The sequence below is a fragment of the Magnolia sinica genome, chromosome 1 (genome assembly GCF_029962835.1).
Source record: "Magnolia sinica isolate HGM2019 chromosome 1, MsV1, whole genome shotgun sequence".
Taxonomy (NCBI): domain Eukaryota; kingdom Viridiplantae; phylum Streptophyta; class Magnoliopsida; order Magnoliales; family Magnoliaceae; genus Magnolia; species Magnolia sinica.
This window is the reverse complement of record NC_080573.1, coordinates 102883956-103028134: the sequence shown is the minus strand read 5'-3', so window position 1 is coordinate 103028134 and position 144179 is coordinate 102883956. Positions and strand designations below refer to the sequence as shown.

At 40.7% G+C, this 144179-nt stretch overlaps 2 protein-coding genes and 1 long non-coding RNA gene across 6 annotated transcripts in view; 1 reads left to right on the top strand and 2 right to left on the bottom strand.

The window, feature by feature from the left end:
• Positions 1–36645: 36645 nt before the first annotated feature.
• Positions 36646–82871, bottom strand: LOC131252795 (PHAF1 protein At3g51130). 4 transcript variants are annotated; one of them, XR_009174692.1, is made up of 16 exons: positions 82598–82869; positions 68653–68735; positions 68129–68203; positions 66610–66677; positions 66428–66533; positions 66279–66339; positions 66010–66176; positions 64914–64976; positions 58642–58689; positions 55420–55533; positions 55213–55312; positions 55050–55123; positions 46566–46670; positions 46334–46394; positions 46087–46162; positions 36646–37014 (listed from the first exon to the last, which is right to left on the bottom strand). XR_009174692.1 is itself a non-coding variant. In XM_058253519.1 (15 exons), the coding sequence occupies exons 1-14, from the start codon at positions 82701–82703 to the stop codon at positions 46347–46349; spliced, it is 1212 nt and encodes a 403-aa protein (XP_058109502.1). In that variant the 5' UTR covers positions 82704–82871; the 3' UTR covers positions 36646–37014; positions 46334–46346. The 4 variants fall into 4 exon arrangements, 2 of the variants coding, with proteins under 2 accessions (XP_058109502.1, XP_058109483.1); XR_009174691.1 differs by having other exon boundaries at positions 46087–46156; XM_058253519.1 differs by lacking the exon at positions 46087–46162 and having other exon boundaries at positions 55056–55123; positions 82598–82871.
• A 31168-nt stretch (positions 82872–114039) lies between these two features.
• Positions 114040–114954, top strand: LOC131248192 (uncharacterized). The gene has a single exon (XM_058248310.1). The coding sequence runs from the start codon at positions 114040–114042 to the stop codon at positions 114952–114954; it is 915 nt and encodes a 304-aa protein (XP_058104293.1).
• Positions 114955–143288: 28334 nt separating this feature from the next.
• LOC131254766 (uncharacterized) overlaps positions 143289–144179 on the bottom strand; it is a 3005-nt gene continuing 2114 nt past the window's right edge. Inside the window, exons 3-5 of the long non-coding RNA XR_009175884.1 lie at positions 144096–144179; positions 143705–143869; positions 143289–143587 (exon numbers count right to left, since the gene is read on the bottom strand). The exon at positions 144096–144179 is cut by the window's right edge and continues 50 nt beyond it. This is a non-coding gene — a long non-coding RNA (uncharacterized LOC131254766). The remainder of the gene's footprint in view (positions 143588–143704; positions 143870–144095) is intronic.

The window sequence follows — 144179 nt, the reverse complement described above, 5'->3', positions numbered from 1 at the left end:
CCCACTTGTAATCCATCTCCATTGAGAACCAAACCGATCACTGCTAGCCCTACATGTGAGATCTGCTTTAGATCTTCTTTACTAGTTGTAACACCCTGCGTTTTTCAATTTTCGGGTGTTACTGACCATCTATATTCAGATTGGGATACATCTGACTGTTGGATGGATAAAGATCCATAAATACACAAATTCAAGTGATGTGGCCCACCTAAGCTTTGGATCTTCCTATTCTTGGTCAAATAATTAGTGGGATTCATAAAATCTAATGGTTGGCATGGATCTCATAGAAGAAACTTATGAGCTCTATTAGTGCACTTATTTGCATACATGTTTGTCAATCACATGACCAGTTGTGTCAAGTAGTCGGATGAGTCCTTTGCAAATGAAGACCGACAACGCAACTGGAGCAGAAGCCCGAGCTACAAAGTCAGATTCCAAAAAGGCTTCTATGATCAGGATTTTGCCTATAGATGACTCAAACCTATATAGGAAAACCCTTTTAGGTCATCTATTCAAAGCCAACTCCAGCTTCATTCTTTCTATCCTATGAGTCTTGGCTTTGAGAAAGTTCAAGTTGTTGAATGAATCATAGGACAAAGAATTAAAACAGAAAAATCTGTTCTAGTTTGGCAGGAGAAGGTGCCACCAAATGACACTTTTGGTAGCACCGAAGATACCTTCGGTACCACCGAAAGTGCCCAAAATGTTCCAGCAGCTTTTAAAGAAAATTCGGTACCACTGACTGAAATTTTGGTACCACCGACTCCTACCAACGTACAAATTTTGGTGCCACCGAAAGGAGTAAAATTCATCCAACAACTTCAGGATTTAATTCAGTACCACCGAGTGATATTTCGGTGCTATCGAGTGAATTTCAGTACTATTGAAGGTTCACTTGGTAGAACTGAGAACTAGCCATTTTATATCCATTAGGACCTTTTCTCTATAACTATAGGACCCAAAACTTTGTGGAAAGTGTGGATTAAGGTATTTCAGAGTCCCTAGGTTGTCTCAAGCTTAAATCACTTATCCTAGACTCCATCCACATGAGATTCATGTTCTTTTTATTGTGGTTCATCACTCATGAGCATTTAAAGCTCCTATTAATAAAGAACATGATCTTAAGCCTCCCCTAGAGTATAGAGACTGAACCTATAGGTAAAACCTTGGTCTCTATGATACTTTAGCGCATCCATCAGTTGAATCTCTTAGGAAATTTATTCATAACCTTTGTTAGAGATTTAACCAACTCCCATTATCTTGGTTACCTTTATAGGAACTTCATATGCAAGGTTCTTGATCGTGAAGCTGAAACAATAAGTAAACTACAGCATAGCGATCGGGGGAGCATCGAGGAGCTGATTCAAGCACGGAAGAGCAAAGGTCAAGTAACCTAAGGTAAGCTACAAAAGAGGACTTATTCTGACAAGTAATTGTCATTTTTAAGAGACCAAAGTTTAGTCTCCATCCTTGTATAGGATTGAGGTTAAGAGTTTGCTATTAACAAACTCATGTAGGTGTCTTGTGTCGGACCTTGGCTGGTGTTGAGGGTCAAATATTGCATATCAGACCCTATTATTACATGGGTTTTCAAACATGATACTGTTTAACGGCCCGATTTAAAACGTGTTTGTGTTGCAGGGCGTGTTTATGAGCCTGGACTGGGAAAAAGGTACTAAAAGCATGGATTTAGAGCTCTGAAATCACCAAGGCAAGCAACGGACCCCAGGAGACCAAGATCGACGGATGTGCATGCCAGGGATTCAAGAAAATCAAGAAATTGGAGCTCAAGTGGCCCAAAAGACGTCCAAAATGCAAGATCACAGGGTTCTTGCCATCCGATTAGCTCAAAACTTTATACATGGCCTGAGGGTCATAAATTAACCGTACACGTAAATTTTCATCCATTGGATCGCTGTGGAAGGGGCCCAACGGACAGATCAGCCCACAATTTACTGATCTGGGACCCACCTGATCTCTGGATACTCCTCATCTTCGGTCTCAACGCCTTAAATCATGAGAAGAACAAGATGGATGGTGTGGATTTCTCATAATCATCATACAGTGTACATAGTACACTTTTTACACTAAGACTGCATGGCAACACAGGGACGTCTTCCTCTCCAATTCAAATTTTCGCCAGCGCGAAAACAGAGCTCGCGGCTGGCGTTTGTGGGGCCTGGGCATTGTTCAAAAGACAGATCTGGACCGTCCATTGTGACGAGAGGTTGGGGTAGACCCTCGCCTAGGTGTCGACCACCATGCAAGCTATTGTAAGATCCTAGCCGTTAAACGTAGAATGGACGGCGGAATAAAATATCGTATGGGCCACTCCAATTTCACTCCAAAAACATCCCTTCCAAAATGTTTTTTTGAGTAGATTCCAATGTACGGAATGGATTTTCGTCCTGACATCAATCAGTGGGCCGCCATCCATCACAGCGCGGACGCGGAAGCTCTGTTCGCAAACAGAGTTCGCGGTTAATCTCTATAGGCCTCCATAGGACAGCAACGGTCTGATCTGGACCGTCCATAAGAAGCCCACGCTCCCCATCATCCTAACCTAGGTGACGAATTTTCAAGAGGCAGCAGAGATATATTTTCATCCGTTCAAACGCAAGATAGACGGCAGTGAGAGAGATATTCCGTACCACTAAAGATCCGATCCAAAACCATCCATATACGACCGGTTTTTCTAGGTGAGCTCAGTGGACGGAGTGGATTTCCTGTCCAACTTCGATCATGGTTGCATGTGCAAACAAAACTGAAAAATTGTTGGTTTTCTCTGTTGCGTAAAACGTCTCCAACTACGAAACAACTGACTTGCTTGCTGCGCAAACTGCCCAGCCGACTAACATCGGGTTATAAAAGGAGAGAGAAGAGAGAAAGGGAGCCATCATCTGGGACAGGGAGTGCAGCCGTGAGGGCTGGAACGTGGGATGAGCGTAAGGAAGAAAGGAAGAAAGGAAGAAACGGGAAGGAAAGACTGAACGTGAGGCTCGGTTTTGAGGTTAGACAGGGAGCTTGGGCTTTCTGCAGGACGGGTGGATTGAGAGCTATCGTGGAGCGTGTGGAGAAGTGCTGGACGTCAGGGCTGAAAACGAGAGAGAGAGAGAAAAGATAAGAAGTTTTTTTTTTCTTATTCTCTTTTATTTTTCGTTTTCTTTTTCTTTTTATTCGCTTTGAGTTCAAGCCATTCATGTTTGGCTGAACCTCTTAGCTAGGGCTAAGAGGTGAAGCCTGTAGCGAGATGGGAGGCTTTATTTAATTATTTAATTGTGAATTAAACTTGATTGTGGTTTGATTATTCAAGGAATATTTTTCTTAGTCTTTAATGGTCTGTTGTGACTGAAATTACAATGGGTTTGCAATGGCTTTGAATATTTCTTTCCTCTTTTTTTTTGTGTTTATGAAGTCAGGAAGCCTTGTTGTTCATCATTGTTCCATGGGCATGGTAGGATGACAGTACCTTTCCTGATCTTCATACATTGTTGGTTGGTTGGTAATTAGTTTAATTCTATTGTTTACTTTGTCTCCTGGGCATGATTTGGTGATGGAATCCATTCTAATTCATATACCTCTCATCTCTTGAAAACTAGATCAAGTAAGCTCAGTTTGAGTTCCATAATCCTTGATGCAGGCATAAGATCTCTCTGATCTCTACAAGTGGATCCTCTGAAACCCTAGTTTTTTTCCTCTGAATTCCTTAAAGCTTTAGATAATTGTTCCACAATTATTTCTTAAATTCTACTTGGTTTAGATCACATCTTAGTCTATTTCTAGTTCTACTTGGTTTCAGATAACATACAGGTATCAGTCCCTGTGGATTCGACCTCGGTCTTACCGAGTTTATTACTACATCACAACCCTGCGCTTGGGGTGTGAACAAGTTTTTGGCGCCGTTGCCGGGGACTGACGGTTACGTTTTTCTGGGATTAATTAGTTTTAGAATTAGGTTAGGATTAGGATTTTACTAACTTTAGGTTAAAGGTTTTTATTTTATTTTATTTTATTTTTAGAAACTAACCTGTTTTCCTGTTTTGTAGGATCCTGAAATAACTTCTAAACTGGTAATCCCTTTCTAAATTCCTCTACTTTTTGTATTTTTTTTAGGATTTGAGTTTTGAAAATTTTCTATTTTCTAGTATTTTTTTATTTTTAAGAACTAGTTTATTTTTAAACTTTCATCTTTTGTTTTTAGAAACTAGGTTAATTATTGCCCTCTTTAGAAATTCTTTCTAATTTTAGAAACTAACTCATCTTTCATTTATTTTATTTTTAGGCTTCGATTTTCTATTTTAGAAACTTTCTAATTCTAGGTCTCCTTTTTAGAAACTAACTTTCGATTGTTTTCTTTTACAGGATCTTAACATAGGAACTTCTCATTTGGTACATTCTTTCTAACTTCTCCTCTTACTTTATGTATTGCTGTAGGATTCTTTTTTTTTTGGATTAGACTCAGAGTTAGGGTTCTACCATGGAAGCGTGGGTACGTGCATATGCCGAGATGGATAAGAGATATTGGGGAATGCCTGAGGGTTGTGGAATTCAACGTATACCTCAAGATTTTTCTCCATCAAGAACAAACATTGAGAACCGACTAAAATGTTATGTTCCATCTGTTAATAGGGCTGTATATGATCGTAATTATGGAAACGAGGATTATTATCAACCATCATATTCTCCCATGTATGATCAGTATGACTATTACCAGGGGAAACATCAAAATTTGGAAGATGAACCAACTATATGTTATAATGATTACCCTCTTGGATACCCTACCATTGATATCTAACCAGAAACAATCCAAGAGGATTTAGCTCAGCGTAGCCTGGCCTATCTCACGGAAATGAGAAAATTGTTGGAAACGCTTAATTCGCGCCTTGATAAGATAGAGGAGGCTCGGTTATCTCAACCAGAATTCATTCCAGAAATACAATGCGAGAAAAGTGATCCTAACTCGCTTTGGAAGAACTCTGGAATTACAAATGAGGAGTTGGATTCTATCAATGAGCATATGGTTCAATTTCCCGATGAGTTGATCTCGATGACTGTTCAAAGGAATGGTCAAGATGCGTGGGTATCTTTCAAATACAGTGATGATGATCATGAATATACAGCCCAAAGTCTCCTAGAATCAATCTCAAGTTTGGTCCAAGTCAATGATCAAGATGTACATGAAGTGGTCGGTTATAATGAGCCACTCCCTTCACCTGACATGTCTGATTTTAAGGTGGAGGATGAGCCCCTTACAATCGACCCTTCTAACTCTTGTGAAACATGTTTGGACCACTCATCTGAATTAAATGATGATGTGATTCGGGAGAAGGACGAGTTGCTCGCTACGACCTTGGAAATTGAAACCACTAAGTTGAGGCCACCATCTGAGCTGTACATGTTTGACAATTCAACACCTCGATTGAGTAGTTTCAATGAACAAAGTAATCACATCGATGCTTCCCCTATTGATTTTCAATCTATCTGTGTAGGGCTGGAGCAAGAGAGCACACCTCCGTTTACCTTTAAAGACAATGGATTCCTTGGGCAGATCATCACAAGCTTTAATGTGGAAAATGAGTCACCCTCAGCTGAATGTCCCAACTCTTTTGATGATTGTTTGGCACACTTTGTAGATTCAAATGATCCCATGATAAGAGACATAGTGAATGCCTTGTAAGACGACATCTCGGTAGTCATCACTGACCGAGTGAACCCTTACTCTGAAGCCCCTTCTTCCACAGACCCTGAATGTTTACCATTAGGGGAGGAGGAGCTGAAAATTGAACCGAAGTCTGACACTTCGGAATGTTTTGAGACTACATTACTTCTTGTGAAGTTTTCTAAACTTTATCTACCTGTAGTTTCTGATTCACCATGGGATACTAACTTTGCAACTTTTTCTGACACAGGTGAATCATATATACTTTGGATACCTCAAGCGAATCAACAGCAAAATTTTAATGAGGTACATAAGTTTCTCTGGAAAGTCAAGCTCCAGGGCATCCAAGCCTATTGCAAAAAGGGCTTTTGGATGATCCTGTTGAGAAACTTACTGAGAAACTTATCACGATACTGGCCGGAAGAAGAACCTTGCGACATGATCGAGTAGTTTTTCCCTGCTTTCATAGGACTAGGGTAGTTGCTTTATTTGTCTGGCTGAAGACGGTAAACTTAGCGCTCCTGGGAGGCAACCCAGCTCTTCATTTCATTTCGTTTTTATCATTAGTTAGTTCAATGTTTGTGGGTAACATTACTGCAAACCCTCACGAGACTACAACTCGTCCACTAGGGGTAACTTAGGGGTTTAAAGGCTTGTTGCATATGCTAAATGCAATCGAGAGCACTTGCGAAAGTGGTACAGGTAGGGTTTTATTTTTATCATTTTTATGTTACTTTCTCTCTCGTGCTGACCGACGCCCATGCTGCGATCTCTTGGAAAGTATCTCTCGATTCATCAGCCAGGTACTATCTTCCCATCACTTCATATTCATTTTTCGTTGCCCTAAGTGCATTGCACGCTCATATCTTTTACATTGAGGACAATGTAGATTTTTGGTTGGGGATGGGAGATTAGGTTTCCTAATCAGTGTTTTTCTTAGTCTTGAGCAGAAATTGTGAAAATTTTTAAAATTTTCTAGAATTTTGTATGAATTCGAAGCGTTTTGACGGCCATCTTGGACTTAGAATTACAAGATAAGTGATGTTGGAATTGATGACTCTTGGATTCAACTATTTGTTAGATTTCACAGTTAAGTTAGCACTATTAATCCATGATTAGAAGTTTTAAACACTGATTGAATCCTAATTTTACATGTCACATCTCGTTTACACATTAAGGTTTCATTCGATATTGAAGGATTAATTTGGTGATCACTAAGCTTGAAAGGAACCAACTTGAGAAATTGAAAAGATTGGGCGAATGGTTTTCACCATAGGTTTGCTCCCTACAAGTGAAGGTTTGATTCCCCAAGGTTGACATTCATAAACTTTTTGGCGTCCGATCTTTACCATAGGTTTGCTCCCTATAGGTGTAGATTCGATTCTCCTCCTTGGCTGTACTTTTAAACAAGTTGACATAGTGTGAAAATCATCAAAAGCTGGAAGAATGAATCAAGCTTTGGTTTAGGTGTTGGTTATCATGAATTCTCTTGTGGTTGCCAATAATATCCTGAAATTAAGAAGTGAACCTTAATGATAAGCCGAGATTACACGATACACCCATGGAATTCAATATTTAGAATCGTTCTAATTAATGGATTAATATTTGAGCTTGATTATGAAGTACCATGCGCTTGATTCTAGGAGAAAGTAATGCCAACATTCATGAATCTTAGAATTCGAGTATCTGAATTGTTTTCATAAATCTCTTGAGTTTGTAGAAATTGACTTGTAATTCTCAATTTATTTTTCGCATACCTTGCTCGGGACTAGCAAGATGCTGGTTGGGGGTTGTGTTGAGGGTCAAATATTGCATATCAGACCCCAATTATTGCCAGGATTTACAAACATAGTACTGTTTGCCTGATTTAATCATATTTGTGTTGCAGGGCGTGTTTACGAGCCTGGACTGGGAAAAAGGTACTAAAAGCATGGATTTAGCGCTCTGAAATCACCAAGGCAAGCGACGGACCCCAGGAGACCAAGATCGACGGATGTGCATGCCAGAGATTCAAGAAAATCAAGAAATTGGAGCTTAAGTGGCCCAAAAGACGTCCAAAATGCAAGATCACAGGGTTCTTGCCATCCGATCAGCTCAAAACTTTATACATGGCCTGAGGGTCATAAATTAACCGTACACGTAAATTTTCATCCATTGGATCGCTGTGGAAGGGGCCCAACGGACAGATCAGCCCACAATTTACTGATCTGGGACCCACCTGATCTCTGGATACTCCTCGTCTTCGGTCTCAACGCCTTAAATCATGAGAAGAACAAGATGGATGATGTGGATTTCTCATAATCATCATACAGTGTACATAGTACACTTTTTGCACTAAGACTGCATGGCAACACAGGGACGTCTTCCTCTCCAATTCAAATTTTCGCCAGCGCGAAAACAGAGCTCGCGGCTGGCGTTTGTGGGGCCCGGGCATTGTTCAAAAGACAGATCTGGACCGTCTATTGTGACGAGAGGTTGGGGTAGACCCTCGCCTAGGTGTCGACCACCATGCAAGCTATTGTAAGATCCTAGCTGTTAAACGTAGAATGGACGGCGGAATAAAATATCGTATGGGCCACTCCAATTTCACTCCAAAAACATCCCTTCCAAAATGTTTTTTTGAGTAGATTCCAATGTACGGAATGGATTTTTGTCCTGACATCAATCAGTGGGCCGCCATCCATCACAGCGCGGACGCGGAAGCTCTGTTCGCAAACAGAGTTCGCGGTTGATCTCTATAGGCCTCCATAGGACAGCAACGGTCTGATCTGGACCGTCCATAAGAAGCCCACGCTCCCCATCATCCTAACCTAGGTGACGAATTTTCAAGAGGCAGCAGAGATATATTTTCATCCGTTCAAACGCAAGATAGACGGCAGTGAGAGAGATATTCCGTACCACTAAAGATCCGATCCAAAACCATCCATATACGACCGGTTTTTCTAGGTGAGCTCAGTGGACGGAGTGGATTTCCTGTCCAACTTCGATCATGGTTGCATGTGCAAACAAAACTGAAAAATTGTTGGTTTTCTCTGTTGCGTAAAACGTCTCCAACTACGAAACAACCGACTTGCTTGCTGCGCAAACAGCCCAGCCGACCAACATCGGGTTATAAAAGGAGAGAGAAGAGAGAAAGGGAGCCATCATCTGGGACAGGGAGTGCAGCCGTGAGGGCTGGAACGTGGGATGAGCGTAAGGAAGAAAGGAAGAAAGGAAGAAACGGGAAGGAAAGACTGAACGTGAGGCTCGGTTTTGAGGTTAGACAGGGAGCTTGGGCTTTCTGCAGGACGGGTGGATTGAGAGCTGCCGTGGAGCGTGTGGAGAAGTGCTGGACGTCAGGGCTGAAAACGAGAGAGAGAGAGAAAAGATAAGAAGTTTTTTTTTCTTATTCTCTTTTATTTTTCGTTTTCTTTTTCTTTTTATTCGCTTTGAGTTCAAGCCATTCATGTTTGGCTGAACCTCTTAGCTAGGGCTAAGAGGTGAAGCCTGTAGCGAGATGGGAGACTTTATTTAATTATTTAATTGTGAATTAAACTTGATTGTGGTTTGATTATTCAAGGAATATTTTTCTTAGTCTTTAATGGTCTGTTGTGACTGAAATTACAATGGGTTTGCAATGGCTTTGAATATTTCTTTCCTCTTTTTTTTTGTGTTTATGAAGTCAGGAAGCCTTGTTGTTCATCATTGTTCCATGGGCATGGTAGGATGACAGTACCTTTCCTGATCTTCATACATTGTTGGTTGGTTGGTAATTAGTTTAATTCTATTGTTTACTTTGTCTCCTGGGCATGGTTTGGTGATGGAATCCATTCTAATTCATATACCTCTCATCTCTTGAAAACCAGATCAAGTAAGCTCAGTTTGAGTTCCATAATCCTTGATGCAGGCATAAGATCTCCCTGATCTCTACAAGTGGATCCTCTGAAACCCTAGTTTCTTTCCTCTGAATTCCTTAAAGCTTTAGATAATTGTTCCACAATTATTTCTTAAATTCTACTTGGTTTAGATCACATCTTAGTCTATTTCTAGTTCTACTTGGTTTCAGATAACATACAGGTATCAGTCCCTGTGGATTCGACCTCGGTCTTACCGAGTTTATTACTACATCACAACCCTGCGCTTGGGGTGTGAACAGCTAGTGGGCCTAAACGTAGGTGCCTTGTGTGAGACCTTGGCCAGTGGGCCTAAACATAGGTACCTTATATGAGACCTTGACCGGTGGGCCTAAATGAAGGTGTCTAGTGTGGGACCTTGGCCTGTGAGCTAAACGTAGGTTCTTAGTGTAGGACCTTTGCTCGTGTGAAGAGCATAAATTGTCGAGTCCTTTGTGTAGGGCTTTGAAGGTTAATGGTAAATCTGATTTAAAACCATTCATAGTGAAATCCGACACACTTTAGGAGAGAGTACAGTTGTTAGGAGTAGGGCTGTTCACGAGTCGAGCTAGCTAGAATAACTCACTTGACTCAGCTTGGATTAACTCGGCTTGAATGGCCGACTAGGGCCGAATCAAGCTAATTTTTTATAGCTCGAGTTGAGTTCGAGCCGAGTTCGACCATGGGGCATTTAAACTCGACTCGACTCGAAGCTCAAACTCGAGCTCGACTCGGCTCGATTATTAAGTATATTATTTTCAAGAGAGAGAGTCTCTACCTTACTTTTCTTATAACCCATTTGGTGGAATTTTTTTATTTCTTCTTTTCATTTCAGCTCTACAGTAGTATGATTTCAATCTTTTGAGATCTACTTGTTGGGTGAGAAACCCAAGAAATCCGAGATGGGTTCTTTGCATATTTGGTAGAGCTTCAAGGAAATTGAATGATCGGATTAGCTAGAGCTCTTTACTTGGATTTCTGATCTGTGTTCTGCTCTGTTTCTTTTTTAGTACTTGGATTTCCATTGGTGGAAGAAGATCAAGAATGGATTAGTTCTTACAGGTTTCCTCATCTGATTCGAAGCTTTGTTTGGTTTTTCATTGCGTTTTGCTTTGATTCTCCTAAGATTTTTGAAATTTTCATTAATAGAGGAGGATCAATAACAGAATCCATTACTCTCTCACCTAATAAGCTCGAGCTCTACTCAAGGTAAACTCAACTCGACTTGAACCACTAGCTCAACTCGAACTCAACTTGACAACTTTGGCAAACAAGCCAAGCTTTAATGTTGAGCTTGAGCTCAAGCTCGAACTCAAGTACAACATGGACAAGCCGAGCCGAGCTTAGCCCACCTCGACTCGACTCGGCTCGATGCCCACCTTTAGTTGGAAGTAGAGTAGGCAAGTTACCGAACCACTATATATGCTTGTGTTTAGAATTGTCATTTGTGCATTTAATCATGTTTATTTAAGTTTGAATGATTGATTGTTTATGCATAATTAGATGAATGCTTAAGATTGATAGGAAGCACATTCCACACATAAGCTCACAATACTAGGCTAGTTGTTTTATTTGTATATCAAGAATAGCCTTTGTGATTGGACCCTCTATTGGCTTGGAAGCCTTTAGAGTTATATTGTCTTACTTGCTTTAAACTGAATGATTGTTTAAGTTAGGCAATTATGATTTTTAAATAGGCAAAATATTTAAAACGTCTTATTCACCCCCCTCTAGGACCTTGTCTCATATTCATTCTTCAGTATCAGTGGTATAAACCGCAACTTCCGGCTCCACTTTGGGGATGTGCGTGTGCACACGGTGTATTCACCTGCCGTACATTGGACCATCAATCGGTCAAACGAGCGTTGACCCGAGCTCCTTCGAAAAAGGAGAGATTTCTCTCTCTTTCTCTATTTTCGACTAATAACGGTGTTAAAAAGACAGCTGAGGCATCTGATCGATAATGGGCCACCATCATGATTCGTCCGAAAGATTTGAACCATCCATCTCGTAGATGGGGCAAATTTGACTAAACCTTGGGTAGTTCCACACTTAGCCACATACGTGCACGCACACAAAGATGAGCACAAGTAAAGCTACGCGTGTGGTGTTTTGCTGAAAACATAAAATTTCATTTCTAGGTGTCATGCTGGCAATCCATGTGAGCAATGCTAGGCAAATCCTAACCCTTCAAGCAAATAACCCTCAATCGTTGCATGCCACCTTTGCGGATTAGGGTTCCTTACAAGAAACTAATGTTAATCTCTTTTGCAGTTTCTAGAAACTAACACCATGTTGCAATCTACACCCTCCATTCTCAATCCTATGGTTTAAGAGAATTAGGTCGCCATTATAAAATAGAAGATTCAAATAACAACCGGATTTTCACTCATCTCTTACAGAAACCCTAGAAAGTCCGTCCATTCCTTCTTTCTTCAACACCACCACTAAAACGAATATGGAGCTTCAAAATCTCTCATCTACAAGCTACCTTGGAGTAATCAAAGCCACCTAATAGCTTTGACACATCAAGATCACTATCGATTGAAGAGTTGCCATTGATGACCGTCATCTTCTCCGACGATCATTTCAACCATAGAGTCTAGTGCAAGCTCCAATTTTATAGATGTTTTATTCAATAGGTGGGTCATTCTATCAATGCAGGATCATTACTCTTATCATCCAAATCAAATCGTGTGGCATTTAGCAATGAAGATGATCCAGCATAAAATAGCTGCATGCGAATCTGTTCAGCATCGAGTCGTTGTTGGGTCATTAAATTGAGTTGGAGATTTGGGTTGGGTCTATGTTGTTGGTTGTTCCGCTAAGTTGGAAAGAAGGAAAAGAAAGAAAAAGAAAGAGGAAGAGGAAGAGGAAGAAGGGAAAGGAAAAGAAGAGAAGAAAAGAGAAGGAAGATTGGACAAGAGTGAGTGAGTGAGTCATGATGACTCACTGAGTCAGGTGGGATATAGGCTAGCCCATATCTATTGTTAGACGTGTTGTAGGTAAGGAGAAGAAAGAAGAAGAAATGAAGAAGAAGGAAGAAAGAGAGGGAGGAGGAGCAACCATTTTTCAGGTTTTCACCTCCCAATCGAGTCAAGTCGACAAGTTCATCGAGTTTCATTTTAATCACAGTTGGGTGTTATTTTGAACTCACTTGTTAGAGCTCAGGATCAAACCAAGTTGATCGAGTCTCTCCATCGAGTTTAGAGGAAATTCAGTCTTTTTACAGTTAGTTGAGTTAAATTGAGTTGACTTAGTTGGGTCTATAGAGTTAAGCAACATGTCAGGCCTTGGTTAGATCTCAGTTGTTGGTTCAGCTCTCGTACACTTCGCGCTCTCAGGTAGCTTCATCATGGGGTAGTGGACTTGATTTTGAATCAAGTTAGAGTGACTCAAGGTAATATTAGATAACTCAATGAGTTGCTGAGTTTATATATGTATAAAGCCTCTTTAAACTTTAATTTCAGCATTATCTTATTGCAACTTCGATAACTGATTTTGACGTTTGAGTTCTTGAGCGAAGCAAGTCACGATCAGGTTCACTTCGGGGCATCGAGTTGTATAGAATCAGATCAATCTTTCAAGTTTATGTAAAATCCTCGATCAAGTTGCTTACTAGTATAATAGAGGTGAGTAAATCTCTATTGCCTTATGCATTTCAACTCTAGATTCACCTGTAGGGTATAAAGTCTTAAGTTTCATGTGAAAGATCTAAATTTCATTTTCCATTTGGATCAAAACCTTAATGTCTAGTTCCATGTTTAATCCACTTTTTGGACAAATCTTGAATTATGCAAATCTAATCATTACTTGTTGGGAATTCTTGATAGAATCTAATCCTTAGTTTGATTTCGCATCATTTCATCATTAGATAACAACTTGTCTTGGAATATGAGGATTCACCCTTCAAACTTTCCTCCATTATGATAGTTAGGTATAATTCCTTTGATTTATTAAATTTCTTAATCTAGTACTTATACTTAGTTTATGTGTAGCATTTTCTAGTAGATTTAATTATAAATTTTAATTTTAGTTGTGTAATTCTTTCCTTAAACTTGTTGATTATTTCGAATGCTTTACATACTTTAGATATCAGATTGAGTATTCTTATATGTAAAGACTCTAACATGTTTTAAGTTATTTGAATGTAGAATTTGTTGATTAGATTTTAGTATAAGTATAAAAACTTACATGTGATGGGTATTAATGATTTATGTGAAGTGAAGTGGTAGTTTATATGTATTTTGAAGATTAGATTTGTTGTGTGGCCTGTTTTACCATATGGAGATTATTGGATGATATTATTTGGAGGTTCATCGAACTAGTGTTTGTTTGTGAATGGATTAAATGTATTTGATTATAGACTTACCACCTCATGAATTATTTGTGTCTTATGACTTGTGGATTGTGTTATTTTATTGCTCTTAAATGAACTTGGTGTCGATATGGCTTATTGAGAGATTCCTTTTTGTTGGAACTATATCTAATCTTGTGATGGTAATGTCTACGTGTTGAATCATAAGTGGCTAGTAGTTGTAAATGTTTATATAAATAGAACACCATGAATCCATTATATTTCAATAATTATTTGTAACAATTAGAGTACATTAGAATTTTACTTGCTAAAGTCTTATTAGCCACGCATGGTGATATTAGACACTATGCTTGAGCTATCGACCTATACTAGGTGACGACCCTCTGACCTTTGAGCCTTTTTGATGTGATGTTTGTAAATTGGATTAATAATGGTTAGTTAATCATGCATACATGATACGTGGGCGTTATCGGGTGCCTGGTTGACTAATTGAAAACCAGTGTACCATTCAAATTGTTGGGGATCATGTGGAAGCAAATCCAAATTCAATAAAAAAAGATGAAATCAAATAAAAATAAAAATCACACAAAGAACACATGAATTTTATGTGGAAAAATCTTCGTGGGAAAAAACCATGACACAAAGCGGTAAGCAATCCACTATGAAATGATATTACAAGAGATGGATGGACTTACCGATCCGAACAACCCCAAAATCTTTTCTCAAAACCCTAGCTTTGCATTGAAACACCTTAGGAATGTCTTAACATTTGCCTATAATATCTTAATCCTGATTACACCTGATATATATACTATCACAACTAGAATTAGAAATAAATCACGTATTTACGCAGTTCTATGTGCATTGTTGATGGGATATCCACCAAATTGGGGTAGAACATGAAATAACTAAAATGCATCTCACAACTCAATCTCCATTCCTTCACTTCATCTAGCAATCCACATTGTGTGCATTGCAACATTACTCCTTAGTGGTACTGCTCAAGACACTTAACTTCCTACTACTTAACCCCTTGTACCAGACATGTCATCCCCTTTGCCTAAAATCTCATTTAAACAATACTGTCAATTGCTAACATTACTCAATGCTAATGGAAATTCAGCTAATGTAAATCTTATTGGTAATCCTTCCTCTTATTACTTAGTTGCCATCTCCTCTCTTACCACATGGATCATAGACAATAGAGCATATGACCATCTGACCGCTACCTTTTCTCCCTTATGGGTTCAATAAGCACTTTATATGTTAAACTTCCAAATGGTGACATTACCTTAATACTCATGTTAGCCCTGTTCATTTATCCAAACATTTAACCTTACATGATGTTGTGTGTTCTTAATTTTTATTTTAATCTCTTGTTTGATAGCGAACTAACTCAAACTCTCGACTATCATGCCATTTTTCCTCTTTTTTTTTTGTTGTTTTTCATGAACTATCATTAAGAAAGCTAATTGGAGTGGGTGAAGAATGAGATGGACTCTACCATTACATCCCACCACCAAGCGCCACACCCATAACCATGCTCGTCTCTTGCTCTCTGGCTCTAACCTTTGGGATATGTGCCTAGGACACCCCTCTGCAACCTGCCTCCATCTCTCTTCTACTTCAAAAAATATTTTTCCATATAATTCTCATTGTGATGCTTGTCATTTTTCCAAACAGATTTGTCACTGTTTTCACCTAAGTTCTAATAAGAATAATTAGACATTTGATTTAATTTATTGTGATATTTGGGAAGGGTGTCTGTAGACACCCTACCCAAAATTGCAGATAATACTTTACATGATTACAACAAACTTTCAAAATTGTCACTAACCATCTTAGAAGAGCATTGCAATGGAAAATGAATTGAACCGAGAAGATACCCGGGACTGCCTAGAGCCAACCAACAATCCAGTTAACCAAGAGCCATCGATTCCTGTCGATTATGTGGCACTCCCTAGATTCGTTAGGTGGGCCTTATTGGCACTAAGGTGTCAAAACTATCTAAAAAATGTGAAAAGTACTAGAGGAAATTTAATTCATGCCAATCTAAAATGTCTACTTATCAAAACACGATAACTCTTATCACCCAAAAGACCTAAAAAATGAGAAATCAAGCCACATAAGCACCAGTGGGAATCTGTTCCCAACCCCAAGTGTAGGGTCACGATGTACTAATAATCTCGATGAGACCGAGGTTGAATCCGCAAGGACTAAACTTGTATGTCCTCTGAATTTAACTAGAACTAAAGCTAGATGAAGAACTAAAGCAGAAATATGAATTTAAATGAGTAATTTTGAGTAATGAGTAAAGTATCAATTAAAAGTGGGAACTAGGGTGTTAAGGATCCACTTATAGCAATTGAGATGCTACCTTCCTTAATTCAAGAGATCCAATTAGAATCAGAGTTCTATCATATCTAGTTAGAAGAAGAGACAATCAAATTTCTGAACTTCCCATTTATCTAGCCTCAATGGAGAAGAATTGTGGTGAATTAGAAGGGATTCCATCACCCAACCATGCCTAGGAGATGATGGCAAATAACAGGATTTACCAAATCCACAAGCTCAAATAGAAAAGAAGATATTTAAAGCTATTGCTGATTTATTGTAGTTTGAGTCAAAACAAACCATTAAAAACTGAAAATATTCCTTAGAATCAACTAGAATTCATTGAAGTTCAATAAAAACATGAATCAAAGCAAAGTAAACATCCCCATCACGCTACAAGCTTCACCTCTTAGCCCTAGCTAAGAGGTTTAGTCAACCATAGACATGATTGAACTAAAGTCTATCAAACAAAGCATAAAAACCAACTAAGGAAGAAGAAGAAAGCACTTGGACGACGGCTCTACCATTTTGCTCCACTCCTTGAACCCTAGAAGATGACTAGGAGCGTCCTAGGGACTCCTATTTATAGTTATGAAGCACCACCTTTCGCACCGACTCGAAATTTCTGTAAACCACCTTAAATTCCGCAATCCGCGTCGGCTCTGCGTTATGATTCTATGCGATTTCGGTGGCACCGAAATCATATCTAAAATTTATCACATCTGAAATTGTATGTGTAGAGTACTTAGGTGGCACCAAATTAAGATGCTTTCTTGCTAGACTTTTCGTGCACTTTCGGTGGCACCGAACCGTCCTGTTTTTCTGCTAATTAACTGGTGCTTTTGCCAATCTTTTCTCCATCCTTTGTACTTGGTTTCCTTAGATCTTTGGCATGAGAATTCTCCATTCTTCGTCTCCTAAGATACTTCCTTTGCCTTGGTGATTCTTGAGTACTAAATCCATGCTTTTAGCATTCTTTTCAATCCAAGCTCTCAGATTCACCTTGCAACACAAACATGCATAAAATATAATATTAAGCAGTATCATGTTCATAAAACCAAGATATAAATTGGGGAAAATATGCAATATTTAAGTCTCAATAGAATCCAATTCCCACCGAACACCTTTATAAAAATTAGCTCGTCTCCATCATTTACAACACATCTAGGCTTTACTTGTAAGACTTGGCTTGCTAAAAAATGCTTGGGTAGGTTTAAGAGAGGGTTTGTGAGAGCTTGGGAAGATTTTAAAAGCTTGGAGAAGTTTTCTCTAGACGATCTCATCCACGTTGGACGGTTGTTGGTTTCAAGAATGTTTGTTGATCAAAAGAGTAGAGTTAGAATCTGAGACACCCGATTAGCTCTTTCCATATGTGTGTTTGGTTTCCCTCTCTCTTTCACATCTCCATAAGTTCACACCAACATCTAGAGATGGGCACGAGATGATTCGACTCGACCCGAACCGAATGGGTAAGTTGGTCCGAACTGAGTAGGCTTAGTTCAATCCGAAAGCAAACTGATTCGAGTCCGAGTTACCCGTTAACTTGACCCGAAACTCGATTTGGTCAGACTTAACCCAATCTGAAACCCGACTCGACTTGGGTTTAGGTGTGTGTGTGTGTGTGTAAACCTAAATTCTTACTCCTATCTATCTCTACCCTACCCGCCTCACGCCCACACCCGATTGGCCCTACACGATTGAAAAACTCTCCCTGCCTCATCCTCCTCTTCCAAGCCCGACAGCCCTCCTCCTCCTCCTCCTCTCTCTATCTCTCTTCTCCACTCCCTCCCTCCATCTTTGAAGCCAGGGCTCCTGAAACTGCTCAATCAACAGTCCACATGCCGCAACTGCTCGATCAGCAGTTCGAACCCACCTAGCCACAACAGTTCGTTAGTTTATTAACTTTTAAAGGTAAATTTTTAATGCATTATATTTTTAATTTTTAATTTGGGAGGGTCTGTGGCTGGGTTGGCTTGGGTATGTCTAGGCTAGATCAGGTTTAGCCAGGATGGTAGTGGTGCATGCACCCTGGGCTCACTGTGGTGCATCTAGGCTAGCTCGGGTACGGCCTGGGCTCGTTGTGGTACATTCGGGCTGGCTCGAGTGCGGTTGGGCTTGTTGTGATGCGTCTGGGATGACTCGGGTACAGTCGGGATGGTGGTGGTGGGTCTGGGCTAATCCCTAACCCTAAAATCTAAACATTAACCCTAACCCTAATATCTAAACCCAAACCCTTGTAAGTGCTTATACTTAAAGCATGATTAGGATTATCAAATTTCTCAGTCCCGAATGGATCACAAGCACTTATGATGTTCTTCGACAACTCATGAATACTACATACAGACTATCAACATCTTAAGGAGGACTCAACATCTCAAGCTTTAAATATGCATGGTTCGAAGTTTGAAGCATTTTGTATGTATCAATCATCAGGTGGTATAACCTTAGAATGACGCTAAGTTAGGTGTATTTTACATGTTGACATGATAATCATAATTCTAAGTAAAATACACTGAAGTTAGGCCAGACCGACTTTTGGTTCGAACAATTTAACTACTTTCGGCTAACCTAATACATTTTAGACAAAGTATACAACAAGATAGGGTTTTTCCACGTCAAGTTTGTCCAGCCCAACCTTGGGTTCGGCTAGCCCGAAGTGTTCAGTCAAGTTTTCAACAACATTAGATTTTCAGATTTCAGGGAGATTCAGCCAGAAGAACCCTGTGTTTAACCAGCCAAAAATTTGAAAATTCTTATCTCGCGAAATTCGAGTGCCGTTGGAACTATATCGTTGGAATTTGGCCAGCTAAATCGAAAGTCAGGCCAGCCGAATTTTTAAGTCCCTTGGCTATAAATAGAGGCTTTTTCTCATTCATTTTAAGAACGAAAAATTGTGAGCAATATACTCAAGCAAGGAGAGAAAGTCAGGGCCTTCTTAAGCTATTTGTGCGGTAAATCTGATATTTAATTTAGCTTATTTTGTTCTCTTTCTCAAGTTAGTTTTAATCATTTTTAATAGAGTAATCCATACTCTACTTGAGATTTAGAGATTTGAAAATACATTAGATCTCTTTATTTTTTTCAGGTTACATCAATTCCGCAAGAAAGAATGCTGCAATTAAGCTATAGTTACGTATTTGACTCGACATCTGAAGGTAAGTACTGTATTTACTTTTATTTCATTTGAGTTTTTCTGAGATAGTTTGAAAATCTCAGTGGGTTGTTTTGTGGTGAGCCTGTAAAAATCACAAATTAGATTTTGTTGTGATAGCCCATGAAAATTACAAGAATTGCATAAAGTTATTAAGTTGAATATGTGAAAACCTTAAAATAGTGAAAGCTAAAATTACGTGGGTAGTAATTTTAAGAGTGGAGTAGGTGTGGGGTTAAGCAATGAACCACTATAACTCTTTGTGCATTAGTGATGAATGTTTATTTATTTATTTCTTTCCTTATAATTGATTGTCTCTTGCTAAGTTTAATATTTTGATTTCAAACACATCATGAAATAAGGTTGTCCTACCTAAATCTTTTAGGTGAAGGTTGTCCTATGAACTATTTGGAATCAAGATTTCAATACTCTAAGCAATTGAGAATATTTATTTTATTATTCTGCATTATATTGAAATATTTTGTTTTGTCCTATTCACCACCTTTCTGGGACATCTATGGTTCGTCCTTTCAACCCTAAACCTAATACTTAAAATCTAAACCTTAACCTCAGCCCCTAATCCCTAAACCTAAACCCTAACCCTAAACCCTAAACCTTAAAACTTAACCCTAAAACCTAAAACCTAAACCTTAACCCTTAACCCTAAACCCTAAACCCTAAATCCAAATCCTAAACCCTAATCCCTAAACCCTAAGCCCTAAATGGCTAAACCTAATCCATATACCTTAAATCCTAAACAACTAATGTATTTTATTTTTTTTAATTAAACAATTAGTGGTTTAATTTTGTGAATTATGGATTACATTGGTTATTGCTTAGCTTATTATTGTGAGTTAGATAATTAGTTACCCATTTGATCATTTCCATGTGGCTAAACATAGATATAGTGTATTTTTGGTGGTATAAAAATCGCTTAAATTGTCCCATTTTGGACAATTCAAGGTTAAATTGTAACATCCCAAGTTTTCACGACCAGGGTTTATACTTGTACATGAGAAAACCAGGTGTTAATAATGTATAAATTATATGCTTTAAAAATCATACCTTTTTTTATATTTTTTATTTGGATCACATCTAAATACATTTATGAAGGTAGCATTCATGAGAATAAAATCGACTATATTGATTATTTCATTAGAGTAAAAGAATTTAGTAAATAATCAAATGCCCTCTCAATGGGAGCTTATTACATTTATCGAGTTCGTAGTGAAAGTATAAAACTAAATCATAAAACTATCTTCTTATTCTTTCAGTATAATCTTCCATAGGGAGATGGTATTTTAGGTCTTCAATCTGTACGTCACCTACATCATCTGTACGGTTGGAGAGGGTCAACGCCCTACTCATAGTGATGGTTATCCTTTAAGATTAACAATAATTCAAGAGATTCATAAAAGTAATATAAGGGTTCTGATACGTCCCGTACTCCACTAATACGAGGATATCAGAATGTGCAAACAACCTACATGAGATGCATGCCTAGCAAAGTGTGTGCGGTTCATCATACATAGTGATCATTATAATGTGGAATACGATTTATAGAAAATCTAGATCGCCCTACATTCTCACACTACGAAGATTCACCCGCATGTCTGATGTTACCGTGGATTTACGTGAACACCTCGAGGCGCACCACACATGAGTTAGATGAATTACGTGACACGATTTGTTCATGAAGTGACTATTTGTGACATCAAATCCCAGAAGTGATGCAACACTCATTGTAAATTACTTATATCGATTTGTACACCACTACCCAAAAACCTAAGGAATTACGTGATAACTAAGAGGGTCACTACCCAGAGCGCATTACGTCCATCATAAAATAGTTGAATCACTAGTTGATACCTCTTAATATATTACTTGCACTTATAGAGAGCAAAAGCCGAATCATGAGAGTTCTCTAATATCAAGACATATGCCCAAGCTTCAAGGTAAATAGCATAAGGCTAGTAAAGTAAGGAAGAGAGTAGCAATCGCTAACTCACAAAGAGAAGAGTGATAATGGTCAAATCAATAAAAGGAGAGTAGTAATGGCTAATTCAACAAATATTAGAAGAGTGACAATGGCCAACTCAATAACAAGGGGAGTAGTAATGACTAACTCAATAAATAGAAGAGTAGCAAGGGCAAACTTAATAAATTGATAAAGGCGAGGGCAAGTCCTGTATCCATCACTCCACATAAATTCATAAGGATCACTTGCAATTGACATCATATTATAATTCTCAAAGGGTAGATAATTGTTGATGATAAATTAAATAATTGTAGGAAGGAAATCATAGCATCATGAAAATATAGTATGTAATAGGTATGATAAAGCATATCAATTTAAATTACCATAAGCTTAAAGGATAAAACCCTCACCTCATAAATCGAATCATCCTCATTCGAGGTTAGATGTCCACGTATACACCTTAACATCAAACTATATCCTTATTCAACGTAATTCTTTACTTCGACGAAAACTTGAAATTTAATACATTCCTTCGTCGAGTTGACTCAATTCAACTCGGTCCTAAACATCTTATAACGTTTGGGGACCTAACTCAGGTATGGACCTGGATTGGATGTTGCCTGTGGTTGGGTGAGTCGTCACTCGATTCCTTTCTCTCTCATTGTAACTGATGGCTGGTCAGGATCACTCTAACTGAACCCAACTATCATTGGATTCAATGGACTTAGACTTGTTATGCATCGCCCATGTTGACACGGTAGAATTCTCCACTTCTGTTGCTTGGAAAATAAAGATTTTGAAAAGAAAGAAAACAAGAAAAGAAGGAAGAGGAATATGAGATTCGGTCCTTACTTGGGCAGTAACTTAGAGGGTTTTGGGCGTTGCTCTCATCTTGGTGAGTTTGTGAAAAGCTCTCCTTCCATGGAAGCTTCTCCTCTCTCTTTCTCCTCTTATTTTTCTCTCTTTTCTTTCTCCGATTCTCAAGGGAGAATAGCCGCTGGATAGCTTCCTCCTTTCTCTATTTCTTTCTCTCTCTCTTTCTCCCTTTCTTCCTCCTTCTCCCCTGGTGCGAATTGGATGGTTCTCCTCTCTTCCCAGTGTTAGGCTTTTATAGCCTTCATCCCCATTGGAGGAAGAATCCTAATCCGATGGGTTTCACTCTCCACACCCTCTTTAAGCACAGATTTCTCCATTTGGCGTGCATGTGGTTCTAAAGCCATGCTACAATTGTCGTATTTGGTCCCATGTATTTGGGGAGGAAGGTTTCTTCATTAAAGGGCCATTAGATGGACATCTTCGATCGTCCCTTGAACGCCTGACCATGGTCCTACAATCCATCGTCCAATCAGGTGGACGACTGCTGTTTTACTGGCAGGTTGCTTCTCAATCTTTCTTGGTTTGAGGCGGTTCTTCCGAATGGTCTGAGATCGCTGTCCGACGATTCCTAGCCCACAAACTTTGTGGCCTGATCGCGTTAATATCTTGCAAACTCGATCTTTGGGAATCTCGGGTCGAAGTTTTCGGAGTTGCGGTTGCGCAAGGGGAAAATGGTGGAATGCCACTTCTCCTCTCTCTTGTATTCATTCCGGACGTCTTGGATTAGATCGGAACTCCCTTCCTTAGCCTTTGGATGACTTGGATTGGATTCTTTCCCTGAGTTCGTGTCGTTCTACGCAGCGAAATTTCGTCCATTTTTCCTGCTGTTTGTGGAAGGAGCGATATTGGCTCCCTGTGGTAGTCAGTGGGGCCTACTTATGATGATCTTTCAAGGGATCAGGATCACTCATTTGCTTTGTAGGGTCAAATTAGGCCATGAATCAATATCTGAATTGGATCCAAGTTTTGAGTGGACCACATTGCTAGTTGACATGGTGATATATTTGCCTGATGTTGTGAGTACGTGTGTGCATGAATGTATATGGGTGGCATGGTTTTGTTCGGACTGAGCCCCCCAAAGTGATGGATGGTTTGGATCATCCATTTAGATGATGATGATGACCCACTACTCATCACAGTGGTCGGTTGTTTGTTCTTGGCGGAAACGAGGGAGGAGAGAGAAAACTCTCTCTGATACGAATTTTCATCGGGTCATCACTAGTTTGACCAACTAATGGTTCTGGTGAACCGCGGGAGTGTACACCTCATGTGTACACACGCCACAAGTGTGGGGACCATGGTAATGGCTGATGAAATCTATACTGTTTATTATATGTTGTGGGCCCCACTAGGTTACGTGACCAAGGATGGTGCGATTCCAAAACCCAGGTGGGCCATGATAGGTATTTCACTCAAATCTGAATTAGGAGTTGTTACAATGAGAGTTTTGAGAAATATAATGGTTCTATATAGTTGCATGCACCTTTTTAAACAATCCTTACAAACGGACTTACATCCAGATCATTACGGATAGGGAGCTATTCGCCAATTCATTCAAGGGAAGGTACCTACGTTGAATCACGTGGTGGATGATCTTGTCTTAAAATTAACGGTTAGATGGCTTGATCTATTACTTGAGATCATTCCAGCAGTCAATTTTGTTTCAGGGAATAGATGTAAGGTTAGGATAGTTAGATTGATATCGTACACATGTACCTATTACGTTAAATTTCATGGTAACTATAACGACCCGACTTTTCGAACCTTGAAAACTCGGGTGTTAACTAAGGTGACCGAAATCAGAGTGCAAAGAATCTAGAAGCAAACATGGTGAACCATTTCGTAGCAATTCATATCCAAATTCTAGTCCACTCACCTGGGGACTATTAATACAAACCATAAGATTCAAATGTTCAAATAACTAGAAAGGAAACATATTCAACTATTGGTTAAGCCCATAAAACTCTGCCAGGTCTTGGCGGGGCTCCTCTTCATAGAAGCCTTCTCCCAATCCCGTGGGACTTACATCTAAGTCCGCCTCATAAGCACCCTCATCTACGCCTACATCATCTGTACAGTTATATATTCAAAGGATGAGTGACCAAATCAGTGGGAACTCCCCTCAAGATTTCTTACCACCACATTAACTAAGCATTGTTCCAAATAATAAAATATACAAAACAATTCATAATGTGATCTTAATTAAGTGTGTAGATGCATTTGTGCACGTCAACTAGGGATCCGCATCCAGTTGGCCAAGTGAATGGACCTTCCAAACAGTCAATCCATCAAACAAGAGAATGGGCCTCTTAACTAGTCAGTCCACTCGTGCAAGAGAATGAGCCTTTCAAATAGTCAGCTCATTCAACTTGTAAGGTAGTGGACCTTTCAAACAGTTGACTCATTTAGATATGAATGAGCCTTTTAAACAGTCGGCTCATCCATACCTAGGGATGGGCCTTTCAAATAGTTAGCTTATCCCAAATAAGGGAATGGACCTTTCAAATAGTTGATCCATAAAGTAAGAGAATGAGCCTTTCAAATAGTCGGTTCATTCAACTTGCAAGGAAACGGTCTTTCAAACATTCGACCCGCTCAAGTAAGACAGTGGGCCTTTCAAACAGTCGGCTTACTAAAACAATGAATGAGACTTTCAAACAGTTAGCTCATTCATGCTAGGGGATGGGCCTTTCAAACAGTCGGCTCATCCCTAATAAGAAAATGGACCTTTCCAACAGTTACTCCATCCAAAATAGGAGTGCCATGTATGCATGATTAATTCCAACCATTGTTATTCCAATTGCAAGCAGCCAATTTAGGTAGACATTTAAATAAGTGTCATAGTTCAAGGTTTATGAATATATATTTCATAAAAATACATATAGGTTTCCACAAATGAGTGTCATAGTTCAAAGGTTAAAAACATGTATTACCTAATTATCCCTTAAGCAAAATTTGGCATACCATACCTATAGGTTCCCACAAAATATATATTAAGCATGCAATAAATTTTAATAACTATTGCAAATAACCAAGAAAGTAGAGTCATTTATTACTTAGATAAAATTTGGGTTGAACTAACGCATGAGTTAACATGGGAGAGGAAAGCTCAAGGGGTAGAATCCTCACCTTGAGAGTTGTCGATCTCAACGGTGATGCTTAGTGTGTGTGATATACTTAAGGTTGAGCCCTATCTTCTTTCCTTACGTTTGGAGTGAGGTGGTTGATTTGGGTCAACTTTGAAGGGAATTTCTTGTCTAGCCAAAGACACAATCATGTCTTAGGCAATTGATATGAACTTAGAAAATTCTTAAGAGGTGAGATACGTATGAGGAGGTTGCTTACTATGTTCAAAGTCATCACCAATAGATCCAACACACGTGGCTAGGTCTAACTTGCCATTGACCATTAAGTGTTGCTGCCCATACAACATAGTTAGATTTTACAATAGCTATGTATTTAATGGCCTACAACTAGCTATGGAAATAGTGAGCCTCATGAGGAGGTCTACCTGAAGGTTTAGTTCAAGTCAGGGACTGAGAAGTCGGGTCCCCGATTCTGGAGTTTTGCTATTTCCCGAGTCGGGCCGACTTGGCGCGACCGAGTCAGTCCAGGTGAGTCGACTCGGTTGTGATCAAACCAGCCCCCAACCTTCTTTCTTCCTTCCAGCAATGGTTGCTGGACTCAAAACCCTGGTTGGAAGAGCTAGGTCGTGCCGTGTGAATGGCCAAAACACACTGCTGAGATAGTAAAAAATTTACATCAGCCCATGCGAATCGAGAGGCGTCGGCTCAGTCAGATTTAACGATGCAACTCACCTTACTCTGGCCGTGAATGGTGCTGGCCTAGGGAGTTTTCCTAACGTGGGGCGAGGAGTAACTGCTTAGTCCCAACAGTGCTCGGACGAAGTTGTGCCTGACCAAATGAGTCGGGACTCACCCGAATCGGATCGCAGTTAGTCTAGGACTGACGTTTGCTGGAGGAGAGAGTGCGCACATGGGCCACACTAGATCCCTCCTTTCTCTCCTATTCTCTCTCTCGATCCTCTCTCTTTCCCCTACAATGCTACCTCCAGCCGGCACTGACCTAACAGGCTCTGTTTTAAACGGTCGTCTTGGTGTAGTGCAGCGCCGAGTCCGGCAACTGACGAACCACACTCTACTGTTATCCTCTCCCTCACTTTCTCTATGTGTTTTCTCTCCCTCACTCTCTCTCAATGGTGACTACGGGCTGCACTGACCCGATTCGATCCGGCTCGAACGACTTAACTCAGTGCAGTGTGACACCTGGTTTACACGGCACTCGACTATTGCTAACTCTCTCTCTCCCTGCGAGTTGCTCGGTGGGAATTCCGAGGAGGTAGGGCCCTATTTATAGAGCCAGGGCCGCACCTATCCCCCAACGGACGGTCCGGATATAGCTAGTTTGGGCTCTCCTCCACTCTCTTTCTTTCCAGCAAGGAGATGATCCAACAGCGGGGGAGTGTTCTTAACATCATGGCCCACCGAATGGGTGTCTTAGATTCAGGAGTGGGGCCCACTGCTTCATGGTCGGTTTCCCATCTAAACGAGGAAGATGACTGCCTACTAATGGCAGATTTTTATGGACAGCATATCCGTCCAATCCAAACTGTTTGGAGGGACCGGATGGGTCCCCTGATCATTGTGGGGCCCACAAATCGTGCCCATGGTCGCCCGTCCAAACTTCCCATGAGATTCTCCTGCCGCGGCTCTCTTCTCGTGCGGACTGACGATATTTCGGGAGGCCGTTGATACCCTAATGCGGACGGTTGGGATGTCTTCCAGAGCTCGAGCCAGCTTGGTTTCCCAAAAGGGTAAACAACCAACCTTCTTTCGATAGGAACAGGAATGTCCGTCCTTTCCCAACGTCGAAAGAAAGGCCGTGATTCATTCCAGGTGGAGGGCTGAGATTTGTAGGAGAGAGCGGATGGGGATCGCCAAAGTGGCAGTCACGCATTCCCTGATTCCGGGAGTCCCGCCGATCGAGCGCGCTTAGTTCTTCTCGTATACATACGATTGCATGGGACTGAACGGACGACTTGGTTTTGATCGTTCGTGGCCTCTAAACCCGATTAACGGTTCAGATCAGAGGTCAGGTTACCCAGGTAGGCTACTAGACCATCCGATCACCCCCTCGTTTGAAATAGTTGCGATGGGAAATCAGAAGGAAGAATTTCCTATCCTTTTTCTGTATTTCATCGGGTCAAGGAATTTTGACCCGAGCTATCGGTTTGGTGCACTGCGGGCGTGGTCCCTGCAATGCACACCCAATGCGTTGTGGGGCCCACCCGGATGATTTTCATGGATCCGTTCCATCCATCTGATCACCCTGTGCATAAATGGCCGTGATTGTAAGAGTGAGGCCAACCTAAGGGTCATAGAGGACGTTCTCAAGGCCTATGGTCCAATCCCTTGGTCTACACCGCTCGTCTTGACAAGTGAGCCGCTCCGATCACCCTGATGCCGTGATGCGTAGGTCGGCTACATGGCCTTAGGTCCAAACTGGTCCTAGCAGGGCCCGTTTGTTATTTGGGATGCCGTCTACTGGCTAAGTTCCTGTAAATTCATGCGGTTTCCTAATCTCGGGTTCAATAGTGGACGGTCCGATGTAGTTTAAGTCATGCGAATGATTAGTTGGACTAGATTTGCGGTTGTATTAAGTGAAATTTTGCGGTGATGCTCGAGTTCATGAAACACGGGGCGTTATAATAACACTCGAGAACTTTCAATACTTGGGTATTGAAAAGTTCGGGGTGTTACATAAATAGATAGTATGATTTCATATAACCTATTTAAATGCTCATGCTTGATCTACACTCCATCTCCCTATTTCTCTATAGATATGTTTCTTCCTTTTTATTTTTCATGTGAAATATTTTCACATTGTTTAGATATTTGGTATTAGAATGAAATTGAAGATCAACTTATCTATATAGACATGGGGAGATACTGACGAAATTTCAGCACAGGTATTTAAATAGGAATACGAAAGTATTACAATCTATTCAACCTTGGATGGGTGACTAATTTTGGATTTAATATAAATTATGGATTACATTGCTTATTGCTTAGCTTATTATTGTGCATTAGATAGTTAGCTTAATATGCATTGATTACATTGCTTATTGCTTTGCTTATTATTGTGAGTTAGATGATTAGTTTCCCATTCGAGGATTTTTATGTGGCCAAATATAAATATAATGTATTTTTAATGGCATAGAAATTGCTAAAATTGTCCCATTTTAGACAGTTCAAGGTTAGATAGATAGTATGCTTTCATATAACATATTTAAATGCTCATGTCTGATCTGCATTCCATCTCCCTATTTCTCTCTGGCTATGTTTATTTCTTTTCATTTCTCATGTAAAATATCTTCACATTACTTATATATTTGATATCAGAATGAAATAGAAGATTAACTTATCTGGAGAGACATGAGGAGATGTTGCCGGAATTTCGGCGTGTGCATTTAAATTGGAATATGAAAGCATTATAATCTATATAAACTTAGATAGGTGACTAATATAAGTTTTAGTATAAACTTTTATAGCATTATAGTGCTAATCTGATTTAGTATCTTTCAATTAGCAGATGACCAATAAGGAAATTTTCAATATCCCCAATGATTTATCAGTCACTTTGCTGATGATCTTGGATGAAGGGTTAGGTCTAGAAGATGAAGAGGTACCCATTGATATTAATACCTAACAGTCACAAATTTCAGTAAAAGCAAAAAAAAAAAAAAAGAAAAAAGATCGGTAGTATGGGAACATTTTGAAGAACTTTGAAAAACGACATGTTGAAGATACAATGCAAGTATTACAAGGCTCAATATGCTAAACAAGTACATGGGTTGACCACAAATATGAAGAAACACCTTTTGAAGTGTCATAAAAAAGTGAGAAGTCAGACTTCAGGCCAACAGACACTTTCATTTATCTAGTGGGTCCATCGCAAGATACTTTGTTCACATATAAGTATAACAGAAACCATATGAATGAGTTAACGACCAGATATATTATTGCCAATAAAAGACCATTTCAGATGGTAAAGAGTCATTCTTTTGTATAATTAGTCAGAGGCCTTAACCTCATATATGAGAAGGTCTCCCGTACAATAATAAAGAGAGTGTGCATGAAGATATATGCAAGCTAGAATGTCAAGTTGAAAGGACAGTTAGAATCGGTTTCCCAAATCAGCCTAATATAATATTTGTGGATGACATCCAATCAAAGAAATGTGTATATGTCACTAACTGCCTACTACGTTGATGCCGAATGGAGGCTCTACAAAAGAGTTATAAACTTTCATTATCTTGCGTCTCCTCACACTGGATTGATGATTTCAGATTGCATCTACAAATGCCTTGTAGAGTAGGGCATTGAGAAAAAATCTCCTCAATAACTTTAGACAATACCTCTACACACGATAGCATGATAGCAAATTTATGGAACCTGATTAGGGCCACCGGTGACTTGTATTTTAGTGGAAAAATATTTCATGTTAAGTGTTGTACTCACATCCTAAACTTGATTGTATAAGATGAGCTTAAAAAATTAAGCTAACGATCGAGAACATAAGAGAGAGAGTGAAGTACATACATGGGTCGCATTGATGATTAAATACATGGAATGAGATTGTGAAACAGTTGAATTTATCATCTCAGATAACAATGAAGCTGAATGTCATGACACATTCGAATTTAACTTACTAAATGTTGGATTCAGTAATAGCTTTCAAAGATGCATTTCTCACTATGTGGAGCGTGATAGTGTGTATCAATGGTTTTCTTCTGATAATGATTGGACAAGAGTTGGAGCAGTTCGAAAGTTCCTTTCAGTTTTTTACAACACAACGAAGAAATTTTCAGGAAGTAAGTATCCAACAACAAATATATTTTTACCAAAACTTTGGAGAGTAAAAGATGTTTTGCACAGAAGCTGTATTGGACCAGACTTTTTACAATTAATGAATATGGGTATACAATTAATGTTGTTTGATAAATATTGGTCTGAGTGCAATTTGGTAATGGCTGTTACAGTCGTTCTTAATCCTTGATACAAGATGTTCATGGTTATATTCATTTTTAATAAGTTGTATGGTGAGAAGAGTGCCACTGACGTTGATAAGATTCGTGATGCAGTTGTAGATTTGTACAATTTCTACATACAAACTTTGGGCGCCGTAAAAGACAAAAATGCAGCCGCAGGTTAAACTTATGAAGTGGGTTCTAGTTTTAGTGTTGATGCACAATGAAACACGATAAAAAATTTCATGTCTTTCATGGCACATGTTAAGATTCAAATGCAAATAACCTAAACAGAACTTAACCACTATCTCAAGGAGCTATTTGTAAGGTACAAAGGTGAATAATTTGATGTTTTAGACTGGTGGAAGTCGAAAGCTTGTGAATCCCAGTACCCTGTGCTCTTATTAATAGCATGAGACATATTATCAATTCCAATTTTAACCATGGTTCAGAATCTGCTTTTATTATGAGGAGTAGGGTCGTGAATAAGTATCGAAGCTCACTTACATCGGAATCAGTTGAAGCGCTTATTTGTACACATGATTGGCTGTGTTTAATTTGAAAAAAAAAAGGAACTTTATTGATGAGTTCGAGGAAGAGGAGAGCGAGAAACAAGATGAAACAGTACCTACAACAATTGCATGACGCAAAATGAGACACTGCCTTTTATTTCCCTTGCATTTGCTTACAACAATTTGACAGTTATTATTTGTGGACTTAAATTGTAATATTTGATGGGTGAATAAATATTTTCTATGCTTCTCACTTATCAGGTTATGTATTTTAATATTTCTTTTAAAAAAAATATATTTTTTCTCTTTTCATTTATGCTTTTAAATGAGTTAATATTTCTTAAATCTCATATGGTTAGCTTGTCGCGTTTATTTATCTTCATTCCTTAATTATTTATGTTGCTTTAACCTAACTAAAATTTCTTTCTTTCTAAAAACACACTTATAAATATGTTATCAGAAAATAATCTATCGGCATATATTTAAGATTATGGAGCCCAAGTTTACTCCTATGACGGAAATATAAAGTTGCAATGTAAGTTGTGTGGAAAACAATTTGTAAACAAAATAAATCAATTAAAATTACATTTGGCTTGTCGGGGAGGAGACATTGCCCCATGTAGAAAAGTTCCTTAAGAAGTCCATGATTTATTTCGAACCATTTTCGATTTAAATACAAAGGCTTTCACCACCCCTTCTCCTACAACCAATACAAGCAGCCACAAAAGATATAAAAGTAGGCCTATTATAATTGAAGAAAGGTCACGCAAAGGAACCGCCTCCACAGTTAGTAGAGAAGAAGAATACAAACTATTAAGGGAACAAGAAGAACAATATTATAACGAAGTCGTAAAACAAAGCTTGAAATTGGCATCCATGACCAGACAGCAACATTAACCTCTTCCGAGACAACATGATACTGAAGCAGGTACGAGTACAGGACATAAGCCATACAATAAATCATCAAAGTTTCTTAAAAGCCTCGCAACATTTTATAGGCAGTTGGGAATCCCTTACAAATCGGATCATAAAAAGAGATTGAAAAAACTTGTTAAATATATGAATGAGGACTATGGAAAGGCATCTCCACAATCTGATTCAGCAGAGGTAAACAACCATCTTTTAGACACCTCCAGCTCGGACTCAGCCCAGAGTTCTCTTGCAGTTTAGGCCGTAAAAAGAGAACCAAAAGATGATTCTGGCAATAAAGGTGGATGAGGGAGTTACTATTATAGACAAGATTACTCAGGTTAGACACCACAAAGGCATTCATCATACAAAGGATATTAAATGAATGAAAGGTTTATTGGTTTGTATGTGGAACTCCATCTAATATTCTGAACATACTTTTGATTTTTGAAAATGTTTATTTACTTTGTTTACTTTATGGACATAGTTTATTTACTTTTAATTTCAAAACCAGATTGGGTAGGTTTAGCCCTAACTCGATTCGACTCGACTCAATGCCTAGCTCTAAGAGGGGTCTTCTTTGCATTGCAATATGTAATAAATGCAACTATGATCATTTTAATTTTTACATGGCTAATCTCATACTACTAAATGGGAGAGGAAATGAGAAAAGGTCGAAAAATGTAGGTTTGTTTCATACACATGATTTTGAATATTTGATCATTGAAACATGATACATCCAAGAGTGCTTTTAAGTGATGTCTGTATTTTGAACATAGTCTGGACACCCCAAGGCTAGATTTTTAAGCTTGGGCTTAGTGCTTGGGTGTTTGAGTCCAAGCCCTTGCGGCCTTGCTCTAGTAACTCAGCCCGGCGACTCGATCCAACTCGGTATTTCTGACTGGGCCAGACTCAGTTCGGATCAGTCCAAGCCAGACCTGAACTGACGCAGGGAAGAAGGTGATGAGGATAACTACTCCGAATCCACGGAGCTTCTTTGGACTCATCACAGAGACTTTTCGAATCCACGAGGAAAGAAAGCAGAAAATAGAAATAAATTCTAAGAAATTCGAAATTGATTAATTGATCCATAAAAATGAGTTCACAACCCTTTAAATAGGGGTACCAAGCAATGAGAAAGAAATCAGAATCAAACTACAACTCAAACTCCTAGAATCCGCGACTTACTATAAATAGTAAACTTACTATTTATAGACGGTCGTGATGTCTACTAGTGCACAAGGTTTTCGGCCAAAAATAGTAAGTGTCCTATTTGGCTTCACCAAACCATTCTCCTAATTATTCTAAGCTCTTTTCACGTTGGGCGCAACTCCTAAAGCCCAATGGATGAAGAGTTATAATCAAACTAAAACTTACTATTTATAGTAAAAACGAAATTAAAACAGGGAAATGACCGTCGATCCAGGGGTTTTTCACAATTCCGGGATGCGTAACCCGGCATAGCCGGGTTGGTTGGCTAAAGTAGCTCATTCTACCCCAAAATCATATATTTTACGTTAGGTAACTCATTCCGGATTGCGAGATACGCCTGATCTAAGGTCCAATGGTCCGGATCACTTCTGTCGTCGACTGAGCCTTTTCTGATCCATCTTGGCCATGAAATTGTCTGCGACCTGCTCTACATGAACTCAGATCGAGTTAGGCATGCTGGACTCGGTACCGAGTCGAGTCGAGTTCGGGTCAGGCCTACTTCAAAAACAGATAGCGTCGAGTCAACCCTAACTCGGTTCGACTCGACTCGATACCCAGCTCTACCAACATCCCATAGCATTCAAGCATCTTATTTCTGCTTCATTTTTATTTCTTATTTTTTCTCTGACATTTCTCTATTTGGCACCTGATGTAGTCACTTTTAGAACTTTTCTAGATCTTTGGAAAATCCAAAATCGCATAACAAAAAAGGATGCCTAACCCCTCACTTTTTTATCACCGAAGCGCTTAAAATCTTCGATTGTAAATCAATCGCAGGAGCCACTTGGGTTAAAGTATCGTTAGATCCCTTGACTCTTAAGTGATTTTATAGTTTCTAGTTAGTTGTAAATTTTAAGCTAAATTGACTAGTGGTGACTTCAAACAAACTGATTGCCATTCTTGAGTCAATACCACCCCAACTGCACAAAGAGCAAAACTAGAGATGTGAGTTGACCTGCTCACGCAGTTCGTGTTCCATTGTATCCCACATCTTCTTACATTGGAGCACATTATTTCCTCAATATTGTGAATGATCACCCTCGTTGTACTTAGGTTTACTTCATGAATTACAAATCTGAAGCAAACTCCTCACTCAAAGTCCTTTTGTGCCATGGTTCAAACTCAATTCCAAGGTCATGTTCAACGAGTCTGAATTTATAATGGAACCAAAATTCTATCCAATAGAATGCAATCTCTTTTTCAATAAAATGGGATCATTCATCAACGTACACGTGTTGAGACACTCCAATAGAACGGGGTCACTAATGTAAGCACAGATAACTCCTTGAGGTAGCCCAAGCCTTACGGTTCTAGGCACATTTACTCTCATCATTTTGGGGAGAATGTGTTCTAACTGCCACTTTATGAACTGCATACTCACTCCTAACTTGGACGAAAAAACTCCATATGAAATGCTCTTCAAATGCCAACTACCTTATGATCATCTTCAAGTCTTTAATTGCTTGTGCTATGCACACACATTTAGCACCCACCATTACAAATTTTCCTTTGGCACTTCTAAATGCATTTTTGTTTGGCCTTAAACATAAATGTGCCCTAAACATAAATGTCTCTCAACTTCTTGGGATGTTACCTTTGATGAAACTACATTTCCCTACGAAGACACTCTTTCCCCATCTTCGACTGCCCCTCCCGTATCCCAATGTCCATTCTTGAACCACAACCTAATGCAGCCTTTCCCACTCATTCACCTTTCACTCCTCTCACCTCCAATGTTTTCTCCATGCCTACCATCAAACAACCTTCTCACCTTCCAAAAAACTATATCTAGCCCTTTCTTTCACAAACCACTTCCTCAACCCTTTGCAGGTATTCTCTATCATCTCTCTAATCATTTTTTATACAGTCATTTTTCTCCTAATCATCTAGCTCCTCTTTACCACATCTTTTTATAATGAGCCTTATCCCAAATTGTTAAATTTTCTCATTGGCATGAAACAACGACATTAGAAAATTCAAGCTTTGGAGTAAGATATTACCTAGACATTGTAACATTTAACTCCATGATGTTAGCGACCTTTTATATAGCATGTGGAAGTCAAACCTGGAGGTGGCTGTATATAGACTTCTTCAGATAGATCCCCGTGAAGAGCGTTTTTTTACGTCTAGTGGATGTAAAGGCCAATGCCTTGCTGGAGCAATGGCAACAAGGAGACGAACCGTGGTCATCTTAGCAACAGGGCTGAACGTCTCCTCATAATCCTGCCCATATTCTTCGAGTGAACCCCTTAGCCACTAAGCGAGCACCGGATCCATCAGCTTTGAATTTGATCTTATAGATCCGAGCGAGTGACTAAGCGAGACTCCATCCAAAGATTCTGACAGCATCCATATCTGATCATCAATCAGGATGGTTCATTCAATAGTACCATAGGGAGCAAGACATGGTGCAAGAATCATACTAATCAAATAATCCTGAACCTTTGATTGAGGCAAATTTGTTACAATCATCCATCATCTACAAGCCATAAATCATATGATTAGAACTATCAAACCAAAGTCCTACTTTGGAATAGATGTTTAAAGATGATGATTGTAACCTATTTTTTCCACTCAATTTTGACAGTTCATTTTCACGTTATGGTATATAGGATCATTTGATTGACATTATTTTTACACCATGGCTTGCTCCTAGTATGAATTAATGAACCATTGAGATCCTCCATTGGGCAATGTTAGCAACATCCGGGCATACACGGTGACCTATCTTGATGTGAACTACTCATTCATTCACACAACTAGGAGCAAGCCAGATTATCCTAACCCTTTCAATGGGGCCAATTTGTTACAATTATCCATCATTTACAAGCCATAAATGACATGGCTAGAATCATAATCAAAGTGTTGCCTTATAATCATAAGAAATACAAAGTAGGATCTCTGCGTTGGATGCTTTAGATGTTTCAAAATGACTGGACCTATTTTGTCTTCCAGTCAATCTTGACTGTCCACTGTTATGCTATTGATTGGAAGCTGAGGATCATCTAACTGGCATGATTTTTACACCATGGCTTGCTCATAGTTATACTAATGAATGAAGAGTTCTGATCGACCATAGATAGCAACTTGTGCTGTTTAAAAGGTTTGGGCATTGCCAAACGCTATATATATATATATATGTCCCCATGAATATGTGAGAGAGAGAGAGAGAGAGAGAGAGAGAGAGAGAGGATTTGCTGGGGCTTGTCGTCAGGAGGGCATGGGTTATATCACATCCACCCAATGGAATGTTGCGGGTAAAATCCTGTCCATCAATTCTTAAGCACACAATTTTCAATTCTATAAATATCCTTCAGATATGTAAATAAATTTCTAAGGACACCCCTCTCTTAAAACTAATTGCTGAGGCAAAAATGTCCAATGCTACAGGCGTCATCATACATAGTAGCGGTGCATTCATTATTCCTGCAACACATCAAGGTTTTCTAAGCCACAGGCATGTAAGAGCCCATTGCACACCATGCATGTGTCAAAGTGGCACACGTACAATCAAATCCATCCATCAAGTGGGCCCAAGCATGTAAATGCTATTATTTGTCCTGTATGCAATACAACCTAGATTCAAAGATCCGATGAGTACCTAACAGGTCCCTGAACCCAATCAGATCTGCGTCCAGGTCTTCCAGAACGACTAGTGGAGCCAGTAAGACCCAAACCCAGTTAACCGGATATGGATACCGTAGGACCCAATCCATTGACAGCCCCAATTTGGACACTCTTGATTGCTTAAAACTATCCCACATGTCTGACTGATAATCAATAATCGTTGCCCCGCACTATCATATGTCAGCTGGCCCTTTATTTCTTGACTATTCTTTTGCATTTCCTGAATATCATTTGTACAACATCCAAGAGCAAGAAATTCACAGAATAAATGTTTGTATTCATAGGAACAGGACGAACAATGAGAGAGAGAGAGAGAGAGAGAGAGAGAGAGAGAGAGAGAGAGAGGAATAAGAAACCTACATGCCTAATGTTATTCACATCTGTACACTAATGAGTGATTACAGAGGCCCACAAGATTGGTGTAAAATGCTTTTATGGATCACTGTGTACAAATCCAAGCACTTCCTGCATAATAAAATGCCTTTATGGATCGCCATGTACAAATCCAAGAACTTCCTGCAAAAACATCCGCACCCAAAAAGGTCAGACAAGCTAGGAGGGCATCAAACCACATCCATAACCAAAAAAAAAAAAAAAAAACCCAGTCAGCAATAAAAATAAATAATATTGAATACATCTCCATTATTCTGAATCTGAACTTTCCTCATCCAAAAACCAGGTCCAGGTGATCAAAAATGCAATGCAAGTGTTTTGAAATTTCCACTATCCAAATCCATCCAATCTGCTAAGCTATCACAATGGTTGAATAAATTACATTTTTTCTTTAATAAAAAAAGCATCATCATCATCATCATCATCATCATCATCATCATCATCATCATTATCATTATTACTACTACTACAGTATTATTGCAAACTGTCATGCACACAACAATTGAGCTATCTAAAAGTTGGGCCCATCATGAAGATCACCTGGTGGTGCATTAGAAGTCTTCATCATATCTTAATGCATGTATTTAATTTATTCAGAGCTATTAGAGCAGGATCTGCTTTTTTTTTTTCGGAATATGAATCGAAGCAATATTATATTTCTAGTGAAACATCTTTCACAATATCTAAAGAGAGAGTTACTAATAGACAGGGGTTATAATTTGACTCATTCAAATACAAATCATTAATCTTTCAATCCATAACATGCACGGGGAGGGAGGGAGAAGTAAATTTACCAAAAATGTGACGCTAAAAAGGGTGATGACAAGAACTGTAAATGAAATAAACCACATTTAAACCAATGCTAATGCTGTCGCACCCAAACACTGTAAACGAAATAAACCACATTTAAAACAATGCTAATGCTGTCACACCCAAACACTCCAGACTAGGTGTATTATGTCAGACATGATATTGATACCAGCACTACCACTGAGATCACTGAACATGCAAATTTACCAAAAAGCCAAAACTGAAAAGGATGATGACAAAAGATGTCAAAAGAAATAGAACAAACTTAAACTAATGCTAACAATAACAGTGCTTGCACCTGAAGAAAAAGAAAAAGAAAAAGAAAAAGAAAGAAAAATCAAAGGATCAGTATATCACATTGGACTCGACATGGCATTCATACTAGCATAGTACTTGTAGGATGTATTTAGACTGAATCCTATGGTAGGACACAATACCAATACCAGCAGTGGATGCTCACATGGTACTTGCCAGATGTGTTTTAACCTGATCCTATTGTGTTAGGTTCATTTTTATACTCCAAAAATTTCCTCATACTATAATCATAATATTTTAAAGCCCCATTGTAAATTAATAGTAACATGATAGAGAGATTAAAGAACAATCCCTCTTTTCATAAAACTAAATGCTATTAGAATTGATGTTTATAGGTAAATATCACCCTCAAACACACATACAAAGTAACACATCCGGTACCCATATCTTTATTCATGTCTTGATGTAACACCCCGGCCCTCAAATACTCAGGTATTGGATGTTCTCAAGTGTTACCGTAGGATTTCGATTAAAATAGGAAGTTGCATGTGCTTACGCGTGCGTGTGCTCGCAAACCTAGGGATTGCAAGTCAGAACCCAAACTAGGAGCTTGTGGCTCAATCGAATCCTGTACCCTAACTAGATGGACTGCATCAGATCGCTTACGGGACCCAAACTCCCCGGATCCCCTACCTATCAATCCAGATGACCAACCTGGAAGTATCTATCACAAAACTCATCAAATTGAGTATTCGGCCTAAGGTTAGCCTGCGAATGCATTCGATCGGACTTTAGTGCCAGTCAGTCAAATCGTCGTTCAATCCCACCGAATTAGAACCCTAAGCTAGAACACTGGATCCCTAGCCCAGTGGGCTTTTGCACCCCATTCACGGGAGTCGGCATCCCATTTTAGTGAACAAGTTACTCGGTACGAGTGAATAGTCAGCATGACACACAGAGTAAACCCGTAGGACCCCGAGAATAGTGAACAAAGCTGATTCGGGCCCGATCTAGCCCCTATTGGATCTACCAGCTTGAGTAGCATAAAATCAGGATAGGTTTGCCATTTGTTGGTTTGATCGACAAATCGTTGATTCCCCTCGGTCCAAGAGCAATAGTGTCATTGATCTAACCGACAACCCTTGAACTTCAAAACACTTACAATCGCCAAATTTTCCAAGTGGGGGAATGGAGAGTTTTTTTTTTTTTTTTTTTGGGAGAGAGAGAGAGAGAGAGAGCTCGTGTGGGAAATCATGGATTGAGAGTGGATCGCCGCATTGGGCCGCTCTTTGCCAAATCCGGTCCGTGCTCGCCATTTCGCATCTTCCCTAGCCATAAATCCGTCAATTAGCCAAGTAAGGAGTCTTCCCACGACGCATGTGCCTCTTTCCCCTATTTCTCACATCCTTGTAGCGGTTAGGGTTGGAAAACCCTTCGTTTACATCCAAATTTAGGATTTTTGATGGTAGGGTTTGTGGTCCCTGCAAGCAATTTTTGGTGGCCCATTCTCATCTACGAGCCGTGATCGAGCTCGACTTTGTGTGGGCATCGGTTGTGCACCAATCTTGAGCCCCACTCGTTAAATTGAGTTAGGGTTTGCTCGAATCGAGTTAGGCAAAACCCTTAAATCCATGTTGAAAGTTTAATTAGTTTAGAATATAAGCTATTAACGATGATATTGCTAATGAATTAGGGTTTGTAGCTATTTCTCGTAAAATTCTCTATGTTGAGGTTGCATTGGAGCCGAGAATCTCTAATTTAACGTGAGATTTACCCTTCAAGCTTTCTAGTGACATTTTTAGTCCTGCAGTAGTCTTAACATTTGATAATAATGCTATAACCCTTGCAATCTATCTTACGTGCGTTAAATCTATGATGAATAGTTAGAATCTATAACATGCTTAGCTCCTCGTTAGAATCTGTAACATGCTTGGAATCTTGTATATGATCACGTAACATGTTTAGTCTAATGCTTAGGTGGGATCACACAAGTGCACTCCCTAACATGTGCAAATATGCTTGAATCTACCACTTGCCTTGCATGGTTTACATGGATATATAATTATGGTATGCTTTAGTATAATCCCCCGTATTGCATGCTAAGATGTTTGGAATCATGAATCCCGGCAACCGGAACCCACTTGTGATATCCACAGGGATTATGGGTTGACTCAAGTGCTTGGGCTGCCCCGTTTGTGATTCATGTAATTGTCACATACATATGAAATTGTACCTTGAACTATTGACCATCTAGTGTTTGGATTAAATGGAATTTGATTGTGGACTTACCATATTGGTGTATCATTGTGCCTTGTTGGCTTTGTTTGGGCAAAATCCCATTTGTGCCTTATTGACTTGCCCAACTGGCTTTTGTTGGGAGGAAACTGTTATTGGATTCATATGCTGGGATGGCAAGGCCTACTTGTTGGCCTAAGACTGGCCACTAGTTGAGAGGGTTTGTTAAACGGGCTGTTTGCAAATCGGATTAATAAATGTTAGATTAATCATTGATCCAATGCACGAGGGCGTTATCGGGTGCCTGGTTGACTATTTGAAAGATCAGTGTACTGTTTAAACGAACCTTGTGAGTTAGGTCAACTGTTTGAAAGACCCAGGCTCTTACATTTAGAGAATGAGTCGACTATTTGAAAGACTCATTCTCTTGCATTTGAATGGACTGACTGTGATGCAGGACGTGAATTTAAATATGATATGCAAGATTGCAGGCTTAGATCACACCAATTCAGAAACAATCACACAAATTCCACATCCCACATGAAAATCCAAACATTCAATTAAAGGGAATCTATGCGGGTCCAAGCCGACACAGGCTAGGACTGGACCAATAAAAATTATAAACCAAACGATGTCAAAGGGAAATAAAATCAACTACTCATGCATAAAAAATCAGTCCCTAATCCAAGGGATTCCCCAATTTCAATTCAAGGAACCCTGAGCCAAAAGATGATCCCGCGTGTGGACAACAACAATGGCCCAAACGGACGTGCGCGTGATCCCGGCCGCACGTGTGTGGGGCCCACTATTCAGAAAAAGGCCACCTTGGCCCTGGTCAGCCAGGGATGGACTCCAAAACCTCCAAATTTCAGCTTGATCCGATGTACGGTTTGTGCGTGGTGCTCCGCCGAAGTTTCAGCTCGCCTGCGGGCCGAAATCTGAAAACCTGCTTCAATGAAGAAATCTGATGCAACAAAAGGACAAATTTGAAGTATGGATGGCGGGGGAAAATGGAAAAAAAGATGATGGAAGATGGGGGTGAATTGGGATCGATGTGGCTTCGCACCACGGTAGTTAGCCCTTCGAAAAGGGAGGGCTTCGCACCCACTTTTGAATTCTTCCACAACTCACGAAGAGAGCAGAAAAATAAAGCAGGAATTTTTTATTAACTTCAATGAATCAAAAGAACTACAAGGGGTGCCTATTTATAGGGAGAACCCTATACCCAAAAACTCGCACCATGTGCGACACCTATTACTTGGCGATGAAGTAAACTAAAATAAAAATCAAACGAGGAAATCTAAAGCGTTCACGATGTTCTAAATAATAACAATAAGCAAAACCTAAAATATAAAACCAATCTGACGAGTGGGCCACGATCATGAGATCCCATGGTGGGCTTTTCTTGACTATCGGGCCACTTTTCTGAACCAAAACTTGACTTCTAGCTAGGAGGCCCTCCCTGGACGTCGTCATCGAGCCAGATCGATGGTGGGGTCCTTCTACGTACGTACGTGCATAGGGGGGGCGGCGTGAGTGCGCGTGTGCGCGTGATGTCCCCATCAATTCTCCCCGGCTGCAAAGATTTCACCACTGGAGAAATAAAACTCCTGAACCGCTTCAGGATGTCAGGATCAAGTTTCTGAAGCTCCTCCTCAGTGAGCCACATGCTGCCTGAAGCTGGGCGTGACTTCCATTTAACCACGTACTTCTGAAACCCGCCGTCCGACGTTGAAACTATCTGATGGTCCTGGATATCCTCTTTTTCCTTTTTGGGTGTGTGAAGGTTAGGTATGGGAGATAGAGGCTGGGAAAATGAGTCGGGAAGGATAGGTATGGGAGGTAGAGGCTGAGAAGATGGGTCGGGATGGGTAGGTATGGGAGGTAGAGGCTGGGAACATGGGTTGGGACGGGTAGGTATGGGACGTAGAGGCTGAAAAAATGGGTTGGGAAGGGTAGATATGGGAGGTAGAGGCTGGAAAAATGGGTTGGGACGGGTAGGTATGGGACGTAGAAGCTGGGAAAATGGGTCGAGAAGGGTAAGTATGAGAGGTAGAGGCTGGGAAGAAAGGTTAGGAAAAGTAGATATGGGAGGTAGAGGTTGGGAAAATGGGTTGGAAAGGGGCCATGGTTCAAGGGATAAATATGAGGAATCAGGATGGGTGGGCGAAGGGCCGGACAAAGTATCAGTGGTCCTCTGAAAAGTAATTAAATCCTCCATATCAGATGTGAAACTAATTCCCATGGAAGGTGGAAGATCTATCTCATACACATTGAGACCGTTTCGTTTTATAATTTTGACGGGTCCAGCGCTACACGCGTGTAACTTACGAACAGCCCTCGGAGGATACCGCTTAGGCCTGATGCGGACCATCACAAAGTCCCTTACATTAAATTCCTTGAAACATTTATGTTGATCTGCAGAAAAATTATAATGTTCATTACTAGTAGTGATCTTCTGCCTGATTTCTTGATGCCATGAATGAATGTGATGCGCAAAAGACTCTGCAGACTCTAACGGCCTATGGGATAGTAACATAGGAACAAGATTAATAAGTTTCCTAGGTTTATAATCAGTAACGACTTCACAAGGGCTTAGACCTGTGGACCTATCGACAAACTTATTCAACGTGAACTCGGTTGTAGGTATTACGATGTCCCATATTCTGGTGTGCTCTATATCCTTCCTAGGGGACTCATCCGGTAGACCATCAGGAAAGATATCACGTAACTCATCCACTACCGAAATGGCCTCAGTGGGTAACTCTACACTAGCCGCTGGTACACTCTCTCCAGCCACAAGGCTACACATGTTGTACCCCTCAAAATAGTGGTCTTTATGTCTCTCATGGGGTAGGTGTCCGGGTGCACACCCATAACTGATTCCTTGACCAACTCTATTCATTGGTGTATCCTCCAGGCCACTTGCTTGAGATTGGACATCTACCCCAATGGTGGGGTTTGTCCTAGCGATGGTCTTTAGTCGGGTAATGCCTACATCAAGCTGTTCACAGCATTGGTCCATTTCCAAGCGCTTAATCATAGACTCCAACGTCTGAGATATCTTATTTAGTGACTCTTGCAATTGTTCCATGTTTAGAGTAGGGTGCAAACCGAAACTGCGACCCGTACGTGTGGGCATACACTGACTTGCTCAACCTAAAGACCTTCTATGACAACTATATGCGTCTAACAACTAAATGACCCTACCAGACTCTATATGAAGGAGACTACACACTGTTACTAAAATTCAGCTATATATGATGGACTGAATGCATGAAGGACTCAAACTAAACCCTAAATATGTGGTGAATTCCCCTACAAGAACCCTAGGCTTTGATACCAAATTTGATGCAGGATATGGAAAATTAAATATGATATGCAAGATTGCAAGCTTAGATCACACCAATTCAGAAACAATCACACAAATTCCACATCCCACATGAAAATCCAAACATTCAATTAAAGGGGAATCTATGCGGGTCCAAGCCGACACAGGCTAGGACTGGACCAATAAAAATTATAAACCAAACGATGTCAAAGGGAAATAAAATCAACTACTCATGCATAAAAAATCAGTCCCTAATCCAAGGGATTCCCCAATTTCAATTCAAGGAACCCTGAGCCAAAAGATGATCCCGCGTGTGGACAACAACAATGGCCCAAACGGACGTGCGCGTGATCCCGGCCGCACGTGTGTGGGGCCCACTATTCAGAAAAAGGCCACCTTGGCCCTGGTCAGCCAGGGATGGACTCCAAAACCTCCAAATTTCAGCTTGATCCGATGTACGGTTTGTGCGTGGTGCTCCGCCGAAGTTTCAGCTCACCTACGGGCCGAAATTTGGAAACCTGCTTCAATGAAGAAATCTGATGCAACAAAAGGACAAATTCAAAGTACGGATGGTGGGGGAAGATGGAAAAAAAAGATGATGGAAGATGGGGGTGAATTGGGATCGATGTGGCTTCGCACCACGGTAGTTAGCCCTTCGAAAAGGGAGGGCTTCGCACCCACTTTTGAATTCTTCCACAACTCACGAAGAGAGCAGAAAAATAAAGCAGGAATTTTTTATTAACTTTAATGAATCAAAAGAACTACAAGAGGTGCCTATTTATAGGGAGAACCCTATACCCAAAAACTCGCACCATGTGCGACACCTATTACTTGGCGATGAAGTAAACTAAAATAAAAATCAAACGAGGAAATCTAAAGCGTTCACGATGTTCTAAATAATAACAATAAGCAAAACCTAAAATATAAAACCAATCTGACGAGTGGGCCATGATCATGAGATCCCATGGTGGGCTTTTCTTGACTATCGGGCCACTTTTCTGAACCAAAACCTGACTTCTAGCTAGGAGGCCCTCCCTGGACGTCGTCATCGAGCCAAATCGATGGTGGGGTCCTTCTACGTACGTACATGCATAGGGGGGGCGGCGTGAGTGCGCGTGTGCGCGTGATGTCCCCATCAGACTGTTTGAAAGGTCCATTCTTGGTCCGGCCGGATGTGCATCTCCAAAGCCAAGAACATGTAAATGCACCCACGCATTTAAATAAGAGAGATTGTAGACTATGACTGTTTTGGTGTGTTCTTTTATGAAACTATACCTGATTAATATGTCATTGTGTAATCTTTGAGGGATTTCTCAATGAGTTGGCCACTTATATCTTGAATTCAACAACCGTATAAGTAATGCAGGGTAGATCTCGCTCAGTGGAGGGATAAGTAATTGAGTGGAGCGGCCTTAGCTGGCTGAGCTTGGAAGCTCGATCATTAGTTTCTTTTTGTGGCTTTCCCTTAATATTGACATTTCGTACTTTGGTTTGTTTATGGTTTGTGTGATCCATGTGGGCACCATTTTGGATATATGTACTTGGGATATTTGCTCCTTTGCTTATGCTTTATTTATCATGTTCTCTCTTTGATATCTATTATCTTGAAAGGCGTTACTCTAATTTATTTGTATATGAGATGAATGTTAATCTGATTGAGCACGTGGGTGGGAGATTTTCCCCACGTGTGGCATTCCTAGGCAACACTCAGGTTGGCACAGATAGGACATCGAACTGAAGCGGCGAAAACCGGGGCGTTGTCAGTGTCGGTGCCAATGCAGTCGATCATTTTAGTGTTAATACCCAAGGACGCGGGATTTGAGTCTTCGTACTCTGGTCTCACGTTTCGGGGCGTTACACCTGAAGAGAAACAAAGATTTGAATTTGCATTCCCACATCCAATTCTGCATCATCATCTAGGTATTGTAACATTTACGAAATCATCGTTGTGTATAATTTACAGCAACATACTTTCAAATCTGGGAGCTCAACTGCACACAACAGAAGTCTGAGTTCTATCAAACCACCAATACAACGAATTCTCGCATAGTTAATTTTCACAATGTCCTGTGCATAGAAAAATCTGCTAGTATTTTCCAAAATTATTTATTTCATTTTCACGTAAGTACTAGAACATGCTAGTTGCATATTGGAGGGATATTTTCATCTTTCCTTGTCATGAACCTTATCAGGTGCAACAGAGGTATGGTAGACACACGGCTCATATGCAACCTGGGAATGGGAGCAGCAACACCATTCAAGTAGTTTAGGGAACTTCATTCTTCCCTCACTAGTAGTGCTAAACTAAATATGTGTTTGATAGAAAAGAACCAAAAAATCTTTGAATTTGTTCATTTCCAGTGATTATGTGTTTGCAAAATTACCACAAGTACGAACTGAACTACGTTGGGGACATAAAGTTAGACATGATGCAATAATATGGCACTGGCAGTCAATGGTAAGAGCAGGACTTATTGGTACAAGATGGAATGAATTCCAACATGTGAAAAGTAACTTGGACAGGTGAATTTGGCCATGAAGAGGTAGCATAAGAAAATCAGTGCCAACAGAAACTTGATTGCATGTGAAATTCCGGAATTGGTCTCTCCTACTAAAGTTCCACCTATTAAACTCCTGCAGCTTTAAAATGATTGTTAATGATTTAATTCCACAGAATACTAACTGAAAATCCAACCTAATAATAATATGTTTGGCGCCAAAATTTCAAATATGGAATATGCAAGTCAATGCTAAAGCAGAAATTGGGGGAAAAAAGCCAACAAGCTCAGCAAAAGTAGAGCATAAACATACCCAATAGGTTATTTTATGACTGGAAGAGCGTCACTGTGGCTATATAGCCATTTTTCATAACCTGCTCAAATAGTAAGTGCAATCACATATATAGTTAGCCACTTCATGATCTATGGTGTAAATATCAAATGGAATGGCATGCGCACCATGTGGACTGAATTAACACTACCAATATCAAATAATGGAAACGATCATGATAAATAATATAGAATCATGTTTATTCATTACTCACCTCAAAAGCTACATTTTGATACCCATATACAAAAGTCGATCCAAAAGGATTGCTCGTGGATCCCTGTGTTTGGATTGCAGCTCGCCCACCATCCCCGAGGATCTCCTATAATTAAGTGGACTTCTCTATATCATTATTTAAGATTGCAATGTAAAGAGAGAATCAACTGAAGATCTAATAATGATCTACACTCAACTGTAAGGGGAATATAGGTAAAAGCTTATCAACATGAAGTATTGTAAACAATTGGACCTGAAGCTGCTTGGCATAAGAAGACTAGAGACTCAAAGATGATAAATAAACTAACAGGAAGAATGCAGGCATAGGCTACAAAAATCCAGTGTCATTCATGTCAAGAAGATATACACATATTAGGCATTTTAAAATCGAATCAATATGCCAAGCTAGAGAGACATTTTCAAATAGTAGCCCTTGAAATCTATCATCCAAAGTATCATCTGATTATGAATTATTTGCAACTATAGATAGTAAACTATCCTTCTGACATCATCATCATCTAAGCCTTCTTATCCCAACTAATTGGGGTTGGCTACATGAATCCTCTTTCTGTCATTCCACTCTATCAAGGTCCAAAACTTCAGCAAGACCATAACTCGTCAAGTCTTTTCCTACTAGCTCCACCCACATCCTTTTGGACTTTCCCCTTGCCCTTTTAAAGCCATCAACTTGTACGTTCACTCCAATTGGCGCAGTTCTTGGTCTCCGTTGCTGGAGCTGGGCACAGGACGACTCGACTCGGCAAACTCGACTCGCCCGACTCCTTCAAAGCCAACTCGACCCGAACCGAGTTGGTGAGTCGATCCAAACCAATAGACTTCGTCCAATCCGAACTCAAACTAAGTCGAATTTGGGTCACCCAGTAACTCAACTTGACTCAACCCGTAATCTGACTCGATAATGACTCGACTCAATACGAAACCCAACTCATACATTAAAAAAAAAACCCCAGATTTGACTTTTCAGATTTGAGATGCCGTGTAGCTGATGGAGAGGCCGTAATTCCGAGAGGTGCACCAAGGTTCTAAGCTGTGATTTCAGCCCGCAGATACCTGCTGCACCTGACCCGACTCGGTACCTGTGACTGGGTCGGACTCAGTCCGAGTTAGTCCAGGCCAGACATAGACTCGGATCGGGTTAGGCATAGGTCGAGTTTGGGTCAGGTCTATTTCAAAACCAGGTCGAGTTGGGTCAGCCCTAACTCGGTCTGACTTGACTCGATGCCCAGCTCTATCCATTACACATGACCAAACCATCTAAGTCCACTTTCCCTCATCTTGTTACCTATTGGTACTACGAAATTCCCTCAAATCCATTCATTTCTAATTCTATCCTTCCTTTTTCTTCTTACTCATCCATCTCAACATCCTCATTTCCACTACACATCCTATGGACATCTTGTTCCTTGACTGCTTAAAATTATGTCTTATAAAGCATGGTTGGTCTTATAGCCATCCTATAAAATTTCCTATTCTGTTTGAGTGGTATTCGATGATCAAATAAAACTCCAAAGGCACATCTCCATTTCTTCCACCTCACTTGAATTCTATGGGCAACATCCTTCTCAATCTCTCCACTCTCATGAATTATTGACCCAAGATATCAAAAGTGGTCATTTGGTAAACTTCTTGGTTAGCAATCTTTACTAATTCCTCATTCCCACTCTTACTGTTACTAAGTTTACACTCCATATACTTTGCAAATCTTTTACGTTCTAAAGCACCTCTCGATAAATCTAGCTTTGTGTTTATGCCCTCCCTCATCATGTCAATCGAAACTATGAATCTACAAATAACATACACCATGAAATTTCCTCTTGCACATTCTTACTCGTCCATCACCAATGTAAAAAGGCACGGGCTCATTGCCGATCCACAAGCCTATAGTAATTAGGAACTCACTTATCTCTCCACTAACAATCCTCACATTTGTTACTGCTCCCTCGTACACATCCTTAATCATTTCAATATATCCTCTTGAAACTCCATTCTATCCCAACACCCACCAAATTAACTCTTTAGGGACCCTATCATAAGCTTTCTCTAAGTCAATAATGACCATGTAGAGATCTTTCCTCCTCTCCCAATATTTCTCCATCAACCGTCTAAGTAGGATAATAGCTTCAGTGGTAGACCTTTCTTGGTGTGAATTCAAATTGATTTTATGATGAATTCATCTCATGCATTGGTCTTTGCTCAATCACTATTTCCCAAAGTTTCATAGTATGGCTATAAGTTTAATCCACAATAGTTAGTGCAGATCTGTATGTCTCATTTAGTCTTATAAATAGGTACTATTATCGCTCAAATCTGGTTGAACCCGCAACTCCACCTATAGGCTGCAGGATACCTGCACTTAATGGAAAAAGGAAGGACAATGGGGGCGTCGGTTGTGGCTGGGAACCCTCCAATGCCTAAGTCAGGTTAACGGACCTTTAGGTTAGATGTTGCTAGAGCTGGAATTCTTCTGCATATCTTTTCCCTCGGGAAGGGTGATGTATTTATAGGTTTTCAAAGCAGCTTGCGTATCTAAGTGGATCTGCTAGATACGTTGGAGGAGCCCGTATTAGAGTGGGAATCTGCACTCGAGAATATCTTTGATTCTGCATCGATCGGCGTGATTTTCGACTAGCATCTTGTTGGATTGATTCTGTTTTTATATGTCGTAAGATTCCCTTCGGATATTTCTGTTCCGAGGTCAAGGTCGGTATCTAAGGTTGAACACGGTTAAACAGCTTGATTGAGATGATCAGGTTGGTTGATAAACCTTATTACCGAGCACGGTTAACCGGTATAGCTTGGCCAATGGGTTCTTTACCCAGCTCAACTTCTCCGGTGGTAAATACACCGGTGGCTCGGGAAGATTGCTCTGCTTGTATTTGCCACGGGTCTCATATGGCTGGTCAGTTCGATTTTCCACATAACAGTTGCCCCATACTTCCGAGTTACATGTCTATGAGCTAGTTGGCTCGGTTTGCTCATCTTCCTCGATTTTGGCGCCTAGTGATGAATGCGGAAATTGAAAAGGACGGCGCATGTCGCGGGGATCAGGGAAGATATTATGACATTTTCGTCGTACGAGGAGTCATGTACAGAGTGGTGAGCGTTGTTTCGTCTTCCAAGCGACTCACAAGCGGACACCTGTCCGGCTGTCCTTGCTTCATTAATGCTACTCCTGAATGAACCCCGTGTCGCCACATGATGAAGATCGTGCATCGAGGCGTCTCTTCATGTGCTCGTGAACGATGCTAGCATTAAAGACATTCCCCATTGGATGCTTATAAATAGGGGTTTCTCCCTCATTGTTTGCTCACCAGTTTAGCGAAGTCCGGGCTGTGTCGACTTCTTTTCTTCTTCCTTTGTCCCGGTTCTTCTCTGTTCACTTTTACAGTTTGTCTGGGAACTACCGGGTAGCCCTTGTGCTGAGGAGGTGACCCTTTATCCCATTTTCTTTTCTTGCAGCTTGCGGCTGCCTTTCCATCCAGTGGTGATAGAGGTACTACATCGCCTGAGGCTTGCCCCAGGACAACTTAACCCTAATGTGTGGCAAGTTGTCTTCAGGTGCTATATCTTGTGGCACTAGATCGGCCACTCTGAGCTCTCTGTGGACGAGCTCTTATACTTGTACCAGACCAAGAACAGCCCATACTCTCATGGCTGGTATTATTTTTCCTCCTTGTCGGGCAAGAGTCGGGCCATTATTACCGATAACCCTCTTCTAATAAGAGCCAGAAGGATAGGTGGTTCTTCGCTATATGAAAGTGGGAGGCCCCTGCATCGAAGTTGGGATCCCCGACTCAATGGCCTACAGATGGAGTTGCGGGTTCAACTAGATTTGAGTGATAACGGTTTGACACTATCTGTGGGAACAACAGCAAAGCCGTTAAAAGTTTCCCCCAACATCGGCGATCCTGAGCGCCCTTCTACTTCTCCCATCTAGATGGCTAAAGGAAGAAGAAGAGCATTGGTCGCTGCCACCGAGCCGATACCAGAAGAACAGCCTGGAAACCATCAAGCTTCATGGTCGGGTCTCCAGCTTACCCTCCTTCCTTGGTGATCACACAGAGATCTCGGAATAGGGGAAGTCGGTTTGTCTCCGTGGAAAATCAAGTAGAAGCTTTGATCGGCAACATCGACCATATCATGAGAATATTGGAGAAACAACATCCTCTCCTCGATGACCAAAACATAGTGTTGGGGGCAGCGACCAAGCAATCTCGGCCCTCCCCCCGAATCATATGTAGCAAAAGATCAGCCAGTGAGAAGCCGGTGTATTCCCACAAAAACTTTGGGAACCAGGCTACCTCTCGGAACAAACTGCAGAAGTGAACAGAGAAGAATCGGGACAGAGGAAGAAGGAAACAAGTCGGCACAGCTCGAACTTCGCTAAATTGGTGACTGAACAATAAGGGGGAAACCATTATTTGTAAGTATCCAAGGGGAAATGCCTTTAATGCTAGTATCGTTCACGAGAGCATGAATAGATGCTTCGACGCACGATTTCCACCACGTGGCGACACGAAGTTTGCCCAGGAGTAGCATTAATGAAGCAGGGACAAGTGTCCGCTTGTGAGTTGCCTGGAAGACGAAACGACGCTCGCCACTCTGTGCACAACTCCTTATACGACAAAACTGCCTTAATATCTTCCTTGATTCTCTCAACATGCGTCGTCCTTATCGATTCCTGCCTACGGCAAAATTGAGGAAGACAGATGAACCGAGCTAACCACACAGTTAGAATTTCAAAATCACGCGCTCATAAGTCAGTTCAAATCCTTCCCGAGCTCATGGACATGGAACTCGGAAGTAAGGGGGCAACTGTTACGAGGAAAATCGAACTGGTCAGCCATATGAGACATGTGGTAAAGACCAACAGAGCATCTCACCGAGCCACCAGTGTCTAAACACCAGAGAAGCCGAACTAGGTAAAGAACCCATTAGCTAAGCTGTACTGGTCAACCGAGCTCGGTAATAAGGTTCATCAACCAACTTGATCATCTCGACCAAGCTGTCTAATCGAGGTCGACCTCAAATACCGACCTCGACCTTGGATACCAACATTGATATCAGAACAAAAATATCCTGAGGAAATCTCATGACGTATAAAAACATGATCGATCCAACAAGATCCTAGTCGAAAATCACGCCAATCGAGGGAGAATTAGAAATGTTCTCAACAGCAGATTCTCACTCCAATATGGGCTCCTTCAGTGTATCTAGTAGATCCACTCAAATACGCAAACTGCCTAGAAAACCTATAAATACATCATCCCGCCCGAAAAAAAATGTACACAGAAGAATCCCAACTTTAGCCATATCTACCCTAGAAGTCCTTTAACCTAACTTAGGCATCGAAGGGTTCTCGGCCACAACCGGTGCCCCCATTGTCCATCATTTTTCCATTAAGTGCAGGTATCCAAAGGCCTACAAGTGGAGTTGCAGGTTCAACTAGATTTGAGCAATAACAGGTACCATGGAACTTTTTCTCCATTCATCTAGCATTTTCTTTGACCTTACAATCTTACTGAACAACTTTGTCAACCAAAATAACCCAATATCTCCCATAAACTTCCAAACCCTCATTGGTATACCATCTGGTCCAAGGGCCTTACCTGTTTTCATCTTTCTCAAAGCTTTTTTTACTTCGGATATCCTGATCCTAAAGTGTCTATGGAATCTAATGTTATTTGTGTTTATGATTCCATCTCCATGCTCTCAGAGTGATTGTCATTTAACAAGTTCTGAAAATAGTTTCGCCACTTTTCATTGCTCTCATTGTCCTTGACTAGTACCCTCTCAAAAGTAGCCTTTTTATATAATCAGCAATAAAACTAGTTATTGATAAATTCTTAAAATGTATTTTTGTAGTAAGTAAAACTGATGATTTGTAGAATATACTTTTACGAGCCACTCAGCAACAAATCATAAAAATGGCAATGGCATATATTTAAGAAACAAATGCCATAAAAGTCAACCATAGAACTATGTGACTTAAACAACAGATCCAAGGACCAACTAAATCAATTGGAATCAAGGTTTAAAAACTCAAATCCTGACTTAATTCAAAGGTTTGTCAATTTAATTAACTCGGACATTTTTATAAGTGCTTTGGAAAAATATAATAGCATACATGTTTGTACGGTCTTGGTGCATTGAGTTTCATTGAGTCGAGTTACTTACGAGTCTAGACCAATTCGTGAACAAATTGGGTTCTCTTAAGTGTTGATGAAATCTAATTGAGTCGAGCCGACTCAGCTGAATCAAGTCTTTTTCAAGTTTTTTAAAATATGGCTAAAATAAAGGCATTTTAGAAAGAAAATAAAACCAACAATGAGATTAAATTACAAAAACAAAAAGGTGAGCTTCCATAAGTCGCCCACACATACTTGATATGAGTATCCCAGAGGTGAATCAGAGTCGGTAACCTGCCCTCGTCCGGAGGGAGCTTTCATGTCAATTTGAAGTGTCGATGTTATTACAGATTTGAAACTTTGTAATGACCAAGCCTAGATTAATTTCAAAGAATCATGGTGGATTGTTTTAAATTCCACAGAGCGCTGGCAACTTAAAAAATAAAAATAAATAAATAAAACTAAGCTGGAATTCAAGAGGTAATTTCAAGCCTGAGATGGATACCCATTGGATTGATCAAATGCCGCAGCAGTCACGTGAACTGTGTATTATCCACTTAAAGATGAGGAAAACAAGTTTAAACCCATGGTGCTGTGTACCAGAAACACTTCTTCCACTTGCCCAATCTTGTGTTTTACTCGGACCAATTTATTAAATTCAAGCCATATATCAGGTCACATACACGGTGACATCTGAAGCATCTAAGTTTGGAAGATTCTATTCTTACTTATGCTCTTGAGCACATTCTTGTGTCACAAAAAGGAACAAATGGTTCAGTAGTGTTGCAGGATGCAATGAGGGACATAGGTTCTACCAAACGCTGCTACCATTGATCCAAGAGGAACTTCTAATTTCAAAAGAGTTGCATTATTTGAGGAAAAAACAACCTTCTTGCATTTCCCAGGCACCTTGGAACAGTATTTAACTTAGTTTTTACTTCATCTACCACATCCACTCTCATTTCCTATTGCATCTAACCAAGTTACTACTTTAATGCCACTCCTCCCTCTACCATATCCATTTCACCTGCTATTGCATCTGGTAGCTAGAATTCAAACTTCCATCCAAAACCCTCCAGTCAAAAAAATGAGAAAAAAATAAATAAAATCCCTTTCTATTATGGGAAATGGGAAGACTTCATTAATGAGAAATAAAAGAGCAGAAACAAACAGCCACACAGGAAAACACACACGGGCTACAACTCAATAGAACCCCTAGAAATTCCAATTTACCCATCAATAGGAACTTACATGGGAATTTGGAATTGGCAGTAAATTATACAGCAAATACTTTGCAAGGTACAAAAAAAAAAAAAGAAAAAAAAAGAAAAAGAAAAACTAAATTGACGAAATTGCACTTAAAAAGATCCAAGCACATTCGGATGCCCCTGTTAAAGAAAATCAACAATTTTAACTTGAGAATTGCTATAGGTATGGCTAGGCTAACAAAATCATGATTTACTTTTTTATGTTGTTATTGGCCAATCGGTTGTCACCATTTCCACCAATGTGTGGGAGACAAATATGATGTGGGAGATGGAAGCGATCCGGATTTTTATTTTTAATAAACCATGAAGCTTTATTAAGAAAAACAGAAACCAGCTAAAGATAGGAGCACAGATCACCCGATGCATAATGACAGATGGCGAATCCCTCCCTAGCTGAAAGACTGACAAGATAAACGTCTCTCGAAGCCCGTGGTTAAATTCCATCTAAACAGTCGAAGCGAGAGGCCAAATCCCTAGATCAGATAGATCCCTTGCATGTTGGTCTTGAGAGACCTCCAAGTAATGATTGTGATGTGAAGCACCTTGAAATTTTTAGTTCCAAATCCTCCTATAAACACTTTTGAGTATTCCTAAATAAATACATAAACTTCACCTGCAACGCTCATAAGATCCTCAAAGGACTTTGTTTCAATGTCTCTTAAAGTTTCACTGAAAGCATGACATGCTGCTCATGGTTTTACAGGGCTTCCCTAGTGGACAGTTGAAAGAGCCATGGTAAAAGAGGAAGGTTGATGTTTGATGGGCATCCAATTGAAGAATTTTTGCCAATCTAGCATTTAAAAGCCAACCACTAGTTATTGGGAGAGAGAGATAATGATCATCATTCAGGTCTTTAAAAAGCCGACCCCAAATAGCTGGGACAAGGCTGTGGTGACGATGGCTTTTTTTTTTTTCTTAAGCTGACTATGATGAATATGACAATTCAAGTTTTTAACAACATAACTTGTGGACCTACGCTTTCTTGTCAAATTTCACATCCATATTAGAAATACAAGAAACTGCCCACCACAAAGACACAATACATTCAAATTAAAATACTGTTGCCACCTTTACTTGTTCCCACTTTGTGCTTGGTGTAATGCAATTCCTGGGAGCATTTCCTTCCTGGATTGGCCCTGCAGCTGCATTCAGAGAAGAATGTCATGAATGAACTCTCATCTCTTCAAGGAGAACCTAATTAAAAAATTCAATGCATTGAGAAAAGCAATACCATCAGAACCATAGATGACAAAGTTGCACTTTATGTACGAATTAAAGTCTGCATGTCCTGGAAAGTTTGTGTGCAAAACAAACTTCTTGATTTTATGAGTCTGCAGATCAAACAAGATGAGTATTCAATAATTTTTTAACACAAGAAAACTGCAATAGAAATGCATAAAACAAAGAAAAAAGATACTGCAAGAATAAACTAGATTACCTGGCCATCGAATAATATGTCCAGACCACGAGTAAAGTAATTGTAGAAATAATCACCACAGAGAGTTGTTCGTGGTCTAGGGTCTGAAGCAGAGTGTATCATCATTTGGTCTACCTACAACCAAAAGAAACACCCTTCACTTCAAACATGTAACACAAATGGGGTTATTTCTCTGCTGCTTTAATGTAAAAAAGAATGTAAATTCACCAGTCAACGTCATTTTATATTACGCTTTATATAAATCAAATATACTCCAAGTTCTGTCCAAAATCAAAATTACAGAGTAGTTAGAGACAAACTTCTACTGAATTGAGTCAGCAGTAACTCCATTATTAACAGACACTCTGATATATGGATCTATCATCTCAGTCTAATTATTGGAGATTAAATCATAGTAATAACTCTCCCTCTCTCCCTCACTCAAATCTCATTTAAGTTGGGTCAGCCTGTTTCTGGGGTTCCATATCTTAGGACTCTATGATCATAACACCCTGCCTACGGATCAGTTGACATTTTTCACAAACTGTATGGGTTCCCTCCCTGCCGCCCAGCTGCATGAACATTAACCAAGAGGGACCTTTTCCCGATTAAAATGATACTTTTTTTTTGGAAGGCAACAACAAGTTAATTGAAAAGCCACAAAAGCGGACAAAGAATACACACACCCCCCCCCCCCCCCCCGCCTTAAATTTTTTTTTTTTTTAAAAAGAAAATCAGAAAAGATGCCTAACATGACACAACTTTTTTTAACTTTACAAATGACCTCCTCTACACCTATGCACTCATTTCTAAAACATCGCCTATTACTGGCTCCCAAAAAGCCCAAAAGACACCCATCATGAGCAATCTCCAAATAGCCTTCCCAGATTTTCCAGCTCCACCATGCCATGCCCAAAGCAACTCACTAACAGACTTTGTCATTTGCCCAATCAACTTGCATGAGACTAAGTGGTTCCAAACTCTGCGGGCAAAGGAGCAATGGATGAATAGATGATGGATTGACTCCCCATTTGCCATGCACATCAGGTAAATGTTGGGGAGGACTAAGGATCTGCTCTGCAGATTATCTGCCATAAGAATTCTCCTCCATCCAAGAAGACAAACAAATACTGCCACCTGAGGGGGAGCTCTGTAGAGCCAAAATTGGAACGGGTGGGGCGGTCCAGACTAAGGAGGCTCCAAAATCAACTCAAAGGACTTAACCGAGAACTTCCTAGAACGGTGTCTCGACCAATACATCGAGTCTTCTTCAAGAACAGCAGGCCTAGCATTCTTTAGGAGGTCCAAAAGCTCAACAATCTCATCAATCTCGCCCTCCAACAAATTCCTACGGTAGGGCAGGGATCAAAAAACCAATCCTTCAACAATGGAAAAGCAATCTGCCACGGTAATGAATCTATTAGGAGAGAGGTGGGCAATCCTTGGGAAGAAACCTTGAAGCGCATTGTCACCGCACTAAGGGTCTATCTAAAAACGTTTATGGGTTTCGCTACCAAGCCTGAAAGAGATCACACACCTAATCAAATGTTCGGTATTAGCCACCGCTTTCCAAACAACCAATGCTCTATAAAGCAAAGAAATCTTCACAAACCATCCACCCTCTTGTGTGCCATGCTAGCTATCACCGGTCTCCAAAGCCTTCTTTCCTCCACCCCAAAACACTAAATCCATTTCTTGAGAAAAGCAAAAAAGAAGCCTGGTTTGCAAACCTTGTCCCAACTAAGAAGATGGAACTTCCTTTTGTCGCTTGCGCCATCCCATAAGAAGTTTCTTCTCAATTTTTCCAACTTGTCCAGCACATAGTCAAAATACGATGACTCATTTATTTGATGGGTTTGGTTTGCATTTGAGAGGATCCAGAGCTAGCTCATTTAGCTCATGGTTCGACTCCAGGTCAGATTTCGGGTCAGTATAAACAGTACAGTGGGGTTCCACACAAATAATGGCCCAAATATGTCGTATATAGGTTCAAATCAAATAAGCTCCAGGAGGCATATGTTCCATCAAATGAATAGATCAGCCTCTCTCAAGACATTGACTGACAATCATGTTGGACACAGTTCACATGGCACATATGTAGTACACAAATGACACTTTGGTAGCAAAGATGGGGCTGCATGATAAGAATGCAGGAGGCTGTAGCCGATCCAGATCGCTTTTATAAAAAAGAAGATGATTGGGTCAGGTCCATATTAGAAATTTCGAACAGTCCAAATTGGACCCGTTTAAAAATTGGGCTGGGATGAATCAAGTTGGGTTGATCTTAAGAAGTCCCGGACCCAGCCCACTTAGTAATCAGGGACCCAGCTGCACACAAATGGGTCCAAATTTGGAACCCGTACCCATTTATTGCCAGGTAGGGTCCAATGAACAGTCCAATACCCTTGCACCCCTAGTGCTATCATGCAACTAGCTCATAGCTACCTACTTGTCGAGTGTGTACAACATCCAACCACTTAAAATGTAGGCCCCACCATGAAAAAACCTGATTAAAAAATCAGACTGGTCCATTAATCAAGTGGACCACACCATAGAAAGTAATACACAACTGCCAATCTGGTCCAAAGCACACATGTTGACCACTGGATGAGTGGTTCACAGTGTGTAATCTTCATGGCATGGCTAACTTTCTGGACAAGTTGGATGTCATATATACCACTCAATAGGCACTTATGCACCAGTTGGAAGATAACACTACTGTTCAACTAGTTGTGTTTGCAACCTATGTGTGTATTGTGTATATGCATGCATGTTTTCATGTATGTATGTATCGAAAAGAAAATAAAAAAACTGATCCATTTCATTTTAAAAAAAATAAATTGAAACATTAACAGTGGTCAATTATTAGAGAAAGGAACATTTGAACTTTCAGAATGACATGGGTATATGGAGAATCAAAAGACAACTTCCATGAAATAAAGGCAAAAATGTTGCATTTCACTGCTTCTAAAGTTCTGTCTTAACTATCGCTAAATCATTTTTACATTGCTGAATTTCCCCTAAACTTTTACTGCATGTATGATGCATCCCAAGTTTTGGAAACCACATAAAGTTTACATGCTGAGAAATCAACTGGATATGATTAAGCAACTAATTCTTCAAAATTGAGTTTATGCAAGAAATGAAAAACAAATGATAATGTTCTTAAGCACAAAACTCTACAATTTGAAGTGGCTGCTAGATTCGGTTTTACAGTTCTCCAAAGTGAGACATGCATCTTACCTGTTTCTGATGGATACCACAAGGACGCCCTAACTCAGTCCAAATATCCTAGAAACAAACAAGTAAATCAAGGCTAATAAGGCACAGGCATAGTGATAGGCACATCAACAGTATAGTAGACGGCCAAAAGAAAAATAAGAATACAATAATTAAACATGAAAAAAGCATAGCATGATGATGTGTCCAGCTTCTCTGCTTTTCTCAGATCTGATGCCTCTGATTGTAACACATGTTCGAAATCCTTGGTCTCAGTCCCTGATGATTTTGATAAGGGGCTCTTTTCAGATTTTGACACCTGTGTGGAGGGTGGCTCTAGTGTGGGACAGGATCGGGTTTTAAATCGTGTGGACCCTTAATGCTTACTCAGGTGCCTCTACCCTCTATCCTCACATTCCACTGAGATCTTCCATACTCCTCATTTCCCTCCTCTCATCCCTCTCAAGAATTCTCATTCTATCACCGCCCCTCTCCTGGCCCTCAAGGTCCTAGATCCTTTTGGTACTCTTGCTCTAATCTTTGTCCCTCCCAATGCCTCCCCTCCTGCTTTGGCCCCTAACCCTCTTGAGGATGCGTTGGACGTCCACCCTTGCAGGCGGCGGTGTGTCTGGACCATGATCGCCTTCTATCCAACCATCCTCAATCGACCATTCTGCCTGAAGTCATGGTGATTCTAGTTGAGGTTGTTAGGGGTAAAAGATGGATTAGGGAGGTGATTAGCCATGTGGGAAGGTTGCTCGGTATGGTGTTTGGGAATAGGGAGGACTATGTTGCTCTATCAGCTCATTGAAGAGAGAAGTTTTCGAAGGAGCTTGTCCCAGATGCCCCGAAAGTCTCCAATTCGCGTCACAAAGGGGGCAAGGAGCTGGTTAACCTCGGGGAAGCTGCTTGCGGTTTGTTGGATGCTATCCCTAGAGGCAAGAAAAGGGGGAGAGGGGTGAGGCTAGTTCCCTAGTGAAGGTTAGGCTGAAAGTCGGGTGGGTTCAACCTGACCGACTCGTGACCGACCCGACATTGGGTTGGGCTCGGGCAGGATGTATCGGGTTCAGTTTTGGGCTTGGGCTATACAAATACTAACCCGATAAAATTTGGGTCGGGCTTGGGTTGAGGTCTTGGGTTGCCCAAACCCGATCGATATATAAGTTATAAATTATAATTGAATGCGGATCGTCTGTGTTGAAGGCACCGGAAATTTCAGTACCATCGGGTCTCATTGGTCCACGTCATTTCCGATGACTCAAGCTAACAAGATACACCGGATTTCTGTCTCACATATAGATTGCGTGCTATGCAACACGACTTTTAAAGGAGTAATTGTCTTATATTTTAGCTTGTTTATTTAGAAAAAATGAAGTTCTTTACGATAAATAACTACATATATGATTAATAAAATCATAGGTACAAAAAATAAGACATGTATTGAAATATAATATGCTAATATAATAACGAAAATATTAGCATGTATCCACCCGACCAACCCGACCGAGCCCGCTTGGGTTGAGAATTCCTAACCAGAGGTTGGGTTGGATTGGGTTAGGGTTGAGGTATAGGAACCTTGGGTTGGGCTAGGGTGGAGCACCAAACCAACCCAACCCAACCCGCCCGACTTTCAACCCTAGTGAAGATCCTTAGTTGGAATGTGCACCGGCTTGGGTGTGGTGTCCCCATAAATGTAACAAGATAAAAGGTATTTGCGCTACGTCCAAGGCTAAGATTATTATCCTCCAAGAAACTAGCTTCAGAAGATAGATCATTCTCTAGTTGTATCACTTTGGGGTTCTGAGGTGTTGAATGGGAGGCCTTGGATGCAATCGGTTCTACAGGTAGCATTTTGGATGTATGGGATCCGCAAATTTGGGCCAAGGAAGGCAACTCGAAGGGTTGCTTCTCTATTTCTGTGGCCGTTCGAGGGGTCTCCTCAAGCTTCAAATGGGTGCTTACGGCTGTCTATGGCCCCAATCAACCTTCCCTTCGTCCTCTAATGTGGGATGAGCTTTCTAATGCTTTCTCTAGATGGCATCTTCCATGACGTGTGGCAGGGGATTTTAATGTTGTTCATGTTGCCCATGAGAAGTTGCATGGGAATCAGATCTCTAGCATTACAAAGGGCTTCTTCGACTTAGTTATTAAGCATGAGTTAGTCGATCTTCCCTTGGGAGGTGTTCAATTCACCTGGTCTAATGGCTAGGCGAACCCAACCATGTCTAAGCTGGACATATTCCTCGTCTCCTAAGTTGGTGGATTCTTTCCCTCTAGCTCACCAAAGGGGCCTTTTCCTAAGCCTAATTTAGATCTATCCTATTCTTTTGGAGGAAGAGGTAGATTGGGGTCTTAAACCCTTTCATTTTGAATTTGCCTGGCTCGAAGTGGAAGGATTTAAGGACCCAATCTTGAGATGGTGGTCCTCTTTTGTGGTCAAAGGTCGAGCGGGGTTCAAGGTATCTCATAAATTGAAGCTTCTAAAAGCCAAGTCAAAGGTTGTGGAGATTTTCCTAGTCAGGAGAAGGCCTCTAAAGATAAGCTCTTTGTTAACTATTGTGATCGTATTAAGGAGGAAGAGATCAAATGGCGTTAGCATTCTAAATCCACCTAGCTTAAGGAATGCGATAAGAATACTAAATTCTTCCATGGTATTGACAATGCTAGAACTCGTGCCAATTGCATTTCTTCCCTTGTTATGGACAGGGTAAGGCTATTTGAGAAGAATTCTATTTGTGATGCAATTGTTAATTTTTATTCGGCCTTACTATCGGCAAAGCCTTGGGACGGTCCGACCCTTAACAACTTGGCCTTCGATCATTTCTCCTCGAAGGAGGTGGCTTCTTTCAAGGCTCTTGTTTGTTAGGAGGAAGTTAAGGTTGTTGTTATGAGACTCAAGTGGAACAAAGCCGTGGGGCTGGATGGTTTCCCCTTGGCTTTCTTCCAAATCTTTTGGGACTTGATCAAGCCAGATTTGATGAGTTTTGTTTCGGAATTCTTCGAGTCTAGTTGTTTACTGTATGAATGGGGTTGCTCCTCCATTGCTCTTCCAAAGGTTCAACGTGCTGAGTGTTTGAAAGATTATCATCTAATTAGTCTAATTAGTAGTGCCAATAAAATCATTTCAAAGATTCTCAACCTCAAATTTAGGGTTGTCCTCCCTAAGGTGATCTCCCTATTTCAGAGTGCCTTCATTGCTGGGAGACATATCCTGAATAGTGAGCTTATTGCTCACGATTGGATTCTTATCATAGGGTTGGCTTGCAGCAGATTGTCTGTAAGTTGGACCTCGAAAAGGCTTATGATCACATTAATTGGGCCTTTCTTGATTATATGTTGGCTCGTATTGGAGGCTTTGGATAAGACCATGTGTTTCTTCGGCCAGGTTCTCAGTCCTTGTTAATGATTCTTTGTTTGGTTTTTTCTGCTCATCTAGGGTCTTTGTTAGGGGGATCCATTATCTCCCATCCTGTTCATAGTGGTCTTTGAAGCTTTTAGCAGGATGTTGGTTAGGGATCAATCAGTCGGTCCTTTTCAGTGCTTTCATGCTTAAGAATGTTTCCAAACAAGTTGGTCATCTCCAATTTACCAATGACACCCTAATCTTCTACAAGGCAAACGTTGTCATGGTGGACAATCTCAGAAAGATGATCAGGTGCTTTGAAGTTGTTTTGGGGCTTAGGGTGAACCTGGCAAAAAGCGAGTTGCTGGCTATCCACCTGTCTGAGGCTAAGGTGTCTTGGCTTGCCAATTCTTTTGGTTGTTGAGTTAGATCCCTTCCCTCCTCTTATCTTCTCATGCCTACATGAGTTGGTAAGCCTGCTAAGCATCTCTGGGATCCAGTTGTTGAGAGATCAGAGAGGAAATTATCACCTTGGGAAAGCAAGCTTCTATCCTTGGTTGGTCGTATCACTCTTAATAAGGAAACCCTCTCCAATCTCCCAGTCTATTTTTTGTCGATGTTTAAATGCCCGAGATCAGTCTTTGATAGGATTGATAAGCTTCGTTGTGATTTTCTACGCCATGGGAGAGAATCTAGAGGTAAGTTTCACCTCCTAAGTTGGAAGGAGTTGTGCAAACCCTATGATGAGGAGGGCGTTGGAATTTGTCAAACGGATATCGTGAATTCTACCCTCTTGGGGAAGTGGGTTTGGAGATTCGAGATTGAGGAGAATAGCAGGTGGAGGTCCATAAATGCTGCTAAATATGGTCTTGGTCCTTTAGGCCGGTGGACTAAAAATTCCTCCCTTTATTGAGCATCCTTTGGAAAATCATCACTCGGGTTGCTATCAAAGTTTTCTCCAAGGCCGGCTTCACTGTTGGAGATGGTTTGAGAGTAAGATTTGAGAGGATATTTGCCCCCTAAAGATATCTTTCCCCCTTTGGATAGCCTTTGCTCCACTGTTGAAGTCACAGTGGATGAATGTTTCTCGATTTCTGCTTTGGGTGGTGCCTGGACCCCTCTGTGTCATTGGATGACTTCAACTTCTTTCTCGCTTGCAGGAATTCCAGCCCTCTTCGAGAGCCAAAGACTTGATGGTGTGGTTTAAGGACAAATAGGGGTCATTCTCAGCGAAGTCTTTCTACTTGGCCATTCTTCAACTTGAGAACTCTACCTCTTGCTTTCACACTAGCCATATTTGGTTTTATAGTGCTCCTCCAAAGGTGGTAACCTTCCTTTGCTTGGCTTGCTATCAGGAGCAAAATCCTGACTATCAATAAGCCACGCAAGAGGGCATTAGTGCTGCCTAATGTCTGCCTTCTATATCCTTACGACGCGGAATATGTAGATCATTTACTTCTTCATTGCTCATTCTCTTCGTCGGCTTGGCCTGCTATCTTATCCTCTTTTGGTGTGTGTTGGGCGATGACATGCTCTAGTAAAGATCTCTTCTTCCCTTGGCATGCTAGTGGTTGTGGGAATCAGGGTCGAGCCCGATGGAGGGTTGCTCTCCTTGCTATTCTTTAGTCGATTTTGGGAAAATGAATGATCAGTGCTTCTATAATAGGAATACTTTAGTTAAGGGGGATGTTAATCGAAAATGTTGTTATTAGAAATGGACATGAACCGAGCTAGCTCAGTTAACTCGCTTGACTCAGCTCGGGCCGAGCTGAGCTATTTAATTGAGCTCGAAAAAATTTCGAGCCGAGCTCAAGCAGGCCCGAGCTCGACTTGACTCAGGTCAAAGCTCGGCCCCAACTGGACTCGACTCGGCTCAATTTATATAACTTAGTTAATTTTATATATAGATAATACCTTCTTTAAAAAAAAAATTAAATAAATAAATAAAATTGCCCCCTTTTGGTTTTCGCCCTAGCCAATTGAACTCGGCTCGAGCTTGGCCCGAGCTGTTGACCGAATCGAGCCGAGCTGACCAGTACGGCTCGAGGACTGAGCCGAATTCAAGCCGAGGTAAGCCGCTGGCCGAACCGATACAAGCTTGGCACGGCTCAACTTGGATCGGCTCGATGTCCAGCTCTAGTTGTTAATCAGGGAGTGGGCTCCATGAGGGGGGTTTTTTCTTTTGCTGTTTTTTTTTCCCCCCCTTCATTTTTGTTGTTTTCTTTTGGGTATTTAGCCTTTAATAAAGTGCATTATCTTTCAAAAAACAATGTGAGCTAGATAACACAACTACACTATCTGAAATTCAACTTCTTCTCATGAAAAAATAGCTTAAAAAGCATAGAAAGGTTAGGAAAAAGAAAAAGAAAAAACAACAATGCAAATTACACTATGATAGTTTAAAATAACAACGCTAACAATTTCCTAGCAATATACACATGGTCAAACAAGAAATTCCAGTGGCATCTAATTTAGGAAGTAAAATTACCATTGAAAATAACATCTATACTACATCTACAGATTTTATTTTACTTTTGGGAGGATAAAATCTTATGTTATGAAAAAATGTATTCTTTTATTTATTAAATGGTTAAATATTTTGAGGAGACAATTGAATGAGTGAAAAGATATCCATCACCAAAAAAAAAAAAAAAAAAAGGGAAAAAAGGAAAAAAGAACAATGAAAAAGAAAAATACACCAAATAAAATTGCTGCATCAAAGCCCTTAAAAAAACTTTTCTTTTAAGGAATCCTTAAACTCCCTCCCTCCCACTCAAGTAAATTAAAGAGAATAACCTTGCCACAACCAAGCCCTTAAAGAAGAAAACAAAGGAAAAAGTGTAGAATCATGATGTGATGATGAAGAAGGAGAAGACAATAATTCAAGCAACCATAAATAGTGTCTATAGAGTATATGCATGTGAATGCTTCCAACTCAAAACAAAAATCTGACCTGCGGCGATGCACCAAATGGAATATGCTGACCTCCAACAGTGAAACATAGCTCTTCTCCAAGCTGGATGAACACATGGAAGATGAAACACAATCAAATCTAAAACTACCTCTGTCGTATAATAATGCAGGCTCTAGTTTTATACAAATGCACATCAATCTTTTTTTTTTTTTTGAAAGATAAGTGCACAGCAATCATTTATTACATGCAAGCAAAGAAACCCACCACTTAAGGTTAAGGGTAGACAGCTTCATGCTAATTTCACATGCAGCTACTTGGATGATATTTACAGACCAAATGACACTTAAGTGCCCACAGGTCAAGCGTGTACGATATCCAAACAGTGCAAAGGTTCACTTCCAAAATGAAGAACACCTAATGGAAGAATCAGGTTGATCCACTCATCATGTGTGCCACATAGTAGACAATTATGCCATGTAACCCATCTGATGAGTAGATCAGCCTGATTATGTGCCCAATGATCTTTATGGTGGAGCCAACCTTTTGGACAGGTTGGATGCCATACATACAGGGCAGGTGGGCAATAATGCACTAGTTGGATCATAACTAAGGGGTTCAACTAGTATATGTAAAATACATGTGCCTGCAACATCCAACCCATCCAATAGGTTGGCCTCATCATGAGAATTTTCTTGTGCCAAATCAGCCACATCCACCTATTGAGAGGGTGATCCTTCTATTTTGCTATTTATCAATGGCTAGACATTGTTTTCTAGATGTGGCCTAACTGATGAGTGGGTGTGGATGATTTTTGCAATAGGTGATCCTCATGAGGGACCCAACCTACTGGAAGGGTTGGATGTCGCATTCACTCGACAGTTTGAAAGTTACCCACTGGGTGGACCATAACTTCCGGTCCAACCGGTTGGACCCCTCACTCCCTCTATGTGATAGCTCAATGCTAACAATAGAATACCATACATACAAACAAGCATAGCATAAATTAGAATTGATGCCATGGAGAAAAGAGGAATGTAGGTAGTCACTCCAAAAATGAAAAGCTGTTCTCCCCAATGCCCGCGGAATAGACCAATTGATCAAAATGAAAGGATAGATGGAAAAGGAAGAAATGAACCTTAGCATGAACCTCTTCCATGTAGAGACTGCCAGCAGGCAGTGGTGGAGCTATAGCCTTATTCATAAGGGACCCCACACCAACTTTAATGTCCGGAGAACTGTCATAAACAGATACGCGGCATGTAACTGGAGTTGTTCCATCAGGGAATTCAAGAGGCAACTCCGCTGCCGAAACAAGAAAAGACTAATTAGAAATCCCAACAACAAATTTAACCAGGAAGTAGAACGCATGCTGACAATCAAAATATAAGCAACCAAGATAAATACCTTCTCCATCATGGCAGCAGTCCGCATACTGGGTGGGAATTGGAAAAGCAAAAGATAACCCCTAACAACATAAATATCGAGCAAGCCCAGTCAATGAAATACAAACACCAAAAAAGATATCAGCAGAATCATACAATCACCCAACATACCGGGTAGAACAGATTGTAAACCCCTCTATCCTTGTCATAAATTCCTGGGAAGGTGGGGCCAAAAAGTGCATAGACAGCAACAAAGGTAGCTAGAGTGGAAGGACCTCTGAAATAACAAGGGATAACTTATTGCTGGGAATCACTAATAGAAAAAGAAAGCTGAAGGTCAATTAGTGACCCACCCAATTAGAGAAGTTGCGTAGCGCATTTGAAGCCGTTTGACATCATAAACTTCAATAAGGCGCAATCTCTGTAGAAGAATCCAAAGTTAATGATACGCATAAAAACAAAATCCTAACAATAGCATCCCAACAATCAAATCTCCAGAGTTAGTAATGCATTAGGTTAAATAAGAATTTAAGATTCAATTGCATAAGAGGGTAAGCACACGATATGAGCACATTAACAATCATGCACAAAAAATATACACAGGCCAACAATTAAATTTGAGGATATTAGAAAACCATTTATTGTAATGAACCATTCAAGATCATGGGCATTGATCACTCAATCCAAATTCTGGCTCTTCCTAAAGCATCCAATTGTGTTTCTTAAAGACGAGATCTTACTTTCAAGCATATCATAAGTTCCCACTAGAGAGACCCCCATCACTGTGTCAAGCTGTTGAGTGTTGACAAATCCAAACAGTCATCATTTTTTTCCCTAGGAAGTCCACATATAAATATTAAGGGGTCGTTTGGCACCATGGATATGGGGGGATTTGAGGGGATTTCAAATCCCCTGGTTGTTTGGCACCATAAAGTGGGGGTTTCAAATCCCCTCAAAGAGGGGGTTTGAAATCCACGGTGAGAGCTTGGATTACATCTAAAATCCTTCCAACAGTTGCATGTGTAACATGTATGTCTCCGGACTATTATTCTATTAGGCACATGGCCCACTAATGATGTCCCGAAACAATTAGATTATCAATTGCATCACTATAATTACTTTAATAAGATGATCAGAACCGTCCAAACATTGTCAATGTAAATCAACGGTTAAAAATTGTTGGTTAGTCACTCAGACATGATTTTGTGCTTGTGGCCCATCCGAGACTTAGAATTTCATCATTTTCGGGCAAAGCATATATTTCAGTGGGCTTATTGCAACAATTGTGTTAAAAATTACATACGTTCACTAATTAGATATATTAAAGTTGATTTAGTAATTAAATTCAAGCCCATGTAAATATACCATGCATAGCTACTTTTGGATTGAAGTTGATTCCCAATCCAGGGAGCCAAACACAATAGGAGGATTTCAAATCCAAGGGGTTCCAAATCCATGCTCCCAAACAGGCCCTAAGGGAGTGTTGTTTGAATGCTGGTTTTTATATTTCTCGGCGAAGTAATTCCTTGGTTTTTATAAAAATCAAGTTTGGTTCACCCTTCTTGGTTGCTTTCTACATTCCCCTGGAATTCCATTCCCTGGCTTTTCCTAAAAACTTGCCCCAGTTATTTGCTAGGGAATGAAAAACCTAGGGAATTAAAATAGAATTTTAGAATTTTCCCAGTATTGCTTTACAAGCATTGGTTCAGAAATTATTAAGCACAACAAACACAGACAGCCACAGTACAATAGTTCATTGTGCTGTCCAAAACAATCAGGCCTCAACTAAAACAAATATGCACCAAGGAAACAGATAAACTGAGTAACAAAGTACAACTGTTGCCCTGTAGATCTATAATGAGAAGAGCATACCTGAGACCATGGATCAAAACGAAGATGAAAACCATGATCAGGAAAGCTAATTACAATGTCCAACTTGAGAGGCTCCTGTAGAAAAAAAAAATGGTAATGAGTGATTCACGTAATAATGACATCTTAAATGCTCTCGTGAATACCAAAGGATACAATCGTAATAAGGATAAGCCAAATCAAGACAGTAAATCCTAACCAAATCAAGCAGGAAAAACAGAATAAAATGTAATATGATTCATATTAAGAGCATATCACGCATGAGATCATCAACACCTGTTTTAACCCTTCAGGATTGAAGAAATTAGAAACAAAGATAAACGAAGTGGTAATAGATTGGCTGATACCAAAACAACTAGCTTATACAATGTAAACTTGAGAAGGAACCAAATAAGGATATATTTTGTAATTCCTAAGAAGTTCCATGGATTTTATTACATGCAAACAACATCTAACCTGCTACAAGAAATCTCAGTATATTTACATGAAATCAACTGAACCATTTCCACATAGTTGTTAATTCAAACCTCGTCAAGGTACTTCACATGGACAACATCATAGATGCCAGGTTGCTGCTCCACCTGAGCAAATGCTTCACATATCGGCATCCCTGTCAAACAGATCAAATAATCAACACAATGCAAGACACATAAATTAAAGGAAAACGATGCATATCAATTGAAAAACAGAAACAAAAATGATATCATTGGTGGAGGCTCATTTATTTCTTTTTATTCAAGATTAAAAGTGGCACGTGTATTACTGAAAGCATAACTTGAAAACTAATAGCATGTGATATAGGAAAGAAACCTAACCAAAATCTAAGTATATCATCTTAAGCACCCTAGCGTAATTTCATAAAGCCACTCTATTCAAGAGTTAAGACGATACGTAAACCTGCTTAAATGATGCAGACAGAGAGTAGAGGTGGTACCAAAAACAACACAATGTATCACCACTACCCCTTATTATATGCCATGCCATTGCTTTATTATTACTATTATTATTGAAAGATAACAAAACTTTATTGAAAGAAAAAAAGAAACAAAACAGCAACAAAACACAGAAAAAACAGCAAAGCAGGGACACCAAGAAGGTGACCTGATTACATCCCATGAAAATCAAAATTACATCCTGAAGCTTCTGCACACAAGAGGCCCATTCGACTACGAGTAGTCTTGCACTTTGGGAGGTTTCCTCTACCGACTTTCTATCATTCCTAAAACAACTTGCATTTCTTTCTTCCCAAACAGCCCACCAAACTGCAAGCAAGGCCATTCTCCACAGGGACCTTTTAACTTTACCAATGCCCACGCCATGCCAAGCAATCAAAAGGTCGCCCACCGACTTCGGGAAGGACCAAGAGACTTTGAAGTGACCCAGCAAATCAGCCCCAAATGGACCCCACAAAGTAACAATGCACAAAAAGATGATTGGCCGACTCCTCATCATTCATGCACAAGAGACCAATATTCGGGATCACCATTGCCCTTTTCTAAAGATTGTCAATAGTTAAAACTTCTTCCTACCGACCAACCGCCCAAAGGCGGGCTATCTTGGGAGGAACATCATAATGCCATACAAACTTGGTATGCCCCACCTCTCCGTGCTGACCATCCTCACAAATGAAGGAATAAAGAGAACGAACAGAGAAGGAGCCCGACTTGTCAACCCTCCAAACCATCATATCTAGATCAGAGGCAATTAGGGAGCAAAGATGAATATGATCCAAGAGCGCCATAAATTCAGCCACTTCATCATCGCAAAAATACCTTCTACAGGGGAGTTCCCAAACAACCGCCTCTCCAATGAGGGAGAAGTAGCTGGCCACCACTACGGAAGGATTTGGGGCCAGGCGGAAAACCCAAGGAAAGTTGGCATCTATATCTATCTAAAGCTATTATGTCTAATCTTTCTTCTCTTGTTAAGCCGGCATCTATATCCATCTCATCAATCTCTTGTAGGACTCTCTTATTTCTTCTCTTCCACTCTGCCATAACCTTATCCTAACCTTTACTTAAAACCTTCACAACTGAAGTTCTCTAAAGAACTTTTTTTTTTTTTTTTTGAAAGCAACGAAGAAATTTTATTAAAAAAGGAAAAGCACACAAAAGGCCTGCTAAGGAAGCAGCCAGAAAGCAACACTAGAAGCCCAAGAAAAGAAAATTGAAATCTTTTAAGCCCATAACATTGGTCACCCAGTCAACTATCAGCTTCTTAGCATGGGATCCCACAGATTTAGGCGTCGTCTGCGAGTCATTAAAGACTCTATCATTCCTTTCCTTCCAAACAGCCCACCAGATTGCAATAATCGCCAATCTCCAAATTCTGGATTTCACTTTGCCAATTTTGTGGCCATGCCACACACCAAGCAGAGACACAGCAGAGCTCGGACAACAACCCGTGAAGTTGAATCTAGGCCAGAAGTCCCAGAATATAAGAGTAATGAAGGGGCAATGAACGAGCAGATGATCGACTGTCACTTCACTACGCATGCAATAGCGGCATATATTGATGATCTGCATCCCCCGCTTCCTGAGGTTATCGATCGTGAGGATCTGATTCCTAACAGCGAGCCAACCGAAGCAGATGAACTTGGGAGGGGTTGCATATTTCCAGACTAAAGAACTGATCAGAGAAGTGGAGGCAGGAGAGCGGAGCAGGGCGTCATATAACGATTTAACAGAAAAATTGCTAGACCTATGGTGATTCCAAATCAACTTATCAGGGGAGGAGATATCCAGAGAAATAGAGGACAGACATTGAAGAAGGTCCGCATATTCGTCAACCTCCCAATCCCTTAGATTCCTAACATAATTAATTTCCCATCCCCCACAGGTCGGTAAGAAGGAAAAGTTACTGGCAATGTAACTTTCTTTGTTGGCCGCAATACTGTAAATCCCCGGAAATCTGCTTTTCAAGGTGTTGTCGCCTATCCACTGATCTTCCCAAAACCGGATTCTCACTCCGTTCCCCAAACTGAATCCTGTGTGAGAAAGAACCTTATCTTTGTGACGCAGGATACCTTTCCAAATGAATGAAGCTCTATAGGAGGAAGTAGATTTGGTCCACCAACCGCCTACAGAGGATCTGTATTTTCCTTTAACAATGATATTCCACAAAGCTTCCGATTCATTTCCCAGACGCCAAATCCACTTGCCAAGAAGAGCCTCGTTCATAATCTTGAGATTCTTTATGTTAGCACCCCCATTCTTATACTGCGAACAGACCTCCTTCCAGTCCATTAAATGGAATTTGTTGTGATTTTCCTTGCCGCACCATAGAAAATCCCTCCTGAGCGCATCGATTCGATTTAGAACATAAGCTGGACATCTGAAGAGGGACATATAGTAGATAGGGAGATTGGATAGCGCCGCTTTAATTAACGTGAGTCAGCCACCTAACGACAGATAACTGCATTGCCACGAAGCAAGCTTCTTTTGAATTTTGGCCACAAATTTGTCCCACATCTCCAAGGATGGGGAACCAACAGAGAGGGGTAGACCGACAAATGTAGTGGGGAAGGAGGCCGACGAACATCCCAGATTAATCGTGTGCTCAACCAGGGCCTGATCCGACAAATTAATACCATACAACTTAGATTTAGCCAAATTAATCTTTAGGCCAGAAACTGCCTCAAAACAACGAAGAGTTGTAAGAAGGTTGGAAACAGAAGAATCATCGGCCTCGATCATAATAAGAGTGTCATCAGCAAATTGAATGTGGGTTATCCGTTGGGCAGAGTATGCAACGAAAGCACCTCTATACAATCCCGCAGTCTGACCTCTAAAAATCATTTGAGAAAAAGCCTCTCCTATCAGAAGGAAGAGGAGGGCGGACAGAGGATCCCCCTGACGAAGGCCTCTTGAGCCCGGAAAGAAACCATGAGGAGTGCCATTTAAGAGAATTGAGAAATGCGCTGAATCCAAGCAAGATTTGATCCATCCCCTCCATCTGTCCCCAAATCTCATACGCTTCATTAGGTATTGCAAGAACTCCCAATCGACGTGATCATAGGCCTTTTCGATGTCGAGCTTATAAAAAATTGTTTTTCTTCCGGTCCTATGGGAGGAATGCAGACATTCATTGGCTATCAGCGCCCCATCAATAATATTTCTCCCTTTAACGAATGCATTTTGATTTTTAGCGATGAGGCTCCCCATGATAGGACTTAATCTTGAAGACAGGATTCTGGCAAGAATTTTATAGGGACTGCTAACAAGGCTTATGGGCCTGAAATCCGACAAAGATGACGTACCTACAGCTTTTGGGATGAGAGAGATAAAAGATGCTCCAAGACTCTTGGATAACTTCCCCCTCGTGTAAAACTCTTGAAGAAATTCCATAATGTCCGATTGAAGCAGATCCCAAAACAATTGAAAAAATGCCATAGTAAAACCATCTGGCCCTGGTGCTTTGTCCCCTGATAGAGCGAAAACAGCTGCTTTAGCTTCGGCAATATTGAAGGGAGCCTCCAACATAGCGGAATCCGATGAATGCAAAGCAGAAAAGTCTATCCCATCGAGCCGCGATCTTGACCAACCATTTGAAGAGAGAATGGATCGAAAATGATGAATAACACATTCCACAATCTCATCTGTCTTCAATTACCCTGTCTTCGACCGTAATGTTGTGAATGGCTTTGCGACGTGTGCTGAGGTTGGCAATAGTATGGAAGTATTTGTTATTTCTATCTCCCTCTCTGAGCCACTTCACTCTAGATCTGACCTTCCAATTTATTTTGTCTTCCAAAGCTCGGGTCGATAAGGACTGTATAATTTGAATGCGTCTAGCTAACCTTTCAGTCGAAATCTCCTCACCTTCATTTGAAGTATCGATTTGTTGAAGTTCTGCAAGAAGGGTGTCAGTCTCCTTCTCCCTTTTACTAAACTCATTAACCTTCCAGTCTCTGATTTTCTCTCTGAGCAGTTTGAGTTTGCATGACAATCTATGGCCAGCAAACCCATCGATGTGGAAAGAGTTCCACCACTCCACCACTTTTTCCCAAAAGCCTTCAATCTGAATCCACGCTGGATTGAATTTAAATGGCTTGGGGCCCCAATTAATTTCTTCCATAGATAGCATAATCGGGCAATGATCAGAAGTTGCTCTAAGGAGGGCGACCTGATAAACCGAAGGGAAAGCCTGTAACCAATCTGGCGAAATCAAAAACCTATCCATGCGCGACTGAATAGGAGACCTGCGACAGTTGGACCAAGTAAAATTAGCTCCAGACAGAGGAAGATCGATGAGCTCCCGCAATTGGATCCAATCAGAGAATTGTTGCATAGCAGGCGAAATTCTCCTCTGCCTCGAGTGTTCTTCCTAAAAACGGATGACATTGAAGTCTCCCACGTAGCAGGTAGGACCTGTAAAGGATTGCCCTGAGGAAGTCAGTTTGTCCCAAAAGGCTGACCTAAGGGACTCATCGATAGGACCATAAACAGCAGTAATATTACAACAGAAATTAGAAGACTTAGCTTTGAGGATGACGGACACAGAGAAATTTCCAATGGACGAAGATTGCAAATCCCAAAAGGAGGATTTCCAAGCTACCAAAATACCTCCCGATGATCCGATAGCGTCCCGCGTAACCCGAGCAACAGCAGAAGGTCTCCAAATCGATCTCAATAGGCTATCTGAGAAGTGGGGAACTTTGGTTTCCTGAAGGCAGACAATATCTGGATTCTTACGACTAATGGACTCCCTAATGAGCCCCCTCTCTTGAAAGGAGCCCAACCCCCTAACATTCCAGGAGAAAATAATCATTGAGATACAGGGCTTCCCCGTACTCCCTTTCGACCACGGTGACATGCCGACGAAGGTGCTGAAGCAGGGCTAGATTGGAGACGAAGCAATTCTCTGTTTGAAGGCCTCCGCACGGCCTTTGAAGGAGGTTTGGAAGGTGAAAGTGGTCTGCCTCGATTTTCAATGAAGTGAAATAAACCGGTATAGTCTTTAGGTTTGTTTCCAAAGGATAAACCAAGAGCTCGCCCAACATGCCCGATTGCATCGCGAACCCACTTCTTGTTCTGAATTTCTTCAAATAATACTTCCCTACTTCTCCCTTCCGAAGAAGAATCAGAGTGATGGTCCTGTCGAGAGGGAGGATAAGACCCATCTATTTGCTGCTGGGGGAGACAAATCACCTGCAGAGGATCCGCCTCTAACACATCACTGGATGAGTTCTCCTGGAATAGAGTTAGAGGGCCCGATTCGGTCCAATCTAAAATCCGAACCGGAGGCGGCTCGGGGGACTCGGGGTTAGAAGGCAGGATCTCAGAAGCGTGGCTGTCCGAATCCGCCCCCATCGAAGAACTGTCACCCCAACTCTGAGAAGCAACAAACCTCTGCAAGGGACTGGTGTGCTTTGATAAACTCGGGCCCCAACAACCATTCGGGGGAGAGGCCGGACCCGCTTTGTAGGACCCGAAATTGGAAAGCGATGAAGATCGAGGGTGACATGATCGTAAGGCCACGTGTGCGGTATAGATGGGTTTTGAACTCTTTTCAGCAGAAGCGTGGAGATGAGGTTTAGAGGCGTGGTCTACATAAATGTCTTCTGACGCTCTCGACACACGTGGCGTCTCCAGGTACCTTGGCAGCAAAGGTGATTTGACCATTGGCTGTTTCGATTTATGGCCCGATACATGTGTCGCATGATCGATAGAAGTCGATCCGTTAGCAGAGAAGCGAATTAATTCGTCAGATGATTTTGACGGTGAGGCTTCGAATAAGGTGGCACGTGTCTCCGTCTGACGGCTAAGGCTGGGACATTGACAATTCGCATTGATGTTTCTCGTCTGTTTAACTTCCAGTGCTCCGCGGGAGAATGAGAAAAGTGTACCTTCATCTGCGTTCGCAGTCTCCACATTTGGCAATGATGCAATGTCTCTCCGGCCCCATATTTCACCCCATCGAAGTGAAGCTCCCTCCGGTGTTTCCTGTTGAACAGGCAGGCTGATAATACGATTATCCACCTTCAATTTCATTGCGTCAGGCAAAGGGGATCCTTTCTTCCGCCTGATTCTGGCTCTAATAACTCCAACTTCTATTCCCATTTTCGTCTTTGTGTCCACTTCCAAAAGAACACCCAGAGATGAGGCAGCCGCTATGATAAACTCATCAAACCAACATTCCATCGGAATATCCCAGATGAGAACCCAAACATTCTCTTTTCCAAAGATGGAAAATTCTTCCCATGGCAAGACTTTTACCACCGGACTGATAGGAGAAACAATAACATCCGAGGCGTCCGGGAGATGGTGCCCTCCCGCCCTGACCCAAAGGGAGCAATATCCCAGAGGTTTAAAATCGAACAGGCCCAGATTAATCCCAACTTTAAGGGAGATCCAATCCCTGACTGATGCAATTGTTGCACTTTCCCTAGTAATTAGAACACTGGTTTTAACTAGGTCAGCCCAATTTTTATCGAAAATACCCTGATCGACAGAAACAGTGAAATCGGGAGCTATTTCCGCTTCACTATTCCGAGAAGGTGACCAGTGAATGTCGGTCGTCTCCTTCAGTTCACTGATCGGGAGATCGGGCGAACGCGAGGAAGGAAGAGAAGAATTACCTAAAAGCAGTGCCTCCTTAAAAGAGTGAGCAACAGACTTCTTAGGGGCCTCAGAAATAGGACGAAAAACCGGCACATAATGAGCAGCTGGGACGAAGGCTTTAGAAGATAGTTGTTTGGGCGGATGATGCTTACTTGATAACGACTCAGGGCCATACCGAGCTCGTTGGACTAAAATCTTCTTACCTCCAAAACTCAGCCCATGGATCATACTGACAGCTCTCACTAGTTCAGCCTCGCTCCCCATGCGGACGAGAGTGAAACCCCTATACTCCCCACTATCTTTCTCTCTAGGCATAATGATCTCCATAACGGCTCCCGCTCGGCCGAAGATCCTCTCAAGGTTGATAGGATACCAACCGTGAGGGTATCCTTTGACGAATAGTGTCGGATAATTGAAATACTTTGATCGACCTTGATGAAGCTTATCCCTACCATGCCTGTTGTGATGGATTTCCACCCACTCTCCGTCTTCTTCATTCTGTTCATCGTTGGAAACTGGCCGGTTCAAACCACTCTCCGTCTTCTTCATTCCGTTCATCGTTGAAACTGACCGATTCAAACCACTCTCCGTAGTGCTATCACTTGAACACGCCTCAACCTAGAACGAACTCCAAAAGACATCCTCTAAAGAACTTTTTTTTTGAAAGGTCACAAAATATATTAAGATCTTCAAATAAGTACAGAGAGTGATCTGCACAGCCGAGGTAGTGGGGCAGCTACACTCCTATAAAGAGCAAATTACATCCCTTTAGATTATCTACATTAGCTGCCCACTCGACTACTAACTGCCTTGCTCTAGTTGCTATGGATTCTGGCGAGTTGGCGATCCGTTGAAGCATCTTCCATTTCTTTCTTCCCACACAGTCCACTAGACAATGAGAATGACAGGGAAGTTTTCTTGTTGAAGGATGGGAGGGTTTTAAATTCTCTAATGAGCTTAAAACCCTCCCATCCTTCAACAAGAAAACTTCCTTGTCATTCTTTCATCAATTTTGAAGCTCAGATGTTCTAGCAACATGCTTTCACATCAAAAGGGTCTTGGCCCCACTTTCTTTTTTTTTTTTTTTTTTTTTTTTTTTTTTTTAAATTTAAGGGTAACAGTACCGTGGATTGAACCTTGGATCACCCCCATACACTACACTGTCTCTAGCAGCTCATCTAATGAGCTGGAGACCTTGGCCCCAAAATATTCCCAGTATTTTGAAACAAATTGGTGAATGAACCTATATTGCTTTTGGCAAGTAGATTTGAGTTGCCCACAAAAAGTGCTCCTCCCATTTATTTCAAATTAGGAGCTGATACAATCTGGTCATGAGTTCCTGATTATCTTACCACTTGTACAGACCTCTCCCCACATGTACAGACCAGAGTTCCTGATTATCTTACCACATCAAGAGTTTCCTCCTTGATGAAATTCTGTCCCCTCCAAGTTTCTCAGGAGAGAATCTTATTACAACGAAATCCACTCCTAAAACCCAAGGAAAATTCTATCAACTTCAAAGTCATTTGATCTGCCTACAATGTATGAGGATCCTTTTTATCAATGGGTCCATTCATTACTGTCATAACCCATCTGAAATTCTGAATTGTTCATCCACCTTTGACAGTTTTCCCGAGACCAAGTCCAACCATTCCTCTTCTGCCAATGAAATCCCCTCCTAAAACCCAAGGAAAATTCTATTAACTTCTAGTCATTTGATCTGCCTACAATGTATCAGGAGCCTTTTTCTCAATGGATCCATTCATTAATGTCATAACCCATCTGAAATTCTGAATTGTTCATCCACCTTTGATAATTTTACCAGGACCAAGTCCAACCACTCCTCTTCTGCCATGATTAGATCACAATTTCATATTACCAAGATTCCCCCTGATGCTCACCTCTTGACAGAAAAATTTCCACCAACAATTGCTTTTGTCCCATACATCCAGAATACCACTGCCCATCTTCTCCAACTTGGTTTCCTACTATATTGGGATAGATCATTTTTGGCGCCTTCCCTCTAGCTGTGCCTCTTCATTTAGCACAGTGTCATTTCTTCAACGTTGATCTCCTTCTTTCATGTCTCCACTTTCAACATCATCCTCCTTTTGTCATAGTTAACTGCCAATTTCATATCATGGTGTGCCGTAACAGCTGTTACGGGGCCGTAGAGGCCATTATGTAAAGGTAACGGTGTCAACCATTACACATTACGGGGTCATAACGGCTGTAACAGTCGTTATGGAAAAAAAAAATTAAACTGTAACCATCGTTAACGGCTCCATATTGGTTTGTTACAGGACATATATAGGTTTTTCAGATTTTATTTTTTTTTTTCAACATTACAGGGCAGATAAAGGTAACAATGGTGGCTGCTATGGCCACCGTTACCATTACGTAATACGTTGTTTCATATTCTCTACCTCCACTTGTTCTTGCTCTTGTTTTAACTCCCGATTCTGTGCTTCCTTTTCTTTTCTCCTCTCTTCCAATGAAGGAGACAAATTTTCAACTCTTAAGTCCTTCCCTTCAAATGATAGACACAATATTCTGCTGGTTAGACGTTTCACCCCCTGCTAATCTGCTTCTATCATGGTCCCTAATGACACTAATATCTTCTATTTAAGTCACTTCTTTGTCTCGCATCACACTTTAACAGTTCCTCCATATATTAAAATTTAGCCACCGCAAACTTCCCTAAAACTTATTATTCTTGTTGATTCTCTCTCTTCATGGTATTGATCTGATTGATACACCTGAGGCAACAAACAGTTAGAAGATGAAATCTCAAAAGAAATCACTGTTTCCATCCACTTGTGTCACAAGAGTAGTGACACAAGAGTAGCCATGTACGTCTCGATCATGTTTATGTCCCAATGGCTGCCTGATCAACCTGCTTTGTTGTGATTGGACGCTAATCTTCACAACGATGTCCTGTATCCCCTTCTGCACTTCTAACCTCAATACAAACAATGGTCGCATGTGATCGATGTCGATCTTTATAATGATCAGTATGCTTGAGAACCTTTCATATCAATTCATAGGATATCACCAGCCTGAAGAAACCAGTACTTGGAAGAGTATGCTAGCTTCAATTTGTTTATTTAAATGTGTGTGTATGCATATGTATGTATTTAATTATGAATGTAATTTTAGAAATGCAGTATACATAATGCCATTCCATTATGCTTGGGAGAGAAGGGAGAAGGTTGATGAGCAGAGCTTGAAGCCTTCTCTTTCTTTGTTTGTTAGTAGGGAATATAGAGTTTTCTGCATCGTCATTTTCTTGGAAGGGAAACAATTGACTTTAAACCAAAAACACTTGGGTCTGTTTGGATAGAGAGAATCCAAAATATGGAAAAGGAAGACACTACAGAATCCTCAAGAAATGGAACTGCAGAATCCAACACTAATTCCGTTGTTTGGTTATGAGTGTTATTTTTCATGGAAATGTTGAAGGTCCATGGTCAAACAATGAGACCCGTCTCTCATAACTATGTAAATCGACATTTAGCCCTTTTTTAAAAGGAAAACCTATGAAAAGGAAATTGATTTCCTTCTCTTTTTTTGATTTCTCAAACAAAGGAAACCGTCACATCAGGGAATTCGTTTTCTTTTTCATAGTATTCCATGATTTTCATCCTAAACAAAAAAGGCTAGTTTAAGTTATTTGTTTCCCAATTCTTGCTTTTAAAGGTGCAAGATCCCTACTAGAGAGAGAGAGAGAGAGAGAGAGAGAGAGAGAGAGAGAGAGAGAGAGGATTTGTATTGTTAAGGAGGCATGATTATTTATCATAAAAAGAGAGAGAATCTGGTTAAAATTAGAGGGTAATGAACGGGGATTTTGTTCAAAAATTAGGATTGGCCTACTAAAAATTTATTCATCTCTTATCATATTTGACAAGCTAACATGATGATAATTCCGCACTTCACCAAGGCTTCTTTTTTTCTTTTTTTCTTTTTCACACACGCACCCACCCACACACATAACCCACTCACGCACCCCACATGGGCACTCAAACCCATGACTTGGTGATGAAACGTAGTGCATCTACTACCGAGCCATGCATTGAGACCCCACCAAGGCTTCCTTAATCGAGATGTTTACTTCACATTTATCATGGAATGTACGGTAGCAATGGCATTATCACTAGAGTTGGGCATTGAGTCGAGTGTGACAGAGTTAGGGCTGACCCAACTTGACCAAGTTTTGAAATAGACCTGACGCGAACTCAACCCAACTCAGTACCAAGTTCGGATCTGGCTTGGACTAACCCAAACCGAGTCCGACCCAGTCACAAGTACTGAGTTGGGTCGATTCAGCACCGAGTTGGGTCGGGCCTGAAATCACAGCTCAGAACCTAGGTGCACTTGCTGGAATTGCAGCCTCTCCATCAACTACACGACATTTCAGATATGAAACGTCAAATCTGAGTTTTGTTTTTTTTTTTTTATGTACGAGTCGGGTTTTGGATCGAGTCGAGTCAGTATCGAGTTGGATTTCGGGTTGAGTCAAGTCAATTTGCTGGGTGACCCGAACTCGACTCGGTTTGAGTTCGGATTAGACGAAGTCTATTCAGTTCGGATTGACTCACCCACTCGGTTTGGGTCGACTCACGCACTCGGTTTGGGTGAAGTAGGGTCTAAACGAGTCGGACGAGTCGAGCTGTCTTGTGCCCAGCTCTAATTATCACTTACCAACAAACATGAGACTTGGAATTGTACACCCTTTGCAAGAAATAGAGAAGACATGAAATGGACGCACTGGTGAATCCAACTTCAAGGCTACTTAGCAAAAGACCAACCCTTATAGATAAACAGGTAGCAAATGTCTCTATCAAGAATACATTTGAACTCAGTTCTCCATTTAGTAGTGGCAAGAATTTGGGTGGGAAAATACATAGAGAGAGAAAATGGACAAAACAATTCATGAAATCAAACACCTCTAGAGTCCATCCCATGCAATTCCATTACATTCTATCACGCCCTTCTGCAATAGAAACCCTAGATGACCTCTATCCTTACAAGGTTGGGGCTATATAGCAAGCTCTTAGAACAATTAGCGAGAACCATTTGATATTCCATGCAGAAATTTGCATAAACTATCCACCTTCGATCGAGTAGAGAAATCAGAGAGGGATATATAAAACAAATGCCGGGGAAAAAGCAAAATAACACACAAGGAAGCCCAATAAACCATTAATTTCGATAGTTACCCACAACATATTTCAAAATCTCTCCATCATTATAATCCTAATAGACAACTAACCCAAGGCGGCCTGTTTGGATTGATTGAATCCAAATTTTATAATTGGAAAGGAAAATGTCACATATGAGGAAACTGTGGAAAAGAATCAATGAAAATGTGGAAAGGTCAAAGGCGAAAAGTGAGCTCCAACTCAAAAAACACAGAAATCTCCGTCTACTTTTTTTTTAGGAAATGGAAATTGCCTTGTTTTGATGGGAACTGTGGAAATAGAAATCAATTTCCACAGCTGACCTTGGTTTCACAAACAGTGGAAAACATCAGATCCAAGGAAAATGATTTCATTTCCATGGTAGAAAAGAAGACTCCAATCCAAATAGACAAAGACCAAACTTGTGATGTAAAAATATTGAATTGTTGATTGTTGGATGCTTTAGCATCCCATAATTGCAAAACCCAAACAAAGTCCGAGGCAAGTCAACATTTTGATCTACCGTGTTCGAAGTATCAGTATCACAACAAGTTTCACTGGTTGGAGATATGGTAACAATATCGATATCGCCGATAATATCACCGATAATTGGAAATGAGGGGAAACATTGGGAAAACATGGGGAAAATGGTGGAATTTTTCAGTGGAACTTCAAGAGATGCTAAAATACACATACTTGCATATGTAGGAATCAAAAAACTGTAAAAAGAATGCATGCATAATAAGTTTTCATTTAATGGGGGCCGAAAAGCATGTGTTGTCATAATAAATCAGTCCAACCATCCCATCTATCCATCCAACCATCCATCCTTCCATCCAAACATCCATCAATATTTCAGAATATCGACAACGCATGACATTTTGCCGAGAAATCATCGACAACTGGAAAGGAAACAAGCAATTGTGGGCTCGATATCACCCATGTTGCGATAATGATAATATCGCGATATTATCATCGACAAAATTGAACACTGCATACAACCATGCGCCCTTGAAAAATAATTTTAATGGAATTTTTTTTAATAAAAAGATTTTTGGCAATATTATCTAAATATCGCTGATACACTGGCAATAAAAGCGACACATGAAATTTACACAGTCGAAAATATTGGCGATACATTGGTGATATCAATATATTGGCAATACAAGTGACACATGGAATTTAAGCAGTTGAAAATATTGGTGATATCCACACATTGATTATACTTACAGATACATCACCGATACCTGGAATTTCTGATACTACCAATATTATCGGTGTCGCTGCCGGTGTTATCAGCATCACCGAGTTGGAGATACAAATAATATTGGGGATATTTCAATAATATCAGGGATACTTTGAACAATGGATCAACAAATAACCAAAAAACACAAATAAACACTATCCAATATGTCAGCTGAAGCTGGAATATTAAGCAATCATGGAGCCATTGAAATTCCAAATCTGTCTGTTTTTTCAAGGGCGCGTTTGGTTGCACCAAATATCATAATATTTCATACTATTTCGCACCAAATTAGAATGATTAATCATGAAATATCATGAAATACTTCATGATGTTTGCTGCGGCCAAACGCACCCTAACCTAATTTTACACAGAAATAAAACATAAGATGATTCTAAGGGAGAAACAAGGGGAGAAGGAAAAAAAAAAAAAAAAAACAGATATCTGGGAATTTTGGAACAGAGATAGGAGAGGGGGTGGGACCCACCAAGAGTGAACGGTCCGATTCCAAGGCCGGGACGCAGATCGAGGATGATAGCACCCATGGCCATGCCTTCGCACCTTCGTCTCGTCGGCCGCTGCTGCTGCAACATCTGTCCTTCCTTTCCCTTCTTCCGTTCACCCTTTTTCGTCCTTTCTCTCGCCTAACCTCCTCTCTCCTTCTCCGTTTCTTACGCGCGTCGACTTTTGCTCATCTGTACTCTTCCGGGCTAAACTCGTAATCAACTACGCACGATAGCTGATTGCGTGAGGCCCGGGTAACGGATTAATTGGAAAGGCCCTGACTACGGAGCCCACCTTCTTGTATACGTTGTATATCCGCACCGTCCATCAGTTTTTCAAGCTCATTTTAGTATAAAATCTCAAATATGAAGCAGATTTGAACCTCAATTGGACCCCACCACAGGAAAAAGTAGTCATTAAATGCTTACCCTTAAAATTTTCTAAACCCATCGTAATGATTATTTGCCATCCAAACAGTTGATAAGGTCACATCGGAGAACACAAATATCCACTTGATCCGAAACTTTCGTGCCCCATGATGTATTTAACGGTGGGCATTCAATTCTTAATATGTGGTCCACTTGAGATTTGTACGTATTTCATTTTGTGAGAGTCGGAAAAACTGATGAACGGAGTGGATATATACAACACATACGTCAAGGTGGGCCCTCGATTAGGGCCTCACCTAATCGGCCCCCTTGGGAACATTTTGAAAAATAGCGTATATTCTTTAACCGTACACGTGGCATGGTTGTACGCTAGGCTGTCAAAATCTCTGGCCCAGATTGGCTGGGGTACCCCACATCAGTCACCTCGCTGGTGTGTTGACGTCACTAAGTTATGTGGGCCTCACCACGAGGTACGTGTTATATTCCAATTGTCTGTTTATTTTTTCAAATTGTTATAAGAATTGACCAAAAAATAAAATATATTCGAAAATGTAGTGGACCACACTACATAAAGCACCGAGGGATTGAAGAATTACCATTGAAACCTTCTTTTAGGTCACGTAAGTTTTGAATCAATCTGATATTTGTTTTTTCTCTTCATCCATGTTGATGTGACCTTATGAGTAGATTGGATGGAGAAAAAATATTAACATTCGACCCTACTAATGTTTTAACAGTAAGAATCATTGTCCCACTGCTATTTGCCATGTGGTCCACTTGAAATTTGGATATGACTCGTTTTTAGTCACATGCTCTAAAATGATCTTACTAAACGAATGGACTCTGAAGATATAATAAATACACATGATAGGGTCCACAGGACTTTGATCTTCTTTCCATGTTGATATGCAGCTTGAGGAATGCCGGGACCCTTTGCATGCGCCACGTACATATTAGCTGGCGAGCGGTACAGCAGCTAATCCGCTTCTCTGACCAACTGTGGGTGGAGCGTGCAGTAAAATTTAGACCGAAAAGATAATATTAACCCTCTAAATTTTTACTACTTCGAACTTTTCATCGCCTTATTCATAATCATTCATTCGGTAGCCATTAATTAGACTATTAGATTTCTTGATCAGTGTGATTCTACAGATATTCTCCATCCCGATGGTCCCCACCATTTGAATGGTCTGGATATCAGTACATCAGTGCTACATGTTAGGAGGATGATTCACTGCAGAACTAAAGCAGGGGCCTGCCTATCTTAGTACGCATCGCATTCCAATTAGATTGCATACATTCCCAACTGAGCGATGATTCATCAGAGCTATGTGGAGCCTGCCGTGATGTATGGGTTTTACCATTATGTTTGTCCATTTTTTCAGGTCAATTTAAGATGTTAACTTGGATTTGAGGCAGATCTGAACACACAGTGGGGACTGAACACCCACTATTAAAAACTTCCTAGGAGTTGTAGAAGTTTTGGATTAAGCTGATATTTGTGTTTGCCCTTCATCCATGTCTATATGACCTTCTGAACATGTTGGATGCCAAATAAACATCAAGATGTCCCCTAGGAAGGTTTCAATGTTGGGTGTCCACTTGAGCTGAAGATCTACTTCATTTTTTGGGCTTATACCTGAAATGATATGTAAAAATGGATGGACAACGTGGATTAAACCTATACATGACAGTGGCCCCCATAAAGCCCCTGCTTGGATGGATTATGGTTATTGGTGTATGCCACGTTTGTATAAGATGAACTTATACATGGACATTGCCCGTAGCAAACAGGCTACTAGACAGTGCTCTATGGCCCACCATAATATGTGTTTTATCCATGCAATCAATCCATTTTGCCAGCTCATTTTACAGCATGAGCCCAAAACTAAGGTAGATACAAATCTCAGGTGGACTACATTGGAAATTAGTGGTGATTGAATGCTCAGGATGAAAAACTTAGTAAGGCCCTGTGTTGCTTATTTTTCATCAACCTGATAATTAGGTCATATAGACATGGATGAATGGGAAAAAACAAATATCTAGCCCATCCCAAAGTTTTGTGGACCAAGAAGTTTTTTGAAAAGCACTAAATTTTCTCTATTGGAGATTTGGATTTACCTTGTTTTTTGTCTCAAGCCCTAAAATGACCTTAAAAAATCGATGAAACACATGAATAAAATACAGACATCATGGTAGGGCCCACATATCACACTCTGGTAGTGAGTCGGTGCCAGGTGTGCAGCCTAACCCTCATCATGTATCCTCCAAATAGAAAACTTGATTTAATGATCCTAACCACCCACCCTTAAAAAAGAAAAAAAGAAAAGAAAAATCCTAATCAACCGGCCAACAATTAAGAAATGGATGTCACGTTCTATGTAATTGAAAAGTTTGTTTGGTGCCATTTTTTATTGTCCACTCTCTTAAAATTTACTTTAATTGGATGAAGTAGCTTTCAAATCAATGGCTTGAAAACTTAATCAACTACATTGTGAGGGTATATAGGAGTTGTACGTATGGTATATATTAACTCAAATTAAATTGTCCCACTATAGCTAAGGGGTCGTTAGGATCCCTATAAAATTTTAAGTCGTGAACATGAAACTCTTTTTGATGTTTATATTTTGTCATATTTGGCTTTAAGCATAAAATGTTTAAAAGTAAACATTTAACCATATTTGGATAACTTATAAAGTGTTTATATCTTATATTGGGGTATTCACACTCGATAAAACTTAAAATGACAATCCTTACAAAATCTTCAAATGACTTACGAGAAGTTCATTTAAGATGAGTGCTTGGGTTGAGACCATCTTGATAAAGTTTTGGGTCGTTTCTTGTTAAACCAAGTATTAGATGGACTACAAAGGTAGGCCCACTGATTCAATATAGGATGTATTGTTCAGATTGATATTTGAAACCAACCCAATGCAAAATTGTCAAAGCCTAGTGCACGCGAGCAAGTTCAACTTAGCAAAGAGGTGAGTGTGCATTCAATAGTAGCTACCCACTCCTCATAAGGTGATCTTCAACATGTAAATGCCTCACCATAAAAATAAATAGATCTAATTAACAATTACACACATTGTAACATTGGTCATTTATGCCCCCTCCCCCCTCGATTATGTGAATCAATTTTTTAAACAAGATATTCATATAGTCGAACAGCACGATGAGCAATGTTGATAGATCTTGAAAACATCTAATCATCAGGTGGATCACAATCCACTCGATGATCAAAACTTCAACTGATTCTCATTAAGAATCCACACACTAAAAGATAGCTAAAATTTGAGAAATTTGCATTCCGTTGTATACAGTGAGAAGTATCACATATATGAACTCATATCCTTTCAAATATTTTTTTTTCACCAACATATCAAATGTGTAGAATACCTGATCTATGCAACAAGTGGGACGCAACAAGTGGGACATACCACGACTTTTGCCTCATATGAAAATCAGGCCCATCTGCTAATTGGGTGGGCCACACCAATGTGCCTATCGATTTTCACATTGCGTTCTGTTCAATGAGCATATTGGACTATCGCACTGATTGTTATAGTGTGGCTCCACCTTTTTAATGAACAAGATGTCATGTATATTGACGTGTTGGCAAGGAAAGAAATAGTGGTATGTGAAGTTCACTTACAACCATCGTATGTGATGATGATATACCTACACCATGGGATAGGCCATTGTGCAGCTTAGGTCTCACATGCATGTACAACTTTGTCACGTGTTTTCGTGCCTCAAAACCAATGTAACGCCCCAAAACCTAGCACCTGAGTACGGAGACTTGGATACTGAGGGTGTTAACACTATGATGGTCTGGTGCATTGACATCAACTCTGGTAATGCCTCGATTTCGTCGCTTGAGTACGATGCCCTCACGGCGAAAAATTGAGTTTTACCTAAGAAACGTTGTACGTGGGGGTATTTCCCACGTGTCTATATGTAATAACCTGAATTAATCTTGACCATCTAATTTTAATCATTGATTGACATACCAAACAAATCCAATTTAATCGTTGATCTACATGATTAACCTATCCAATCTCAACCATTGATTTGAACATATCTAAATCCAACCATGCATCTGACCATCCATCCAAAGAAACACTCATCTAACCGTTCATATGCTAAAAAATCATCAGAACACTTATCATCCATCTAAACTAACCGTTCAACATATTGGTCACGTGGCCATCTACAATCCTACCTATCTACCTGACCACATACCCAATGTAAGGTCCATACCAAAGGGGTTCACGTTACTTCTACTGGCAACCACCATTCATCACAATTTCATCTAACCCATCCTACCCATCCATCTCACCAATCTACATGTACATTTGAAGTATTGTCATTGATCACACAAAAGTCCACCTAACCATACACATATTTGTCCTTCTAACCATATATCTATTTATCTATCCACCTACACCATCCCATCATGCATGCGTCACAAATTTTACATTATGTACAACAATCACATGCACGCACACCTCGCACACATGCTGCATGCACACACACTTATCACAAGTGTGGCATGCACACATGTGGCACATGCATGCGGCGTACATGAGATGCATGGTGCACGTGTGCACTAAATAGCTCACATTGAAAAAAAAAAAAAAAAAACAAAAGAAAAATGTGACCAAAAGATATGGAAACGGGGGCAACAACCGTTGCCTCTTCCCTCACGTGTGTAATAAGTAGTGAAATGAATCACTATAAATAACGTATTATAAATAATGTATGAGAGGGAGTTATGTGGCGTGGTAGGGTATGAGGTGAAGAGAGAGAGTGTGAGAATGGTGAAGAGAGAGGGTAATTCCATGTTATTGTTGATGTGAGAAGAGGTAAAAGGGAGGTGGAGAGAGAAAAAGGAGGAAAAAGGAAGAGAGAGAAAAGAAAGGAAAAATAAATAAATATATACATATATTAGGTGATTTCTCTCACTTGATGTTTATGAAAAAGTTATATATATATATATATATATATATATATATATATATATATATATATATATATATATATATGGGAAAAGGTACTATGCGCTCGACCTCACGAGTCCGTCCCATGAGGTCGAGCTGTGTGGGCCCCACCATGATGCGTTTCGAACATCTACCCCATTAGTCAGATGCACCATTCCATCGTGGGCCTAGGTCTCAAAAATCAAGTCAATTCGTGACTTGTGTGGGCCACACCACATACAGAAGTGGGGAGGGGCCGTGCACCATTAAAACATTCATAATCATTTTTTGGGCCCACCGAGATGTGGTTTGCAAATCTAGCCCATCCATTATGTGTGTCCTACTTAGATGAGGGTTCAGACCAAGTTTCAGCAGCATTAAAAACTCAGGTGGGCCCCACCAAGTGCTTTTATATGTTTTAACAGTGTCTTCACATGATTTTAGATGGTATGGCCCACCTGAGTTCCGTATACGGCTGATTTTTGGGATATCCCATAATTTAGAGGGGACCCATCAAATGCATGGTATTAATGGTCGACACACATCACGGTGGGGCCCACACAGCTCGACCTCACGGGAGCTTATCGTGAGGTCGAGCGCATAGTACCTTTTCCCTATATATATATATATATATATATATATATATATATATATATATATATATATATATATATATATAGAGAGAGAGAGAGAGAGAGAGAGAGAGAGAGAGAGAGAGAGAGAGAGAGAGAGAGAGAGGTATGCTCTCCTACGCACCTACGCACGTGCGCACCTTTCCACACGTGTCATGGGTATCGAATCCGAATGGTCCATAAGATGCGGAATCCCATGAAACCTTAGGGGGTGAATTTTCACCCTGATCTAAGATTCTAGTGGGCCATAGTAAAGAGAAATTCAAATCAAGGGAAGAAACTGTTTGAATTTTTATGGCCCACCAAAGTTTTAGTTCAAAGTAAAAATTGGTACCAAGGGGTTTCATGAGGTTTTGCTTCATGTGGACTGTTCAAATTTTCAAGAATCATCAGATATGATGAGTTCTCAAAAAAGTTCGTAAGTAGTCCGTGCGAACTAGTTCGCAGGTGAGCATTCATTCTCACAGTATATATATATATATATATATATATATATATATATGGGAAAAGGTACTATGCGCTCGACCTCACGATTAGCTCCCATGAGGTTGAGTTGTGTGGGCCCTACCGTGATGCGTGTCGACCATCAACACCATGCATTTGATGGGTACCCTCTAAATTATGGGATATCCCAAAAATCAGCCGTATATGGAACTCAGGTGGGCCATACCATCTAAAATCATGTGAAACATCGTTAAAACATATAAAAGCACTTGGTGGGGCCCACCTGAGTTTTTAATGCTGCTGAAACTTGGTCTGAACCCTCATGCAAGTGGGACACACATAATGGATGGGCTCGATTTGCAAACCACATCTCTGTGGGCCCAAAAAACTGATTATGAATGTTTTAATGGTGCACGGCCCCTCCCCACTTTTGTATGTGGTGTGGCCCACAAAAGTCATGGATTGACTTGATTTTTGAGACCTAGGACCACGATGGAATGGTGCATCTGACTGATGGGTTAGATGTTCGAAAAGCATCACGGTGGGGCCCAGATCGGCTTGCACTTTCATCGTGATGTTTTGGGAGTGTTGTAGCGAAATTGGAAGGCCTTGCTTTTATTTAAATTTTGTACATATACATATATATATATATATATATATATATATATATATATATATATATATATATATATATATATATATATATATATATATTCATTTGTACATATAATTAATTTTTGCCATCTTAGTCGTTTTTTTGTTTGATTGTTAATTTTCCGTAATTACATACCATGCTTCTTAAAATGCTTAATTTTTTTTTATTACCTCGGCTGTCGTTATTTTATAGTATGCATCAATTTAACTTTAATATTGTCTTATTATTAATTCTACCTTAAAAATTCATTTTTTGCATTTAGATTTTGTTTTGTTAAAATTATTACAAAATCTCAGGTTTATATATAATTTTATAGATTCTTAAACCTAATAAATCACGTTGCATGTTTACCTTTTTTATGTAGAACTTTAATCAAAATCTAATAAAGCACGTTGTATGTTTATCTTTTTTATGTAGTGTTAATGCTATTTTCTGGTTAACCCTTTTCGGACCCTTGAGTACTTGCACAGAGGAAAAACAAGGAAGACCTTGGCTAATGTAGGGGACCCTCCAATGCCAAAGTTAGGAATTTGGGTCTTTGTAGAAATTGTATAAGGGTAGAGATGATGTACATGTACCTTTCACCATTTATAATAGAGGGGAGATCGTATCGTAAAGGGATCCTCCGTATTTAGTAGGTACATATTGTAGTTGGATAAGAATTCCTAACATATAGGAAATCTCCCAAAATCCCCGGCGGGGCTCTTGAAATCTTGAACTGATCGCGAGTTAGTTTCTGCGATCGCTGAAGGAAAGATTGGATAGGTCTTCCTTCATATTAGGTTGGTCGTTGTCTAGAGACCGAGGCGTAATTGTTTGAGCTTCGATTAAGGTCGGCTGAAAGAAATCACAATACCAACCGAGCTATAAGAAGGTCGGCATCATCTGTTGATTAAACCGACCAAAGGTCCTTGTGATGTTCTTGTGATCTCCAGTTCCTGTAGCCTTTAGCTTCTTCGTTGTTTCCCTGGAGAATCCGTTCTTGCTTGTGCCTACCTTTGGGACATCCTTACTCATGCCTACCTTCGGGACGACCTTAGTCGTACCGACCTTTGGGACAACTTTAGTCTTCCCGACCTTCTCCTTAGTAAGCGTCTGGTTCCTTGCCTCTTTTAGCCATGGGACGTGCCAGGTCTTGACCTGACCTACGTCTATACGTTGGTCCATTTTTCCCCATAACATTAAGCCCCCTACTTTCAAGTTAGTAGAACAGAACTGGAAAGTAGGTTAGATGCAGTTAGGTCGGACCGTTCTGTCATTAATGCTGAGTAAGGCGGCAAGTGTGAGAATCAAGGCGTATTAGCAATCATGGTACGACATAGTTGAGGTGGCATGTCGTGGCTTGAGGCCACATGACCTGTCAGGCGGCCATTTTGTTGCTGGATCAATGGCGAGGTGACGCGTGCCTGTTCCTTGATAGTGGAGTCGGGCGACGAGCGTGGATGCACCACGTGTCGAAACAGGGTAGTCGAGGGAGCCTTGTACGACAGCTCATTAATGGGGGCATTAAATGCATGTCCACGTGGCTTCTCTATATAAGGAAACCCTAATGCAACAAGCCGACTTCATTTTCTTATCTTCCCCTTCGTTTCAATCCTGCTTCCTGTGAGTAGAAGCGATTTCCGGTGGATCTTTGGCGATCCACTTATGTTGAACCTATTGACAGCATTCCTCCTCCGATGAGCTCTACTCTTCATCTCACTCCCTCCTTTCCTTTTGTCCTTTTTATCAATTTTTGGCAGTTTTGGGATATCTACCATGCCGGAAACACCAAGTTCTCGAGAGGGTGCCTCCGACGCTAATAGTGGGGCGAGTGATCTCTGTCCCATGTTGAATTCGCCATCGCCATTGATGATGATGAGCGACATTGAATTCTGGGTGTCGCAAGCGTCGCGGGTGCTTGAGAGGTCTTTAGCAGAACGGCCGGCTAAGACAAAGGATGACCTGCCCGAAGAGTAAGGATTAGTTGGATCTTTGGACGAGGAGGGTGAGGACGTAGAGAGAGGTCCCATGGAATCCATCCTCCAGGAGGCCAACTTAGTGAGGATTAGGTCGGGATACCACATACCCGACTCTGTGGTACTCCAAGCTCCCTCACCAGGTGAGCTTCCCTAAGGGAGAAGTAGCCATCTATTAGGTCACCTTTCAGTGCGGCCTGATGCTCCCTCTGCAAAAGATAGTAAAGCAGGTGCTTGCTCATCTAGAGTTGGCTCCAGGGCAGTTGATTCCCAATGCGTGGAGGACATTGGTCGACTGCTATGTCCTTTAGTCTGAGCTTGAATAGCCCGACCTTACAGTAAGTGAATTCCTCCACTTACCAAGTGAAGTCCAGCCCTCTCCATGATAGCTGGTACTACTTCTCTTCTTGGAGGGGGACCGACAGAGGTATGGTTACGAACATCCTGACCTCCAACAAAAATTGGAAGGATAGATGGTTTTGGGCTTCGGGGAGTTGGGAACTACCGGAAATGACCATGCACCGTAGTTGGGTCCCCATTGCTTTCTCTGATCTAGGTCGGTTTTGTACGGACTTGCCTCTTTTAGCCATCGAGACGTGTCAGGTCTTGACCTGACCCGCCTTTATAGGTCGGTCCATTTTTCCCCATAACACGTAGAACTTTAATCAAGATCTAATAAATCATGTTGCATGTTTAATTTTTTTTTACGTAGCACTTTACTCAAGATATAATAAAATACATTGTATGGTTATTTTTTAACGTAGAACTTTAATCATGTATGGACAATTTACATTGATTGAATTTTTTTTTTTTAGTTTGATAAATTATGTATATCAAGCATTATGGATTAATCGAAAAAAAATGGTTATTAAAGATTTATAGAAATATTTGATTCATGCAATATTAAAATCATGTATCATTGAAATAGTTATGAAACGCCAGAAAATAGGTAGGGCGATCAAGTCCTCTGTGTTGAAAATCCCTAAAGCATAAATAGGTGGGGCAACTTAGACCCTTAGGTTGGAAGTCCCATTTAACATCCCGAATTTTTATGGCCAGAGTTTGTATTTGTGCCCAAAAAAATCGAGTATTAATAATGTATAAATTGGATGTTTTAAAAATCGCACCTTATTATTATTATTATTATTCATTTGGATCACATCTACATACATTCATGAAGGTAACATTCACGAGAATAAAATCGACTATATTTATTATTTTATTAGAGTAAAAGAATAATTAAATGCCCTCTCAATGAGAGCTTATTATATTTATCAAGTTCGCAGCGGAAGTATAAAACTAAATCATAAAATTATCTTCTTATTCTTTCAGCATAATCTTCCATAGGGAGTTTGTCCTCTAGGTCTTTAATTTGTACATCACCTGCATCATCTGTACAGTTGGAGAGGGTCAACACCCTACTCATAGTGATAGTTATCCTTTAAGATTAACAATGATTCAAGATATTCATAAAAGTAATGTAAAGGTTCTGATACGTCTCGTACTCCACTAATACGAGGGTATCAGCATGTGCAAATAACCCACATGAGATGTATGCCTAGCAAAGTGTATAAGGATCATTATACATAGTGACCATTAAAATGTGGAATACGATTCATATAAAACTCGGATTGCCCTGAATTCTCACACTACGAAGATTAATCAGCATGTTCGATGCTACCGTGGATTTACGTGAACACCTCAAGGCACATAAGATATGAGTCAGATGAATTACATGACACGATTTGTTCATGGAGCGACTATTTGGACATACAATCCCGGAAGTGATGTGACACTGCATTTGAGAATTACACATATTGATTTGTGCACCACTACCAAAAACCCATAGAATTATGTGATGACCAAGAGGGTCTCTACCCAGAGCACATTACGTCCATGATAAGATAATTGAATCACTACTTGTGACACCTCTTAACACATCACTTGCACTTATAGAGAATGTAATTTGAATCATGAAAGTTCCGGAATATCAAGACACATGCCCAAGTCTTAAAGATAAATAACACAATGCCAATATAATAAAGAGAAGAGTAACAATGGTCAACTCAACATAGCTAAAAGTGGCAATGACCAACATAACAAAGAGGAGAGTAACAATAGTTAACTCAACAAAGGGCAGTGGCAATGACCAACTCAATAAAGAGAATAATAGTAATGACCAACTGAATAAAGAGAAGAGTGGCAAGGGCCAACTCAATAAATAGATAAAGGCAATGGCAAGGCTTGTATCCATCGCCCCACATAAATTCATAAAGATCACTTATAATCAATATCATACTATAACTTTAAAGGGCAAATAATTGATGATAAACCATATAATTGCAGGGAGAATTCACAGTACTATGAAGGCATGCAAAAGGCAAGATAAATATAATAACTTAAATTAATATAAGCTTAAAGGATAAAATCCTCGCCTTATGTTGTTACCTATTTATCTATCACCAGTGTTTGATGCTAGGAACACCTCGCAGTCTAACCTTATCCTAATTTGGATATTTTGCACATTACTTAGATTAGGCTAAGTTCTAGCTTATGTTAATGATAGACTTACTTAATTTAAATTGAATTTTTGGTTGTAGTATGGTTTATTCTGAATCAGACCTATCTGTTATGGTGGAGAATTTCAACTACTATTGTTAAAGAAAAGAAAGTAAGAATCTGAAAATTCGAAGGGAAGATTGGCTTAAACCTGTTATGAGCCTGATCTCCTTCTTTGTTGCCGGTGACGACCAGATTTACTCTGGTCGGACTCGAGCCCTGCAGTATCCTGATCTTCCTCCTCTCTCTCTCTCTCTCTTCTTTCCTTTCTTCTTGCGTTACTTACTTCAAACACTGGACAAGAGTGTCTTTTTTTGGGGTGTAGTGAGTCTTCCAGACTCTTCCTGTAAAGCCTTTCGCAAGTCTATTTTACGCAGCTCGGTTTCTTGCGCGGCGAAAGAAGTGAAGGGCATCCTACATTTGATCAAGATCGAAGTGATCAACCGTCCGATCCTTCGGATCCAACTTCTTCGAAGTGGTCAGAATCCCCTTTGTAGGGATTTGGACAGTTTGGATCAATACCCTGATCTGCAGGTGAGCCATCCAACGTGCTGAGCTATCCTGGTCGTTCAGGGTTTTCCTACTCCTTACATATTGCTGCGGACGAGCTGATTTTTTACGTTAACGGTGGGGTTCACATCCTCCAATGTCTAAGGAATCCACTCCTTCCATTAGTTTTGTTGTGAGATCTTGGCTTAGGAGGAGATGTTTATGATCTAAGATCGGTGTGCCACACTGAGTTGATCTCGCGATGATGGCCCAGACGTCCAACAAAGTGAGGGCGATCACTAATCCTCTCCCATTGAAAATTACAGGGTATTAGTCGAAAGCCTCGTCAACTTCTAATGGACGGTTTAGATCTTTCTTCTGGGCCATGCTAGTGGGCCATGAAACATCGCAGCGATCGTTCGTTTGAATTTGCTGTGGTGGGAAAAATGGATGAAAGAGGAACTTTCGTTTCTTATGGGTCAAACCCGATTTGACTAGGATTCCCAATCTGGTGCACTGCAGGTAAACACCTGTTGTGTACTTGCACAAAGCAGGGTGGGGTCCACTGTGATGTTTCTGGGAAATCTACACCGTCTATTCATTTTTCCATTTAATTTAAGGGGTTGAGTCCAAATTTGAAGCATATCCAAAAATCAAGTGGGTCATACTCCGTGAAACAGTGGGTGTTGTGATTTCCACCGCTGAAACCTTTTTAGGCCCTCCAGTGATGTCTGTTTGTCATCCAACCTATTTATAAGATCATACAGACATAGATGAAAGAGAAATATTCTCCCATGACCTTCCTTCACTTGATGAACACCCAAAATCAACGGTTAAGGGGCTGATTTATCAATTGGGTCGCTTCTATAATGATTTAAGGGTTGAAATTTGATATGTATGGCTAATTTGTGATACCTATGCATGGTAAAATTTCACATTAGATGGGTCGTGGGAACCATGTGATCTAAAACTCAGGGGTCTGAGTTAATGGCAGTTTCGTAATTGTTGTTGATTTAAGAGTTTTGTGAAATATAAGGGTTCTACGGGGTTGTATGTATCTTTCAAAACAATTCTTACAAATGAACTTACATTTAAATCATTACGGATGGAGAGTTATTTGCCAATTCATTTACGGAAAGGTTCATGTGTCAAATCACATGATGGAGGGTCTTGTCTTACAATCAACAGTCAGATAGCTTAGTTTATGTATGGAGATAATTCTCAATGGTCTAATTCGCATTTGGGATTTGAGGTAAGGTTAGGTTAGATAGATTGGTGCTGTACTCATGTACGTAATAAGTTGAATCTTATGGTAATGCTCGAGAACTTTTGATATTCGGGTATTAAAATGTTCGGGGCGTTACAATCTACCCCCCTTTAACATAATTTCGCCCCTGAAATTTAGTACTTCTATTATCCGAGTCATTTTCCAAGATTCCAAGGATTCCCTCCTTCCTGTGTTTCGAGGTAATATGAATAGGTGGTTATAGTGGGTTTGCGCCCGATACACGGATCCTTCGCCTACGCAGTACAGAGGATTTACCGGTATCAATTCATAATCCTGTTAAATCTCGATCCTTTGCTTGATCAGGGCATGGGGATCATTTGAGATTTTTCGAGGACTTTGAGTATGAGTCAAACCACATAAAATTCGGTAAACATGGTTCCATCAATCCATAATCTCGATTGTTCTAAACTCATGAGGAATATCCTGAAATCTTATATTCTCGTAAAGGATAATTCTACGTGGTCTTATTAAGCTTTCAATGCGTGCTTTGATTATCTGATACACTACCCGAAATTACTTCTGTCATCCTCTCTGATTCATTATGCTTAGGTTTTCAACGCATTATTCATAAGGTAGATATGTATATGTCTGGGTGCGTATAATTGGCTACATGAATCGGGACGTTATAGCCTACCCCCTTAAATATTGTATTTCTCTCTTGTTATGCGTCAGTTTTGTAAACATAGATGTGTTTAATTGATTTATTTACGTATTTTTTTCTATGTGGGGTGATTTAGAGAGCTAAGATGAAAAGAACAATTAAAGAGAAGATTTAATGCTCAAATAATGACCGAGTAAAGATTTGGAGATGATTAATGAAGATTCAAGAGCCAAAGATCTAAGAAAACAAAATGCAAAAGAGAAAGAAAAGACAAAAAATTACAAAGCACATTAATAGAAATAACAAACAGTTCGGTCCCACCTGAGGTTGGTTCGGTTCAACTGAATGTGCACAAAATAGTCCAATAAGAAATTATGATTTTTGGAAGAAATTCGGCTCAACACTTAAGTGCGACTGAAGCCATGTTTGGTGCAACCAAAGGAGATGATACGACCTGAGGGAGATAGAGACTTCAGATATTTTGAAAATTTTGGCTGCAACTGAGTGAAAAATTAGCGTGACCAAAGGTAAGTTTGGTTGCAACTAAAGGTGACAGTCGATGTGACTAATATGTAATAAAAGTACGTAAAATTGAAATCAGTCCCAAGTCGGTGTAAATTTTATATATATAAAAGGGTGAATCCACCCTTCCAACACACGAATTAGGGTAGAAGAGAGAGCAAGGAGTTGTGGATCTTTTATGGAGTCCCCCTTCTCCAATCTTTCGGTTCATCTTTCATTTTTATGTTTTTTTTTTTTTTAAGTTTAGTTTAATCATGTCTTTGATTGGCCAAATATCTTAGATAGGGCTAAGAGGTGAAGCTTGTAATTGTTTTTAATGTCTTAGTTTACTTAAATTCAAGTAATTGGTTTGATTGTTGAACAATTCATTGATATTGGTTTGAATGAAGATTTATTTTTAGTTTACTTTGATCCATTGCCAACTCCGGGCACATTAGATGCTTAGAAAAGTTAAGGATAATTTCTTTTTTATTTTGCAAGTATCTGTACAATCAATTGATCTATCGTATATTAAGGGTACGATAGATGCTTTGAATTCCTTGCAATCAATACTTTGATGCTTTATGTGGGAACTAATTCAATTGAAGTTTAAATCTGTGTTTGATGTTTTAACCACTCTATTATTTGGCTGGATAGGATATGAATTCGATTCCAGTTGAATTATATAATTGAATCAAGTGAATTAAACATTAAAGAATAGTTACAAGTGGCCCCTTGGTGCTCTAATATTTTATCTTTATTGATTTCCTTCTTAATTATATCATTACTTCTTAAATCAAATTTCATGAATTAGTTTTAGTTCTGGTTCTTGTTCCATAGTGTTCTAGAAATTGCACAAATATAAGTCTTTGTGGGTACGACCTCAATCTCATCGAGTTATTATTACATCACAGACCTGCACTTGGGATTGTCAACCCTTGGGTTCAAATACTCAGACCACCTAAGATGTGAGACCCGTATCCTAGCCCGTACCGTTCCGTGGGCTTCCACGGTTCTCCCAGTCGAATTTCGGTGACCCGCGATCTGTTATCGGCCTTTGCGCGCGATCCTGAGTCGTGTCCCATATATCAGAGTCCGCTCGACTTGAAACTTGTACCCTTGCGACTCCACCGTCGCTACGGTTCTGATGCCGCGTCTCGCACACCGATCTGATACTCGGGTCAGGAGATGTGGGCCAACGTTGAGTTCGAGGAAAATGCCATGAGTTGCAAAACCCAAGAGAAATGTCCCATCAATCACATCAATCAATCAAGTACCATATCACATCATGTCAAGTACCAACACCCATCCCTCTCTCACCTAAAGTCAACTCTCTCTTACAACCAAGTACACCCATCACTCACTCAACCATCACACCCCATCACTCACTCATCCCTCTCTCTTACAACCTCTCTCTCTCTCATCTCTCTCTCTCTCTCTCATTTCTCCTAAGCACCATGAGAGCAACCGTCCAAGCTTCCATGAAGAAGCTAGTATGGCCCACCTTCCTACCTTCCATCTCTACCATCCAAGTCCAATCTCGACCGTTGAAAATGCACCCCTTGGAGCTTTAGATCGCATTAGTGGAAGGAAGAGTCTAAGATCTAACCGTGGGTGTTCATTTCATTTGATTTTGATGTAAGGTCCACATGATTTGGGACCCACTTGATGTGTGCATTATATAGGGAGGGCCCATAGTGGCGGGGTCCCTCCCCTTCACAGATTTTTTTTTCTCATTTTCTCTATCTCTCTCTCCCTCCTTTTTTTTATGTTGAAGATGATAGGTGTGAGGCCCGCCCGATGTGATCAATCATCTGGATTGTCCAAATTGTTTTTGGGGCGTCTAGCGGATGAGGCCCGCCTTACTGCCTGTTTCAGGCCAGCTAGGATGGAGGGAAACAACAAAAATCATCTTAGTCCGTGTGGACACCACCATGATGTACGCTCATCCACACCGTCCAGCCACGTGGACGGTGGATCCCACCATGAGGTATATGTTATATCCCATCGTCCATTCATTTCCGGTGGGTCCCACACGTGTGGACCCACCTCTAGCATATGCATTTCATCCAAGGGCCCCACGTGATGAATATGTTTTATCCAAACCGCCCGTCCAGGGCTGGACTCTAGATCAGATTATAATGTAATATTATATAATATACATATATATATATATGTATATATTCATGTATGTGTGGTGGGTTCCACATGGGACCCACCTGTTGTGAGTGGATTGGATGGTCCGTCACCACACCAATCATATAGCTGGTGTACAGACGTCAGCAGTTCTGTGGGCCACTCGTGATGTATGTGTTCATCTAGGCCGTTCGGCCATGTACCCCACCTAATGTGTGTGCGCTGACCACACACGTGGGTCCCACATGATGCTGGTGAGATATCCACACCGTCCAATCTATGGACGTGTGGACAACGCCCTGATATATGTGTTCTCCAAGCCGTCCACCTGTTTTGCCATGTACGACCCACCTTGATGTTTTATATCTGCACCGTCCATGCAGTGACCCACCATGATGCATGTGTTGTATCTACATCGTCTAACCATTTTGAGAGATAATTTTATTGCATGAGAAAAAGAGTGAGATAGATCTAGTTATCCAGTGGACCACACTGCCAAAACAGTGGGATTAAATGTATACCATTGACACTCTTTTGGGTCACAGAAGTTCTGGACCAATATGATATTTATTTTTCCTATTGGTTCAGGTCCTTGTGACCTTATGAATAGACTGGATGGAAAATACATGTTATGATGGCCCCTTGTGAAATTTTTATACAGTGGAAATCTCTGTCTCCACTACTATTTGTGATGTGGTCCAACTGACCATTTGATCATTACCTCCATTGTTATTTGTGTTATGGTCCAGATGATCTTTTGATATAATTCATTTTTAATTTTAATACTCTAAAATGACTTCTAAATAGATGAACGGTGTAGATGGTGTGGCCCAAGTAGTGCGGCCCACTTGTTGTATTTGAGAGGCCCAATATGATGTATTTATGACCCATTTGTTAAGGCCCAATATGATGTATTCGGGGCCCATGGGTTGAGGCCCATTGTGATGTATTCGTGGCCTATGGGCAAGGCCCATTGTGATATATTCGTGGCCTATGGGCAAGGCCCATTGTGATATGATTAGGCCCATGACGCGTGGCCCATTTGATGTATTCAAGGCCCAGATACGTGGCCCATTTGATACATATAAGACCCATGTGTAGGGCCCACATGTTATGTATTTGAGGGCCATGTGCAGGGCCCACCTGTTGTGTATATGAGGCCCATTAATGCGGTCCACTTGATGTATATGCGGCCCATTGATGTGGTCCCCTTGTTGTATTTGAGGCCCATGGGTTGCAGCCTATTATGATGTACTAAGGCTCAAGGGTCGTGACCCATTGAGATGCATTTTCAGCCCATATGACGTGGCCCATTATGATGTATTTTCGGCCATTTGGTAAGGCCCAATGAGATGTATTTTCGGCCTATATGGCGTGGCCATTGTGATGTTTTTGTAGCCCATTTAATGAGGCCCATTATGATGTGCATTAGGCTCATGGGTTGTGGCCCATGCGATGTATCTGAGGCCCATGTGCAAGGCCCACCTGTTGTGTATGTAGCCCTTGTATGAGGCCCATTGTGATGTATATTAGACCTTTGTGTGAGGCCATGGGCCCACTTTATGTATGGCTATATGTGGGCCACTACTTGGGAGCGATGTTGGTTAAATGTTCACATTGATGGGCAATGATGGTTGGATGTCCACATTGTGACATTCCCTTAGGCCTCGTTAGGCCTATTCTCACCGATTTCGATTGTCGAGGCTGATTTCGATTGTTGAGGCGGATTTCGATTATCGATGCCGATTCCGATTGTCGAGGCTGATTATCAAGGCCGATTTCAATTATCGAGACCGATTCCTATTGTCGAGGCTGATTATCGAGGCCGATTCCGATTGTCGATACCGATTTCGATTGTTGAGGCTGATTGTTGTGGCCGATTTCGATTGTCGAGATCGATTGTTGAGGTCGATTCTGATTTCGATTGTCGAGGGCAATTGTTGAGGCCAATTCTGATTCCGATGCTGATTGTCGAGGGCGATTGTTGAGGCCGATTCTGATTCCGATTGTCGAGGCCAATTCTAATTGTCGATATCGATTCCGATTGTTGAGGCCGATTCTCATTCCAATTGATGAGGCTGATTTTGATTGTCGAGGTCGATTATTGAGGCTGATTCTGATTCCGATTATCGAGACCGATTTCGATTGTTGAGGCCGCTTGTCTAGGTCAATTATCGAGGCTGATTCCGATTGTCGAGGCTGGATATCGAGGTCGATTGTCGAGGCCCAATGTAGTGTATATGCGACCTGTATTTAAAGCCCATTTGATGTGTATTCAGCCCGTGTTTAAGGCCCAATGTGATGTATATGAGGCCTATGTGATGAGGCCCGTTGTGATGCATTTGAGGGCCAGGCGATGGAGCCCATTGTGATGTATGTTAGGCCCATTGTGATGTATATTAAGCTCTTGAGTGAGGCCCATGGTGTTGTATATTTAGCCCTTGTGTAAGGCCATGGGTCCACTATATGTTAGGCTCTATGTGGGCTATTCTTTGGAGGCAATGTTGGTTAAATGTCTATATTGTCGAGGTCGATTGGCGATGCTGGTTATTGATACCGATTATGAGTATGTGACTGCATAAGCATCATGATAGATGCCCATACGCATCATCTACATGTTTGTTATGAGATGTGGTTGACCATTGCATATGTCATTGGGCAGGTTGTCATGAGACTCTGTTGAGGGTCAAATATTGCATATCAGACCCCAATTATTGCCTGGATTTACGAACATGGTACTGTTTAACGGCTCGATTTAATCGTGTTTGTGTTACAAGGTGTATTTACGAGCTTGGACTGAAACAGGGTGTTAAAAGCATAGATTTAAACTCTCTGAAGTCACTAAGGCAAGGTACATACCCCAGGGGACTAAGATTGGTGGATTTATGTGCCAAAGATCTGAGAAAACCGAGAAACTGAAGCTCAAGAGGCCTGAAAGATGTCCAGAATGCAAGATCACAGGATTTCCATCATCTGTTTGGTTCGAAACTTTATACATGGCTTGGGGGCCATAAATTAATAATACATGTCAAATTTGAGCCATTGGATCCTTGTGTAACTGGCCCAATGAACAGATTAGACACCAAATTAGCGAATTGAGGCCCACCTAGTATCTGGATATGCTTTAATTTTCTTACCAACGCCTTAAAAGAGGTGACAAAACAGATGGACAGTGAGGATTTTTCATAAACATCACATGTGGACCCCACTAGCTATGCTTATGCACAGTGCACAAGTGCACTTAAGGTGCACTAGATCTAGAGCACCCGGTCAGCGGGCGCTGACCTGATCCCACTCACGCGAAAGACAGCAGACGGACGCTGTCTGTCCGGTTTGCAGTAGTGAAGCCCACCCATCATACATGTGTATGATCTAGACCGTCCATTGTGTCCGGACGGTGGGGAAGACCACAATAATGGTGACCTTTTGGTCCCATGCACTCGATCACAAGAAATCTGTGTTCAAACTTGAGATGGACGGTAGAAGGAAGATCTCATGGCTCACCACGGTTGGGATCCAAAACCAAGCAAGTCTGGACGGTTTTTTGTCCTGAAGCCAATGGACGGAGTGGATTTTACACCTGACATCAATCAGTGGTCCACCGACCATCACAGAGCCACGGCGTAGCCTCTGTTTCGCAACAGGGGTTGCAGTTTTCCTTTGTGGGCCACCATCGTACACTAAAGGTATAATCCGGACCGTCCATCAGGAGCCCACGAGCCATTTCATCCAAGCCTAGGTGATGAAATTTCAAGAAACAACGAAGATTGATTTTCAACCGTCTAAACGGAGGACGAATGGTGCAACGAAAAGTTATGTGGGCCACACCGAAACCAATCGAAAACCGTCGCTTCTAGAATGGTTTTGCGAGGGAAAACTAATGGATGGAGTGGATTTCCACGAAGACACCAATCATGGGCCCCACCAAGAATCAGCGTAAGCTGATTTACGCAGGTTGCGCGTCCGGAGAGACCCAGACGATCTGGGTCATTCTGCAAGCTTGGTTCGGATCGAACCATCGATCCTAGCCATCCAAATCATTCTTACGGGGTGGCTGACCATTGCCAAAGAGGCTGCATCTCTTTTCATCGCGGAGATGCTGCGAACAGTACTCTCACCGACTCCAGCTTTCCGACCCTTCCCTGCTATAAAAGAAAGAGAAAAAAAAGAGAGAATCATCCATTCCTTGGACATGTGCAGCCGTGGAGGCCAGGTGGTGGAGCAACAAGGGAGAGAAAGAGAGTGTAGTTTAGATTCTTTTCTTTCTTTTTGGTTTTCTTTGTTTCCTGTTTTCTTTAAGATTTAGTTAATCATGCCTATGGTTAGCTAACCTCTTAGCTAGGGCTAAGAGGTGAAGCTTGTAGCGTGATTAGGATGGTAGCTTTGCTTTGATTCATGGTTATTGAACTCTTATGGATTATACCTTGATTATTAAGGAATACTTTTAGTTTTTAATGGTTTATTGTGACTCAAATTACAATAGATCTGCAATAGCTTTGAGAATGTTCTTTTCATTATGAGATTGTGAACTTAGGAGGCCCTGTTGTTCACCATTGTCTCCTGGGCATGGTTGGGTGATGAAACCCTTCCTAACTTTTACAATTCTCTCATGATTGATTGTGAGATTGGTAAATTGCTATTATTTGTCATAGTCTCTTGGGCATAGTTAGTTGATAGAATCACTTCCAAATCTTTGCCATTCTTATCTATTGATGATTAGACCCATGAGAAGTTCAGAGATCTGACAAATCTCTTCTTACCAACTGAGTATGATAGGACTCTAATTCCAGTTGTGTCCATGAATCATTGCTAGGTAACTTCCCAATTGCTACAAGTGGATCCTTGACACCCTAGTTTTTCACCTTTAATTTTACAAGCTTTAGATTAATATTTCACCATTATTCCCTCATACTCACTTGATTTAGATTTCATCTTAGTCTAGTTCTAATTCTACTTAATTTCAGATTACGTACAGGTTTCAGTCCCTTGGGATTTGACCATGGTCTCACCGAGTTTATTACTACATCACAACCCTATACTTGGGGAATGAACAGACTCCCTGATAGGCAGAGATTGTCTCACATGAGCGCACAATATGTGCAGGATTGATGCATGACTGGATTGTATGACTCATACATCTTACATTGTGTGTTGTAATTATTGTACACCCTACTTACATCAGGGCCGTAGCCTCCATGGGCATGCCGTGGATGGCTAGATGTGACACCGAAAATCTATTACTAGCATCGAGCCGCCATAGATGACCCTAGGTGAAAATTTCTAAACCCTCTTGGTACCAGAGGACGCCCCAACATCGAGACCGAGTAGATATATATGAGCGCATGAGGGATGTATACCAGTAGGCCATATCTCCCACTGTGTCATGCATGGTTGGTTAGGAGGGGGTGTGACCTTAACTGCTTGAGTGAGGGGCAATATATAGGTTGAGTCTGACCAGCTTGTGGAATAGGTCCGCTATCGACGAGCCGAGTCCGATATTAGCAGGCGGATAGTGAGGTCTCTTCCACTTACCCAGTTGTGCGCTCGGATAGGGGCGGCAAGCTAGCGTAGAGTGTAATAGACCTCGGTGATGATCCTAGAGATGAACAGTATTGATATGTGGACTTATTGAGCAAGAGTTGCATACTCATTCATTCATTCATTCCCTATCCACTCGGGCTAGTGGTGTGCAACTAATTGTTACATGTACCTTCGTAATGGCCAAGATTTCGGTTAGGGCACGCGATTAACCTGAGATCAGGAGTTTACCACATTGTGTCTGACTATCCAAATTAGGTATGGGACTGGTTTGGATAGAAGTCTCTTGTGATGGACCCCATAACTTGTGATACTATGTACTATCATCCTGACTTCATACTCTAGCATGGTCATTCCATTCACACCGCATATTGCATTACATCCATGGCATATGACATTTTGGGTTACTGTGTTTCTACCTTCAAATGGTCTAGATATGGCTGACGATATTCATGAACTCATCAGAAATTGTATATTACATTGCATCCTTAGCATATGATATTTAACTCTTTATGACTCCTCATTTGCATAGCTGATCTGTATTGCGTACTTTGATATTGTTTGACTCATGGACTTATCAGTATTTCCGCTTACTTTGATATCGTATGATTCATGATCTTACCAGTATTTCCAATATTGTATGATTATGACATTGTATTTGTATGATTGGCACTTATCTTGGGCACACACTTTTACCACCCTCTAAGCTTTCTATAAGCTTATGCACGATAGATGCATGCAGGTGACGTTGGTCGCAGCGGCGTTGAGCTTGGAGCGTGCAGCTGTCTTCTGGAGCTTTGATTTTATTTTGACATATGTATTTCCCTTTCAACATTGTATTCAAAGTTTATATTAGTGGATATGTGATGATGATGTTGCTTTTGTGATTTGGGTAAACTTGTGGTTATGCTTCTTACGAGATAAATGTACGTTGAAAAATCCTTATTGTTGGATCCCAGGATCAGAACCTGGCATATGGGTGCTGGGAGTCGAGAATGGGGTACTACAGAGGCTGTTGGCACCGGATTCGGTGATCGGGATTCCTGTGAATCCGATTTTTGGGTTTGGGGCGTGACATAAGATCCATGACTCCGCCTACCTGTATCAAGTGTTGTTTTTCAAATTTGAGTTGTGAGTTGTTAGCTCAATGAGAAAACCCCCCAAGATTACATAATGACATATTAATCAAGTATAATTTTAGATGTAAACCTTAGCTACATTGGATGTGGATGTCAAGATGTAAACCTTTGCCACATCATTGTCTCTTTCCTACTGAGAATGTTTGGAAGAGACAACCATGGATTCAAAGTTATCCTCAGGAACAGGGCTAGGAGGCGGTGGCTCATGAATGACAGATTGAACTCGCTCCAGGGTGAGAACAAGTTCAAGCTTTTGAGACCAGTTGATGAAATTCTTCTCAGTAAGCTTCTCGAATGCGATGATTTCTAGTGCCACATTTAACTTCGATATTATATCTACATGACCAATAAATCCTTAGTCTAAAAGTGTTCCTTCCCTCATATGTTAGGGAATACATTTTATACACACAAATACAGAGTCCATCAAGTTATACCCCCTTTGCATAACTTGACACCTCCCATTGCACCAATCATAAAGGAGAAAGATGGTCATGACATATAAAAATATGTAACCATCCAAAGAACACAACCTCATGATAGGTGAGTATCATGGTTGTGGTGCCAATACATCACCTACCACAAAATCAATATGTAAGTGCATGTACCGTAATCAAATCCTTAACCGCAAGGCACTTGTTTGGATTGTCTTATCCTCCCTTCTGCATTGAATCTTGCAACTGTAAAATATGGATAGGGTACTGTAACAACCTGTAATTTTCAGTACTCAGGTGTTACCATGAGAACCAAACTTAGAATAAACACAAACCTAATGTATCTGAGCATTTGCCCTCATTTTGGCTTGATTTAATGGTTGAGAGTAATCTTCGACCATGGACCAACCCATCCATTAGTTAATTTTTGAGATGGGCTATCATGTCACTTTGAAATCAAATCATACACCATCAATCTTGGGTCTTATTGTAGTGCCTCGCTTTCATGTAGTTAATTATACGCACACCTAGACATATATATCCACATCATAAGGAATATATTGAAAAATTAAACATAATGAATTGGTATAAATGATAGAAGTAATCAAATTTCAGGGATAAAATTTAGTTTAAGGAGGGTAGATTGTAACACCTCGAACTTTTCAATACCCGAGTATTGAAAGTTCTCGAGTGTTACCATGAAATCTAACTTAGTATATACATGTGTACGATACCAATTTAACTATCCTAACCTTACGCCTATTCTCCAACATGAATCTAACCGTTGGGAATGATCTTCATCCATGGAACAAACCATCCAATGATTAATTTTTATAGCGACCATCATATATCTAAGTATCCTCATCCGCTCATCATAACCAACCGCTTAGTCAAATATGCACTGATAGATAGAGACATCTGACCGTCCATTTGATTTTGGACCACCCGATCAAAGTAATTAGCTACTTGATCTCTACATCCGCTCAAGTTAAGGTTCTGATCCATTCATCTTATTCATCACCTATGAATATGCTTAACCCACCATCAGAACTATAATATGAGGAATTGACACATGTAAACAAGTCACTCAAATCTAACGATACCCATGCTCTACCTCTTGATCACTCCAATAACTCACTTGTGTTCATCCGTTTACAAAATTGATTGAACACCCACCTAAATGTATGATTAAGGTACTAATCATCAAGTTTTCATATTTTTAGCGTATCATCTGACTGTCCATCATATTTGGATCGGCCAAATGGGTCATCCAAATATCATAATAAAATGTCGAGTTCAAAGATCGTAGGGTATATACCACAACTACCATCTAACTTCCCTATTAGATGTATAAAAACATTGTTTTAGACCTTGGAGCAGTATTGTCAATTAAGAAGACATCTGCGTCATCTGAAGGCGATTAAGGCTCAAACTGGGGTGATGGAAAGAGCGTAAAAAATAAAGATCACTCGTAAAATCTCATCACGTTTGGACGGTGTAGTCTGACGTTGCAGACGGTGGAAGTTGAAGAAATAAAAGATAGCAAAATTGTAAATACTTAATGCCATTAACCTATACCCCTGAATTCTAGATCATATAGTTCTCATGATCCATTTCATGTGAAATTGTATACCATACCTATTTATCATAAATTAACCATACACGTCGACTTTCAGCCTTTAGATTATTGTAAAAGTGGCCCAATTGACAAATCAGCCCCTTTAACCATTGATTTTAGTGTCCATCGAGTGAAGAAAGGTCATGGGTAGTGGTAGTAGGATATTTCCCTTCATATGAAAGACTTGAATTTTCCATCATATGGACCAAGTGTGAAATATGAAGACCCCACTTTAGTAGGCTTATACTTAGGTGCGAAGTTATCCTTATAAGGCTCACCAACTCTATATAAATCTGGATTTTTTGATCTAACCACTTCATGCCATCCATCATAAATTAAATTTGGACCATACTTTGGCTTCATATGACTACAACATCATACAAAATTTAAACCCCGATCGATGATCCTACACCATTGAACGTTGAAGCCAGTTCCTTCCTTTTGGTACAAAGGGTGAAATTTCATATGTAGGCTTCTCTGTAACATCCCAAATTTTTACGGCCCAAGTACATACTAATGCCCAAGAATTTTAGGTATTAATAATGTATAAATTGGATGTTTTAAAAATCATACCATATTTTTTTCCATTTAGATCACATCTAGTTACATTTATAAAGGTAACCATTCACGAGAATAAAATCGACTGTATTTATTATTTCATTAGAGTAAAAGAATTTTGCAAATTATCAAATATCCTCTCAACAGGAGCTTATTACGTTATCAAGTTCGTAGCAGAAATATAAAACTAAATCATAAAACTATCTTCTTATTCATTCAGTATAATCTTTCATAGAGAGATGATTCTCTAAGTCTTCAATCTGTACATCACCCGCATCATATGTACAGTTAGAGAGGGTCAATGCCCTACTCATAGTGATGGTTATCCTTTAAGATTAACAATAATTTAAGAGATTCATAAAAGTAATGTAAGGGTTCTGATACGTCTTGTACTCCACCACTATGAGTGGTATCAGTATGCTCAACCAATATATATATATATATATATGAATGCAAGCCTAACAAAGTGTGTATGGTTCATCACATGTAGTGATCATTATCACAATGTGGAAAGTAGTTCAAAATATCCGACTCACCCCGTATTCTCAAACTACGGAGATTTGTCGGCGTGTCCAAGTTAACATGTAACACCCTGTACCTCTGATACTCGGGTGTTACCTTTTAAACCCACAATTATTAAAACTTGGGACCCGTCAACCTAAAAACTTAACACGCCCAGGGTAGAATTTCTCAAGTAGCATTGAGACCATCCGCCACGACTCGGGAGACTCAACTTACGCTCCAAACCAATCAAAGAGGTAAGCATGATCGAATGACCTAAGCTAGATCAATTTTTAGGACAAGTTGTGTTGGCATTATTTCAATGACTAAATCTCCGAGAGTCAGCAGATAACCAACAGGGTATCTCTGCTTTGAAGACACATATTTAACCATTAAAAACAAGTATCAAACTCCCTTGACCAACAAATCACATCATTCGGGCCAAAGTCAACCCCAAAAGGCATGATACGACCCACCTGGGCCTCGGCCCCACCCCAAACTGGGCCGAGACCTTTATGACCAGTCCCTAAGATAGTTGAACGGGGCAGATCAAGCACCAGAGGCGTGATGAGCCCCCAAAGCTAGGTCCATATACACCCCAAACACTAGTACACGATGAGTGTTGGACGGCCACTTGTGGTTAAACAGTGTTTGACCGAACTCAAATACAAAATTCTTAAAACCATTCCCGCCAACATTCTATTTGAAAACGTTGGCCTTTGAGGTTTAAGTGGGCCACCATAGCCGTTTTCTGGACGATCCAAGCCGTCCATCTTCCTCATGGGGTCCGCCCGGCCAAAACGGTATAGCGAATCGGCCCTACGCATAGGGGACTTAGGATTTGTGTCCCAACCGTCCATTCCCTTCACTAGCGGATAGGATTAAGAGAGAGGAACCATTTGGTGGCGTGGGAGGCAAGCCACCACCCCCTATCCAGAGGACTGAGGTCTACACCGAACTAGCTGGGGAGAGTCCCCTTATAACCGACAATGGCTGAGAAAACCTTAAATGTGATTTCCATTCCGGCGGTGAAAGGCTGATACAGTCATCGAAGGTCTCCATTTTCGGTGGTGAAAGGCTGACACAGCTATCGAAGGTCCCCATCCTTTGCCTATAAAAAGAGCATTTCTGCCCTTTAGCTTCCGCACTGAAAGGAATGGCCTTTAGCCGGGGGACTGAAGCTCGGTCTTGGGACGGCCTACAAATGGACTCTGTTAAGCTGCTGCACGTCCCAAAAATCAAACCGGAAACCAGAGAGAAAATGCCCCACTTTGGCCGTTTTCTTGGCTAAAAGAGATAACAGCCACCATGCCACCATTTAGGCGTCGACATGAGTGTAAAACGGCCGGGAAACGGGCCGTGTTTGAGCCGGAAAATAAGGCAGGAGCGGCCTCCAAAATAGCCTACAACAGAGGCTGTTTCACATCATTTGCTGGGGGATAGCCCAAAGCACGTTGCAGAGGAGCTGTATTGCATGTAAGCTTCACCAAAATATAGGTGGGCCTCACCCAAAATAGATGGAATGCCTGAATTATGGGCTCTGTGCAAGTGCTGGTAGGCCGCACCCTGTGTTAGCAGGTGAACCTCACCCTACCACGATTGGTGGGTCATGTATGTGGCCCCGCCTTGGTGACGTGGATCACCCAGGCCATCCATCAAAGGACGTCAGGCCCTGGGCAGTTTGCCTTACATGTTGAGAAAAAAAATAATGGTAATCATAAATAACATATAATAATATAGAAAGAAAATAGTACGTATATATAATGCTATATATGTTATGGTGTGCCCCACGTGGGACCCACCAATTGTGATTATATGGAGTCTCTCTCCATTACATATAACATATAATAAAATAATATGTGGGCCCCACACCCATGTGGAACCCACGTTGTTATAATATATACATGTATTGTATATATGAGGTGGCCCTACGTGGGACCCACCTATTGTGACTAGCTGGAATACCATCCAGTGCATGTAGCATATAATAAAATATTATATGGGGTCCCACATCCATGTAGGACTCAACAGGAGCATATGCCCGTACATATAATATGTATATATTCCATGATGGCCACACCACGTGGGAGGAGCTCCACTGATGGACGTACTCCATCCTCGCCGTCTATCCACTTCTCGAGCTCGTATTTATGGCAGTGGGCCATGTATGTGGACCCCACCCTGATATAGGTGATTCATCCAAACTAACCATCTGTGTAGTGGACCCCATCATGGTATATGAAAAATCCACAGCGTTGAATGGTGGGTGTGTTTGGCGGGCATACCTCACGCTAGTTACATAACTGTTGTATGTCACCAGTAGCTTATGAGGCCCCATACATAATGTTTGTGTTAGATCCAACCATCCGCCCATTGATGGACCACCATGATGTATACGTTGTAATCCTCACCATCTAAATAACTGGACAGTGGCCCCACACCGATACTTATGTTGCCCTAAGGTTTGAGGCAAAAATAAAATAGATCCATCAGGAGGACCGCAGTGCATAGTGGAGATTAAATGTCCAGCATTGAAACTTTTCAGGTCACAGAAGTTTTGGGATCAACGTGATAATTAATTAGTTTCCCTGGTCCAAATCCTTGTGACCTTATGAGCGGCGTGTATGAAAAAAATAAAAATAAAATAAAAAATAAAAAAATCATGATGGGCCTTGTGGGGTCCAACAGTAGAGATCATTACCCCTTTTGAACTTTTGTACAAAGCCATAGAAATGCCTGACAAATATGAACCATAATTTTAGGAAATTCCTCAACCAACCTTAGACCACAAGAAGGCTTGGGCCAAGTTTGAGACCACTACCATACAGGTGATGACTTTCCCCTTGGGCTTTCCATTTCTAAATTAGCTAAACCTAGTTTGTACTAGATTACCACTATTGTGATACTTGCTTCCACCATATGATAGGCTCATATTCTAACCCTTGAACAATGACTTGGTAGCTTATCATCTGTAGTTATTAACTCATGATGCTTCCTTACATGTTTTATTTTCATATGTTATTACATGCTAATATGATTACCTCGTTGTATAACCTTTTAATGTTACACATGGAAGATTCCATAATTGCATGCAAGCCACACTTGGGAATGTAATTAGACAAAATATGTGGGGAGATGGGACCCTTGGACTAGTGTCATTTTGATCAAAAGTATCCTATCAAGACATCCTAAGGTGGGGAATCTCTTGAGTCGAGGATAGTGGTAATGAGACACTGTGCTCGAGCTGTCGGCCTAAGCTAGGTGACGAGCTCCTCGTAGTGACCATTGAGATACTTAAATTAGCTGATTGTAACTGGATTAATAACAGCTGGCTAATCATGCATTCATAGCATATTGGCGATGACGAATGGCTATTCTGGATGCTATAGCACGTGCCTCAGAGTTGTTGGGGTATCATTTCGCTAGCTCCCAGACCATCGACTATCGACCCCTGTCTGACTGGATGATCATTCGCAGGTCGATGATTGCATGGGTGACGAGCCCAAGTCCGGCTGGATGTGCATCCATGCATCTAATAAGATTGCATATTGCCTATTTTGGATTACTGTTTGTTTTTTCCTTTTAACTATGTTTGCTAAGGCGGAGATGTGTAATCTTGAGGGGAATTCACACTGAGCTAGCCACTCATCCATCGACTATCCAACCGTATAGAACATGCAGGGACGGATGTAGAGGGCATCGGTGCCAGCCTTGATGATGCCACCATGGAGTAAGAGGAGGAGTATTATGAGGTCGAGCCGCATCAGGACGCAACAGCGTATTTTGGTGTTAATCAGTAGCTTGAGATTTTAACTTCAGTAGTTTGATATTTTGAAAACTTTTGGAAACTTTGTAACTAAGACCCTCAGTTGAGCAGGTAAAATATTGGGCTCTCATGTATATACATGCTTCTTTTGGCTATTGCACTCTGAGTTTATATTCCGCTGTTTCTCTGATTTTTAAACTCCTGGATTTCTGAAAACGAGTCTCGTACTCGGGTTTTAGAAATTAGGGCGTTACAAGTTGGTATCAAAGCGGAGTCTAAGATAGCCTAGCTGTGGGATCTAAGTATACAAAACCCTTAGGTAAATAACCTAGGACAAACATAGAGATTTCCCTTAGAAAGTAGCTAGGGTGAGCAAATGTAGAAACCAAAACACATAGGACCCCTTGAGAAACATCAAGACAGTCGGATGAACTTAGAAATAGAAATCTTATCCTCCCCTCAGAAAAAAATTCAACCAGGGACATCCCTCAGGCACACCCGCGATAGTTAAGTAATGAAATAACTAACCTTGACAGTACTTCGCGGAAGGTTGAGGATATTCTCCCAAACAACTGAACGATGAATTTTAACTTCTCAGGGAATCATGCTGCCATTGTTGCGATCACACCGTACTTACATGGTCGATATCCATCCTATCCCCTCAAGTGAATGTCAAAGAGAGCGCAGTCCGGAGTATACCCCAGGCCTTCCATCGGGCATCGCAAATATAGACAACGCGTCAGAAATGGTGGGGGATTCTCCTTCTCAATGGGACTTCACCACCGGGCTGCTATCCCAATACTTCGCACAAGGGATGCCGACCGGTGGAGCATTTGCAAGAGATCAGACTGGGGCTGCAGCTTTTGCCACCATTGAGCAAATGGCTGCAGCTATGCAACAACAAGAAGAAGTATTTATGTGCCAACAATAGGATATGCATAATCACTTGATGGAATCCTTGGGTAACAGAGATCGCGGGGAGGCATCTCGAGAAAGATACAGTCAAGGCGTGAACATTTTTGAAAGGTTCCTAAAGCTCCGACCGCCAACGTTTGAAGGAGCCGTACAAGCGAAACGTTGGCTAACAAGGATTTCCAAGATTATGTGGCCCCTGGAGTGCACCGATTCACAAATGGTAAACTTGGCCATGTTCCTGTTGGTGGGTGAGGCAGAGAACTAGTGGCAGAGCATACAACGGAGCGTCCTGCTGACATATGCAAGCACATGGGCTGGGTTTAAGATGAAGTTCTTTGAAAAATACTTCCCTCGATCATGTAAGAATGAGAAGGTAACTCAGTTCTTAAAGTTGGAACAGGGCAGTCTGATCGTCGCCCAATATGAGGCCCGGTTCGATGAACTTTCTCGATATGTGCCGAAAGCCCTAGAAGATGCTGAGTACAAACTACAAAAATTCAAGGAGGAGCTCAGGCAGGGAATCCAGTCGCGACTGTGTGCTTGCGACTTCGAATACTTGGCCGAGCTGGTGGATAAGGCTACGAGAGTCGAAAAGGATTTTGAACGCGCCCTAAGGACCCGTTCCTCAGCTAGGGAAGCCCTAGTCAGGCCCAGACAGGCACCTCCGGCCCCATCTGCATCGGAAAGGAGGGCTAGGGTCATGCCTGCAGGTGCACCCCCCATGCCTCCCATAAAAGGCTACGAGTACTGCCACATGACCGGGCACTTTGCACGAAGTTGTTTCAAAAAGATGAGAGATGAAGGCATCGCTCCACCAGCAGGTCACCCTCAGACAGGATTGGTAGCTGCTAAGCCAGCACCAAGGCTACAGATGCAGAGATCAGGACCTCCAGTCCACCAGAGGCCCCCTGCTCGCGTATTCGCTGTAGCCGCGACAGACACCGAGGAAGACCTCCATCAGACCATTCACGGTACCGCTCACATCCATGGTACCCCTATCTTTCTCTTATTTGATTCTGGTGTAACCTTATCTTTCATGGACTATATTATTACAAATAGACTAGGGCTAAACATAACTCGCATTCATGCTCCCTTAGTCGTAGCATCCCCCATAGGTAAATTCATCGAAACAGACAAGATATGTAAAGATTATCCCCTAACTCTCGCACACCATGAAGTGGCTGTGGACCTAATCCTCATGCCTATGAAACAATTCGACATCATCCTCGGGATGGATTGACTTTCTCGAGTCTGGGCAGTAATGGGCTGCCGCAACAGAACGATCACTATAATTGTCCCTGGGCAGGCCTCCTTCACCGTAAAAGGGAAAAGTAAGCACGGCACGCTGGAAAGTTTACAAGCCCTAGAAGAATCAGAATTAGTTGAATCTGCTGTGAGCCAATTCCCAGTAGTGCGGGAATTCCCTGAGGTATTTCAAGAGATACCTGGACTACCTCCAAGGTGAGCAGTAGATTTCTGCATCGACCTCAAACTAGGAACTGCCCCTATATCATTACCACCATTCCAAATGCCCCGGTGTAAAATGGAAGAGCTTTGGAAGCAGATAGATGAGTTGCTGACCCAGGGTTTCATTCGCCCCAACGTCTCTCCTTGGGGAGCACCGGTCCTCTTCGTGAAAAAGAAGGATGGATCGATGCGCCTCTGCATAGATTACCGGCAGTTGAATGAACTGATGATAAAGAATAGATATCCTCTCCTGCGTATTGACAACTTGTTCGATCAGCTCAAGGGCGCCAGATATTTCTTTAAGATTGACCTACGATCAGGATATCACCAGCTAAGAATCAGGGATGAGGATATCCTTAAAACGGCATTCAGGACTCGTTATGGGCACTGCAAGTTCCTAGTAATGTCCTTTGGACTTACAAATGCTCCGGCGGTATTCATGGACCTCATGAACCGAGTCTTCATGCCATACCTAGATTGGTTTGTGATCGTGTTCATCGATGACATCTTGGTTTACTCCAAAAGCCAGGAGGAACACGAACAACATTTGCACACGATCCTGAATACGTTGAAGGAAAATCAGCTATATGCCAAGCTATCAAAATGTGAGTTCTAGGAAAGGGAAGTAAAGTTCCTAGGGCATGTAGTGAAAGAAGAAGGCATTGCGGTCGATCCCGCTAAAGTCAAAGCAGTGTTCAAGTGGGACCAGCCCACCACAGTCACTGAAGTTTGAATCTTTTTAGGCATGGCAGGGTACTATAGGCGCTTCATCAAGGAGTTCTCCAGGATCACGGGACCACTCACCTAACTAATGAAGAAGAACGCTTGATTCACATGGGATGAGAATACGGAGGCAGCCTTTCGGGAGCTGAAAATGAGGCTGACATCTGCACCAGTACTCACCCTCCCACAAGAAGGAGAACAGTTTGTGGTGTATAACGACGCCTCGAAGATGGGCCTTGACTGTGTTCTGATGCAGAACGATAAAGTGATTGCTTATGCCTCCCGCTAACTGAAGAAGCACGAAGAGAACTACCCGACTCATGACCTAGAGTTGGCAACGGTAGTCTTTGCCTTAAAAATATGGAGGCACTACCTATACGGTGAGGATTTTCAGCTATTCTGTGATCATAAGAGCCTGAAATACATATTTACGCAGAAAGATTTGAATATGGGCCAGTGCCGGTGGATGGAGACACTCAAAGACTTCCACTTTGATATCTCGTACCATCCTGGTAAAGCGAATTCTGTAGCTGATGCGCTGAGTTGGAAGAAGAAACATGAGCTGGTGGCCACTATAATGATCAAGGAGTTGGAGATGATGGAGTTCGTAGAGGATTTCGACATCCAGCTTACTCTCGACGAACTCGATGCGCACGTAGCCTTGTTGACTGCAGAGTTGACCCTGGTCCGACATGTGATCTCCGCCCAAGACTAGGATGAATGGCTCGTCAAGATGAAAGAAAGATGCTAGAGCCAAGAGATACCGAGCTAGAGGGTTGGTGGCGATGGTGGCCTTCGGTATCAAGGGTGGGTGTGCGTACCCAACAATGCAGATTTAAGGAAAGGAGTAATGAAAGAAGCACACCACTCCAGAATGGCCATACATCCGGGCAGTACAAAGATGTACAACAACATAAAAAGGCAATACTGGTGGAGTGATATGAAAAGGGACATAGCCAGTTTCGTAGCAAGATGTATGGTATGCCAGAAGATAAAAGCCGAGCACCGAAAACCTGCAAGCTTTCTTCAGCCCCTACCCGTAGCTAAGTGGAAGTGAGACAACATCTTTATGGACTTCATCGTTGGACTTCCCAGGACTCAGAAAAAGCATGATTCGATTTGGGTCATTGTTGATAGGCTGACAAAGTTTGCTCAATTTCTTCCTATTCGGACGACAGATTCGACTAACAATCTAGCAAGACTTTATGTCCGTGAGGTCGTTTGGTCATACAGAGTTCCTCGGGAGATCATATCAGATCATGAATCTCGCTTTACGTCTACCTTTTGGAGAAGGTTGCAGGAGGAACTCGGCACAGAACTCAAGTTCAGCACGACATTTCACCCCCAGACAAATGGATAGACAGAAAGAGTAAATCAGGTCCTGGAGGATATGTTAAGAGCTTGCGCCCTTGACTTCAAGGGAAACTAGGACGACCATTTGGCCCTCGCCGAGTTTACTTACAATAACAGCTTCTAGTCCAGTATAGGCATGGCACCATATGAAGCTCTATATGGTCGCCCCTGTCGAGCCCCACAGTGTTGGGCTGAAATAGGAGGCAAAGTTTGTTAGGACCTGAGCTCGTCCATATTACCACCCAAGTAATCGATGTCATTCGGAAGCATTTGCGTACCGCTCAGAGCAGACAGAAAAGTTATGTAGACAATCGACGATGCGATCTGGAGTTTGCAGTAGGCGATCAAGTATTTTTAAAGGTCTCTCCTATGAAGGGTTTAATGAGGTTCGGACAAAAAGGAAAGCTTGCACCTCGTTTCATCGGGCCTTTCAAGATCCTGGATCGTGTAGGAGCTGTAGCATATCGCCTTGCGCTACCAACTGCACTGACCGACATCCACAACATCTTCCACGTATCTATGTTAAAGAAGTACACGCCAGATGAATCACACATTGTTAGATGGGAGCAGATTGAACTTATCGACAATGCTTCTTATACCGAAGAACCCATTCGCATCTTGGACCATAAGGAGCAGGTCCTCCGAACTAAGACAATACCACTGGTCAAGGTTCTTTGGTCATATCATAGAGAAGAAGAGGCGACATGGGAGCGAGAGGCCGAAGTTAGGGAAAAATATCTCCACCTATTAAGTGACACACTACGGGTTATTTCGAGGACAAATTTTTTTAGGGGGTAGGCTGTAACACCCCGTACCTCTGATACTTGGGTGTTAGCTTTTAAATCCACAATTATTAAAACTTGAGACCTGTCAACCTAACAACTTAACTTAACACGCCCAGGGCAGGATTTCCCAAGCAGCATTGATACCATCCACCACGACTTGGGAGACTCAACTTACGCTCCGCACCAATCAAAGAGGTAAGCATGATTGAATGACCTAAGTCAGATCAAATTTTAAGACAACTTGTGTTGGCATTATTTCAATGACTAAATCCCCAAGATTCAGCGGATAGCCAACAGGGTATCTTTGCGTTGAAGACACATATTTAACGGTTAAAAATAAGTATCAAACTCTCTTAACCAACAGATCACATCATTCGGGCCAAAGTCAACTCTAAAAGGCATGATATGACCCACCTAGGCCTTGGCCCTGCCCCAAACTGGGCCGGGACCCTTATGACCAGTCCCTAAGACAGTTGAACGGGGCGGATCAAGCACCAGAGGCGTGACGAGCCCCTAAAGCTAGGTGCATATACACCCCAAACACTAGTACACGATGAGCGCTGGACGACCACTTGTGGTCAAACAGTGTTTGACCTAACTCAAATACAAAATTCTCAAAACCATTCCTGTCAATATCCTATTTGAAAACGTTGGCCTTTGAGGTTTAAGTGGGCCACCATATCCATTTTTCGGATGATCCAAGCCGTCCATCTTCCTCATGGGGTTCCCCGGCCAAAATGGTATAGCGATTCGGCCCCACGCATAGGGACTTGGGATTTGTGTCCCAACCGTCCATTCCCTTCACTAGCGGATAGGATAAAGACAGAGGAACCATTTGGTGGCGTGAGAGGCAAGCCACTGCCCCCCTATCCAGAGGACTGAGGTCTACACCGAACTAGCTGGGGAGAGTCCCCTCATAACCGACAATGGTTGAGAAAACCTTAGATGTGATTTCCATTCTGGCGGCGAAAGGCTGACATAGCCGTCGAAGGTCTCCATTTCCGGTGGTGAAAGGTTGACACAGCCATCGAAGGTCCCCATCATTTGCCTATAAAAAGAGAGAAAATAGGGAGAGGGAGAAAACTAAAAGGAAGGAAACAAGGTGAGAAAAGAGAGAGAAAATAGCGAGAGGGAGAAAATAGAGAGAACGAGAGCATCCTTGGTGAGCTTGGAGCACACTGCCCCAACTCAGTCCGTGAAAACCCGACCGAGCCGAGTCAGTGTGGGACCACAGCAACACCATCTGAGAGAGAAAGAAGAGAAAGAGAAGAAGTAGGTGAGGGTGGTGGGTGTGTGCTTGTCAGCCCAAGTTTGGGTCAGACCCATCTGTTGGAGGTGAGACCTTCTTTTCCATTCCTTTTCTCTCTAAAGATAAACCCAAAACCAAGGCCCCATCACACTTAACCCACACCTGTTCATGGCTGAAAAACACCCATCACTAGGGACCGTTCATGAAGACAGAAACAGGCTCTGTTTTGAAGATAAACATACCCTGCATTTTAAGACCAAAAGCAGACCTGAGTGCAGGCTTTGTTTGGAGCCAAATAATGGCTTGGGAATGACCTTTAGCTGGGGGACTGAAGGTCGGTCCTGGGATGGCCTACAAATGGACTTTGTTAAGCTGCTGCACGTCCCAAAAACAGACCGGAAACCAGAGAGAAAATGCCCCGCTTCGGCCGTTTTCTTGGCTAAAAGAGATGGCAGCCACCATACCACCATTTAGGCGTTGACGTGAGCATAAAACGGTAGGGAAACGGGCCGTGTTTGAGCTGAAAAATAAGGCAGAAGCGGCCTCCAAAATATCCTGCAACAGAGGCCGTTTCACGTCATTTGCTAGGGGATAGCCCAAAGCACGTTGCAGGGGAGCTGTATTGCATGTGGGCTTCACCAAAATGTAGGTGGGCCCTGCATAAATGCAGGTGGGCCTCACCCAAAACTGATGGAATGCATGAATTATGGGCTTTTTGCAAGTGCTGGTAGGCCGCACCCTACGTCAGTAGGTGGACTTCACCCTACCATGATTGGTCGGCCATCTATGTGGCCCCACCTTGGTGATGTGGATCACCCAGGCCGTCCATCAAAGGACGTCAGGCCCTGGGCAGTTTGCCTTACATGTTGAGAAAAAAATAATAATAAAATAATGGTAATCATAAATAACATATAATAATATAATAAGAAAATAGTACGTATATATAATGCTATATATGTTACGGTGGGCCCCATGTGGGACCCACCTATTGTGATTATATGGAGTCTCTCTCCATTACATATAACATATAATAAAATAATATGTGGGCCCCACACCCATGTGGAACCCACGTTGTTATAATATATACATGTATTGTATATATGAGGTGGCCCTACATGGGACCCACCTATTGTGACTAGCTGGAATACCATCCAGTGTATGTAGCATATAATAAAATATTATATGGGGTCCCACATCCATGTAGGACCCAACAGGAGCATATGCTTGTACATATAATATGTATATATTTCATGATGGCCACACCACATGAGAGGAGCTCCATTGATGGATATACTCCATCCTAGCCGTCTATCCACTTGTCGAGCTCGTATTTATGGCAGTGGGCCATGTATGTGGACCCCACCCTGATATGGGTGATTCATCCAAACCAACCATCCGTGCAGTGGACCCCACCATGATATATGAAAATATCCACAGCGTTGAACAGTGGGTGTGTTTGGCGGGCATACCTCACGCCAGTTACATAACTATTGTATGTCACCAGCAACCTATGAGGCCCCATACATAATGTTTGTGTTAGGTCCAAACCATCCACCCATTGATGGACCACCATAATGTATACATTGTAATCCTCAGCATCCAAATAACTAGACAGTGGCCCCACACCGATACTTATGTTGCCCTAAGGTTTGAGGCAAAAATAAAACAAATCCATCAGGAGGACCGCAGTGCATAGTGGAGATTAAATGTTCAGCATTGAAACCTTTCAGGTCACAGAAGTTTTGGGATCAACGTGATAATTAATTAGTTTCCCTAGTCCAAATCCTTGTGACCTCATGAGCGGCTTGTATGAAAAAAATAAAAATAAAATAAAAAATAAAAAAATCATGATGGGCCTTGTGGGGTCCAATAGTAGAGATCATTACCCCTTTTGAACTTTTGTACAAAGCCATAGAAATGCCTGACAAATATGAACCATAATTTTAGGAAATTCCTCAACCAACCATGGACCACAAGAAGGCTCGGGCCAAGTTCGAGAACACTACTATACAGGTGATGACTTTCCCCTTAGGCTTTCCATTTCTAAATTAGCTAAACCTAGTTTGTACTAGATTACCACTATTGTGATGCTTGCTTCCACCATATGATAGGCTCACATGCTAACCCTTGAACAATGACTTGGTAGCTTATCATCTGTAGTTATTAACTCATGATGCTTCCTTACATGTTTTATTTTCATATGTTATCACATGCTAATATGATTACCTCGTTGTATAACCTTTTGATACTACACATGGAAGATTCCATAATTGCTTGCAAGCCACACTTGGGAATGTAATTAGACAAAATATGCGAGGAGATGGGACCCTTAGACTAGTGTCATTTTGATTAAAGGTATCCTATCAAGAGATCTCAAGGTGGGGAATCTCTTGAGCCGAGGATGGTGGTAATGAGACACTGTGCTCAAGCTGTCGGCCTGCGCTGGGTGACGAGCTCCCCATAGTAACCATTAAGTTACTTAAATTGGCTAATTGTAACTGGATTAATAACGGCTAACTAATCATGTATTCATACCATATTGGCGATGACGGATGACTATTCTGGATGTTGTAGCATGTGCCCTAAAGTTGTTGGGGTATTGTTTCGCTAGCTCCCAGACCATCGACTATCGACCCCTGTCCGACTGGATGATCATTCCCAGGTCAATAATTGCATGGGTGATGAGCCCAAGTCCGGCTGGATGTACATCCTCAGGCTGATGTGCATTCATGCATCCATGCATCTAATAAGACTGCATATTGCCTGTTTTGGATTACTGTTTATTTTTCCTTTTAACTATGTTTGTTAAGGCGGAGATGTGTAATCTTGAGGGGAATTTACATTGAGCTGGCCACTCATCCATCGACTATCCAACCGTACAGAACATGCAGGGACAGATGTAGAGGGCGTCGGTGTCAGCCTTGATGATGCCACTATGGAGCAAGAGGAGTATTATGAGGACGAGCCGCATCAGGACGCAGCAGCGTATTTTGGTGTTAATCAGTAGCTTGAGATTTTAACTTCAGGAGTTTGATATTTTGGAAACTTTTGGAAACTTTGTAACTAAGACCCCCTGCTGAGTGGGTCAAATATTGGGCTCTCATGTATATACATGCTTCTTTTGGCTATTGCACTCTGAGTTTATATTCCGCTGTTTCTCTAATTTTTAAACTCCTGAATTTTTGAAAATGAGTCTCGTATTTGGGTTTAAGAAATCGAGGCATTACAAGTTGGTATCAAAGTGGAGTCTAAGATATTTTGGCTGTGGGATCTAAGCATACAAAACCCTTAGGTAAATAACCTAGGACAAACATAGAGATTTCCCTTAGAAAGTAGCTAGGGTGAGCAAATGTTAAAACCAAAACACATAGGACCCCTTGAGAAACATCAAGACAGTCGTATGAACTTAGAAATAGAAATCTTAGGCTCCCCTCAGAAAAAAATTCAACCAGGGACAGCCCTCAGGCACACCCGCTATAGTCAAGTAATGAAATAACTAACCTTGACAGTACTTCGCGGAAGGTTAATGACATTCTCCCAAACAACTGAACCACAAATTTTGACTTCTTAGGGAATCATGCCGCCAGTGTTGGGATCACACTGTACTGACACGGTCGATATCCACCCTATCCCCTCTAGTCAGCACCGAAGAGAACGCAGTCCGGAGTATACCCCAGGCCTTCCATCAGGCATTGCAAATACAGACAACGCGTCAGAAATGGTGGGGTATTCTCCTTCCCTATGGGACTTCACCACCGAGCTGCCATCCCAATACTTCGCACAAGGGACGCTGACCACTGGAGCATTCGCAAGAGATCAGACTGGGGCTGTAGCCTTTGCCGTCGTTGAGCAAATGGCTACAGCTATGCAGCAACAACAAGAAGTATTCATGTGCCAACATTGGGATATGCATAATCTCTTGATGGAATCCTTGGGTAATAGAGATCGCGAGTAGGGATCCCGAGAAAGATACAGTTAAGGCGCGGACAATTTGGAAAGGTTCCTAAAGCTCTGACCGCTAACGTTTAAAGGAGCGTCGGACCCCGTACAAGCGGAACATTGGCTAACAAGGATTTCCAAGATTATGCGGCCCCTGGAGTGCACCGAATCACAAATGGTAAACTTGGCCACGTTCTTGTTGGAGGGTGAGGCGAAGAACTGGTGGCAAGGCATACAACGGAGCGTCCCTCCGACATATGCATGGACATGGGCTAGGTTTAAGACGAAGTTCCTCGAAAATGGTAAACTTGGCCACATTCATATAGAATGTTTACGCATACTGATACCACTTGTATTTATGGAGTATAAGATGTATTGGTACCTATCTGTTATTCTTATGAATCACTTAAATCGTTGTGAACTTTAAAGGACAACTACCACTATGAGTAGGGCGTTGACCCTCTCCAACCATATAGACATTATAGGTAAAGCACAAACCAAAGATACGGACGATGATCGCTTATGGAAGATTATTCAGAATAAATGAGAAGGATAATATTACGTTGAGATTTATTTTTCACCACACACTTTGATACTATAATAAGCTCCCATTGAGAGGGCATTAGAATTTTTTGTACGCTTTTTACTCTAATGGAATAATAAATACAGTCGATTTTATTCTCATGAATGGTTACCTTCGTGAATATAACTAGATGTGATTTATCTTTAAAAAAAATAAAGTACGATTTTGAAGCATCCAAGTTTTACATTATTAACACCCAGAATTCTCGGGCACTAGTATGTACTCGGGCCGCAAAAATTTGGGATGTTACATTTAAATCGCGAGATCTACCGTTCACTACATCCTTGACAACCCGATGATCAATCCACACCTAAAACCATTCAATCCAGCTAATAAATACTTAGGTAACTACCTAAGTCCACCTAAGATTCCCCTAGGAACCCTAAGTGTCACTAATGACCAGGTTAAAAATCGATATGACCGTTAGATTGACCGTCATCAATAATGAAGCTCAAAATTCACTAAGTGTGGCCCACCTAAGCATTGGATATGCCTCATCCTTTGGGATGGGTCCTAATTTAATCTGATAAAATAGATGGATGGAGTGGATTCGTCAAAATAATCAAGGCGGATCCCACTTTACATAGTGCGTGCGCACTGCAGGTGCACAACCTTGCCGCATTGGATCGGTAAACTCGGTCAATCGAGTTTGACCTGATGAAAATGACAAGAAGAGGAGAAGAGAGTTTTCCTACCTGAGCTAGGTTTAAATAAACAGTCGTCCATTGTCTAAATGGTGCCCCACCAGTGATTGATCTAAACCATCTATCTTATGGGTAATTCGAAATTGACTAAACCCCCATAGTTTCTCATGTTGTCTCCCCACATGCAATTGAACAATCACGAGCGCAATAGCACTGTGTGCAACTATTTTTACAAAAATGGAAAGCCTCATTCCTCCTTCCATGCTGGCAATCCGAGTGCGCTGGCTCCTCAATTCCCAGCCCTTCGTTGGACGAATCCCGACCCTCCCTTCAACACTCAAGTTAGGGCTCCTAGATGAAACCTTAGCTAGGATGTTATTTTTTTTGTTGCAATGGTGTAGCCCTAGAAAGCATCCAGATCATCCGTTCTTTATCCAACATTTATGGGAGATCTAGAGCTTACTATAAAGAATGAAAGACCAAAACAATGGGGCTGCAGCTCCACTCCTTGTAGCAGCTTGAGCAAAATAGGCCTAATCCTCCTCCCTTCAAAACCACAAATCCAACCTTCCCCAGGCTTCGAAAAAGCTTAATTGCAATCTCCCTAGAGTCCATGCAGACCATCTGCAAGCACTAGAATGAGAGAAGTAGCAAGCTCGAAGATGGTATTAATGGTCACCTTCTCCTTTGCCGCATCCATTGAGTTTTAGGTGAGCTGGGACCGAGTCCGACCATTCCGGTTTAAACTCTAAGTCTTGCGGGTGATATCAGAAATAAAAAGAAAGAAAAGAAGGAAGAAGAAGTTGGAAAGAGAAGAATATAGAGGGAAAGGTGACTCGAGCCATGCCATACTGGGCCATTGCCCGAGTCGCGACCCATTAACTCGTTGGGTTGCAAGTTGTTAGATGGTGTAGAGGGGAAGAGAGAGAGAGAGAGAGAGAGAGAGAGAGAGAGAGAGAGAGAGAGAGAGAGAGAGAGTGGGTTTGAGTGGCAAACTTGACTTGCTGCCGAGGCAGCTGAGTCTAGTTGGGCTTGGGCCTGGTTCGAGCTGGAGGGTTGTTGGACGTTCCAACAAGAAGAAGAAGAGATAGAAAGGAGAGATAAAGAAGGGAGAGAGGGAGGAAGCTTGGGTTGGGGTTGCTTTCGAGTCAAGTGTACTTGACTCACCGAGTCATAGAGTCGAGTCTAGGTTCGGGTTTGATCTGTCCAGGCCCGCTGCTGGCGTGGCTAGAAAAAAAGAGAAACAAAGAAGGATGGAGAGAGAAGAAGGGAAAAGAGAGGAGAGAAAGAGAGTGGGCCTGCTGAGTCAACATAGTTGAAACTCACCATGCCCAAATGAGTTGATCCGGGTTGAGTTGAGTCAACTCAGTTTTTTGGAATGATTAACCCTAGTTTAATGCAATTAAACATTTAGTCATTTTCTTAGTTGCAAGTTGTTAATGACATTGATGAATATCATTTCCATTGAGAGGAGTAGATCATTTTGAGTTGGGTTAGACCCAGGTTAACTTGGATTTTAGGTATGTAGGCCCTACTTTATCTGGAATATTCATTAGAACTAATTAGTGACTAATTTAGACTTTGAGATTACACATTTTCTTGGATTTACATTTGCACTTAAATTTATCTAGTTGTGCCAATTTGAATCTAATTCGGATGCACATTGGGGACTTTAATCATTTGGGTGCATCCGAATCTATACTATCCTAACCATTCATATGTGATATTTTAGGTTAATCGAGTGTTTTGAGTCCTTTAATGGTCTCTAACCAAGCAAGAAATAAATCCACACTCTAAGGTGACGACTCCCCCTTTATGCTTTTCACTTAAATTCATCAATCTCCATATAGATGATGCTTTAACCTTTGACATTTAGTATCTCCTAAGTTACTTGATTAATTTACTTATCTCATTATGCAAATATGTCAATTTGTTGTGCAATTGACTCATGTGTTGCATACTTGATATGTCCCTTTAATTTTAGCAAGCATAAATGATTTGATAGTCACATGCTATTTCTAGTTATACGATCTGTTAATTAATTATATGTTTGCTACTTGCAATTATTCAATGGATTGAATGGAACTTGTTGTGAACTTACCATCTTGTGGTCCATTTGTGCCATACGCGGCTTTGATCGCACATTGGCCCTACGAGGCTTGAATCGCATATCTACCTTATATGGCTTGGATTACATATTTGCCCAACGTGGCTTGGATCACATATTTTCCCTTCATGGCTTTGATGAAATATTGGCGCCCTTTATGACTTTGATGGTTATATTTGTATAACCTTGTTGATATTCGGGTCATTATGCGGAGTTTGATATGATTTTCGGGTGGAGCTGAAGTTCATTTATTAATTTTCTAGCCATCTTGTAGAGTTCAAATGAATTTAGAATGAAGCCGGAGTTCATAGGTTGATTATTGTGATTTCTGAGTGAAGTTCGTTTATTGATTTTCTAGTCACCTTACGGAGTTCACGTACGATGTGATTTTCGGGTGAAGTATAGGTTTGAATGTTGATTTTCTAATCATCTTGCGAAGTTCATATGATTTTTGGGTGAAGCGGAAGTTCATTTATTGATTTTCTAGTCACCGTATGGAGTTCATATGATTTTTTGGGTGAAGTGGAAGTTTCTTTATTGATTTTGTAGTCACCATGCGGAGTTCTATATGATTTTCGGGTGATGAGGAAGTTCACTTGTTAATTTTCTAGTCATCTTGTGGAGTTCACGTACAATGTGATTTTGGATGCAATAGAAGGTTGTATGTTAATTATTTGACTATTTGGACACATTCACCTGCTTTGCGATTGCTATTACATTTTCCTAAAAGTGAAATTATATTGATTGGCCTTATTTTTTAGTATATGATCATGATTTTAAATTGTGTTTTTTAATATATCTCTTCTCATGTCTTGCGATCTATATTGGGTTATGTATGATGAATGTCTAAACTTAGAGGGTATTCCTTATTGCGATAGTCATTGACGCTATTAAAATATATCAGTTGATGTAGGTGTTGAGTGAGCCAATGCTGTTCACTTGGTTGCTGGAGTAGATTGGGCACCTGAGGAGCTGGACGGGGTCCCTATGGCCCTAATCGAGCTCCATCATTAGATGATAGATTTCTGTTTTTGTTTAGCAAACTTTTGGTATTTGGGCTGTATAAGTCCTGTATGGGCACTACATTTGGGGGGTATTTGGCGCATGGTACTGGGAAGGATTAGTGGGATGGGATTAAAAAAAATGCAATTATTACATATGATAGGGATTGTCCCCTGTTACCATGGGATAAGCCTAATTCCATGCTATGTTTGTAATAGGGTGAGATTCACTCTTTGGTTTATTGTATATTGAATAGATATACCTACCATCATTTGAAACTATTGAGAATAACATATATGTGTTATATCCAAACTGTACATTTGTTTTGTAACCTCATTTTATGGCATGGGCCTAAAAATGAGGCAAATCCAAAACTTATGTGGCCCAAAAGAAGTTTTCAATGGTAGGTGTTCAATCCCCGCTACTTTCTGTGGTGGCATCCACTTGAGCTTTAGATTTACCTGATTTTTTGGTCCATGCTCTAAAATGATCTCGAAAAATGGGTGGATGGTGTGGATATAGCCCACACATCATGGTGGGACCTACACAACTTGCTAACACTGAGTGGAATTGGCATGGGACCAAATGCAATTCCATCCCACCTAATCCCATCTAATACCCTGCACCAAACGCCCCCTTGGATTTTTGTGGTGATTGGAGTGTTTTTATATAATGTAGGGTTTTTTTCCACCAATATTTGGTGCTAACTATGATTAATCATAAGAATGTTTAAATTTAAACTGAAATTTTAAAGGCTAATGCTCGAGTTTTTAGAAAATGAGTAGTATACTCGGGTTTCCAAAACTGGGGTGTTACAAGTTGGTATCAAAGTGGAGTCTAGATAATCTAGGCCTTGGGAAAAATCAGACTTATATAAATTAAAATACCTCAAATTTACATTGATGAAATTAAAGACTTGAAACTAGGTTTGATTCCCTTAGCGTTAGGGTGTTTTGCGAATCTTGAAATATAAATTTTAGGATCCCTTGAAAATTATCAGGATAGTCATTGAACTTAGAAACAAAAGTTAGGAGTTGTGGGAAACATGGTTAGATTCGAGGAGTCACAAAATTAAACCCCTTGTAACCCATCTCGAGTCGCAAATATAACTTTACGATATTCGTAGAACCTTATTAATAGGTCAGAGATTAGAAGACATGGGTGATGATTTACATAATAGTCAAAAGGATGCTTTGTTGGTCATCTTAGGACCTTTGGAGCCTTGCTACACATAATCGTGAAGGATAGGGAGTTATCAAGCTCTTATCGAGTCAAATGACACTCCAGTCATGCGATTCTTGTCTAAGTTTTTGTATAAACTATTTCGTGATCTCAGACTTATGTGGATAGGACCATAACAAATCCTTTCTTTTGATAGGACCATGGCCCCAAGATCCCGTCTCCCAAGATCGCAGACTTCCTATCTGCTAACTTCGCCAATAGATGAGGTTGTTAAGGAAGAGAGTCCTGAGTGCACTCATGTACCTCTAGTTAGGCCAAGTAGTCCTGAAAGAGAGTCAACGTTAGGAACTGTCCCATCTCAACTACCTGCGGGTCTTGTTGGCACACCTCCATCAAATGTGCAGCATGAAGCCCCACCTAGAGATGTTATTAGTTAGATGACTACCATTATACAACACCAGCAGGCTTCGATTGCCACACTGATAGAGGCTCTTCAATACAATATTCATGCATCGACCTCAAAGTTTAGGGAGATTAGCGGGGCAAATATGTTTGAAAGATTTAAAAGGTTGAGGCCATCGACCATATTAGGAGCACCAAATCTAGTCCTGGTAAAGCACTGAATGAATAGAGTGGCTAAGATGATGAGGCCGATGGGTTGTTCGGACGCCCGGAAGCTTATTCTCACCACTCATGCCCTAGAAGGCGAGGCAGATATCTGGTGGGAGAGCATCTTAAGAAGAGTTCCATCTTATTACTAATAGACTCGGGTTAATTTTTAGAAGAAGTTCAATGAGAAATGTTTTACCCCATGCTATCGCCAAGAGAAAGTATCTCAGTTCCTCAAGTTGGAGCAAGGAAATATGTCGGTGTCTCGATATAAGCACGCCTTGACGAGTTGTCATGATATGCACCAAGGATTGTTGAGGACGAGGAATATAAAATGTAGAAGTTTAAGGAAGGTCTTTGACCTGAAATTCAGTCGAGATTGTGCACCTTCAATTTTGTTGACTTCATTGATGTTGTAGACAAAGCCATGTGAATAGAAAAAAAATTTCAAGCATATGGCCAGAACATGTATTCCTATTTAGGGTTCAACGAGTAAAGCTAGGTTGGCACCATCTGCATCTTATATGGCTGAAAAGAGGGTGAAATTCACGTCTCACCCAACTCGTTCTTCAGACCAAGTTAATCTTTGTAGCTATTGTGAAAGATCGGGTCATGTCTTAAAACAATGTTTGAAGAAACTGTGAGATGAGAGGATCTTCACTTTAGTACAACAACCTCAAGCACAAGGATAGGGAAACCATCACATGTATGCCTTGGATAACCCAACCATGAGAGAGCCCACCAAGGTGCGATCTTTACAAATTTTCCTCAGTAATTATAGAGTAGTTTGTAAGAATTAAGAGTTTTGTAAATGTGTAATAATGTGACTATAACACTTAGAAACAATCAAATCATAGATTTTGGGATAGTATCCCAAGTGAATTGAATTCATTATGAAAGCAGAACAAGCCATCTAAGCTTATTTATTATGGAAATGGAAAGTTAAATAACACATCTCAAACAACTAAAATGATTAGCAACATGACAGACATAACCATGTTTAAGAGAAGTACATGCAATTTAACTCGAATTCTAAATCCTAATGATTACAATGATCTTAATGCCCTTATTAAGCAGAAGATTGAATTCATTAGATTAAGAAGAATATCAGTAAACTCACTGCCCGACCAGGCAGAAGTTTGACATATCGAGTTTAGACCTACTACAACCGTCCTTCCGTGTTTGCCTGAATAATGAGAATAGAAATATTTCATTTACCATTAGGTAGTAGGGAGCTATCCTCGATTCCATTCATAATAAAAGTGTTGAATTTTGGGTGAAATTCTTTTAGGGGGGTAGATTGTAACACCCTGTAATTTTCAGTACTCGAGTGTTACCATGAGAACCAAACTTAGAATAAACACAAACCTGATGTATCTGGACATTCGCCCTCATTTTGGCTTGATTTGATGATTGGGAGTAATCTTCGACCATGGACCAACCCATCCATTAGTTAATTTTTTAGATGGGTCATCATGTCATTTTGAAATCGAATCATACACCATCAATCTTGGGTCTTAAATCGCGAGATCTACCGTTCACTACATCCTTGACAACCCGATGATCAATACACACATAAAACCATGCAATGCAGCTGATAAATACTTAGGTAACTGCCTAATTCCACCTAAGATTCCCCTTGGAACCCTAAGTGTCACTAATGACCAGGTTAAAAATCGATCGGATCGTTAGATTGACCATCAACGATAATAAAGCTTAAAATTCACTAAGTGTGGCACACTTAAACCTTGGATCTGCCACATCCTTTGGGCTGGGTCCTAATTTAAGCTCATAAAATAGATGGACGGAGTGGATTTGTCGAAATCATCATGGTGGACCCCACTTTACATGGTGCATGCGCATGGTAGGTGCACACCCGCACCGCACCGAACCGTGAAACCCGGTCAATCTGGTTTGACTCGATGAAAATGAAAAGAAGAGGCGAAGAGAGTTTTCCTACCCGAGCTAGGTTTAAATGGATTGCCATTCGTTGTCTTAATGGTGGCCCACCAATAACTAATCTAAACCATCTATCTTGTGGGGAATTTGAATCCGACCGAACCCCCAGAGTTTCACACATTGGCTCCCACATGCAACTACACAATCATGAGCGTAACAACACTGTGTGCAACTATTTTTCAAAAATGGAAAGCCTCATTCCTCCTTCCACGCTGGCAATTCGAGTGTGCTAACTCCTCCAATCCCAGCTCTTCGTTGGATGAATCCCGACCCTCCATTCAGCCCTAGAGTTAGGGTTTCCAAATGGAAGACTTAGCTAGGGACTTTTTTAGTTGTAATGGTGTAGCCCTTGAAAGCATCCAAGTCATCCGTTCTTCATCCAACAGTCATGGGAGATCTAGAGCTTACTATAAAGAGCGAAACACCAAAACAACAAGGCCGCAGCTCCACTCCTTGTAGTGGTTTGAGCAAAATTTGAGAAATCCTCCTCCCTTTGAAACCACCGATCTAACCTTCCCCAGGCTTCAAAAAAGGTCGATTGTAAGCTCTCGAGGGTCCATGTGGACCGTTCGCAAGCACTAGAATGAGAGAAGTAGCAGCGAGCTCGAAGATGCCATTAACAACCACATTCTTCTCTGTCTCATCTACCGAGTTTTAGGCAAGCTGGGACCAAGTCTGACCATTCCGGTTTGAACTTTGAGTCTTGTTGGTGATATCAAAAATAAAAAGAAGGAAAAGAAGGAAGAAGAAGGTGGAAAGAGAAAGGTGATCCGAGCCGTGCCGCACTGGGCCGCTGCTTGAGTCGCGACCCACTGACTCGCTGGGTCGCAAGTTGCTAGATGGTGCGGACGGGAAAAGAGAGAGAGAACGAGAGAGAACGAAAGAGAAGATAGAGAGGGTAGAGAGTGTGGGTTCGAGTGGCAAAGTTGACTCGCTGCCGAGTAAGCTGAGTCAAGTTAGGCTTGGGCCTGGTTCTAGTTGGAGGGTTGCTGGATGTTCCAGCAGGAAATAAAGGAAAAGAGAAGCAAAAGAAGATGAGAGAGAAATGAGAAAGAAAGAAGGGAGAGAGGAAGCTTGGGTTGGGGTTGTTGTCGGGTCAAGTGGACTCGACTCGCCGAGTCTAGGTTTAGGTTTGATCTGTCTAGGCTCACTGCCGGGCGTGGCTAGAAAAAAAGAGAAACAAAGAAGTAGAGAGAAGAAGGGAAAAAAGAGGAGTGAGAGTGGGTCTGTTGCGTCCACTCGGTTGAAACTCACCAAGCCTAAATGACATAATCCAGGTTGAGGTGAGTCAACTCAGTTTTTTAGAATGATTAACTCTAGTTTAATGCAAATAAACATTTTATCATTTTCTTAGTTGCAAGTTGTGAATGATATTGGTGCAGATCATTTCCGTTGAGAGGAGTAGATCATTTCAAGCCCGGTTAGACCCAAGTTAAATTGGATTTTAGGTAAGCTGGCCTTACTCTATCTGGAATGTTCATTAGAACTAATTAGTGACTAATTTAAACTTTGAGATTACACAGTTTCTTGGATTTAAATTTACACTTAACTTTATCTAGTTGTGTTAATTTGAATCTAATTCGGATGCATATTGGGGACTTTAATCATTTGGGTGCATCCAAATCTATTCTATCCTAACCATTCATATATGATATTTTATGTTAATCGAGTATCTTAAGTCCTTTAGTGGTCTCTAACCAAGCAAGAAATAAATCCACACTCTAAGGTGACGGCTCCCCCTTTAAGCTTCTCACTTAAATTCAGTAATCTCAATATAAATGTTGCTTTAATCTCTCACATTTAGTATCTCCTAAGTTGATTAATTTGCTTATGTCACTATGTGAATATGTCAATTTGTTGCGCAATTGACTCATGTGTTGCATACTTGATATGTCCCTTTAATTTTAGCAAGCATAAATGATTTGATGGTCGCATGCTATCTCCAGTTATACAATCTGTTAATGTTTGCTACTTGTGATTATTTGATAGATTGAATGAAACTTATTGTCGACTTACCATCTTGCGGTCCATTTGTGTCATACCTGGCTTTTATCGCACATTGGCCCTACATGGCTTGGATCACATATCTGCCTTACATGGCTTGGATCGCATATTTGCCCTCCATGACTTAGATCACATATTTTCCTCCACGAATTTGATGGAATATTGGTGCCATTTATGGCTTTGATGGTTATATTTGTATAACTTTATTGATTTTTGAGTCATTATGCGGAGTTTGAAATGCTTTTCGGGTGGAGCTAAAGTTCATTTATTGATTTTCTAGCCATCTTGTGGAGTTCATACAATTTCTGAATGACACCGGAATTCATAAGTTGATTATTGGGATTTTTGGGTGAAGCTAAAGTTTGTTTATTGATTTTTTTAGTCACATTGCAGAGTTCACATACGATGTGATTTCTAGGTGAAGCAAAGGTTTGAATGTTGATTTTTTAATCACCTTACGAAGTCCACTTATATTATGATTTTCGGGTGCAGCTAAAGCTCACATGTTGATTTTCTAGATGTATCAGTTGATACAGATGTAAATCGAGCCGATGTTGTTTAGTTAGTTGTTGGAGTAGATCGGGTAGCTGAGGAGCTAGACGAGGTCCCTGTCGCTCATATCGAGCTTCATCATTAGATGATAGATTCCTTTTTTGTTTAGTGAACTTTTGGTATTTGGGTTGTATAAGTCCTGTATGGGCACTATATTTGGATTCTTGTGGTGATTGGAATGCTTTTATACAATGTAGGGTTAACTCTGCCAATATTTGATGCTAACTCCGATTAATGATAAGAATGTTTAAATTTAAACTGAAATTTTAAAGGCTAATGCTGATGTTTTTAGAAAACGAGTAGTTTACTCGAGTTTCAAAAACTAGGGTGTTACATGTACTTTTCAATGTTTATAAGGTCGTCGAGTGCAACTCAAACCACCATTCATGTGATTATCATGCAAGGGTTATGGGAACCCCAAAAACATTTCTAAAATTACCAACAAGGGCTGATTAGTTATAAACTAATGATCGAGTCTTCCACTTGTTAGTGCACTAATTTGTGCATATTATTTATCAATCACGTAAGTCCATGTGTCTGGTACTTGGTTGAGCCCTTGAAAGCTAAAAATTAGTGACACAAGTAGAGGTGGAGCATTAATGAGCTAAGAACAGGTATATGAGATGCCTTAGTGACACTAACCCATGACCCAAAACAACCTAAACCTTTAGATGATCTTAACCATAATAGGTAAACTATTTATTGATTATCCCTTAAGTCACTTTATCCTTAATTGATCATCCTTAGATTGGCTTTAGAGGTCCTGAGTTACTGGAACATCTGCACATTTTCAATAACCTTTGGTCCCATCGAACACACCTTTGGTCCAATCGAAATTGGTTAAAATCAACATACGACCTTGTTGTGGCAGAATTCTAGGTAATTCTCCTATAACCGAATACCACATTCAGTCTCATCATGACCATGTTCGGTGCAAACGAAGACCACATTCGGTGCGGCTAAAAGTACCCACATTTATCCACCAGCTTTCTTGTCTAATTCCCATAATTTGGTGTGACCGAATACTAGCAATTTCTGCCAATTTTATGACCACTGAAACTTGATTCCTTTATATAGAAGATACAGTCTTTGGATATTTTAGAAGGTTTCTTTGTGTGCAACTGAAGCTTAGGTGGATCCCCAATCATATCTCACATTCTAAGCCTTATATTCCATGAGATTTAATTCATCATCTTGAGCTTTACCACTCTAATGAAGATTTCAACCTCAATATTGAAGATGAACTCAATCTCCACCATTTTATAGAGATTAGACCCAACCTTATTGATGTATCCTTTGTCTAAACTCTCTAGGAGACTCTTCTAATAGAATTCTCTAGGCATTACAACTTTCCATTAGTTGTAGGAGATTCTACTCAACCTCCCATCACCATGGTCACCAGAAGGAGCATCGCATGTAAGGTGTTTGATCCTTAAGCTAAAAAATTGGTGATGCATCGACATCATGATTTAGAGAGAAAATGGGAGAAGATTAAAGCATGAGAGAGCATTGATCAAGCAACCTAAGAAGACACTACAAAAGGAACTTAATTCGATAAGTAAGTTGTCATATATAGGATTTTATATATACTCCTTCTTTGTGTAAGATTGAGTGTAGAGTTTGAATTGCTAAACTCAAGTTCTTGTGTATGACATTGGTTCTTGTAAAAGACTTAAATCTAAGTCCTTATGTAGGTCACCAGACACAGGTGTGTACATGTTAGTCATCGAGGGAGCCTCTGGCGGGAGTAAACGTAAGTCTTTACATTAGGACTAAGGTTGTTGGTTAGCCGATAGAAAAACAAGTTTCTTGTGGGAGCCTCTGTCGGGAGTGTACAATAAAGTTTTTGTATAGGGCTATAAAGATTAGAGATGAAACTGATTTAAAACCTTTGATAGTGAAATTCGATACACTTATGTGTTGAGTGCGTCCACCGGGAGTGGAGTAGGGAAATCGAAGCATTATACAAGCTAGTGTTTGGGTTTGTCATTCGAGCACTTATTTAATTATGCCTATCTAATTGAATGTTTAATTATATGTATGCATGATTAGAAGAATGCAATGAGTTGATAGCTAGCACATCCCACATACATGTACACTATCGTGTTTATAGACTAGTTGTTTAATTGCTATATATTTTGTAGTCTATGTGATTGGACCCTCTATTGGCTTGGAAGCCTTAGAGTTAATTGTCTTAGTTTAATTTGCATATTAGTTTAAGCATTTGTGTTTAAAATGTAAAATTTTTATTTAGTCCTAATCACCCCCTATAGGACATAGCCTTTATTCTATAGCTTTGTTAAGCTTCCACAAAGAGTCCTTGAGCTCGCCATATGTAATTTCAATTGGTATTAGAGTGGGTAGCTCTTCAAGGGCTTGACCACCTTGAGTTGATCCAAGGGGTTTAAGAATGATGTCTAACCAAGAGGGGCGTGCCGCCACGACCACCTTATTTTGATGGGTCTAACTATACTTATTAAAAGACTAAGATTATAGTCTTTTAAAGATCCATTGACCTCGTGGTTTAGGCTATTGTCAAACAATAATGGATGATAACTATGGAACAAGTCATGGTTGATAGTAGAATTATTAGAGCTCTCAAAGGTAAATTCAAATGAAGTGTCGATGAGAGAGTGCAATATATCTATGATGTCAAAACTCTCAATGCTACTTACCGTGCAGTTTTCCCAATGAATTTAGATGCATTTGCACATGTGAAATCGAGAAGGAAGTGTAAACATATTGGAAGTCTCCAACGAGGGAACTAACATAGTAAAAAGATCGAAGCTTTAACTCTTAGTGACCCATTTTAAAATTATTAAAATGAAAAAGTTTGAAACTTTCATTGAATTCTACTCTAAATTGAATGATATTTGCAATTCCATGTGAAATTTATGAAAGAAAATTCTGGAAGGGTGTATATGTAGAAAAATACTTAGATCCCTACCAGATAAGTTCACTTCCAAATAACCTCGATAGAAGAGTATAAAAACATTGATGAGATGAAAATAAAAGAACTCTTAAGTTCCCTACAAACATATGAAATACACTTTAAGGCCCCTTTAATGGGAAGAAACTAATCGTCCTTAAAACGTCCCATAGGCATTCACGTAAGTGTAAAGCCATTATATCTGAAAGTGATAGTGATGTTGAGGATGATGAGTTCAAAAGAAAAATTAAGAAAATCCTCAAATTGAATAGAGAGAGTTGTGACAAGAGGGACAAGATGGTTGTGAATAGAAAAGGAAAATCTATTAAACAACTTAAGCAAGTCTAATTGTAGAACTGTGAGGGTTACAGACATAGTGCCATCGATTTTCCTAGCAAAACAAGATCCAAAGGTAAGGCTATGGCAAGAACATGGGATAATACAAATGAGTCCGAATCCAATTCATGAGACTCCTCTAGTGATGAATACCTTAGCCACTTACGTGTTTTAACGACCTCTACCACAGTTTCCCTCTGTAGAGATTTCAGAGACCATAACACCTTATAAGGTCCCTATAGGTTGAATTGAAAATAAAAAGATTTCAACCTCATTTATGTATTTGATAGTGAAATCAAAGGATTAAACCTCTTTATTAAGCACCATAGGAAAATATGAGGAATCTAGCATCATATTGTGCTTAATAGTTAAATTTGACCATTATAACTTGATTTAATGACAATAATGTTTATATGTGAGCACCATGTTTTAATGTTTATATGCACCAATTAATTCATTGTTAGTATGTGCCATGTAATTGGTAAATCTATGACTTATAGAGTTATTTCATATTATGTTTTTATTGATACATTCATAGGAACTAACTCTTCGTCAAATATTGATAAAAATGGGAAAAAAGATCAAATCCCACAAAAATAATGAATTTTGCTGTGCAGGGTTTGATTGTTGTTACAAGAATTGATGAGAAAGAAAGAGAAATTATGGGAGAACAATGTAAGTGTTACATGTCTTATTGTATCGAGTTGTAAATTATTTATATTTGACATGTAATAATTAGAGTTATTTTGGTATATCATTGGTATGAATTGTGAAATGGTCTCAACTAGGTTTTTTCACGTAATTTACAAAGGGGGAGATTATTAGTGCATTGATTTGTGCACCATATTTGTCAATCACATGAGTTCATGTGTGAGGTAGTCAGTTGATCCCTTAGAAGCTGAAGACCGTAGACACAAGTGGAGGTGGAGCATCGAGGAGCAAAGAATAGATATATGAGGTGCCTTAGTGACCGTAACCCATGACCTAAAACAACCTAAACATGTAGATGATCTTAACCCTAATAGATAAACATTTTATTGATCATCCCTTAAGCTATAATAGCCTTAATTGATCATCCTTGGATTGACTTTATAGGTCCCATGTTATTGAAAAATCTACACATTTTCAGCAACCTTCGGTCCCACCAAACCAACCTTTAGTCCGATCGAAATAAGTTAAAACAGGACATCATGTTGTGGCAGAATTCTAGGTAATTCGCCTATAATCGAATGCCACATTCGTTCCCAACGAAGACCAACTTTGGTACGACTAAAGTGAAAAAGTATGTTTAGGGGCTTTCTTATCTAATTCAGTGTGACCAAACCATAATTCGGTGAGATCAAAGACTTGTCATTTCTTCCCATTTTATGATTGTTGAAACTCAATTCCTTTGTATATAAGATCTGGTGTTTGGGCATTTTAGAGGGTTTTTGGTGTAACTGATGAAATTGCGGTAATGACTGCTTTAATAGAAGTGGGAATATGCTAAGGTGTCCTAGCGGGGGGTGAATAGGACTTTTTAAAATTTTATGATGGTTTAAAATCTATCAACCTTATCCTGAATTAATATGCAAGTATCAAGATTTCTTCAATGTAACTCTAATGGCTTTCAAGCCAAATAGAGGATCCAATCATGAGACTATTCAAAACACAAACAAAATGAGGAACATAGTTCATGATGAATGTGATTATCTGTGAGATGTGATTCTAATCAGTTCTAGGTAATCATGTAAGCAAGCATTATGAGAACATTCAGAGAAATCACATAAGTATTAAAAGTAAATAGCAATCCCAAACACAGTCATTTTTATAGTGGTTCGACTATGTGTCTACTCCACTTTCGACGAACGCACTCAACCCTTGAGTGTACCGGATCTCACTAACGAAGGTTTCAAATCAAGTTCACATCAAACCAGTACAACCTACACAAGGCTAACTCTAGGACCTATACAAGGTACCTAACATGTCTACACGAGACACAAGTTTATGCCCCACACAGGAGCAAGGGTCAACACACAACACCTAGATTTTAGGCCACACAGGCCAAGGATCCACACATGACACCTCGAGTTTATGCTCCCCAGGAGCAAGGGTCAACACACAGCACCCACGCGTATTCTCCCGTCGGAGGCCTCCTATGAAGACTTGAAAGGGGTGAGAAACACCTTTGACTCAATCCTACAAAAGGAATGATCAAAAGGGTCTCTGGGCTCTAATGACTTATAGATAAGTAAATGAGCCCCATTAAGCACGTTGATGAAGATCTACTCCTTTGATGATGAAAAATCTCCAGCTCCCTTAAATCGCAACACAGATGATGCTCCAATGTAAGGTGACGGGTTGGGTTAAGGTTATGTTGGAATCGTACTCTATTAAATGTTTTCCTATTTTAGAAACAGAGTGATTTCAAGCATCTAAGCATTCAAGGTATCCCAGCTCAATGATTTGCCATTAAGGTGGTAGCTGGATGATCCTTGAATGCGAAAGTTCATTCCCCAATCCACTCTATTGAATATCAATGATGAGGGTGGATTAGAGGATGAACTCTCATGAGAGAAAAGGGCTTAGGTAGGTGATTTGAATTAAACACTCAAAAGCTCTATCTATCTTCGTTCTACCAACAACCTAAGGTAAGCTCCCATTAAATAGGCAAAAAGTTTCAACGAAAATAAAACAGTCATATTTTTGACAGAGTTCGATATCATCGAGCGTATACTCTCGATAATATCGAATGGCCGCTCGATGACACAAACTTCATCTGTCAAACGCTTTTGAATCTTTTTGCCAACTGATCGAGGATATCGAAGCTGCTTCGATGTCATCAGATTTCGAACTCCGATTTCATCGACTCATGGTTAAATTCCTCGACATTTAAAAACATGAGAGTAAACTTGCCTTAGAAATTTTAACAGGCTTTGATATGATCGAGCATCCCTCGATATCATCTAATTTTGAATATCGATGATATCGATACAAATTTCAATAGATCGATCTTTTGCAAAGAATTTTCCTATAAACTCGCTGGACAGTTTGTGTCTCAATTCGTTGACATCGTCCTGGTCTCGATATGATCGATCTTTGAATATCAATATCATTGAGTGATCCTCGATACTTCAAATAATTGAACGATTTTACCTGAATGCTTGCTGGACAGATTTGTATCCCTAATCCGATATCATCGAAGACCATCGATATCATTGAGATTTGAAACTTGAGGACATTGAGGCTCCCTTCAAGATATCGAACATCACAAGATTTTCCTTAATTGCTTATTGGATACCGACTAACCAGATGTCAATTTTATCGAGCTATTTCGATGAACTCGAGATTCGAAAGTCGATGATATCGATACCGTCATCGATTCATCGAGAATTTAGCCCAAAGTTCATTTTGGTTGCTGAACATCTGAGGTCCTCATTTCGATAACATCGAGTGAGTATCAAGGACATCAATAACAGAGTCTGATTTCATTGAGACACTTATCGATAAATCGACAAAGGCTGAAAACTTAGAGATTTTTCTGATTTTGCAAAACAGTTTTCACACCTTAAACCTTATGTTGTTCTAACCATTTTTAAGGGTTTTATATACCTGGTGTTTTGGGACATGAGATGTGAGGCTAAGTTTACCTTTGACGAGTTTGGGGCACACATCCAGTTGAGGTAGACGCTTGAATGATCTTCTTATGGGGCACACTTATCTTGCTGACTCAACACTCACGCTAATTGACAAACCAGGGCACTTTCAATCTCCCCCTTTGTTAATTACGTGACAAAATGCCTGAAATCGTAGAACAACATCTAGACCAACATCCTAAATTGTGTGTACATGATCTTTACACAATTTTACAAATATGTTATTGAGGTCACACAACATTCAATAGTAGCTGCTCCCCCTATCTTCTTGTAGCTACTCCCCCTAACACCTGCACCACCATTCATACATAGATATACACATAATTTCCTCCGTGGTGGGATTTGTTTTCCCCCTTTTTATCAGTCATTGGCAAAGGGTAATAGAGCAATACTAGTTAACTGAAGTTGAAGCATAAAGTCATGGGAGAATCAAAAGAGACCCAGATAATTCCATTCATAATAGATAATAACATCTAGATATTCATGGAAATCATTCATGCACATCAGTGTAGAGAAGAGCTGTGAGTTCGAAAAAAAATATAGCTTCAAACGACAGAATTCATAATCCAAGTCACAATCTTTAAAGGAGGTTCAATAATTTTCAGGAGAGCAGTCAGAATAAGGTATACCAGTTGCATTCATCATTCCACAGATAAGCAAAATACATTCAGATAAGATGATTCAGGGATATCAGATAAATAGATGAAGATGATAGAAAAACAAGCATCAAAGATAAATATATATGTATCATCAAGCCAAACTGAATATCTAAAACAGAAACTGCTCAAGCTTGGTAGTATTTCAACATCCATCCCAAACCATTCCAACGAAATATCTAGCCCAACCATGGGCATACCAAAAAAATATTTTCCTCATTTAGAGGATATGCATACTCCACAAACAACAACTTGTTAGACTTTTCATGTTAGCTATCCACCACATACACACACAAGAACGTAGGGCATTCAAAACGATACCCATGCCCGTACGTGCAGATACGTAGTCGGTGTATGTGGTGGCAGGAAAGCTGTCGACTCTAAGGTACTGATGCCGATGAGGATGATGCCGTATCATCTCGATGGCATGTCAACAGATCAACGAGCTGCTGGACCGTGTGCTGTACACCAAACACCATTTTCTCCAATGCTGAGAACTATGCATCATGTCTCTCCAGCTTATCCTCTATTCAAGTCAATCCACGCTGTGTTGCCCTGACCCTATCTTGATGAAATTTGAAGCGTTGGGTCTGAGCAGAATCGGTCGGAGCTGGAACTTGTTGAGGCTCTTATGGATCTCCTCTTGGTGGCACTGCTCCTTTTCCCATCTCTCCTTCTCCATGAATTTCATCCTCAGGTTGGCCTTTCGAATATGCATGAAATTTAAGGTCCAGTTTTCGAATATTGACCCTGTTAAAATGCTAGAGAGGACACTCAGGATTGTTTGTCAGAGGACCGATTGTATCGCATATCACATGAATGATGTGAGGAAAAGGCAGATGGACTTCTCTGGACGTGTGGATGACACTTGCCATTTGGTGAAGAATCATGGTAGGTAGACACAACTTGATTCCAGTGGCAACACAGTACATAATCATGACCATGAACCCGATAAGATCCGCTCGATTGGGTCCACGAGGGTAAGCGTTGGAGTAGAATATTCTATGCAGTACTCAATACTTAGGGTGCATGTATTTGGCTTTCAATGCATTCCCTTGGTACCACGAAATATCTGTCCTGACGCAGGAATTTTTTGATTGTAGAATGAGTGATAGGGTTCTTAAGGTCAAGATCAGACAACCTGACTGGAGACAAGGTAAGATCGAACATATTGGCAATGGATTCCGTAGTGATTTCAATGCTATCATGCCCGATAGTCAATGTAATGGACGGTGGATCTAAGATTGGAGAATGACAATATGCAAGAAAATGGTAGGTTCGCTCATTGTGACTTGGACCACCAAAATCAAGAAGGGGCAGCCAGTCGATTACATCCAACAAAGGTTCCACATTATATGGTTTGATGCATTCCCTGTCAATTCTACGTTCATACACCAAGCGCCTCCCTGCGTATTTTTTAAGAATATGTGGAGGAGACACTATTAGAAAAGGGGCAAAGGCTACAGATAAAAATCGTAGCTAAATGCCTATTACTATGGTTATAGTCCGTAGCAATTGGTGGGGTAGCTAAAGGTAAAAAATGTATGGCTACGGATTAAATCCGTAGCAATAGATATCAATAGCTACGGATAGAAGCCGTAGCTATACTTTCTGTAGCAAAATGTACCTACAACTACAGATAATATCTGTAGCTAAAAGTGGAATGAAATCCGTAGCAATATGCTGAAGTTAGCTTAGCTACAGTTTTTAGAACAAGAGCTACGGCTAAAATCCGTAGCTATTTTTTTAAAAAAATTTATAACAATGGTGCCTGTTACCATTGCAAGAACCTGCTGTGATTGATAACTCATCTAAGCTAATACAATTAATGCTAATAGGAATAGTACATAAAATGTAATCAGAAAAAAAAAATGATGCATTTATTACAAATAACAATCAAATCATACAATGCATCCTACATTCACATTTCTAAATAAACAATACTTCACTTTGGTCAAGCCTCTTCTAAAACTTTCCAATCTAGCATGTTTAACTTCTTTGACAAGAAGTTTAATATCCTCTTTTGATTTCATTTCCAGCTCTTCTTGATGTTTCTGCTAGTTCTTAAGTTGTTCTTTTACAACGTCCAATTTCGGTAGCAACAACTCCTTCTCATAAATGGCAAACACTTTTGCCAACTCCAAATGAATCTTTTCATCCTAAAATAGATCATCATATTCATGGGATCATAACGAATAGAAAGGATTTAAGAGATCATTTCATGAAGGAATAGAAGGTAAAAAAGGAACCTGTCATAAGAATTACAAAAAAGGAACCTATTCGAACTTGAGCTTTGACTCCATCTCCAAATACTACCTACAAAGTTCTTCCATATCCCATTGCATTTGAGTAACTCTTTCCCTTTCAATTAAGATGGCTTGTTGCAGGTTTTGTTTACATTTTTGCTTAGTACTTTCAAGTTCCACATCCAAATATTTCACCTGGGTAGGCATGTTACCATTTACGAGAGTTATAAACACAACAATAACCATGTAAAAGGGTTTGAATGACATGGCAAGGAGTCCTGGAATCCAATGGATAACATTGTTTTAATTAATTACAAGGCCTAGATTTTGGAGTTATATATGTCAAAGAAGCCCAATTTACAAGAAACTTTGAAGCTAATTAACCCAAGAGCTTGTAATCAGGAAAGAAAATGCAACTCACCCCTGTTCTATAATTCATCATACATTTCAGTTGTCCAGATGTTGATGAAAAGGACATCTTCAAATTCTCAGGTCCAACCTCTAA

What these genes read in the sequence shown, in the direction of transcription:
- LOC131252795 (XM_058253500.1), bottom strand. Translation starts at nt 82,703, where the DNA reads ATGTTGCAGCAGCAGCGGCCGACGAGACGAAGGTGCGAAGGCATGGCC. An exon ending in CATTTGGTGCATCGCCGCAG is followed by an intron (nt 58,690 to 64,913) that starts GTCAGATTTTTG and finishes GTTTGTTTCTAG; the next exon opens with GATATTTGGACTGAGTTAGG. An exon ending in CAAAGTGGGAACAAGTAAAG is followed by an intron (nt 46,671 to 55,049) that starts GTGGCAACAGTA and finishes ACTTAATTATAG; the next exon opens with GAGATCCTCGGGGATGGTGG.
- LOC131248192 (XM_058248310.1), top strand. Translation starts at nt 114,040, where the DNA reads ATGAAGTTCTTTGAAAAATACTTCCCTCGATCATGTAAGAATGAGAAG.